The sequence below is a fragment of the Heloderma suspectum genome, chromosome 4 (genome assembly GCF_057233095.1).
Source record: "Heloderma suspectum isolate Gila_16-S chromosome 4, 16-S_ref, whole genome shotgun sequence".
Classification (NCBI taxonomy): domain Eukaryota; kingdom Metazoa; phylum Chordata; class Lepidosauria; order Squamata; family Helodermatidae; genus Heloderma; species Heloderma suspectum.
This window is the reverse complement of record NC_139461.1, coordinates 271,900,845-272,045,023: the sequence shown is the minus strand read 5'-3', so window position 1 is coordinate 272,045,023 and position 144,179 is coordinate 271,900,845. Positions and strand designations below refer to the sequence as shown.

The 144,179-nt window shown below is 44.5% G+C and overlaps 1 protein-coding gene and 1 pseudogene across 3 annotated transcripts; one reads left to right on the top strand and one right to left on the bottom strand.

The window, feature by feature from the left end:
* Positions 1–63,716: 63,716 nt before the first annotated feature.
* Positions 63,717–68,487, bottom strand: LOC146348713 (alpha-1A adrenergic receptor-like; annotated as a pseudogene).
* A 28,325-nt stretch (positions 68,488–96,812) lies between these two features.
* Positions 96,813–139,760, top strand: PIGU (phosphatidylinositol glycan anchor biosynthesis class U). Of its 3 annotated transcripts, XM_084853883.1 has the most exons (12): positions 96,813–96,970; positions 103,643–103,707; positions 104,444–104,503; positions 108,334–108,396; positions 110,155–110,264; positions 112,392–112,492; positions 113,914–114,011; positions 117,371–117,525; positions 119,777–119,920; positions 124,500–124,624; positions 128,886–129,028; positions 138,046–139,760. In XM_084853883.1, exons 1-12 carry the CDS (start codon positions 96,841–96,843, stop codon positions 138,157–138,159), a joined length of 1,308 nt encoding a protein of 435 aa, XP_084710009.1. In that variant the 5' UTR covers positions 96,813–96,840; the 3' UTR covers positions 138,160–139,760. The 3 variants fall into 3 exon arrangements, with proteins under 3 accessions (XP_084710009.1, XP_084710011.1, XP_084710012.1); XM_084853885.1 differs by lacking the exon at positions 113,914–114,011 and having other exon boundaries at positions 119,877–119,920; positions 138,046–139,759; XM_084853886.1 differs by lacking the exon at positions 117,371–117,525 and having other exon boundaries at positions 119,877–119,920; positions 138,046–139,759.
* The last annotated feature ends 4,419 nt before the right edge of the window (positions 139,761–144,179 follow it).

Below are 144,179 nucleotides of genomic sequence, written 5' to 3'. Positions count from 1 at the left end.
ACATTATCTTCTGCATTGCCCCTTGTATGAGGAACCCAGGACCCATCTTTTGGGGGGTCTCCTCCTGAAAAGTAGAGCTGGCAGATCTCCTGTGAAAATTATCTGTGATCTATTGGCAGACTATAACAAATGTATTACAATGAGGGTTGCATCTTTTGCAGTAGCAGCTCAAAAAATCCGCCGTAACTTTTTAATGACATTTGCTGTGAATTGCCAGGGAGATCATTTATTATAACATAAACCAGTATGAGCTTGGCCAGTTTGTTCGTTTGGTATATTTTCGTTATATAAACTGTTTTTATTCTCGGCATCAGTTTTTAATGAACTTTTTAAATGTTTGTATGGTTATTTTGTTTTACTGTGGCCCGATCTTAGCATTTAAAAAAAAAAAACTTTCTTATTTTCTATTTCTATTTTTTGTATAGCCCCCTAGATTCTGTTTTTAGGTATTCATTACTTTATGCTTTCGCTTTGGCCTTATGTTATATATAACTGTATTGTAACTTATATTTGTAAAGGTCTTTGTGCTATGGACAAATAATAAACAAACAAAGACATACACTATGGTGTGACGTGGGAGAGGGCTTTCTCTGCTGTGGCACCCTGGTTGTGGAAAGCCCTCCCCTTGGAGGCTCGATTGACATGTACATTGGTTTCATTTCGTCACCAAGTAAAAACATGGCTTTTTACCAAAGCCTTTGAGGGCTAAATGCATTCCCTAAAGTAGGTCACTTTTTAACTGTTTCATTGTTTTAGATTTTAATTGTTATTAGCTTATTTAATGGTTTAATATGTTTTTAGCTGTTTAAATTATTTATTGTTTTATACTGTTTAAATTTATTTTATCTGTACACCGCCCTGAGATCTTAAGGATACAGGGTGGGATACAAATTTTCCCGCCTCCCAGCTGAGCAGAGCAGAGCAGAGCAAGCTGCTCCAGCTGGTCCAGGGACTACAGAAGCAGGCAAGCTCCCAGAGAGCGAGCGAACAGAGCGAGCGAACAGGGGGAGCAAACAGGAGTTGGCCAGGGGAGTTGCAGTGGTTGAAGAGACAAAGGAGACAAAGGAGACAGAGGCTAAGAGGTAAGTGGGTTGCAGGAAGCCCAGGGCGCTGCCCTTTATCCTTCTGACTGGCTGTGAGCTCACCAGGAGCTTCTGAGAGCTCCAACTGAATTGGAGGGGTGTGGCCTGAGTACTCCCAGCAGCTGACTGGGCGGGAAGCTTCAGTCTGTTTCCCGCCTCCCAGCTGAGCAGAGCAGAGCAGAGCAAGCTGCTCCAGCTGGTCCAGGGACTACAGAAGCAGGCAAGCTCCCAGAGAGTGAGCGACCAGAGCAACCAAACAGGGGGAGCAAACAGGAGTTGGCCAGGGGAGTTCGGCAGGGGAGGTCAAGGGGGAGGCCCCTAACATTTTTTTTTAACTAACTTTTTCCCATTTATTTGTCTTGTAACACACACTTCCACACCAGTGGGACTCTGCTTTTAATCTCTACTGAGTAGAGGAGCAGGCACAGGATAGTCTAGAACAATCACAAAGCTAGACACAAAAAGGGAAACGGGGCTATGGAAGGACAAGACTCCCCAGTGGTGGTGACCTGCAAGGTGTGTGCCATGTTTGTTTTCTTGCCTGAGAACAACATGGCCTACACCTGCAACAAGTGCAAGTTGATCACGCTGCTGGAGGAAAAAGTAAGTGGACTGGAGCGGCGACTGTCAACCCTCCGGGGAATAAGAGAACACGAAGAGTTCTTGGACAGAATGGGGGAACTACAGCAGCAAAGGGCAGACCAGAAGCTTGAAGAGCAACAGCAAGATGAGGCAGAAGTGGGAAATGCTGAGGAGAAGAAAAATGGAGTAGAGGATACTCCTTGGAAAACGGTGACAGTTAGGAGAAGAAGAACTAGACGCCACTCTGCACCAGTGGAAGCGGTGGAGCTGTGGAACCGATTCCAGGTACTTGCAGATGAGACTGGAGGACAGCCTGCAGAGGAAGAATCACAGGGGAACCTGCATGAGAGTGAGCAAGAGGCTAAAGGTCAGTCAAACAGAGGCGATGAAACCCAGGCCTACAAGAAGAAGAAGAGAAGAGTGGTAGTAGTGGGAGACTCCTTGCTGCGTGGGATCGAGACCCAAGTATGTCGTGAAGACCCGTGGACTCGCCAGGTATGTTGTCTCCCAGGAGGACAGATTAGAGACGTGACTGAAAGGTTGCCTGCACTCATAAAGCCCACTGACAGGTATCCCTTTCTTCTCATCCATGTGGGAACAAATGATACCGCCAAGCGGAGCTACGAAGAGATCACGTCAGACTTTGAAGCTTTGGGAAGGAAACTCAAGAACTTTGGGGCCCAGATAGTTTTCTCATCCATCCTTCCAGTAGTTAGAAGAGGGATAGAAAGGGAACGAAAAATACTCCGGGTGAATGACTGGCTACGAAGGTGGTGCCGACGAGAGAGATTTGGATTCTGGGACCACGGGCTATACTTCCTGGAAGATGGGCTGTTGGCTAGGGATGGGTTGCACCTCACAAAGGCTGGGAAGAATGTGTTTGGCCACAGCATGAAGAACTTCATCAGGAGGGCTTTAAACTGAATCCTACGGGGAAGGGAGATGTAATGTTGGGGGTAACAATGGACGTAGGCGCATGCACTGCAATGGAGAGAACAGCGCTGATAGCGCCCAATAATAGTCTTCAGACACATGTAGGAAGAAAGCCAGACTATGAAGCACATGGTCTTCGATGTCTATATACTAATGCCCAGAGTATGGGAAACAAACAGAACGAACTTGAACTCTTAATACAGGAGGGAAATTATGACTTGATAGGTATAACTGAGACTTGGTGGGATGACTCTCATGACTGGAATACAGCAGTTGAAGGATATAACTTGTTCAAAAAGAACAGGAGGAACAGAAAGGGAGGCGGGGTTGCACTGTATGTGAAAAATACATATCTCTGCACAGAAATACAGGAGGAGGAGCTTGGTAGCCCCATCGAGAGCATCTGGGTTGAAATAAATGGAGCAAAGAATAAAAGGAACCTGGTGGTCGGAGTCTACTACCGGCCACCCAATCAAGGAGAAGCCAAGGATGAAACTTTTGAAAAGCAAATAGCCAATGTTTTAAGGAAGCATGATGTAGTAGTAATGGGGGACTTCAATTTCCCCGATATTTGTTGGGAGACAAATTCTGCAAAACATGGCCCCTCCAGGAAATTCCTGACTTGTGTGGCGGATAACTTCCTCCTACAGAAAGTAGAGGAAGGAACTAGAGGATCGGCTATCCTTGACTTGATCCTAACCAACAGAGATGACTTAGTGGATAAAGTAGCAGTTACAGGAACTCTGGGGGAAAGCGACCATGTTGTACTTGAGTTCTTGGTTCTAAGGGAAGCAAAAGCCGAGTGTACTCAAACACATACCCTGGATTTTAGGAAAGCTGATTTTAATAAACTCAGAACAATGATCAGTAAGGTCCCATGGCAAACAATGCTAGCGAGAAAAGGAGTCCAAGATGGGTGGGAACTTTTAAAAAAGGAAATTCTCAAGGCACAATCACAAACAATTCCAACAAGAAGAAAAGGTGGAAGACAACAGAAGAAGCCAATGTGGCTTCACAAAAAGCTTAGGGATGACCTGAAAACAAAAAAGGACACATATAGGAAGTGGAAAGAAGGCCAAGTAACAAAGGAAGAGTACAGGCAGGTAGCACAGAATTGCAGGGATGGCGTCAGGAAGGCTAAAGCGGAGAACGAGGTGAGGTTAGCGAGGGATGCTAAAAACAACAAAAAGGCTTTCTTCAGCTACGTGCATAGTAAAAGGCAGAGGAAAGAAATGGTTGTTCAGCTATTAAATAAGGATGGCAAAATGATAACAGATGACAAAGAAAAGGCAGAGGTGCTCAATTCCTACTTTGGCTCAGTCTTCTCCCAAAAGAGGGTCTATGACCCCCCTGGCAAAGGCGAAGTACAGGCTGAAGGGGCAGGATTGCAGCTTGAGATCGACAGGCATATGGTCAAGGAACACCTCATTACTTTGAATGAGTTCAAATCTCCAGGGCCAGATGAACTGCATCCTAGAGTAATAAAGGAACTGGCAGAAGAACTCTCAGAACCGCTGTCTATTCTCTTTGAGAAATCATGGAGGACGGGGGAAGTGCCAGATGACTGGAGGAGGGCTAACGTTGTCCCTATCTTCAAAAAGGGTAAAAAGGAGGAACCTGGGAACTACAGACCAGTCAGTCTGACATCAATCCCTGGGAAAATTCTGGAGCAGATCATAAAGCAATCCATCTGGAAGCACCTTGACAACAATGCCGTGATTACTCGAAGCCAACATGGATTTGTCAAAAACAAGTCCTGCCAGACAAATCTGATCTCATTTTTTGATCAAGTCACCTCCCTTGTAGACCGTGGGAATGCTGTAGACATCATATACCTCGACTTCAGCAAAGCTTTCGACAAAGTGCCCCATGATATCCTGATGAGCAAACTTGCTCGAAGTGGGCTAGATGAAACAACGATCATGTGGATCCACAGTTGGCTACAGAATCGGACTCAAAGAGTGCTTATCAATGGGACCTTCTCAAGCTGGAGAGAGGTAACGAGTGGGGTACCGCAGGGCTCAGTCCTGGGCCCAGTGCTCTTCAACATTTTTATTAATGACTTGGAGGAGGAGGTGCAGGGAATGCTGATCAAATTTGCAGATGACACAAAATTGGGAGGGATAGCTAATACTTTGGAAGACAGAAACAAAATTCAAAGTGATCTGGATAGACTGGAGCGCTGGGCAGAAAACAACAGAATGGCATTTAATAGGGACAAATGCCAAGTTCTGCACCTAGGAAAAAGAAACCAAATGCACAGTTACAAGATGGGGGATACGTGGCTCAACCACACTACGAGCGAGAAGGATCTTGGAATTGTCGTCGATCACAAGCTGAATATGAGCCAACAATGTGATGTGGCTGCAAAAAAGGCAAATGCTATTTTGGGCTGCATTAATAGAAGCATCGCTTCCAAATCCCGGGAAGTACTAGTTCCCCTCTACTCAGCACTGGTTAGGCCTCATCTGGAGTACTGTGTCCAGTTCTGGGCACCACACTTTAAGAAGGATGCAGACAAGCTGGAGAGGGTTCAAAGGAGGGCAACAAAGATGATCAGGGGACTGGAAACAAAGCCCTATGAAGAGAGACTGAAAGAACTGGGCACGTTTAGCCTTGAGAAGAGAAGACTGAGGGGAGATATGATAGCCCTCTTCAAGTACTTGAAAGGTTGTCACAGAGAAGAAGGCCAGGATCTCTTCTTGATCATCCCAGAGTGCAGGACACGGAATAATGGGCTCAAGTTACAGGAAGCCAGATTCCGGCTGAACATCAGGAAAAACTTCCTGAGTGTCAGAGCAATACGGCAATGGAACCAATTACCTGGGGAGGTGGTGGGCTCTCCCACACTGGAGGCCTTTAAGACGAGGTTGGACAGCCATTTGTCAGGGATGCTCTGACTTGGATTCCTGCATTGAGCAGGGGGTTGGACTCGATGGCCTTGTAGGCCCCTTCCAACCCTACTATTCTATGATTCTATGATTCTATGAAATGTTTTACATAAATAAAAAAATAAAAAATAAGAACTGTTGCCCATCAACAGGCAGCACCTCAACAGGCAGGCACAGAGGTCACCTGATCACAGTCTTCCACATGATGGTGAAATGTACTGTATTTCTATTTAAATTATAATAGCTATTTCTAAATTTGCATATAAATCAACATATGCAAATGTTACACAAATTGCTGTACTCCCTTTTGCTCCTGAGAAGTAGCTACCCTACCTACAAAGCTGTGGCAGCAAACTGTCTCTTACCATATTTTTTTTATGGTCAGCATTGTGCCTTTGATTTAAAAGATGGCTTCCAGCTGACTGAAGGACTGTTATTTTACAAGGCTGTGCTCCACACATGTGAGCTTCACCTGCTGTCTCATGAAAGCATCCCCAAGTGGGACATAAACACAGAGGGATTGAGTATCCTTCATGCTTACTGTGTATCATTTAACTCAGCTGTTTGGCTCCCTGATCCGGAATACAAATTGGTATGTACATGGGCCCCGCCTTGGAAAATTAATCTAATGATCCCGGAGAAAAGAGAAGAGGTGGGTAAATTTAGCAACTCTCTTGAGGTATTTTTGGACACTGGAAAAAAAAGAAAAAGAAAAGTCAAGGTGAAAGGGATTTCAAAGAGTTATTGGTACTGCTGGCAGAAACTCTACATTCCCACAATACTTTGTGATTTCAAAACAGAGCTACATATAATTTAGACAGCCCAGCCCGGCATCCCATGGGTTATAGGGGTGAGTCCATAACTTTATAGAGTCAAAATGATTTGCTGTTTCTCACACAATTTGGTGACTGGGGAAAGAATCCAAAGGTCTTTGCTATCAGCCCAATGTTTACAGCAGCAGACTGCTCAGAGAGCAAGCATGTGCAAATACAGCTCATGACAGTAGGAGGAAGATGCCACACCATATTACAGTGGCAGCTAACTAGATTTCAGCAGTAACAGTGGAATCTGGAGCTGGGAAGGCTTCCTATATATTTCTGCCTTGGCATTATAGCTGGATGTGGAGAAAGGCCTGAGAATGAAATACTTGTCTCTTTAAAAATCCAAATGCACCTGGCACAATGACGTAGCTTCTTACCTGTCCCATTTCAAGTATCCTCAATGAACATAGCCCAAAATTACCTCCTGGTGGTTCATGTCTACCAGGGGTAGATTGGAAATTTCTCCCAGCAATCACCTTTTTACTTCCACCTTCCTCGGTTGTTGAATGGTGTCCATGGCCCAGATCCCCAGGTGCTCATTTGCCTATGTGTTGGATGTGCCACGTGCCAAGTATCAAAACGCTGCCTCTTGAGGTGGACCCAAGTCCACGATGCTATACCTGATGGAAGATTCTCCTCCCCCTGTCACTGCTTTTCTGAGAGTTCACAGGATGAAAAATTGGGATTTTCAGTCCCTGAAAATTCATTATCCACTCCATGTCATGGTGATCCTTACACCTCACAAGTAACTTTGAGATTACTCTTTAAGACAGTCCAGCCTAGGTTACCCAGGGCACAATCCTATGCATGTTTTTAGACAGAAAAATGTCCTACAATTGGAGAATGTTGGCTGGGGAATGCTGGGAGTTTTAGGACTTCCTTTCTGTCTAAACATGCATAGGGTTGTGCCCTTAGAGAGTAAACTGCTTTGTTTCTTTCTAATGCAACCTGCCTGTTTTCTCCCTTATCTCTTTCCCTAATAATAAAGTTTCTTAATTTAGAACCTGGGCTTCTACTGTACACTTTTGACAACCTAAGGATCATTCTCCTGCACACTGCACTGTACTTCCATGCTACATGCTTTGGCAATGGAGAAATCAGGCTGAACTTGATCAGGAGCATCTGGTGTGTTGCCTCTTCCCAGATGGAAAGTTAACCTGCCACTCTTGTGGTTCCTCTTGCTCAGGAGCTACGATAACATGGAGAGGTGGTGGCAGGTGCAAGTGGAATGTTGTGCATTGGCCTTGCCCGCAAGGCTGTTGGGGGTCTCTACACTAGATCTGGCAGCCTTTAGAATGTGGTCAGGAAGGCTAGACCTGGAGTTTGGTCTACTGGTTACCCATCCCCAGCCATGACGTAACTCCATTCAAATCAGAAGGCATTTACCAGGAATGCCTTTGGCCTATGTTGTGAATATGGCACCATTCCTAATGTGTTTAGTAGCCATTCCAATGGCTATCTATTCTACTTGAGAACTTCAAGGAATGGGGATTAAATTTCACTTTGGGAAACCCCGATGTGAGAATGATGTATTAGTGCCCAATACAAACATGGAGTATGAGTCGGAATGAAAGTGATTTAGAAATTAGTGATTACTTGGAGCTGTGACCCTGTCTTGGCAGTACCAACAGAGAACTAAAAGGAAGCTGCCTTATAATATTTCAGATCATTGGTCCATCAAGCCCACCATTGTCTCCTTAAGACTGGCACCAGCTCTCGAAAGTCTCTGGCTGACAGGGGCCATTTCCCAGCCCTGCCACATGCGATCCTTCTTTATGGTGGAGATACCAGGAATTGAACCTGTGTCCCTCTGCATTCAGGCAAGTGCTCTTCCACTGAGCTATGAGCCTCTACCCAATGCAAACAGATGACTGAGAAAGTGCTTCCTTCCCATTGGTAAGGGATGTTGAACCCCACTGGTGGAGCAGGGTGGCCACCAAAATGCACACCCCCAAAAAGAGGACAAGGGATGGCACCGATTTGCATAAAATTGGCATATGCTAATCTAGCTGCAAATTTAGAAATAATAATAATAATAATTTAAATAGAAATATAATACATCTCATCATAGTGCAGGAGACTGTGATCAGGTGACTGCTCAGTCTGCTGTCTAGGTACTAATAGTTGATGGGGCAAGTTCTAAGCCCAGCTCTCCCTTCTGGTGGTTTTTTTTTAATATTTAAAGTGGACTTGGACTGGCCAGCATTCAAAATACAGGACTGTTCTCTGGCAGCCCTTCAAATAAAGGACTGTTCTTTGTGAAAGAGGGCACATGACCACCCCAGGTAAGAGAGAAGTTTGCCAAACATACTTTATGTTATATATAATATTAATAAAAGGGTTGCATTGCCAAAGTTTCCAGTTACCTTCAGGATTCAAAACAAAAAACAAAAAACCTTTGAAAAAATGACAAGACAGGAAGAAGCAAGGCTGTGTTCCTTGCTAGCTGGGAAGCTTGGGAAAGCCTGCTCTGTTTGATATAAAATGCTCCACTCCCCAAAATAGAAGTGAGATAGGCAAAGTGAGATAGGCCCAGGAACAAAATCAGCTCATAGAATTTGTTAAGGGCCACCAGTGTCTGAACATGATCCCCTTTTTCCTCTGTGCCCTTGGCATTAAATCCACAGCATGTGCTACTGTAATTTGGAATTGATGTTTTGGACTCTCTGAATAACTGTTCCACACATTTTGGAATTACTAGGAAAGCTGCATGACATTTTGAGGGGAAAGCTTGTTTGTGGCTGCTTCCTGAACAGTATTATCTCCCTGTTTCCTGGCATCATACAATAAATGATATTCAAGGTCCAATCTAAGGATGTAACCTTGTATTTATATCTTTCTGTGGAAACAGTGAGCTTCACAGTGCATTCCTACACATGTCTACTCAGAAATAAGCCCAAATGAGTTCAATAGGACTTACCCACAGGTAAGTGAGTATAGGATTGCAGCCTTAATAACAAACACATGTGCTTAAAAGTAACACGCAGATTCAGTTCAAGAGTGCCTTGTCATGCCAGTGAAGCACAGTAGATTAGCTAAAGTATGCAATGCACATGTAACTTTCGGTGCTTCCAGCTTCTAGCGCTACCAGTCAAAAGGCATTGTGCAGCTATTCGATCTTTTCCTCCTTAACAGTGTGTGTGAGTGAGTGTGTGTGTGTGTGTGTAAAGAAGATGGGAGAAGTGGTGGGAAAATACAGGTTACAAGTGGAAGACGTCATCATCTGGACACATAACATTCTGAGAGGCAGAGCAATTGCATGATAAAAGCCTTGTCTGGAAGCACCCTTTGTTACTTTAAATATTTCCCATCACCCACAGTAGACCAAAAAGGGTTTGCCCTCCCACATATTAAATTTAACTTATTAATGAATTAACAGTTCTAGACCACCCTGTCCTGAGGGCTTAGGGTGAGTTAATAACACTCAAAATAACCATCCAATATAATTTATAAATAAAATACCTATTAAAATGCAAAACAATACAGTATGTTTGCTTCTTACAATTATTCCATTAGCAGCTTAATCCTGATACAAAGAACCATGTCCAGACCGCCAAAAGAAAGTCATACATCACTTCTTTGTGTTCAGGCGCAGTTTCCACACGGAAAATATTTCACATTTTGTGACGGCTTCTGATAATGCAACTCTACGCATTGTCTTAGAATCATAGGGCAGTATCCAATTGGTCACAAGCGCTAATGTAAATTATGTTGCGCTAGCATAAGGGACCTCTAATGCAACGCCAATAGCGTTGGGTGGTGTGATGGGATTCCCTAAAAAACTCAGAGCGCCAGCTAATGCTATTGGAATTGCGCTAGAGATCCCTTATGCTAGCGCAACATAATTCACATTAGCACTCTTGTCCAACTGGATACTGCCCATTGAGTTGTAGGGTGCCTTGTAAGTCCTCTAGCCCAACTGCCTGCTCAGTGCAGGAAATGCAGAGCTAGAGCATCTCCCAACAGTTGGCTGTCCAACATCTGCCTGAGGACTTCCAATGAGTAAGAGCCCACCACCCCTCTAGGTAAGCGGCTTCATTGTTGAACTGCTCTTACCGTCAAGATGTTTCTCCTAACATTCAGCCGAAAACTACCCTCCTATAACATGGGTTGCTAGACAAGGCATTTGTCGTACCATCACCCTGCCTCATTCACATAATTTTACCAAGGGTCCAGATGTCATACTCTTCCACTCATAACCCTCCTGTGTTTTCTCCACTGCTTCTTCCATCTTTTTTAAATTATTGCAGAAAAGCTGTTAAGGAAAGGAGGGGGGAATGGAAAAATTACACAATGCCTTCTAATTCGTAGTGCTAGCAGCCATCCATCTGGAAGCACCCTTAAGCCCATTAGATCTAGTCCTGCCCTTTGGGCAGCAGAGCTCAAATTACCATGTAGAAAAGAGCATGTCTACCATGTGCAAATCATCACCAATAATGGATGCATAGTTCCATATACTTTACTCTGTGTACATGCAGAAAAATAGTTATGCATCCATTTATCACCCTTAATTGTAGGGTTATCACACACCTGAAGAAATCTTAGTTGAGTCATCAAATGATTTTAATCAATTGAATCTGCACAAAAAACCACAGATAAATATCCCTCCAAAGTAGTTTTTTCAAGTGTCATCTTTAATGGGCTCCCTGACAACTTGAAAGGTGGGATAAATGAGCCTACATATTCATAAATATGTGCCTGCCCGGACCTTAAGATCATCATCAGCGGCCCTTCTCCGTGAGCCCCTGCCAAAGGAAGTGAGGCGGGTGGCTACTAGGAGGAGGGCTTTTTCTGCTGTGGCACCCCGGCTCTGGAATGAGCTCCCTAGTGAGGTTCGCCTAGCGCCTACATTGTACTCCTTTCGGCGCCAGGTGAAGACCTTTTTATTTTCCCAGGCATTTTAGCATTTTAGCTTTCTAAATTTTTATCTTTGCTGTTTTAAATCTGTATTTTAAACTCCTGTACTGCTGCTAGGTTTTATTGTGGTTGTATTGTTATATTGTGGTTTTAATGTTCTATATATTTTAAATTGTTTTATTGTGTGTTGTTTGGTTTTAATTTTTGTGAACCGCCTAGAGAGCTTGGGCTATTGGGCGGTATAGAAATGAAATAAATAAATAAATAAATAAATAAATAAAATAAAATAAAATAAAGCAGTTTGGGATATAAACAGAGGAAGAGAGGAACACCGTTGTCAAAACATAATTAAAAACTAAAAGTTCTTAAAATGTGCATGAAGCGGATATTACCCATTCCCGGCAGGGGTACCCCAGTCTTTTTGGATTTGCTGAGTGACTGGTGTAATGACTTCACATCAAAGGCTTGAACACTTGACTTCTGCTCTTTCCAGGAAACAGTCATTCAAAAGAACAGAACAGGCTGGAAAACAAAATGTTTTCCTCATGGGCTTTCCCATTTCCTCTTTAGGGCAGGAGGACAGGACTGGGCCCAAGAACAGGTGCCTAGATGAGTGTCTGAAGAGAAGACGCTGAGGTCGGTGGAACACGTTTTGCATGCCAAATGTCACAGGGTGAATCCCTGGCATCTCTAGGGAAACCCTGAAACGCTGGAGAGCCACGCCCAGTCAGGGTAGAGTAGACAATACTGAACTTGATGGACCAGTGGTCTGATAAGGCAGCTTCCCACAATGAGCTGGTGTGCATGACATGACAACCCACACTGGCTTGTATCGCCCTTCTTTGTTTCAGGGTGATTTGTCATGACGTCTGAATCCGGTGCAGTTTCGTCAGCATAGTTTGTTAACCGCACACAAGCCACCCTGAGAAACCATGGCTTCTTGTTGCGTTGTTCAGGGTGGCTTGTTTTCAGAGTGGTTTGTCACATGTTTTTTGCATATTTTGTTGGAAAGGGCTACAGAGTCGCCTGGCAACAGTGGCAAAACCCCCAGTCACTCCTCATGATCTCCCTAACGATAGCCGCTCTCTATTACATCTTGAAATGACACTAGTCAGTTTACTCCTCGATTTTGTTTCCTCCCTATACAGGTACGTCTTGTGTTTTTTTCACTTTCGGAGAGATTTGTGCAAATGTAACATTTTTTCCACCGTAAGGAGATTTGCGCATATTTAGCGTAATCTTTTTTTCACCTGGGAGATTTGCACATATTTAGCATTAATTTTCCCCCCATCTTTGGAGAGATTTGTGCAAATTTAACTTTTTTTAACTTTGGGGGAGAGTTATGCAAATTCACAGTAACTACTGTGTTTATTCACAGTAGTTACTGCGAACATATGCAGTAGTTACTACACTTTAGCAAATATGCGTGCATCTCTCAAAGGTGGGAAAAACCCCTACAAAATAAACTCTGCTGGTGAGTGCATTTGTGCTCATTAGAAGAGTAAGTTGCTGAGGATGTGCCGCAAAGGTCCTTGGCTACATGCCAGGAGCGGGTGGGAGACTAAGGGGCGAAAAAGCTATAGTAAGCCACAGAGTGCCTGATTGTCTGATGGCAGTAACATGGGTTAGTGAGCAAACAACCAACCCACTGTGGCTTATTTTCAGGGTGGCTTATGGTGACATGCAAGCTGGCTCAATATGTGCCAGGGAGATGCTCCTACAATGGTCCCTACTGTAGTATTTCCATAGAAAGTGACTTGTGGTTCTGAGAATGGTGCAGGTAGAAGGGACTATTTGGTAAAATCTCTGGGTATGGAAGCTCTTTCAAGCCATCTAATTCTCCCAAGAACTGTGGTGTGCAGTTCTTAGTGATTGTCCATAGTGTCCCAGAAATTACCATGGAAACAATCCTTTGATGTAAATTATGTGTTGTGTGAATAAGCTCATGGTCACCAATGTATGTTTGAATGCCAGTTTTAATGGCGCCTGGCATGAAAAAAGAACTGATGTTGTTCCCTGGTATGTTTAATGATGTGCAAGGGAGCCATAAATAGTTTGCCTAAGAACACAAACAGGATCCATATGCTCAGTCATTCCCTCTATTTCTGAAGTTCAGAGGTTGAGCATGGTTCCTTATGTAACGAAAACAGCACCATACACACACAAAGTGAGGTATCAATTGGCTTGGGGGAAACCCAAGGTTTGCAGGCCTTTGCGGGGTGGAGTGGGGTGAGGGCTTAAGGGAGGGAAATCCCAAAACAGCCAACAACCCAAGGAAGACTGAGCATGTTCAGTGACCATGGAATGCTGACTGTTGGGAGAAAAACAGAAAACTAAGTGAGAGGGGCAATGGAATAGAGTATCCTGCAAGAAGACATGGCTGGCTGACTTGGACACTGAAGAGAAGCACTCCACACTTCAATGTTTTGTTGGAGGTCCCATGTCTCATTATTCCAGAGGACTCATAGAAAAACAAAGGAGCTAAAGAAGATGAACTTTAAATGTAAATGATGCAAAATCAGCCCACTCTCCCTAATCTTTACCTCTTAGCTGAGCATTAGGCAGCAGAGAGAACAATCCTATGGCCCCTAGACAGCATCTGAAGGGCCATAGCTTATTTCGGATTCCCAGCTCTAAAGTCGGAGACAGTGCTCCGACCCCAGAGCTGGGAATCCAAGCTCCTCCCCGCCGCCCTCTGCAGCCAGCATGGAAAGAACTGTGCTGGCTGCCTCTCCGAGATCAGGAACAGAATTTCGGAGCAGGGGAGAAGGGGGCATTTCAGTGGGTGGGGAGGGGAGGAGACTGGAGAGGCCAAGATACAAGCTGTCCTGAGGCCTCCCCAGCCTCCTTCCCTCCCCCTCCAAAATGCTTTCACTAGATGGGCAAAAAAGCCCTTCTAGCAATGCAAGGCGGGAGGACAGGGAGGCGAGGATTGCTTCTGCCACTCATACCACCCTGCATAGTTTGCTTGTAAACCTCCGAGTGATATAGGAGTTAAGAAGAACATGTTTCAATCTGAAAAAATATATTTGCTGATCTCCATGGCATATTTGGATGTGATAACTAAAGCTGTTTCCATGGATCTGGAGACTTCCAAATAAGTTGTAGATGAGTGCTGCCATATTCATTGGCATTTACACAATTCATTCATTTCTTATGAGAAGGATCATTTATATTCACAGGAAGTGCATGGTCCAATTAAAAATATTTCTCAAAACGTTACATTTTTCTTAAACAAAGTGGCAACAATACTGTATCTGTTGAAGCCATCAGGAGCATGTCTATCCATCTTCCAAAGCTTCACACATGCAACATTTTCCTGTTATAGAAACAATAGCTATATTCATGCCATATTTACATGCAGAAACAATATGTGTACATGGACAAATTTCGGAAGAAAATACACTGTGCCAGACTGCACTTTGGGCTGGTTTGCATGTAATGCTAAACCATGGTTTAGCGCTACATGGAGAAGCCTGAGCAAAGTGTTGAGTTTGTGCCCTCTCTTCTCCTCATGTGTGGCCAGGAGGAAGCCTTCCACAGAGTTTAGTTTTACTTTTAAAGAATCCTGTTTAGCATTACATTTGAACAAGGTATCCTGGTTTAAAACAAACTCTGGTTAGTTTAATAAGCCATCTTCTGAACCCATGGTTTGACATTGGCTTGTTTAACAATTGACCAGAGTTTGTTATAAGCCAGGTCCCTGGTGCTAAGCCAGGATTCTTTGAAAGTAACTCTAAACTCAGCTGCCATTCTACTCTTGGCCCCGCAGGAGAAGGGAGGTGAAGCATACAAGCCCAACACTTTACTTGGCCTTGTTCAAGTTTGACCACATAGTGCTAAACCATGGCTTAGTCTTACAGGTTAACCAGCCCTTTTTACCACACAAAAATAAGATATAGGGCTGGCATCAGCTGCCAGCATAGTTGGGCAGAGATCACACCAATGTCCGTTCCTGGAGCCTCCTGGCTCTGCTGCCCATTCAGCGCCCGTTTGCCTGCTTTGTTTTGTTGAAAAAGTGAGCAGAGGAATGCAGAGAAGGAACAGCAGCATTTGCTCACCTCACTCTCTCCATCTGCACAGTAGTGTATCTCGTCCAAAGCCTACCCAAAACCTGGAGTCAGCACTAACAAGAGGAATTATTTAAAAAAAACCAACCTTGCATGTTTGTGTACTTTAAAGTGTATCATCACTTCCCATAAACTCATATATCCACAATTAAATGCTTGCTTATATCCAAACCCAGCACGGTTACTTAAGCCAGTGTAACTATAGAACTATAGAAAACTTGGCTATCTAAAAAATGCACTAAATATAGACAATAGAATTAGACTCTGTGCTAGGATACTAATGAGCTCACCTTTCTTTCCTCACTCCCATAACTAAATGTCACTTGCAAGCAGACCTGAGCTATCTTGCATTCTTTATGTGCACATAGGGTTATAAAAAGGTTGGCTCAGCAGTTCAGCAAAAGGCTAGTGTATATTTTTATCATCAAAGGACCCCCGGGACATTGTAAATGATAAGCTGTGAATGCAAATGAGATAGGAGCTGGTTCATATTTTTTAAAAAGTCTCTTGCTCAGACAGCAACCTTAATTGGTAAGAGGTAGGCTAATTTCAATTGTCCAGGTTCATTTAGAATTCACTAGAGGTCAAAACTGGATCCAATATAATGGTTAGTTAAACTCAGCCATCCTAACTGGGCTCCACTCCACAACACAGCTAATCCTCAAGATTTTTACTGTCAGTTGTAAGTCCTTGGGTCACACAATACATGTCACTCTATGTAGAATATAGTGTAAGTATCTTGATACAGTTTAAATAATTAAAGTCACCAATGAAGAGCTTTACTTCCTGATATGGTTTTGTTTTCTTCTCTCCTTTGCTGTTTTCACCTGCCTTAGCAACAGGTTCCTTGGGTAACACCCAGTTATACATATCCATGGCAGAGCTTTCAGCTTTAACCACTGTGGATAAGCACACATCTTTGGGTGACATCAGAAGTGCTTGCAATCAGAAGTGCTTGCTTAAGATGGTGAAAGAGACACCTTAAGAGAGAGCCAGTCCTTCTTTAGAGCAGGGATGGGGGACCTCTTTCAGCCAAGGGCCACATTAAATTTCAGAGAAGCTCTCAGGGCCACATTCCAGTGGTGGGCAGAGCCTAATGGCAAATGGGGTGGGGCCAAAAATACAAAAAACAACAACAAACATATTGTAGCTTAAAGCTGTTACTGCCACTAACTAAGCCTTAGGAGAGGCATTTCAGCCTTTTAGAATGGGGTCACAATGGGACACAAAGGCAGGAGACCACCAAATAATTGATGGTTGGGGGGGAAGGGGGCCATGGGAGGAGGGCATGGCCAACTGAGGAAACCCAGAGAGCCAGATTGGTATCTCAGGAGGGCTGGATTTGACCCCTGGACCTGAGATTCCCCATTCCTGCTGAATTGAGATCCAAGCACTACACAAAGAGCATTTCCTTTCCTGCTTGTCCACTACATAACCTCTAGGTAGCACTGTGGTGTAGCAGAATAGTGCAAATGCACAAGTGGAAAAAGCATTTTCTTTTGCTCTCAGAAATAATACTGCATTTTCCCTGCTCTAAAAAACCTCTCTGAAAGTGCTGTTTAAAAACAGAAGCAAAATTGGAGAGTCACACTGTCATCTGAAGAACCTATAAACAACTGTGAGTAGGGAATGATGAGCATACAATAAATGCCATGTGTAGAAAAGCTCATTGTGGACATACTAACAACATACTCATGACTCAAACCCAGATGAAAAGATATTTTGAAGACATTTCTTAGCTCAGTTATTTTCCAATCTGTTCACTTAGGGCACAATCCTATGCATGTTTATACAGAATAAAGGCCTACAACTCCCAGCATGCTGCAGGGAGCATGGCTGGCTGGGGCATGCTGGGAGTTGTAGGCCTTTGAAAGGCAGAGAGTGATCCACCAAGTGGTGTAAGCTCTACTGAAATTAACAGAGGTAGCCTAGCAACAGGACTTGGGCCTGCAGAAATGGTGGCCTCCGAGGCCCCCAACTTCTATAGCAACCTTCCCCCAACCTGGTGCCCTCCAGATGTTTTGGACTACAGTTCCCAGGATTCCTGACCACTGGCCACAATGGCTAGGGCTGATGGGAGTCAAAGTCCAAAAATTCTGGAGGACACCAGATTAGCTGTTCTATAATATCTCTTAAGTATGACTTATGCAATTTTAATTTGCTTCTATCAAAGCTTTGATAAGAGCCATGATACAACCATTAGCTTACACAGTTGTGCCAGAGACACACACCTCATTCTTCCTTGTCAGAACTGGAGCACCTGGTAATTACAAGAGCCACAGCTGAGGAATGTGACAGGGCTGTCAGGTGGTGTGGGTAGCTGAACAGGTTCCCATTGTTACTGAAAGAGTTCACAGAGCCCCATTGTGTGTGGCTGGATTATTGTCCAAGTGAACAAGGGTGAGACAGGTAGCTGGCAAATAGGCAATAGGTACCTGCAGTTAAGAGCAAACAACCTCTTAGACTGCTATCCTGTACACACTGACCTGGGAGCAAACCCCCTTAAAATCAATGGGACTTACTTCTGACTAGGCTTGTCTAGGATTAGACATACTGTTAAGCACTTGAAAAATGAAGGGAAAATAATACATATCAGTCAGTGTCCAAATTTAGGTAGAAGTAAGTGCTTTACAGCCGCAAATGGCATAAAATACACCAATTACAGCTGTAATTTCTCCACGATAGGCTAATGGCAGCCGCCATCAGCCTATCTTGCCTTTTATAAAGCTGGAGAGCCGCCACATGAAATCCCACAGACTCATCAGGGCTCCGGGGAAATCCGTAATGCACCAAATGACCTAGATTTCCCCGCAGCGGACCCCCAACACACACCGGTCTGAACATCGGGGGGTTCACTCATCCCTAGTTAGTTCAAGGCCCAGCTTTTCCTTCTGATAGTTCTTTATCTTTAAACTGGGCTTGGACTGGAAAGTCCTTCATACAGTGGACACCTTCAGAATAGATAGTTCTCTGGCAGCTCTTGGACTAGAGGACTGTCTTCTGTAAAGGAGAACACATGGCCACTCTAGATCACTGCAGCACTACTACTTCACATGCCCAAGGATAATGTGGGTAGTCCCAGTCCATGTAGGGCAGGAGTGCAGAACCTCAGACCCAGGGGCAAAATCCAACCTGTCTGTTGTCCCAATCTGGCCCTCTGGGGTTTCCCAGATGGCTGCACCTCATTCCTTTCAGCCTAACCCCATTCCCCCAACCACCAGTCATTTGGTGGTTCCCCAGCTTTTGCGCATTTTCCCCCTATTCTAAAAAGTTGAAATGCCTCTCCAAAGGTGGAGTTATTGGCAGTAAGAGCGTTGAAAAGATACTGGTATTTTTGGAATTTTGTGTCCCGCTCCTTCTCTTTTCAGCCCCATCCACTGATTGGATCATTTAGTAATGACGCCTCCTGTTAGAAAGGCAACTAGCAGAGAAAAAAACAAAAAGCCAAAACAGAACGAGTGTTTACCAGTCCCACATGCACGCAGGCTGTCTTAAAACGATAAAAGAAGACCACATCCTTCTTTGGTGAAGAAAAGGTAAAATGGTTTTATTCACAATGTTCTTGCATATAAAATGCAGGTACAGAGTAGAGTTTCAAGAAGAGTTTGTTCGGTCCATCTTGTGTTCCATTACACAAGCAGGAGCAAGAGAGCAAACACACGTGTTCCCAGCAATGGTGGAAATTGTGGCGGGGGGGGGGGAGGAAGGAGAGGAGCAAAAGGAAGAAATCACAAGAAACCACATTGTAGGCTATAGAGATCCTAGGGCTAGCTGTGGTCAAAATTCCCATGAATTAACTAACTGCAAGACTGTCCCCTTCCAGTAACTTGCAGGTGAGGTTGCAATATTCCCAACACCCACCACTGGAATGTGGCCCCTGAGAGCTTCTCCAAAAGGGAATCTAGCTCTCAGGCTGAAAGAGGTCCTGCACCCCTGATGTAGGAGGAGTCCTCACTCCAGCTCCTTCCCAGATATTCCCTGAGTTTCTGATATGGTGTGGGGAGAAATTGCAGTGTGGGATCCCTGCATGTGGCATCTCATGTTACCCTGGCAGTGTCGAAAGGCAGCTTCCATGCCACTAGGCTGATGTAAGAACCCACTCTTTGAAACATCAAGGCAACTTACTACAAAGGCATCTCCCCTTCCTCCCACGCCAGATCACAGAATTGGGCCTGTTGATACCTCCTCATTCCCACCTGCTCCTCATCTCTCCTCCTTTTCCTGAGCACCAAAAGAACATGTTGCACATCCCCATACGCTCATTCCTGCAGTCAAACTGATGCTTCCACGAATCCTTGATTGGCACCACAGGAGTCCCACCTACCTCCTCTTCTTGTCTCTTACCCGGAAAATCTTTCCCTACTAGCTGGTCATCCTTCCTTTGCCCTGCCATTGTAGAACAGCAGAAGTATGTACAGCAAAAATGGAGAAAAAGCCCACGAATTACCTCATTATCGTAAGTTTAATAAAGTAACTATCACGCACAAAGGTCCATCAGCCCCACCCAAATATTGCTGCCCACCTTCTCATCCTTAGGGTGGGTTTCTCTCCTCCTCTGCATAATGTTCTGCTGTAGGGTAATTTGTATCCGTCCTAATTTCCCCCCCATAGATTCTTTTCTTAGCTATACAGCATAGGATCGAGTGGGCAACATGTAGCCCTCCAAATGTAGTTGGACTGCAGTTTCTATCAGCCCTAGCTAGCATAGTCAAATGGTGAGGGATGAGGGGAATTGCAATCCAACAACCATATGGATGGCCACAAGTTGCCCACCCCTGTCATAGGTGGATAGATAGCTCTTCTGCTGGAATCTGTCCCAAGACCCGGCAAATATCTTGGGGCCTACTCCACCCCTGGGCCCAGAAAAAACACGGGGCTTTGCCTCCCCCCCCCCCCCCAACGCTGGGCTTTGCCTCTTAGCTATTTTCCCAGCCCTGCTCAGAATTATTGACATCAAGAGTCAGGAACCCAGAGTAAACGCCATTGAACTCAACTGGACTTAATCCCAAGGAAACATTGGATCAAGCCCATGCAAGTTACAGAATCAAATGGGGATTCAATACGGGCTTAAGGATACCTGATGAAATGTAGCGTGGATAAACCACTGTGGCCATCCATGGATTTTAAATTGTGTGGCTTTTGCAAAAGAGCTGCTATGCAAGAAGCATAGTTTTGGCAGTCAGCTATGTGGGCGGGTGAGGGTGTAACCTTTGACATCTTCCTGAAGCAATGTAAGATACCTTAAACATTCCTATTATTTGGTGAGCCAAGGATAGGGCGGTACAAGGGATGAGTTACAATATTTTCAGTTTCTAAGCATATTGTTACCTGACCTGAACCTTTGGGTTATGCTATAAATCAAATGAATTAATTTAATTTAATTTAATTTAAAGACCTAACATTATCACTATGTTGCAAGGTGGCTTTGGTTGACCAGGGTCCAAAATGTTCCTTCCCTTCCCCATGTGCTACACTAATTTAAAGGAGCCCTCCATGCACGGACACTACAATCTTTTCCCCACTTACCTGGGAGTAAGGGCCAAAAGACATTACTTTAAATGCGTGTCTAGCAGAGAGGTCTTTAAAAACAAACAAACTCTAGATCAGATGCAGGTTCTCAGTCTGGTTTGGGACCCTACCATGGGGCAAGGGGGTTGTAAGTTCTGCATTGGGGCCCCTGTGCCTACTCTAGAATAAAATTGAAAATAGGCAAGTCACACACAAATTCACTTTTCAATGCTTCCTATAAACGTGAGAAGCAAATCCCACATGATCTGCTCTCACCCTCTATTTATTATTTATTTTGAAATATTTATATACTGGCCTTAATTACAAAATCACAAGACAGTGTACAGAATTAATTAAAATAGCAACTGAACACAAGCTGTCTTCCAACTCAACTTCCCAGTCCTCAAGGCTGGGACTAGGCAATAAGCAGTTTCTAGCCTATTGCATAAGATAATGGTATTTAGCACAACCTCAGAATGTTGTCCAGAGGTTTTGTAAGGAACCTTCACTGCACTGACATGCCTACATGTATTATTTAAGTTAATCTCAGAAACTCTGGGTGGTGAAGGAACTTGCCCAGTGTTACACAGTGACTCAATAAGAAACTGAAACCGAGGACTCGTTTGCATAATATTTGCCTCTATTTGAATGTTTTGAGCTTGATTCTGTATTTGAACTTGTTTAGCCATGGGTGTGTTTTAAAAGAATGTTTGCTTTAAGGATTAGAGTAGACCCAGTGTTGAAGTTCATAGAAGTATTTGGCTGTCTTAGGGCCTCTCCAGCTGATTTAAAAATAGAAAGAGATTATATCAATTCTTTAAGGCTACACTCATGCTAGCTTTGATCGAGCAACAGTGCTTTTTAATTTATTTGGTTTTTTTGTTGTGTTTTAATTGAGTTTATTTTTTTTAAAGAATCAGTGTTAGCCCCATTGAGCACCAGTTTTAGACAGAAAGGCAGGATATACAGATAAATTTAATTAATTAATTAATTGGACAGTAGAGGGAAAGCTATTTGCATGTAATGGAAGGAAGTTAATTTTTGTTAAGGGTCTGGATAAAGAAAGCTGGCTTTGCACAGTGGAAAAGGACTTAGTCAGAAATTAAAAGAAACAAGTGGGACCTGCAATGAAACATGGCAGTGTGGAGTGCTCCTGTTTAGTTTTCCAGCTTGCCAGCCAGTCAGGCATAACATCTTCCAGGGTAATCCATTCCATTCCCACTTCTCCCTAGTTTTGTATTCTCCCCTGCAACAGTCAGTCAGAATTCCATGCCCATTGAGCATACTCAGAGCCTTCTACATGAGGCAATTATTGTACACTCGTGATTCCTCACTATTGGTAGTTTTCGGGTGCGTTACGTGGGCCTGTCCCTTGCTTTGCAAGCATTATAGTGGTGCAGGTGGGGTTGTTTCTAACAAGGAAAGTCTGGTATTTTTATTAATGGTGGCATTAAACCGTGGTATATTTGCACAATTCCACTATATCACAACACCACCTAGTGGTTGTGTAATGGAACATATGTAAAGGCAGAAAAAGAAAAACCCCAGAAAAAAACAAATGTAAAGGAGTTAATTTTAACCCCACAAAGAATCCAGAAGCAGAAGCCCCGGTAAAGTGGCAGGTTAAAAGTCTCATGTATAACAGCCCTCAGCAGAATCATAGAATAGTAGGGTTGGAAGGGGCCTACAAGGCCTTCGAGTCCAATCCCCTGCTCAGTGCAGGAATCCAAGTCAGAGCATCCCTGACAGATGGCTGTCCAGCCTCATCTTGAATGCCTCCAGTGTGGGAGAGCCCACTACCTCCTTAGGTCATTGGTTCCATTGTCGTATTGCTGTAACAGTCAGAACGTTTTTCCTGATGTTCAGCTGGAGTCTGGCTTCCTGTAACTTCAGCCCATTATTCCGTGTCCGTATTCTGGGATGATCGAGAATAGATTCTGGCCTTCCTCTCTGTGACAACCTTTCAAGTACTTGAAGAGCGCTATCATATCTCCCCTCAGTCTTCTCTTCTCAAGGCTAAACATCCCCAGTTCTTTCAGTCTCTCTTTACAGGGCTTTGTTTCCAGTCCCCTGATCATCTTTGTTGCCCTCCTCTGAACCCTCTCCAGTTTGTCTGCATCCTTCTTAAAATGTGGTGCCCAATTCTGGACACAGTACTCCGGATGAGGCCTAACCAGTGCTGAGTAGAAGGGAACTAGTACTTCCTGGGATTTGGAAGCTATGCTTCTATTAATGCAGCCCAAAAGAGCATTGGCCTTCTTTGCAGCCACATCACAGTATTGGCTCATGTTCAGCTTGTGATCAACAACAATTCCAAGATCCTTCTCGCTTGTAGTGTGGTTGAGCCACATATCCCCCATCTTGTAACTGTGCCTTTGGTTTCTTTTTCCTAGGTGCAGAACTTGGCATTTCTCCCTATTAAATGTCATTCTGTTGTTTTCTGCCCAGCACTCCAGTCTATCAAGATCACTTTGAATTTTGTTTCTGTCTTCCAAAGCATTAGCTATCCCGCCCAATTTTGTGTCATCTGCAAATTTGATCAGCATTCCCTGCACCTCCTCCTCCAGGTCATTAATACAAATGCTGAAGAGCACTGGGCCCAGGACTGAGCCCTGCAGTACCCTGCTCATTACCTCTCCCCAGTTGGAGAAGGTCCCATTGATAAGCACATGGTGTTTTGTTCTTTTGCTAATCTTGAGGTTCCCCCAAGCATGCTGATACCTCCCTCTTGTGGCTGGGTGGTGTGGTTTGGGCTACATAAGTGACAGAGCTTGAAGGATTAAATGAGGATTAAAACATAGGGGCCCTGTTCAGACATCACGCTAAGCCATGATGGTTGGGGAATTTCTGGTACCAAGGTGGCTTAGCATGCCGTGTGGGGGGAGAAAACCATGTTCCCTGTGGTTACTAAGCCACCCCTGCTAACCATCCCCCTGTGAAAGGGTTAAGGGCCATTGGGGAGGCTTACCTTGTCATCTGTCGGGCTCCCTGGTGGTTTAAAGGGCTCTGGAGGACTTCCATGCCATGACCATAAAGTTTGCCAGCTAGAGCATCCGCCACTGCAGGCAACGTTCTAGCCACCATGGACTTTCTTTGTGGTTGCATGGTCATTCGGGACGCTGGAGTGGCCAGCGGGAGCCAGTTCATGCTGTGGAGGACGTCGGGGTGTGTGCTAACCATTCGTGTAAGCTCGCCAGGGAACTACGTGGGGGGGGGTAGCCGAACCATATGGCGCTGCGTGGATCCCAGTCTTGTGATGGGCCTATGTGTCGTGGTTTCACTAACCACCCCCACTTCCATAGTTACCCTAACCACCCTCCCCCTGTGCATGTGTGAATTGGCCCGGGGTGATTATTTCATCTCAAAGTTCATCAAATATGAGAGCAAAAGGGAGGGGGCCATTTTACTTTTCAAAATATAACAAAATAATAACACTAGCTAAGTGGCCAGACTTCAGGCTTGCAGAATCTATTTCATATTTTACTATGACCCCAAGATCCACCAGTCAAAGCCTGATGGAAAAGACACACACCTAGAATTAAAGAATTCTGAGCCCAAGAATTTGATTTAAGTACCAGAAATGAATGGAGCTCATAGTTCTTCCACACAAAAATCTGCTCCTGATTACCCCAAACATCCTTCATTTCAGCAACATATTTTGGGGTGGGGAAACTTATTTTGCTGTTGCTGTTGTTAAAACAATTTAAGCTGCTAAAATGTTGCTTTAAAATGCTGTTTTAATGTTTTTAATATAATTTTAATTGTATTGTTGTTTAATTATATTTTAACTTTTGTATATTTTCATACGTTTTTATTGTATATGTTTTAATGTTTGTAAGCCACCTTGTGTCCCAGTACTGGGGAAAAGGTGGGGTATAAATAAATATAACAACAACAACAACTGGGAGTAAGAAACTCTTTCTGATCTACTGCAAATCACTCAGGGATCTTCCAGAACATCGAGGTCTTTCTTCTCCTCATGCCTGCTCTACTGCACACAGGCAGAGCACATTGCTGCAAAGACATCATTTTTCACTAGTAATATTACTAGTCCGCCACTTCTGACATTAGAGGCAGTATCCAGAAGGTGCTCATGACATTCTTGCAGTGCTGGTTCCAGGTTTTGGAGGCCCCCGGGGCAAGATATCCTCAATGGGCCCCTCCCTCACCTCCTCACTGCCATTATCACCAGCGGCTATTGCACCTCATCCTCTTTCTCAACATTGCTACCACTTCCTTGCTTGAAAGTAGACAGCCAGTAGCATCTACTCCTCTCCTTTTGACCACCAGCGTTGTCTGGGCAAGTGAACAAGAGGCAAGTAAACAAGCAGGTTGCAATGGTGAAAAAGAGGAGCAACTCCAGGGGGCTCTTTTCAGTGGGCCCATGCTGGTGTGTGGGCCCTTGGCAGGAGCCCAACCATGCCCATTCTTGACGCTAGCCCTGCATTCATGCAATTTGTTTCCACAACGCAAAAACAAAAGTAATGGATATGCTACCTGGGGGAAGTCTCCAACTTTCCCTGTGATAAAATACTGCGGCTAGAGGGCTGGCAAGATGTAATATTTCTAAAACAGAAATGTTACTTGAGAAACATTTACATAGGTCATCTAGAAAGGGTTTTAGTAAGCAATCACCAATTTCACATGCAATTTGTAAGGTGAATTCTAGCAAAAAACTAGTCAAGCGACACAAAGCCATAAAGGTTAAAGGTACCCAGATGGCTGTGTGTATTGTAGCTCAAATGTGGGAGCACAAACAGGGCTTCTTATTTTGCTGGCATTATTTATTACTCTTGATAAGTTCTTGCAGCTTGTCTTAATTCAGATGACATCAGAGGAAATCCTGGGAGAAATATGAAACAGGATTGTCTGCAAGAAAACACTGTGGATTGTATTCAATGTTGGTCTAATTTAAGTCCCATTCATTTCCATGGGTCTACTCTAAGTAGGACTAACACTGAATACAATCCCGTGGCTTAAAATCTCTTTGCAGGTGAAAAGGTTATGCAAAGAAAAACCTGTAGATTCCTGAAAACTTGCACACACACAATTAGTGAATTGATCCTGCTATATAATAAATTGTGTGCTATATGTGTGAGGGAGAGGGAGGGAAGGGACATATTGATTTCTGGCAATTATTATATTAATTTCAATTTACTCTGTCTTTGAAGGAGCTGCCCAACTGATTAAGAACTATCTTTGATTGCAGCTGTCAGGGGTACATAGGTCACATTAGCCAACCAACATGACTTGAGCAATACTGGTTGATGAACACTGGACAAGAATGTGTGTTTAATTTTTCCTTTAGACAAAAGGGAGTGTAACCACTTATATATTGCCAAAAAGGAGGAAATGCATCACCAAAAAAGAGGACAAATGAGGACATAGGTTTGAATAAAATTGGCACCTGCTAATTTATGTGTATATATAGAGCCAGTGTGGTGTAGTGGCTAGAGTGTTGGACTGGAAGCCAGGAGATCTGGGTTCTAGTCCCCACTCGGCCATGGAAGCTCACTGGGTGACTTTGGGCCAATCACAGACTCTCAGCCCAACCTACCTCACAGGTTTGTTGTTATGAGGCTAAAATGGAGCGGAGGAGGATTATGTACGCCACCTTGGGTTCCTCAAAGAGGAAAAAAAAAGTGGGATATAAATGTAATAAATAAATAATAAATAATAATAAATATATGCACATTTAGAAATAAGCACTAGGTTTTAAATAGAAATGCAATCCATCTCAGTATAGTGGGGAAGACTGTGACCTGTTGTGCAAAGCTGTGTGCCTTGCTCAGTCTGCTGTCCAGGTGCAGCAGCAAGGCTCCTGCTTATCTTTAAACTGGACAACCCTTCATATAGGGCATTTCTACGTGAGGCTTTTACCCCGCACCTTTACCAAAGCTTCTGCTTCTGGATTGTTTCCAAGATTAAGATCGGCTCCTTTACACATGCTGTTTTCCTGGAGTTTTCTTTCTCTGCCTTTCTATAGGTTTCATTATAAAATCACTAGATGGTGCTGTGGTATAGCAGAATTGCGCAATCACGGATGGTTTCATGGCACCATTCAGGATATATCAGACTTTCCTCCTTAGAGAAAAACCCGCAATACGTCATTGTGGTGCAAATGACCCGCAAACTGCTGTGAGTGAGAGCAATCACGAACACACAATAAAAGCCTTGGGTAGAAAGGCTCATAGAGCAGGCATGCACAACCTCTTTCAGCCTGAAGGCTGAATTCAATTTTGGAGAAGTATTTTGGGGCTGCATTCCAGTGGCGCATGGAGTCAAAGGCAAAATACTTGGGGCTAAAATACCAGCATATTTTAGCATAAAGCTCTTACTGTCAGTAATCAAGCCTTAGGAAAGGCATTTCAACATTTTAGAATGGAGAAAAAACTGCACAAATGCCCGCAAACCACCAAATGCTTGCTGGTTGGGGGAAAGGGGTGGGGCCAAGGGAAGGGGTGTGGTCGCGGTCCCACCACTATCACAGGCTCACCTGGTGGGAACGCAGGAGAAGGCCTTCTCAGTGGCTTCCTCAAGGCTCTGGAATTCCCTTCCCAGGGAAGCAAGAATGGCGCCCTCCTTGGTATGCTTCCACAGGCAGGCAAACCCCTTTTTGTTCTGGCAGGCCTTTGGGGATAGATAGTCTGGACCTGCAAGAATATGATGGACTGGTACTATTGTTTATATTGTTGTTTTTTACATTCTGATATTTTATACAATTTTAATATTATTGATGATTTAATTATGTTTTTAACTTTTGTATATTTATATGTTTTAAACCGCGGTGGCCGCGGTGGCTTAGTGGTTAAGGCGCTGAACTGCAGACCGGAAGGTCGGCAGGACAGCAGTTTGAGATCCGAGTGCCGCATGACGGAGTGAGCTCCCGTCTTCAGTCCTAGCTCCTGCCAATCTAGCAGTTCGAAAGCAAGAAATTGCAAGTAGATAAATAGGTACTGCCTCGGCGGGAAAGGTAACAGCGTTCCGTGCACCTTGGTGTTCAGTCATGCCGGCCACATGACCACGGAAGCGTCTTCGGACAGCGCTGGCTCTTCAGCTTAGAAACGGGGATGAGCACCGCACCCTAGAGTCGGACACGACTGGTTGGGGACACCTTTACCTTTTTTTACCTTTATGTTTTAACTGTATACATTTTTAATGTTGTAAAGCCGCCTTGAGTCCCAGTATTGGGGAAAAGGCAGGATATAAATATAATAATAATAATGGTCATCTGGGGGAATCCTGGAAGGCCAGATTTGGCCCCGGGGCCTGAGGTTCTACAGCCCTGAAATACAGGGTGCCTTCAAATAGACACATGGCCACCCTATAGACCAGATCCCAGTTAACTATCTAGCAGCTGGATTTTGAACCAGCTGAAGTTCCCAAACAATCTTCAAAGGCAGCCTCACATAGAGCAGCAATGCTAACATACAGCATCAATGTTAACAAGGCATGCGTGATAGCAGGCAGGCCTGGCATTTCCAGGAACAGGTAATCTGATTGTTTTGGAACTATATGATGGGTGTTAAAGAAATTTTGGTATTTGGTTTTAATTGTTCATTATTAGCTTCTTGAAAAGATCATTATTTTGTATGTCGTTGTATATAATTGCATGTTTTAATTGAATACATTAAAAAATGACTTGGGGTTTGGACTGGGCTTTAAGAATCTAACCATGGTTCATTTTGCCGAGGAAGGCTGGGAACAGAGATGAAGAATGTACAAATATTGCATAGCTCTGATTTTTTTTCTCATAAAAAGGACTGACCACAACTGAGTATTCGAATAACACTGCAACAGGGACACTCCCATACATCATGTACAATGAGCTAATGTGAAATTACATAAGCTCTACCCATGAACATTACCAAAAGAAACAATCCAGCCAAAGTTAACTACCATGACACTGTGAGCACAAGTTTAAAGCACACTTCCACTGAAATCAACAGGAGTTTAAATGCTTTATTTTGGCTGAATCGCCCCCAATATCTTGGAATTTAATGTAGCCTGATGGTCCATGTTCTTTTGGCAGAATAATAAACATGAATCTGCACATTATACATCATGATAAATTTGATGCCGTTACCAGCGTTCGTCACCTGACAGTCTTCAGGTGATGAAGAACAAAACAGGCCTGCCATACCGACTTCTGGTCAGCGCCATGTCGCCCCGGCAAGCGTCCTGTGGAGGACCCGCAGGTTGGCCCCTCAAACAGCGTCTAAAAGGTTGAAAAATCTTTTCATCTTCCCCTGTAATTAAAAGGGGAAGCTAGAGTACCATCTGGATAAGATCTTGGAAGAACAACTCCTTTTGCGGAGCGGCAGAAGGGCTGGAGGCAGAAGGGCTGGAGTTAGTTTTCCGGAGTGTCGTCTACTCAAAGCTGTTTTGAAACTCCTACGTAGTGAGGAGAATTCAGGTCCGACAAGCACCAATTTTAGTTAGTAACTTTGAATTGAAAATAACAACATCTGAGGACCTGCAAAATCTGTTTAAGTGACTGTTTGTAACTATTTCTACTTGCTTTGTCTTTGGAAGAGGGGGATGGAAGCATCAAAGGGAAGGAAGAAAGCTGTGAGACCACCGCCGCCCCCCCCAACTCCCCCCTTGCCAAAGGTTTTTAAAGATCCAGCAGATGTAGGGGAGGTGCTGGCTTTGATAAAAACGTTGTCTTTTCAACTAGCAGAACAGGCTAAGAGGCTGGATACAATCCAAGATTCCATTACTGTCCTTCAAGGGGCTGTGGATTTAATTAATAGCTCTTGGCAAAAGACGGAACTGAAGGTTAATGCCCTCCAAGAACAGATTTCTGTGCAAGAAACTACTGTGCAAGCCTGTCATAATACCCTGTCTTCTAGAATTTCCCAACTGGAGGCATATTCACGTAGAGCAAACCGGCGTATCCTGGGTATTAAAGATTTGCCTGATGGGATAAGCCTGCCTAAATTCCTGGATAAATTTCTGCATGAGCTACTTGTTCTGCCTGCTGATTATTTACTTGATATGGAGCATGCATACCGTGTTCCAGGTGCAGTTCGTGGCACCAATGGGACTGCAACTGTCATAGTCCAATTTGCAAGAGTCTCTACAAAAAATCATATTCTGCATTTGGCAAGAGAAATGAAAGAAATTTTGGGGGGGCCAACACAAGATAAAGTTATGCTATTTCCAGATTACACTAAAGAAATCACTGACCAAAGAAGGCAATTTACCAAGGTGAGAAATCAGGCAAGACAAATGAATTTACAATATCATATCAAATTGTTGTTGTTGTTGTTGTTGTTGTTGTTCAGTCGTTCAGTCTTGTCCGACTCTTCATGACCCCATGGACCATAGCACGCCAGGCCTTCCTGAACTCCGCTCTCTCCTGGAGTGTGCTCAAGTTCATATTCATTGCATCGGTGATGCTATCTATCCATCTCATCCTCCGCTGTCCCCTTCTCCTTTTGCCTTCAATCTTTCCCAGCATCAGGGTCTTTTCCAGAGAGTTTTCTCTTCGCATTAGGTGGCCAAAATATTTGAGCTTCAGCTTCAGGATCTGTCCTTCCAATGAGCACTCAGGGTTGATTTCCTTTAGGATGAACTGATTTGACCTCCTTGCAGTCCAGGGGACTTGTAAGAATCTTCTCCAGCACCACAGTTTGAAAGCATCGATTCTTCGGCACTCAGCCTTCCTTATAGTCCAGCTCTCATAGCCATACATTACTACTGGGAAAACCATAGCTTTGATTATACGAACCTTTGTCGGCAAGGTGATGTCTCTGCTTCTTACTATGCTGTCTAGGTGTGCCATAGCTTTCCTCCCAAGGAGCAAGCGTCTTTTAATTTCATGGCTACAGTCACCATCTGCGGTGATCTTGTAGCCCAAAAAGTAAAATCTGTCACTGCTTCCATTTCTTCCCCTTCTATATGCCAGGAAGTGATGGGGCCAGATGCCATGATCTTTGTTTTTTTAATGTTGAGTTTCAAACCAGCTTTTGCACTCTCCACTTTCACCCTCAACAACAGGCTCTTTAGATCCTCTTCACTTTCTGCCATTAGGGTGGTATCGTCTGCATATCTGAGGTTGTTGATAATTCTCCCAGCAATCTTAATTCCGACCTGTGATTCATCCAACCCAGCGTTTCTCATGATGTACTCTGCATATAAATTAAATAAGCAGGGCGACAATATACAGCCTTGTTGTACTCCTTTCCCAATTTTGAACCAATCGGTGGTTCCATGTCCGGTTCTTACTGTTGCTTCTTGGCCCTTGTAAAGGTTTCTCAGGAGACAGGTAAGGTGGTCTGGTACTCCTATCTCTTTCAGAATTTGCCACAGTTTGTTGTGATCCACACAATCAAGAGCTTTAGCATAGTCAATGAAGCAGAAATAGACGTTTTTCTGGAATTCTCTTGCTTTCTCCATGATCCAGCGAATGTTGGCGATTTGATCTCTAGTTCCTCTGCCTCTTCGAAACCCCGCTTGTACTTCCAGTAGTTCTTGGTTCGCATACTGCTGAAGCCTAGCTTGTAGGATTTTGAGCATAACCTTGCTGGCATGTAAAATGAGCACAATTGTACGGTAGTTTGAACACTCTTTGGCATTGCCCTTCTTTGGAATTGGAATGTAAACTGACCTTTTCCAGTCTTGTGGCCACTGTTGAGTGTTCCAAATTTGTTGGCATATTGAGTGCAGCACTTTAACAGCATCATCTTTTAGGATCTTAAATAGCTCAGCTGGAGTACTGTCATCTCCGCTAGCTTTGTTGTTACTAATGCTTCCTAAGGCCCTCTTGACTTCACTCTTGAGGATGTCCGGTTCAGTGACCTCACTATCATGGCTATCAGGGACATAAGATCTTTCCTGTATAGTTCTTCTGTGTGTTCTTTCCACCTCTTCTTAATCTTATCTGCTTCTGTTAGGTCCCTGCCTTCTTTGTCCTTTATCATGCCCATCTTTAGACAAAACGTTCCCTTGAGATCTCCGATTTTCTTGAAGAGATCTCTAGTCTTTTCCATTCTATTGTTTTCCTCGATTTCTTTGCAAATACCCTGGTATATTTTGTATTCTTTTTGAAGGCCAGATGAAAAAAAATTTAAATCATGAATTGGCGGAGACTTGGTTAGCTGGCATACAAAGTAAAACACAGGAGACATCTTCCAGCTTCATGAGCTGAGAATTCTTCAGTCAAGATTGCTCTTTGGATGTGTTTAGACTACAAGGGCCGGGCAGTATGCCAGTGCGGAGGATTGTTTATATATATTCCTGTTTTCTTCTTACTTTTTCTTTTTTGTATTAGATATGATATACTGTACATAAAATTTTTATTTGGGTGTGTACAGATATGTACACATTCATATATATATAAAAATGATATTATCTAAAATATAGATAGTATAAAATATATTAGTGATTTGTTATTATTTTTTATCCTTTTAAAAAAAATCTCTTTTTTTACTATTATTATTACTTTCATTATTATGAGACTTTGATTAGTAATCTCTTTGGCTGGCTAAATTGTTAAGCTCTATTATTATATATTAACTGAAGGGCAATATATGGTTAGTGGAAATGAATTGTATGCTTGCTTCCTTGCTATAAGACTGATGATATGATACTGAAATCTAAGGTTGATTACCTATGCTGTACTGAAGTGTAATATTGGCAATGATATAGGTATAATTTTTAAATAGAATGATACTTGAAGTTTGTGTGTAATGCAGTTTAAATTTAATCCCTTGAAGTAACTTTTTTATATTTTTTCTTTTCTCCTTCTCCTTCTGCTTCCTTCTTCCTTTTCTTCCTTCTGATTTTTTCCTTTTTCCTTTTTTTCCCCTTCTCTCGTTATTGCTGTGTCCTCTTAAGAATACTGTATTGTTGGAAACTGTAGATAATGACTCGGTTGATGCTATTGTTTATTTCATTTATAAAGATAAAAAATAGAATAAAAAGTATTTCCAAAAAAAAGAACAAAACAGACCCCTCCCTCAAAGGGTTATGGGGGTCACCATGGTAGGGGCTGTGCCTAGGGGCCAGGATAGGCATAATGTTCCCAACTCTGGCAACTGCATAGCTTTGCTTGAAGGCTTCGCTGTATCCAACCCTGACAGGTGTGTAAGGCTTTGTTGTATCAAACTAAGGGCTCTTCCCAGCGTATGTGAAGCTGTGTCCTTTTCCTAGTGGGATATATTGTTAACTACATCTGCTCTTTTGTTGTTTTCTATAGAACACCCACACAAAACTACCTTTATGGATGCACCCATTATTTTTCCAGTCTGTTAAACTGTTGCTCTTGTATATTTGAATTTGTACCTCATTTTGGACTGGATCCAACATAGCTCACACTTCGGTCCCCTTGAAATCAATAGGGCTTACAGGCATGGCTAACTTTTCACATTGGTTTCAGTGGGACCCAAGTAGGCAAAAGGAAGTTCCACAAAGTTCAAGGGGACGTGCTCCCAGGTAGGTGTGTACAGGATTGCAGCCTAGCTTAATATGGATGCAACCCTTTTAGACTGACTAGGTAACTGACTTCCACAACGTTGTAGAATGCCTGAATTTTCACATTCTGAAAGCACGGAAGCGATCCTGGCAAAAAACATTCAGTGCAACGTCCAAAAAGATTTAAGTCCCAACACCCCACCTCTTACAAACTGAACATAGTCATTACAAAGCCATCAAGTTTACACTCTTCTACAAACATTTTCAGACTATACCATGCCACAGGCATCTTGTATACTAGGGGTACAAAACAATTCCATGATGGGAGAGGCAGATTGCCTCCCACAGGCCCTCTGCGAGCTGGATGATGTCAGTGAACATGGCCCACCCTCCACCCATTTCATCATTCTCCATGCTGAGAGAGGCACAAAGATGTGTTGCCAAGAGGTAACAGTTCTTTTAAAGACTCAGAATACAACAAACACACTAATGGGTGAAGACCAAAGATTTTATTAAGCAGAAGCAAATTAACAAAGCCAATAAGAAAGCAGAACATGATAATGGCAGCAATCTACTACAGAGCAAGATTATAAAACGTATGTCCCTTCCATCACTTGGAATCCCTTTAGAATCAGTGACAAACACACTCCAATGGCTTGGCTTACACAGCACTTTTCTGGATTGGCCTGCGTCAAGGTTCTGAACTGGGGGGGTCCCAGGGACATATATACTGCCCCAGTGATCCCTCCTATTCTGGCTCTACTCCACTGACTTCAAGAATGTTTGACAGCCAGCCAACATAGATAACTCCCATCCCAGCTACTCTGCTAACAAGTGGCCTAACCTTGAGATCTCGCCAGAGGTTTATCTATTCGCCTCGAGCTGTACAATCTCATACAGATAATTGGTCCTGGGAAGAAGCATAAAAAGGTAAAGGTAAAGGTGTCCCCAACCAGTCGTGTCCGACTCTAGGGTGCGGTGGTCATCCCCATTTCTAAGCCGAAGAGCCAGCGCTGTCCAAAGACACTTCCGTGGTCACGTGGCCGGCATGACTGAACACCGAGGTGCACGGAGCGCTGTTACCTTTCCCACCGAGGCGGTACCTATTTATCTACTTGCAATTTCTTGCTTTCGAACTGCTAGGTTGGCAGGAGCTGGGGCTGAAGACGGGAGCTCACTCCGTCACGCAGCACTCGGGTCTCGAACTGCTGTCCTGCCAACCTTCCAGTCTGCAGTTCAGCGTCTTAACCACTAAGCCACCGCGGCCCCGGGAAGAAGCATAGCTAACCACTAAAAGCAACAGGCCCAAATGGAAGTCTAGACATGAGAAGGAGCTATTTGTGCACCACTCACTCCTTGAAATGACAGTGGTCTTCTGTGTTTCGAGCCAGAGAGCACTGGGAGGAGTAGCCACTTTTTCCAGCAGTGGCCAAGTCCCTGACTTCATGCAGCATCCCATAGGGACTCTGGGCACTGTGCAGCCATTCTTCACAACCATGGTTGTTGGATCCCTGGATTCACGTGGTACCCAGTGTCCCTGTTGGGGCACTGCGTGAAGCAACTTGGCTGCCCACATCCCTGCAGTTATCCCTCATCTCAGACGGGAGGGAGGGCAATGCGCAGGGGAATTTCCTGCTGTTATCTCAAAACAAAGATAACTGGAGATGCCTTGTTGGGGGGATTCCTCCCTTCTGGAAGGGGTATTCCTCCAGGGGTCAGGGCTTGGATTCTAAGCCCTGGCCCCTGGAAGAACCCCAGGGGGCTCTGCAGGCCAGATTAGGAAACTGGAGGGCTGGATTAGGTCCTGAGTTCTACACACCTGCTATTTGGCACCGGTGTAACATCTTACCATCTGCTGAGGGGGGCAGACAATGGGAGGGAGCTGTTTCCTTCATGACCTGCTCATGGGCTTCCCAGAAGCATCCTTCTGGCCACTCTTGGAATCAGGATACTGGACAAGATGGACCTGGAGTCTGATCTAGCAGGCCACTTTTTGGGTTTCTTCACACAGAGCTTTTATCCTGTTACTGAGATTGCTCACTCAAGGAAGTTTGCGGGTCCTTTTCATGACATCGTTAACTTCCAGGGCACAATCAGAGGGTTTACTGGTTATTCCACCTCAAAAAGATCAGGAAAAAATGAACTATCAAATTAAGTTGGATTGTTGCTCCACTAGATGGTGCTGTTTCATTGATCTCTATGGAACCTTGAGAATTAAAAACTTCCCCTCTCTGCAATCACGTAGTTGCCGTCTGGGAGCCTGCTGTGAATGCGGGAAGGCTCCACGAGGGGAGGACTGAGGGTTTTTTCTTTAGTGTAAAGGCAGCCTTTGTGCAGTTATTCTTTTCCTTTGTTCCCAAAGCCAGATTCTGTTCCCAGAGCTGGATTCCTTGCGTTTGAAATAATGCTAACCTTTGCTGAAGCAGAACTTGGGTCACTGGAAGGTCAGTCTCTCTCTCTCTCTCTCTCTCTCTCTCTGCCATCCATCTGCCAATCCCATATGTTCCATATTTGTGTTTTTCTGGATTAATGGGTTTCATTCCAGGAGCAAAACCTAATTGTCTTTTTGCAGGCATAGCATGCAGAGTCAATGCCAGTCAATGCTTGAAACTCTGCTGCGAGGAAGAAGAATGCTGTGCCTGCTCCACTAATAATGACTTTGCAGCAGTTCTTCCTGGCAGGACTGCGGACAATTGAGTTGATGATTGGATTTGCTCATGGCCAGGTCTGATTGAATACCATGTATGGGATCAAGAACAGACCTTCTAGTTCTTGAATGAAGAACATCTTTGTTTTTCCTTTTCCTGCTTTACAGCATATTTACTTAAAAGTAAGTTCCGGCAAAGTCAATGAGGCTTCCTCTCTATCAGATGTGTTTAGGATTACAGCCTTAGTTTTTAAATTGGCTTGGATCTGGGGGAGATTTTGTTAGTCCAGGCAACAACTGAGTAACACAAAATCTGTTTTCTTTCATTTTGAACACAGGTTCAGCGTGAACACAAACTTTTGTTGAACTATCCTCACAATAATGGAATAACGTGTGTGAATAAAATACACAACACAAATGAATTTGTATTACAGCTGTTCCAAATTGACAAAGGTCATTTCTCAGCTGTTTCACCCACCTCAAAATCAGCTGTTTTGTTTCCGCTATATTTCAGGGATGAGGCAAAATTCCTTTTTTTGAGGGGCGGGGGGAGAATCATGGTGGCTGCCCTTCCCCTTTCCCCCAGAAAGCACTGTTCTGAGGTGCCACCATTATAGTGGTCAGGAGTTGAATATCTACAGAAAACTACACACTTGTAAGGAGTGGGCAGAAGAGTAATCGAAGTGGGCTTGTTAAAAATATAAAGCCACAGTGTGCTGTTCCATTTTGTTGTTGTTGTTCAGTCGTTCAGTCGTGTCCGACTCTTCGTGACCCCATGGACCATAGCACGCCAGGCCTTCCTGTCCTGCGCTCTCTCCCGGAGCGTGCTCAAGTTCATATTCATTGCATCCGTGATGCTATCTAGCCATCTCATCCTCTGCCGTCCCATTCTCCTTTTGCCTTCAGTCTTTCCCAGCATCAGGGTCTTTTCCAGAGAGTTTTCTCTTCGCATTAGGTGGCCAAAATATTTCAGCTTCAGCTTCAGGATCTGTCCTTCCAATGAGCACTTAGGGTTGATTTCCTTTAGGATGGACTGATTTGACCTCCTTGCAGTCCAGGGGACTCGTAAGAGTCTTCTCCAGCACCACAGTTCGAAAGCATCAATTCTTCGGCACTCAGCCTTCCTTATAGTCCAGCTCTCACAGCCATACATTACTACTGGGAAAACCATAGCTTTGATTATACTAACCTTTGTCGGCAAGGTGATGTCTCTGCTTCTTACTATGCTGTCTAAGTTTGCCATAGCTTTCCTCCCAAGGAGCAAGCGTCTTTTAATTTCATGGCTACAGTCACCGTCTGCGGTGATCTTGGAGCCCAAGAAAGTAAAATCTGTCACTGCTTCCATTTCTTCCCCTTCTATATGCCAGGAAGTGATGGGGCCAGATGCCATGATCTTAGTTTTTTTAATGTTGAGTTTCAAACCAGCTTTTGCACTCTCCTCTTTCACCCTCAACAAGAGGCTCTTGAGATCCTCTTTGCTTTCTGCCATTAGGGTGGTCTCGTCTGCATATCGGAGGTTGTTGATAATTCTCCCAGCAATCTTAATTCTGACCTCTGATTCATCCAACCCGGCATTTCTCATGATGTACTCTGCATATAAGTTAAATAAGCAGGGTGACAATATACAGCCTTGTCGTACTCCTTTCCCAATTTTGAACCAATCGGTTGTTCCATGTCTGGTTCTTACTGTTGCTTCTTGACCCTCGTACAGGTTTCTCAGGAGACAGGTAAGGTGGTCTGGTACTCCCATCACTTTAAGAATTTGCCACAGTTTGTTGTGATCCACACAATCAAAGGCTTTAGCGTAGTCAATGAAGCAGAAATAGACGTTTTCCTGGAATTCTCTTGCTTTCTCCATGATGCAGCGAATGTTGGCGATTTGATCTCTAGTTCCTCTGCCTCTTCTAAACCCAGCTTGTACTTCCGGTAGTTCTTGGTTCGCATACTGCTGAAGCCTAGCTTGTAGGATTTTGAGCATCACCTTGCTGGCATGTGAAACGAGCGCAATTGTGCGGTAGTTTGAACACTCTTTGGCGTTGCCCTTCTTTGGAATTGGAATGTAAACTGACCTTCTCCAGTCTTGTGGCCACTGTTGAGTGTTCCAGATTTGTTGGCATATTGAATGCAGCACTTTAACAGCATCATCTTTTAGGATTTTAAATAGCTCGGCTGGAATACTGTCATCTCCGCTAGCTTTGTTGTTAGTAATGCTTCCTAAGGCCCACTTGACTTCACTCTCGAGGATGTCCGGCTCAAGTTCAGTGACCGCACTATCATGGCTATCAGGGACATTCAGATCTTTCCTGTATAGTTCTTCTGTGTATTCTTGCCACCTCTTCTTAATCTCATCTGCTTCTGTGAGGTCCCTGCCTTCTTTGTCCTTTATCATGCCCGTCTTTGCACAAAACGTTCCCTTGAGATCTCCAATTTTCTTGAAGAGATCTCTAGTCTTTCCCATTCTATTGTTTTCTTCGATTTCTTTGCACTGTTCATTTAAGAAGGCCTTCTTGTCTCTCCTTGCTATTCTCTGGAACTCTGCATTCAGTTGGGTATATCTTCCCCTTTCTCCCTTGCTTTTCGCTTCCCTTCTTTCCTCAGCTACTTGTAAAGCCTCATCAGACAGCCCCTTGGCTTTCTTGCATTTCTTTTTCTTTGGGACGGATTTCGTTGCTGCCTCCTGAACAATGTTACGGACCTCCGTCCATAGTTCCTCAGGCACTCTGTCTATCAGGTCTAATCCCTGAAATCTATTCCTCACCTCCACTGTATATTCATCAGGGATATGATTTAGGTCATACCTGAACGGTTTAGTGGTTTTCCCGACGTTCTTCAATTTAAGCCGAAATTTTGCAAGAAGCAGCTCATGATCTGAGCCACAGTCAGCTCCAGGTCTTGTTTTTACTGACTGTATGGAGCTTCTCCATCTTTGGCTGCAAAGGACATAATCAATCTGATTTCGATATTGACCATCTGGTGACGTCCATGTGTAGAGTCGCCTCTTGTGCTGTTGGAAAAGAGTGTTTGCTATGATCAGCATGTTCTCTTGGCAAAACACTATTAGCTTTTGTCCTGCTTCATTTTGTACACCAAGGCCATGCCTGCCTGTTATCCCGGTGATTTCTTGACTTCCTACTTTAGCATTCCAATCCCCTATGATGAAGAGGACATCTTTTTTTGGTGTTAGTTCTAGAAGGTGTTGTAGGTCTTCATAGAACCGATCAACCTCAGCTTCTTCAGCCTCAGTGGTTGGGGCATAGACTTGAATTACTGTGATGTTGAATGGTTTGCCTTGGATTCGTACTGAGATCATTCTATCATTTTTAAGATTGTACCCCAGTACTGCTTTTCCCACCCTTTTGTTGACTATGAGTGCTACTCCATTTCTTCTAAGGGATTCTTGCCCACAATAGTAGATATGATGGTCACCTGAATTAAATTCGCCCATGCCTGTCCATTTTAGTTCGCTGATTCCCAAGATGTCGATGTTCAATCTTGCCATCTCATGTTTGACCACCTCCAGCTTACCTTGATTCATTGATCTGACATTCCAGGTTCCTAAACAATATTGTTCTTTACAGCATCGGATTTTCTTTTCACCACCAGACACATCCACAGCTGAGTGTCCTTCCGGCTTTGGCCCAGCCGCTTCACTCTTTCTGGCGCTACTTGGAAATTCCCTCTGCTCTTCCCCAGTAGCATATTGGACACCTTCCGACCTGAGGGGCTCATCTTCCGGTGTCATATCTTTTAGCCTTGTGATACGTTCCATGGGGTTTTCTTGGCAAGAATACTGGAGTGGGTTGCCATTTCCTTCTCCAGTGGACCACATTTTGTCAGAACTCTCTGCCATGACCTGTCCGTCTTGGGTGGCCCTGCACGGCATAGCTTATGGCTTCACTGAGTTACGCAAGCCCCTTCGCCACAACAAAGCAGTGATCCATGAAGGGGGGAACTACTAAGGAAAAAACGTTGTTTTAATGTTTGGATTTCTTTTCTTTTTTATAAGAATGTATTGCAACCCTAAGTACTTTGGCCACATAATGAGAAGACAGGATACCCTGGAGAAGATGCTGCTGCTAGGGAAAGTGGAAGGCAAAAGGAAGAGGGGCCGACCAAGGGCAAGATGGATGGATGATATTCTGGAGGTGACGGACTTGACCTTGGGGGAGCTGGGGGTGGCGACGGCCAACAGGAAGCTCTGGCGTGGGCTGGTCCATGAAGTCACGAAGAGTCGGAAGCAACTGGCCGAATAAACAACAAACTTGCAACCCTGCCCCCCACCCCCAAAGGAGCTTTCTTTGAAAGCAGAACCAAAGGTTTAAAAGGCGACCCGTGGCATTGGGGGGAGATTGGAAATTAACAGTGCAATCAGAAGTAATTGAACAGTGCAATCAGAAGTGATTGGAAATTAACTATGCACATCAGAAGTAAGCCCCATTGACTAAGCCCCATGCTGAAAAATCAGTGAAATGGTTCAGAGAAACAAAGACCAGGGAGGCGGCATTTCACAAAACAGTTTTTTTCCCCTTGAATTACTGAGTCAATTTCATGATGTTTTGATTGAATCAATGTTTCTCTCCAGTCCAGTCAGGCACCGGTCATGTTTGCTATTACTCCAGGAACTGAATCATGAGTAGATCACAGAATGAGGCAGATGCTGTAATTTGTCCATCTGGGCAATGCAATGTGCTGAGAGGGTCACATGAGCCATACAGATAAGTTACTGCTGTGTATCATCTGAAGACCTGTTCACACCACCCTGTTTGTGTACAGATCCTTTTGTGAGGCCTTACAATAAGTAAAATTGTAAGTAGCCACAGAGCTGTTGTCTGAGCTATGATGAGGAAGACAGAATTCACAGAAACCTGAGGGCCACATCACAATGTTTCTCCTACGTGGCAATACTACAATGTGGCACAATGTTTATTTTGCCAATGGTATGCACGTAAGGAAGTTGAGACTGACTTCCTGACTCACACTCTCACAGCAAAACAACCACATTCTTCTCACGGCATGTGTGACAATGTATGCTTCTTTCCGCCATATGAATATTATCTCCGTGCCAAAAACATCTTGTTGTGGTAGTGACCCGGGGGAGAGAGGATGTGTGTGGCTAGAACACCTAGGAATATGCTGACCATGTTGTTGTTGTTGTTGTTGTTCAGTCATTAAGTCGTGTCCGACTCTTCGTGACCCCATGGACCATAGCACGCCAGGCCTTCCTGTCCTCCACTCTCTCCCGGAGTGTGCTCAAGTCCATATTCATTGCATCAGTGATGCTATCTAGCCATCTCATCCTCTGCCGTCCCCTTCTCCTTTTGCCTTCAATCTTTCCCAGCATCAGGGTCTTTTCCAGGGAGTTTTCTCTTCGCATTAGGTGGCCAAAATATTTGAGCTTCAGCTTCAGTATCTGTCCTTCCAATGAGCAGTCAGGGTTGATTTCCTTTAGGATTGACTGATTTGACTTCCTTGCAGTCCAGGGGACTCGTAAGAGTCTTCTCCAGCACCACAGTTCGAAAGCATCAATTCTTCGGCGCTCAGCCTTCCTTATAGTCCAGCTCTGTAGTCAGTGGTAATTTGCCCAACTGACCCATGGGGGAAAATGACAAACACTTTAGGCTGCAAAATTCAGTGTCACAGACCATACCACATATCTACATATCACCACAGTCACTCTAATACAGCCTTCCCCAACCTGGCACTTTTGGACTTCCAACTCCCTTCAGCCCTAGCCAGAATGGCCAATGTCAGGCCTGGTGCGAGCTCTCTTGCCAGCTGAAGGAGAACTCATGCTGTGCCATGCAATCCTCCCTGCTGTTGTCACTGCCACTCATGCACTGTCCCCCCACCCCACTTACCTTTGCTGCCATGCAGGGGCTCTCGTAATATCTTGTGAGTGGCTCTGGGGCTCTGATGAGACCTTGACACAGGGCTGTGATCTCACTGGATACAGCTGAGATCTCGTGAGATGTCTCGGGATATGGCTGAGATCTCATGAGACATTGTGGGATATGGCAGAGATCTCACGATAGATCCAGAGCCCTGCAGCAACAGGGCAGCTGCTCCACATAGCCCCACCGGCTGCTTTCTCACTGTGGCAAATGCCATGGCAGGAAAGCAGCTGGCAGACCTCTCTAGAGTACCTGCTGGAGGTGGCTATGGGCACTCTGAGCTGAGAGTGGGGTGGGATGGGGGAGTGGCACAATTCACTCTTCCAGCTCTGCCACCTCATGCAGGCACCTCACCCAGCTTCATGGGTGGACCAGCCCTGCCAATGGTCAGGAATGCTGGGAATTGTAATTCAAAGCCTCTGGAGGACACCAGGTTAGGTAAGGTGTTCCCTGTCTTTCTACTTGGCCTCGGATGGTCCAGCCAAGCCCCCAAGATGGCACCTTCCATATGTGTTGGACTAAAACTCCCATCAGCCCCAACCAGCATGGGGCTGATATGAGTTGTAGTCTGACATCTGGAGGGTACCAGCATGGGGAAGGCTGGGTTAGCCCCTGAGAATTCAGGGTCTTTAGACAGAAAGAGAGAGAGAGAGTTACCTTACAAAGAGGAACCAGTCCTGGCAGGGTTAATCCACAAGTCCTAACCTTTATGAGTAATAGTAGTAAATTGCTAAGCCTGTCTGGAGGCTCTTGAGAGGTGAGCAGAACAGAATTCTGAGTCACACTTCTTCCTTGAGGGGACTTTGTGTCATACAGTGCCATGCAGTCAACCAGAAAGGAAGTCTGTGTACCTGAGCTCGCTTGCTAAAATTGAAAATACACCCAACAACTTTACTGCTATTAGACTATGCCCAACTTGAGGAAAGGGCCTACTGTAACCAGGACAGTGCATATTCTACACAAGTGAAGAATTCGACGTTGGGCTTGAAACTAAGTGCTTGATGAATCTCAGAATTCATTTGTTTAAAAAGCAAGCTTCCAGTCCTTATGACTGGGAAGATAAGGGGCTTCTTCACATTAACCGTTTATCCTGCTATTGAGATTGCTCACTCACAGAAGTTTGCAGGTCCTTTTCATGACATCGTCAACCTCCAGGACACATCCAGAGGTATTTCCTGGTTATTCCATCTCAAAAAGATCCGGAAATAATGAAGTATCAAATTAAGTCAGAATGTTGCACTATTAAAACAGCCACTAGATGATGCTGTTTCATTGAGTTCTATGGAACCTTGAAAAGTAAATCTTCCCCTCTCAGCAATCACATAGTCACTGTCTGGGAGCTTGCTGTAAACATGGAAAGGCTCCACAATGGGAGGTCTGTGGGCTTTTTCTTTAATGTAAAGGCAGCCAAGGTTGAAAGTAGGTGTTCAATGCCAGGTGAAGTCTCTGAAGCTGTTTGTATATACAGAATTAATATTCCTAGTGATCAGAGGACAGGACTTTGTTAGTCTGCATAGTTTTTTGTGTCTCCCCATGTATAGCAGAGACAGAACAGGATATGCAGAATGAGCAAGAGAGATACACACAAGGCTGGCGACAAGGGTAAGCACAGTTGGGCACCTGCCGAGGGGCCACATCCTAGCAGGGGCCACTGACAAGAGCCCCCTGGACTTGCTGCTCTTCTTCACCATAGCAACCTGCTTGTTTATCTCTTGCCCCTGGCCCAGACAATGATGGTGGTGGTGAGATGGGGGAGCAGTAGGTGCCACTGCTTGCTTGCTCACTGGCTGTCTGCCTGTCAAGCAAGCAAGTGGTAGCAATGATGAGACAGAGGATGGGGAGCAAAAGCAGCTGGTGACAATGGCACTGGGAAGGTAAACTCCTTGAGGGAGGAGGCCCGTTGAGGGTGTCTTGTCCAAGGAGCCTCCAGAACATGGAGCTGGCACTGCACACCGCTCACACACACACACGAGGGTTTCTGGGGGAGGGAGGAGGATGCTTCCCACTTCAGCCACCCAACCTAGTCACTGCTTTACTGATGGTTTTTTAGGCAGGAAAATCACTCTATCGTTCCTCTCATGGAGCTTTTCTACATTGGGCATTTATTTTGTGCTCATGCTTCCTTACTCACGGTTGTTTCCGGGTTCTTTAGATGACATCATGATCCTCCAGTTTTGTTTCTGCTTTTTAAGAACCCTTTCCCGGATCTTTTTAGACTGGGGCAAATGGAGTATTATTTCTGAAAAAGAAAGGAAAGGTATTTTCCTACTTGTGTAATTGTGCTATTCTGCTATGTCACAGCGTCGCCTAAATGTTACATAGTGGAAAAGCAGGAAAGGAAATGCTCTTTGTGTAGAGCTCGGATCTCAATTCTGTGACGAAACCGAAAGTAGATACAGAGATTAAGAGCCTTGAGTAGAAAAGCTTGTAGAAGCCCCATTCCTAGAATGTCCTAGAAAGCAGGCAGGAGCTGTTGAGCATGGCTCTCCAGGAAGCTCCAGGGCACTCTAGGAACAAAACTTCTAACACAGGAACCATAGAGCCTGTTCCTAGAGTGTTTTCCCTCTTGTTGGGGAGATGGGGGAGTGTTGCTGCTATTTTTTTGGCAGATGCTGGGGGCCGGGCGGGGGAAGGTGAACACTTTTTGCACCCTTGAAATGTGGATTTCTGTTGCAGAACAATGTCTTGCCAAGGCTGCATTGTGGGGTGATAGGCATCAATTATGGGTAAATGGTTGAAGGGAGTTTTCCCCTTGAATTTTAACAGACTACTGTAGTATGTTCATATTGGATTCAGCAATTGAACCCATAGCCATGGATAAAACATTTTTGGCTTGGAAGAGTTTTTATCATATGCTGGATCCATGGAGACTCTATGGTAGTAAATATGATAATCAGTGGTTTCCTATATGTGACAGCCTACAACATTCCCCACATTGACTGTGGCAATGGGGAACTTGACGTATAGCTAGGAAGTTACCAAAATCATTGTGACTCATTTCTTTTTAAGTGCAAAAACAAACTCCACACATTTGTCAGATCCGGTAAAGGGATCTCAACAGCAAATGTGAATACCAGTGTTATATGCCAGCTGTCAGAATTGAGCAGATACACCACCACCTGTCAACAAAGAAGGTCAGAGTTAAGGTTAAGTGCATGTGCATCTCATCATCTTGTTATTAGACAAATAACTGACATCCTGGAACCTTTAAGTTCAGAAAACAGAACATTTAAAGCATCTCTTAATTACATAAACAGCCTCAAGGGTTTCCTTCTTTAACTATGGTACAGGGTGTTGGATCACTTCATCAGCATCATGTGGCTTGTGGAACCAGGAGGCTTTAAGCTGATTGGAGTGGATAAACATACATATTTTTGCTATGTGCAGGGAACTGGCCCTTCCCCTTCACTAGGGATGGGTGAATCTGTCAAGCTCAATTTTGCTCAGGTTAATTAATAAATTACGTTTCTGTACCACCCAATAACCAAAGGTTCTCTTTTATCCACTGATCCATTTGTTCTGTTCCATTTTGACACAGGATTGCAAACTTTGTTTTATCCACATGAAATTTCATATGTATTTTTGTGCGTATTTTCAAAATTATGCATTTTTCTAGACATTTTTTCCAAATATACACATTTTTGTATATAGTTATATGTACCGTTTCAAATGTATGCATTTTGCGTGTGCACTTTTTCAGATTTAGACGTATGTTGTCTGCATTTTTTAATGTAGCTGCATCGCAAACATCTGAAAAGTACAGATTTCAACACCTGTGTTTCAGTTCATGTCCACGTTCAGAAAGTTCAGGTTTGGGAAGTTCACATGGAAATGTGAACCAAGATAATTTCTCACTCATCTCCACCTTTGACTGGGTCTTTCTAGTTCACAAGCAATAGCTAGTTAGCTGTGTGGCAGCAACAACTCCTATATATATACACTCTCTCCCTCTCCCCCCACCCCTTTCTCTCTCCTATATACTCAATATATACTTCTTCTTTGGTGAACTGCCCGGAAAGCTTTGGCTATTTGGTGGTATAGAAATGTAAATATATATATATATATATATATATATATATATATATATATTCTCTCTCTCTCTCTCTCTCTCTCTCTCTGCTTATTTACACTCTGCCTTTATGTACATGTCGCAGATTGAACCCTTCACTTAGCATGAGTGGCTGGGGAATGCTTGGAGTTTTAGGACTTTTTTTTTGTCTGAGCATGCATAGGATTGTGACTTTAGACACTGAAGAACTGTCTACTCCCACCTCAACCTACCTGTGAACTCAGATATCTTCAGAGGCTTCCCTTTGGATGTTCCCACCAGCTGAGGTGGGGTGCTGGGTGGCAACTGAAGAGTGGGCCTTCTCAATTGTGGCACCCCACTTATGGAATTTCCAACAGCACAAGAGGCGACTCTACACATGGACATCACCAGATGGTCAATATCAAAATCAGATTGATTATGTACTTTGCAGCCAAAGATGGAGAAGCTCTATACAGTCAGTAAAAACAAGACCTGGAGCTGACTGTGGCTCAGATCATGAGCTTCTTATTGCAAAATTTTGGCTTAAATTGAAGAACGTAGGAAAAACCACTAAACCATATAGGTATGACCTAAATCATATCCCTTATGAATATACAGTGGAGGTGAGGAATAGATTTAAGAGATTAGACCTGATAGACAGAGTGCCTGAGGAACTATGGACGGAGGTCTGTAACATTGTTCAGGAGGCAGCAATTCAATCTATCCCAAAGAAAAAGAAATGCAAGAAAGCAAAGTGGCTGTCTGATGAGGCTTTACAAGTAGCTGAGGAAAAAAGGGAATCGAAAAGCAAGGGAGAAAGGGGAAGATATACCCAACTGAATGCAGATTTCCAGAGAATAGCAAGGAGAGACAAGAAGGCCTTCTTAAATGAACAATGCAAAGAAATCGAAGAAAACAATAGAATGGGAAAGACTAGAGATCTCTTCAAGAAAATCGGAGATCTCAAGGGAACGTTTTGTGCAAAGACGGGCATGATAAAGGACAAAGAAGGCAGGGACCTAACAGAAGCAGTTGAGATTAAGAAGAGGTGGAAAGAATACACAGAAGAACTATACAGGAAAGATCTTAATGTCCCTGATAGTCACTGAACTTGAGCCGGACATCCTCGAGAGTGAAGTCAAGTGGGCCTTAGGAAGCATTAGTAACAACAAAGCTAGCGGAGATGACAGTACTCCAGCTGAGCTATTTAAGATCCTAAAAGATGATGCTGTTAAAGTGCTGCACTCAATATGCCAACAAATTTGGAACACTCAACAATGGCCGCAAGACTGGAAAAGGTCAGTTTACATTCCAATTCCAAAGAAGGGCAATGCCAAAGAGTGTTCAAACTACCATACAATTGCGCTCATTTCACATGCCAGCAAGGTTATGCTCAAAATCCTACAGGCTAGGCTTCAGCAGTATGTGAACCGAGAACTACCGGAAGTACAAGCGGGGTTTCAAAGAGGCAGAGGAACTAGAGATCCTCAACATTCGCTGCATCATGGAGAAAGCTAGAGAATTCCAGAAAAACGTCTATTTCTGCTTCTTTGACTACGCTAAAGCCTTTGATTGTGTGGATCACAACAAACTGTGGCAAATTCTGAAAGAGATGGAAGTACCAGACCACCTTACCTGTCTCCTGAGAAACCTGTATGAGGGTCAAGAAGCAACAGTAAGAACCGGGCATGGAACAACCAATTGGTTCAAAATTGGGAAAGGAGTACGACAAGGCTGTATATTGTCGCCCTGCTTATTTAATTTATATGCAGAGTACATCATGAGAAACGCCGGGTTGGATGAATCACAGGTCGGAATTAAGATTGCTGGGAGAATTATCAACAACCTCAGATATGCAGACGATACCACCCTAATGGCAGAAAGCGAAGAGGATCTAAAGAGCCTGTTGTTGAGGGTGAAAGTGGAGAGTGCAAAATCTGATTTGAAACTCAGCATTAAAAAAACGAAGATCATGGCATCTGGCCCCATCACTTCCTGGTATATAGAAGGGGAAGAAATGGAAGCAGTGACAGATTTTATTTTCTTGGGCTCCAAGATCACCACAAACAGTGACTGTAGCCATGAAATTAAAAGACGCTTGCTCCTTGGGAGGAAAGCTATGGCAAACTTAGACAGCATAGTAAGAAGCAGAGACATCACCTTGCCGACAAAGGTTAGTATAATCAAAGCTATGGTTTTCCCAGTAGCAACGTATGGCTGTGAGAGCTGGACTATAAGGAAGGCTGAGCGCCGAAGAATTGATGCTTTTGAACTGTGGTGCTGGAGAAGACTCTTATGAGTCCCCTGGACTGCAAGGAGGTCAAATCAATCAATCCTAAAGGAAATCAACCCTGATTGCTCATTGGAAGGACAGATACTTATGGAATTCCCTTCCAGGGAGGCTTGCCTTGCATAGATGATAATGTATTTTTGGCATCAGGTGAAGACCTTCTTATTTTCCCAGGCCATCTAAGTTGAAGGGATGCATTTATTCTGATGTTTTGTTGAATGTTGTTTTATTGTACATTCATTGTTTTATATCTTTTTATGTGACCTGTCCTGAAAACGCTTGCTGAAGAGCAGTATACAAAATAATTCATTGAATGAATAAATACATCTATCCATCCATAAATAAATATGTCATAGTACAGTAGTTTTCAAACTTTCTGTCCTTACAGAACCTCTGCTACATTGATACACCTGCCTAAGAAGACCTACACACCTTCCATACAACCTCTGAGTATTGCAGTGCATTCTGAGGCCCATGATTTATGCAGAGGGATGGGTGGTGGGGGGTTTGGACTTCACAGTTATCTGCATGAACTGGGTTTATGCCCTGGAATGCATGTGAGGATCATCTCTAACAGGGGAATCATATGGTTTATTCAGAATACTCCGAAGTTGGAACACTTCAACATTTCCTAAACCCTGCCCAGCTCCTGCTGGCAGGGTAGGAGGGAGGGACAACCAGTGTTTGCTACTCCTTTCCTCCCAGCTTCTTTGTTTGTTTGTTTTAAACTGTTTTCCAATGGGAAGGATGAACTCCTGGGCTGCTCTAAATTTCCCTCCATTTGCGGGTTGTCACAAAAGGCTGAGAGGGCTTTGGGTACTGTGTATCCAGAACTTCCCCTACTCCGCCCACATTGCATTACCAATCTGCCCATTTCCTGAGGCTGTAATCCCATACCCACTTAGCTTGGAGTAAGTCCCACTGAACTTAATGGAGCTTACTTCTAAGTAGACATGTATAGGTGTGCGCTGTAAGGCTCGTTGTGGTAATTATTATTATTATTATTTAAAAAAAAAACCTGTCTCCCAGGAAAGCTTGTTTGACATTACTCACAGATTCTATCTAGGGATGGGCGGATTCCCTACCTGCTGGTCCGGCCGGGAATCTGCCCTTGGGGGGAGGCAATCCGTTCCTCCCCCCGGAATCCTCTTCGGCTGGCTCCACTCGGCGGTGATTCTGTGGAGCCGCCAGCCGGCTCCGAAATGCTAGCGATACAGCTGCATTTACCTTAAACTAAGACCTTTACGGCCACAAATGGCATCCTGGACGTCATTTGCGTCTGCAGTCAATCCCCCTCAGCCAGTGATACGGCATGGCGGCTGTATCGCTGGTGCTCCGGAGCTGGAGGATCCGGCCAAAGAGGATTCCACAGAGAGGCGGAGGTAAGTGTTCCGTTCTGCCACGGACTCCCGGGGGGGGGGGGCAGATTCTTTAGAATCTGGCCTCATTGGGTCCGTAGCGGAATTCTCCGCCATCCCTAATTCCATCGTGAGAATCTTGCAGGGGTGACTTTAAAGTGGAAAACCTTCTACCTCGGATAACTCCTTTAGAGCTTTGACTGAAACCTGGAGCGGATTCACTGCCCCATTGACATCAGAGCCTCCAGCAAAAATACTTACATAATTATTATTGTGTCATTTTGTTGAACCATTTAAGTAGGATGTGGAGAAAATGGGTTAAGGCTGCAATCCTATAGACACTTCCCAGGAAGTAGGTCTCATTGAACCCAATGGAACTTACGTTTGAGGAAGTGCATAAGCTAGCACTGTACAGGGGTTAAGTGCCTTAAGTAGAGAGAAGTGGTCTCCCTTTCATGGGAGGGACTGAAATTCTATACAGTTACTGAACAAAAGTGTCATTCTGTTAAGTGGCTTCACATCAAGAAATCTACAAATTTTGCATGTAATGGGCAATTATATTTAAAGGCTAAAACATATAGATAATGAAAGTGAGATCCTCTAAAAGAGCAATTCCCAATTCTTCTAGTAAATTATATAGACTGAGGGCCTGTCACACACATTACATTTTGGAAACATGTTTTACCATTGCATGTACATGTGAGATGAAATATGGGTAATTCCAGCATGACTGTATGTCTGCCACGTGTACATCTTAACAGCCTTACAGGTACACAAAGAAATATATTGCATGGACCTATTAAAAAATTAATATGTCAAACTGTCCTAATATAATATTACCAGAAATGTAACGTTCCGCTTCCTTCCTTCCTTCCTTCCTTCCTTCCTTCCTTCCTTCCTTCCCAAAAATAATGCCATGCTTCCAATGAACACTAGATGGTGGCATTGACAAATATAATTTAAAGCTGAGTGAATCCCTCCCTGGTGAGGCTGACATCCCAGAAACTCCTCAGTGCTTTTGACTTTAACTCAATGGGGATTTTGTTTCATTCTAATTCTAGCATGAACACCCAGTAGATGCAACTCCAGTGGAGGGGGAGGGAAGAAAAAAACCTGTAAGCCCTTATAGAGATGAAAATAGGCAATTGTCTAAACCTCATGTGCCATTGTAAGAACACCAGGTGGAAAGCTGGAGTGGATGGACAGATAGAGAAATAGAAGGAAAAAAACATGAGTGTTTATGGGGGATGGCCTCAAATTTTAAGCCTCAAGGGCCAAAGGAAATTGGGCCATTCCTTCATTTTCTTGCCTCCAACCAGCCATCATCTTTGTGTTCAGTTTCACATGCATACCCAGTAGAGTGGGAGCTGCTTCCTTCCCCATGCTACTAGACAAAGATGTTCATGTGGATCGTTCCCACATAGTAGTTGATCATTGAAATCAAAGTAGACTTTGTTCCTTTTTTATAAGCTGTTATACCTGTTGGGGCTCCTTCACACAGAGCGTTTATCCTGCGATTGAGACTGCTCCTTCACGGAAATTTGTGGGCTCTTTACATGACGTCGTGATCATTCAAGGCGTCTTCTGCACTAAATGCCCTTTGTTCCATTTTTAAATAGATCTCAGATAATGAGCTATCAAATTACCCTGCTGTGTTCTGCTTGAGTTCCCTCTGTGAAAAGAAGAAAAGCGGCAAGAAGAGGAGCAAGATCAATGAAAGAGAATGGAAGACTCAGATACGGAGAGAAGGAGGGGGCAAGATGAGGGGGGAAAGAAAGCACATGAAAAAGGGAGTCGTCGTGATCCTGCATTTAAAATGGAAGCAGAAAGCCCCTTATAAATGCAGGATTTTAGGCTGGTGTAGAGATGCCCGTGGTTTGCACACTAACTGGGAAGGCTCTAAGAGATTTTGTTTTCCCCCTTGATTTTTAGTATTTCTTTGCAGTAATTAATTAATTAATTAATTAATGTATTACATATCTATACTGCCCAACAGCTGAAGCTCTCTGGGCTGTTTACAACAATTAAAATGATAAGATAAAACATGATAAAATACAATATAAAAGTTTGAAACTATAGTATAAAATAAATAGTGTGGGTTGTTTTGAACTGTGGCTTGTTTGTTGAACTGTGAGTTAGCCTGTTGTCTGAACACAGCACGTTTTCTGCTAGGTGGTTTATTGTGTTGTCTGAACACAGCCAGGGTGGCTTGTTAACCATGCAGTGTGGCATATTTTCTTGAACAAGCCTTGAGAACCCATGGTTTGTTGTTGGGTTGTTCAGGGTGGTTAACAAGCCACACTGCATGGTTAACAAGCCATCCTGGCTGCGTTCAGACAACACAATAAACCACCTAGCAGAAAACGTGCTGTGTTCAGACAACAGGCTAACTCACAGTTCAACAAACAAGCCACAGTTCAAAACAACCCACACTCAACCACTGAATGTGGGTTACCATCTTGTGTGAACAGCCCCAGTGAGTCTTCTGGCATGTCTGTACTACACACTTACTGTATATTAGGTTTGTATCACTTTAACTCATATGGTTTCTCCTCCAATAAAATAAAATAAAATTCTGGGAACCATCATTTTGTGAAGTAGTGAGAATCCTCTGTTAGAGATCCCTAATGAACTCCTTCCCTGCCACACCCACAAATACAGATTCCAGGATTCTCTGAGGAGGGAATGACTATTAAACTAGTTTAAGGTTGCAGTCCTATACCTGGGAGTAAGTTTCCCAGGTACAGGAGTAGCTTACCTGGGACTAAGTTTCACTGAACTCAGTGGGTTCTGAGTAGACATGTATAGGATTGCACTGTTAGTCTGTATTCTTGATATGCCCTAAATCATTCCATAAATCTGGAGAATATGACAGCTAACACTAAATCTGGTGGCAGCCATACATCCCAATCTAGGACATTCGTAAGAACTGCCTTTTCCTATAGGGACCTGCCTCTGACCTTCATTCCTCTACTGGGGTCCTTCTTCACGTTCCCCCACCATCAGAGGTGTGGTGAGCATCTACAAGACATGGAGCCATGTTGGCTGTGGCACTCAGATTGTGGAAAAGTCTCTCCAGAGAAGTACGTATGAGGGTCCCCATCACTGCCTATTTCCTGAAGGTATTGTTCCAAACAGTGTATATAGACTTTCTTGAAAAATTGCCTCCATGTCTTTATTCTGCTGCATTTTTCTCATTGTCATTGACGTTGATCTTATTAAGTATTATTGGCTTATTTTATTTATTGTAAGTTAGTGAATTCAGTGCAATGGCAGGGTGAACTCAATCTATACAAGCCTTGGTTGAGCAGTCAAACACCCATCACTGACCATAGTTTCCTATCAACATCCAGAACATTGCCTAAACTAAGGGCATTTCTACACCAGCCTAAAATCCTTCATTTAAAACAGAACTTTCTGCTTCCATTTTAAATGCAGGATCACAACGATTCCCTTTACATGCGCTTCCTCCCCCCCACGTCTCCCCATATCTGAGTCTTCCATTCTCTTTCATTGATCTCACTCCTCTTCTTGCCGCTTTAACTCTTTTCATGGAGGAAACTGAAGCGGAACACAATGGGGTAATTTGATAGCTCATTATCTGTGATCTGTGTAAAAACGGAACAAAGGGCATTTAGTGCAGGAGGGTCATGGTAGGGTCATGGCGTCATGTAAAGAGCCTGCAAACTTCCATGAAGGAGCAATCTCAGTTGCAGGATAAAAGCTCCATGTGATGATGCCCTAAAGCAAGGGAAGAGAATCTATGGCCCTCCAAATGTTGTTGGACTACAGCTCCCATCATTCCTGATCACTGGCCCTGTTAGCTGGGGCTGATGGGAGTTGGAGCTGAACAACATCTTGACAGCTGAACAACATCTCAACATCAACAACAACTGTTCCCACCCCTGGCCTAAAGGGAGAATCATTTTTCCACTTTTTGTAAGTACAACACACAACACAATGATCTTCAGAAGCCCATGCAGATAGGAGTGCCTGGAAGTACTGAGATTGCTGACAAATGGAGCAGGCATTTGCTCCAAGAGTGCATTGCCCCCCTAAGTGGAATGTGGAGGACTTCTAGTCACCCTCAGTTGTTTCACAGAAAATGCCTTTGGCATAAGGAATTGTGATTTGATGTCCCCTGTTTTGACACACCACAGTATGTGAATTTAAAACTCCATCCTCAAAAGCAGCATACAAACAAACGAACCAACACCGTGGGCAAAGCTTTCATATCACATCACTCCAAACATAATGCTTTGCATTGGGGCTACTCAGCTCTGAGTCATCAGTGGTATCAGTCAAGAGCTTAGTGTTTATTATATTTCTCAAGTGCCAGTAGAGTTTTAGAGTGCTTCCAGACAGAGGGCTCCTAGCGCTACCTATCGGAAGACATTGTGCAGCAATTCCATCTTTTTTTCCATAACAGATGTTCTGTGGCAAGGACAAAGATGGAAGACATGGTGGGAAAAGACAAGAGGGCTATGGCTGGAAGACAATGATGTCTGTCCCCTCCCCCTTTTAAATCCATGAATGAGTCAGGGCAATGACTTGATCAAAGCCTAGTCTGGAAGCCCCCTTAAATGTGGGGATAAAAGAGCATGCTAACTTGCAAAATATAATACGCACTCATTCTGATAAAAACAAACATGTTTTCATTATGTTTATGGTTGTCTTGATCTTCCCACAATTGCTCATACCTATCAGCCTCTTTGGTGAACAAACCCAAGTATTTGCCCGTTCTGAATAAAAGTCTGAATATTCCTTCCTCCCACAGTCTGCACAATCTTCCACTGAGCTGGGCACTGATACTTAAAAAACTGACAAGGCCCAAACCCCTGTTGTCTTCCTGCCCACAGCTGTCTTCCCTTGCAATTCACTTACCACATCGGAGGAGCCATCATGAGGACCTGAAAGCCTAAGATGATTGTTACAACTCAGTGAAGGATCAAGGTCAGCCCTATTCCTACTGAGGCTGTGATAGTGTTTCCCAGAAGGAGTAATGTTCAACCTCAGCAATAGTCTCAGTCAGTGGTTGTAGTGGTACATTTTTAAGTGCAGGCACTCATCGTGACAGTCCCCATAGCCACACCTCCAAAGAGAGTCCAAACATTTGGGTAGCTGTGTTGATCTATAGCAACAAACCTGTTCTAGCAGTTTTCATCTCCACCAGGAGCAGGTCTTTGGTGAAGCTAATGGATCAGGGAGAGCAGTCCTATGGCCCCTAGACAGCGTCTTGGGGGGTGGGGGGTAGGATAGTTTGGATTCCTGGATCTGAGGTCAGAGTCAATGCTCCAACCTTGGGTCCAGGAGTCCGAGCTCCCCTCCCCCTCAGAGCTGAGTAGAGAAAACTGTGCTGGCTGCCTCTCTGAGGGAAAGTAAAAGGGGCATTCCCATGGGCAGGGAAGGGACTGGGGAGGCTGCCATATGAGGAATCCCCTGGCCTCCCCAGCCTCCTCCCCTCCCCTCCCTTACACCTCAGCTAGATGGGCAAAAAAGCCTATCTAGCTGAAATACAGAGCGGGAGGAGCACGGAGGCAACAATCTCCGCCACCACTCCTCCCACTCTCCATTGGGTGGCTGTAAGCCTCCAAGTTCAGAGGCTTACGGCCATCCCCATAGGACTGCACCCTTAATTGCCCATTCTAGCCTAAAACCAAGCCACCCCAAAATACTTTGCGTTACAACAGGGAACAATATATTGTTGCTGGGAAAATTATTTTTCCCCAGCTACTGAGAGGACTGCAGGTGAACTCATGTGGAACAGGGAGGCCACAGGGGGCTGGCAGGCGACATCAGTGTCCCTGCTAATGAAAAAGTGTTGGCACCGCATCTCTATAAGCCCTGGCTCCTCAACACCACTGGTCTCGGTGATCTTGTGTACCATAGTTATAGCGATCTGTGCAGCAGCATCTCCAGTCACTTTCTGCTTCCTAAGCAATTCAGGATGTCAGAGCAGCATCTCAATAGGACCAAGATTATGCCCAACAAGATCCGTTAGATTTCTTTAAACAGCTGACGTTGTTGTTGCAAAATTTGGACTGTCCATTGGAGCAGATGGTATTCAAAATCACATCTGATCACAGCACATTACAAAAGCACTTGGGAAGGAACATAAAGATATTTATTAATCTTCAACAAGCCAAAGGATGTTCTCTCTCTCATGCACATGCACACACACACACACACACACACACACACACGGATGTGAGCTGCCCTCCCCTGCTCTACATTGATTATTAGCCCACCTCAAGTGGGCTATAGTCCATAGAAGCTTATGCCAGCATACATTTGTTTGTTTGCAAAGTGCCACGGGATTCTTTGTTGTTTTTGCTGCAATAGACCAACACAGTACCCACTGGAAATCGTTATACTGATGATGCTATAATCAGTAGTACCAAGCACTAGGTACTACTGCCTGGAGCGTTACAAAGGAAAACCTAACACTTGAATTCTCCTTCATCTTTCAGCAGTGAATGAGTACAAAGACCTGAAATGTGAAAAAGAATGTATGTGTTGTTGTTTATTCGTTCAGTCACTACTGACTCTTCATGACTTCACGGACCAGCCCACGCCAGAGCTTCCTGTTGGCCGTCGCCACCCCCAGCTCCCCCAAGGTCACCTCCAGAATATGATCCATCCATCTTGCCCTTGGTCGGCCCCTCTTCCTTTTGCCTTCCACTTTCCCTAGTATCAGCATCTTCTCTAGGGTATCCTGTCTTCTCATTATGTGGCCAAAGTACTTCGGTTTTGCCTTTAATATCATTCCCTCAAGTGAGAAGTCTGGCTTTATTTCCTGGAGTATGGACTGGTTTGATCTTCTTGCAGTCCAAGGCACTCTCAGAATTTTCCTCCAGCACCACAGTTCAAAAGCATCTATCTTCCTTCGCTCAGCCTTCCTTATGGTCCAGCTCTCGCAGCCATAGGTTACTAGGGGGAATACCATTGCTTTAACTATGCGGACCTTTGTTGTCAGTGTGATGTCTCTGCTCTTCACTATTTTATCAACATTTGTCATTGCTCTCCTCCCAAGAAGTAAACGTCTTCTGATTTCCTGGCTGCAGTCAGCATCTGCAGTAATCTTTGCGCCTAGAAAGACAAAGTCTGTCACTGCCTCCACGTTTTCTCCCTCTATTTGCCAGTTATCAATCAAGCTGGTTGCCATAATCTTGGTTTTTTTGAGGTTGAACTGCAACCCAGCTTTTGCACTTTCTTCTTTCTCCTTCGTCATAAGGTTCCTTAGCTCCTCCTCGCTTTCAGCCATCAAAGTGGTATCATCTGCATATCTGAGATTGTTAATGTTTCTTCCAGTGATTTTAACCCCAGCCTTGGATTCATCAAGCCCAGCACGTCACATGATGTGTTCTGTGTACAGGTTGAATAGGTAGGGTGAGAGTGTACAACACTGCCATACTCCTTTCCCAATCTTAAGCCAGTCCGTTGTTCCATGGTCTGTTCTTACCATTGGTACTTGGTCGCTATGCAGATTCCTCAGGAGACAGACAAGATGACTTGGTATCCCCATACCACCAAGAACTTGCCACAATTTGTTATGATCCACACAGTCAAAGGCTTTAGAATAGTCAATAAAACAGAAATAGATGTTTTTTCTGAAACTCCCTGGCTTTCTTTGTTATCCAGCGGATATTGGCAATTTGGTCTCTAGTTCCTCTGCCTTTTCTAAACCCAGCTTGTACATCTGGCAATTCTTGTTCCATGAATCGCTGGAGTCTACCTTGCAAGATCTTGAGCATTACCTTACTGGTATGTGAAAGAAGTGCCACTATTCGATAGTTTGAACATTCTTTAGTGTTTCCCTTTTTTGGTACAGGGATATAAGTTGATTTTTTCCAGTCTGGTGGCCATTCTTGTGTATTTGGACCTTTATTCAGGATATGCAAATATCTGGGTTTGCTCACAGAGGGACTGATAGGTGACTTTGAAAAGCCATTGTGGGAAGGTCAGGACACCCATAAAAATAATGAAAACATGTTTGATTATTTTTTCCCCCTGGAATGAATTTGTATTGGGTAGAATCCAATGAGGTCTTTCCACTGACACACTGTTTCAATCAGCAGAACTTGGAGGCAGGGATTTCTCCTCCATACCTCAGCCCACTGAACACCTTCAAAATCTGCTCTGGGGTCCCCCAACTCCAGGTGGGGAGCCTTCCAGAGCATGGGGGTTTGCGGAGAGGGGAGAATACTAGGGACTGTAGCAGGAAGGAGAGAAGGAAAAAGAATTAGACTTTATTGAGTACAGTCTGTTGACCACAAAAGTTTCCCTAAAGTTAGAGAAAGGGAGTAGGGCAGTAGTGTATGTCTGGTAGATCCAGGAGCCAACCGCCCTAGTTGAGCAGCAATGGCCCCTAAATCAGTGCCCTTGGAGAAGCAAATTTTGAATATAGAAGAAACAGAGTGGGACCTTAAGTCCTAACCTGTTCAGTGTGCTGTGACTTTAAACAAAAATAAAATTGCAGACTGATAATTGGTGACAGTAGACTCAGGCAGCAGAAAGGAAGTCAACAGTGGGATGAACAGGTGCCAGAAGCCTGGGCAATGGTGAGAGCAGTTACTGAACAGCAAAAGAAGACAAGGGAAAGAGAGGGAATCACAACAAATGTCATCAGATTATCCAAAGGTGGATCGAACTGATCCCTGGTCCATTATAATGCCCAAGTATTGCACCTGTTTGTGGGCTATCTGGCATTTTAGGACTGGCTATTAGCTCCACTTGCCATAAGGTTTCTTGTGTACTCAGACCTTGTACACGAGGTTTCTTGTGTACAAGCGCTCAGGTTAGAGGGTGCAAAAGAAGTTTCTTCCATGTGGAATTATAGGCTGGATCTACATGGCAACCAAGGCCCCATCTACATGGCGCCCGACTTGTCCATCGCATCATTGGAGCTGTGCAGCTCCTGTGCTGTGGATGCTCAATGAGCTAGATATACAGGGCGAGTTACTGTGTAGTTTTGCCGTGGCGCAAGAGCCTGGCGAGCGCCGCCGCGAGCAACTGCGTCCCTCTCTGCCAAGCACCAGCAGAGAGGGGCATGCTTGCTCTTGGTGGCGGTGGCACGGAGCGCTGCTTCCCTCTCCCATCGCAACTGCGTCCCTCTCAGCTGAGCACCGTGCAGAGAGAGGCGCAGTTGCTCTTGGCGGTGATTATTGCTACTTGCACCATGCTGAATTGTGTTGGGCTTTTTAAAAACAGTGTTCACTCTGAATCCCTCACACACAAACAGACAGAGAGAGAAATACAGATTTTAAAAAACACAGTCGGAAATAAACCCTGCACCATAGCTGCTGCTTCTTGAAAACAGCTCCCTTTCTCCCACTTCCTCCCTGCACTGCCACATTTTGCGCGGCATGAAGCGTTGCTTCCCTCTCCCATCACAACTGCACCCCTCTCAGCTGAGCACTGCAGAGAGGGGCGCAGTTGCTCTCGGTGGCAGGAAGAGGGGAGGAGGAAAAAGGTGTCGCACTCCCTGCCCACCCCACGTCCACCGCAAACCATGATGTCACCCAGAGGGATGGTTAGACAGCGCACCCTGCCGTGGTGAAGCCGCAGCAGCCGAAAAATTCAGAGGAAAACGACACCTTGGAAATCCGCATTTTCCGGACAGAAACCACGGAAGATTGCGAAGTGGCGAGTGCATCGTCTGTGCCAATGGACTCGACTTGCACCCGCCCCAGAGTAAAAGCCAGGTGTAGATACACCCCAAATATGAAGCACTTCCATGTTTAATGCAGATTTTCATGAAATTGGCTTTGGTCCATCAGGGGCACATGAAGCAAAAAATGCAGAGTAAACACTACCTTAAACCCCACTTTTCACAGGTCAAACCGTACTTCAATCCGCCCTACTTTGTGGTTGGATGGGCAGAGTCCTGCTAGTAGAAGTGAACGTCATCAACACCAGAGATGCTGCTCAGCCAGGGAGAGAGGCTTGCTCCTGCCCCTTTCCATGCTCCACTGCTCAGGGAAGTTTAATGGAAGAGATGAGTAATGTCGGATAGTTTACCCTATACCTCTCCCCCTCTCATCACCAACTGTGAACCGGCAATATTGAAGCCTGAGGACAGACTGATGGGTGGGCAGACAGGAGGCGCCCAGGTCCTGCACAGAGGGAAAGGGCTGGGATCCTTCTGCTAGTGCTGTGGAGTCAGCCGCAGAGGCTACTGAAGCTGCTGCCTCCGCTTCCCCAAACAGAATTAAGCCTCCTCCCCCTCCTCATAAATATGCAGAAAAATTAAACACACAGGGGACTATTCTGAAGGGGAGACGTGAATGAATCCGAGGCTGCTATTTGTGAATGGAAAAAGCAAACTGCTGCATTACTCTGAAGGGGTGACGCAGCACAATCCTGTCACTGGGGAGGCTTGTCCCCAGCCCTCTCCATGCTCTCTTGCTGTACTAGCCACCCTTTCTCCTTCCCCTTCATGTATTCCTTAGTTGTAGGTGTATCCAGTGATTGCGAAGTTGAAGGTGTTTCCTACTCTTGCCTTAACACACCCACACACGTATTGCTTCCCTTCCAAATTGCCATTCAGTCAGTTTTCTTAACAAAAACATCACTCTTAGTATTTTCCATAGAGTACCCAATAACACTATACATTTGGGGTTTTCCGGTTCATCACTGGGGCCTTCTTGCAGGCTTTTAGTAGCATCAGCTGGGTTCACAGCAGTGGACACCTTCAGGTAGAATCACAAGCCTAGGTATATGCATAATGATAAAGGACGTGTCAAGCCCCTATTATGTTCTTAGGAACAGTTCCCCTTCTCTTTCAAAACATTACACAGCATCTTGATGCAATGCCTGGTCTTCAGCTCAATCTTTATTTTGTATTGTGGTTTGGTAAGGTTCCATGTTTTCTACACTTCCTCTAGAAAATACCGATTATCCTACTCTTCCTGTGTTTGGAAATGACTCAGCCTTTGTTCTATTAATTCAATACTGTAGCCATGAAATTAAAAGACTCTTGCTCCTTGGGAGGAAAGCTATGGCAAACCTAGACAGCATACTAAGAAGCAGAGACATCACCTTGCCGACAAAGGTCCGTCTAATCAAAGCTATGGTTTTCCCAGTAGTAATGTATGGCTGTGAGAGCTGGACTATAAGGAAGGCTGAGCACCGAAGAATTGGTGCCTTCGAACTGTGGTGCTGGAGAAGACTCTTACGAGTCCCCTGGACTGCAAGGAGGTCAGATCAGTCAATCCTAAAGGAAATCAACCCTGACTGCTCATTGGAAGGACAGATCCTGAAGCTGAAGCTGAAATATTTTGGCCACCTAATGCGAAGAGAAAACTCCCTGGAAAAGACCCTGATGCTGGGAAAGATTGAAGGCAAAAGGAGAAGGGGACGGCAGAGGATGAGATGGCTAGATAGCATCACTGATGCAATGAATATGGACTTGAGCAAGCTCCCGGAGAGAGCACAGGACAGGAAGGCCTGGCGTGCTATGGTCCATGGGGTCACGAAGAATCGGACACGACTGAACGACTGAACAATAATGAAAAGCTAAATCAACAGCTGGGGGAAATCAGCCTAGCTTCCAGACTTCCAAGCCACACAAACCAAGTGTACGGCTTGTTGCCTTTTTTCCACTGGTACCAAGTTGATAATTGTCAAGAGAAAATCTTTCCCTTTCCTGTAGCTAGACAATTTATTCAGTGTTAAGCAGAAGGTTTCTGCTTTACCTACTTCAATCTGTCACTTCTACAATCTCTCTCCACTATTGTTTTCTATTCATAGGTTTTTTTTCAAAATAAAAAAGCAGAGAAGTAGTCTAACCAGTCATACATCTTAACTAGCCATACAGCAATTTAAACATCTTATCCCACCAGCTTTGATAACAGAGTTTCTTTCAGATAATCATAGATTTCCCTACCTTTTCCCCCCATGGGCTCATAGATTTCAAAGATTAGTTCATATAGTCCAGCCTCCCCTAACCTGGTGCCCTCCAGATATTATTTTTTATTTATTTATTAAATTTCTTAATCACCCATCTAGCCAGTCACCCAGCCACTTTGGGTGATATACTATAATACAACAGTTTAAAACAATAAAATTCTACATCAAAACATCGTATTTCTAAAAATACCCTAACCCACCCCAAATGTCTGCCTGAAAAACCATGTTTTTAATGCATGGTGGAAGCTCATTAAAAAGGGGGCATGGTGGAGTTCCCTAGAGAGAAGGTTCCACAGAGTGGGGGCCACCACAGAGAAGGCCCTCTCCCTTGTCCTCACCAGCCTAACTGTCCTGGCTGATGGGACAAAGAGTAGGCCATCCGAGGCTGATCTTGTTGAGTGGCCTGTCTGGTGTTGCTGGAGATGCTCCTTGAGATAGGCTGGGCCGGAACCATATAGGGTTTTTAAAGGTCAAAACGAACACCTTGAATTTGGCCTGGAAAACAACTGGTAACCAGTGCAACTCCTTCAGCACCAGAGTAATGTGATCACACCAGCGGCTGCCTTCAATCAGGCGAGCTGCCGTGTTCTGCATCAGCTGCAGCTTCCGAACCGTCTGCAAGGGTAACCCCACATAGAGTGCATTACAGTAGTCTAGATAAGAGGAGACCAAGGCATATACTACCGATGGGAGCAGATGGCTGGGAAAGTAGGGGTGCAGCTGTATCAGATGGAATTGGTACAGCGCTGTCCAGCTCACAGCTGACACCTGAGCCTCCATAGACAGCTGGGAGTCTAAAATGACCCCCAGGCTACGAACCTGGTCTTTCAAGGGTAGCCATACCCCATTCAACACCATGTCAACATCCCCCAACCTCCTCTTGTCTCCCACCAAAAGTACCTCGGTCTTGTCAGGGTTCAGCTTCAGCTTATTCCTCCCCATCCAGCCACTCACCGTCTCCAGACATTTGGACAGGGATTCTACGGCCAACCTTGGTGAAGATTTGAACGAGACGTAGAGCTGCGTGTCATCTGCATATTGATGACACTGCACCCCAAACCTCCTGATGATAGCCCCCAGTGGCTTCACATAGATGTTAAGTAGCATCGGGGAGAGGATGGAACCTTGTGGCACCCCACAAGTGAGCGGCCATTGGTCTGAAACCTCCTCTCCCAGTCTACCCTCTGGTACCTGCTGGAGAAGAAGGACCGGAACCACCATAATACGGTGTCTTCAATGCCCAACCCCTCCAGGCGGTCCAGGAGGATACCATGGTCAATGGTATCAAAAGCCGCTGAGAGGTCGAGGAGAACAAGGAAGGAGCATTCGCCCCTATCCAGAGCCCTCCTCCTATCACATATAGATGTTCAGACCACAGCTCCCAGAATTCTTGGCCATTGGCCATGCTGGCTGGGGCACGTTGGAGTTGAACACCAAAACATCTGGAGGGCACCAGGTTGGGGAAGGCTGATCTAGCACATCCCCTGCCCAAAATGTGAGCTTTGGCCCTCCAGCCCAATCCCCAGGTCAACCCCTCACAATCCAGACCACAATGACCTGGTGTGCATGACTGCGGCACAGTCAGGGCTGGCCCTACCCTAGCCAGAGTGAGGCAGTCACTTCAGGCAGCAGATGCTGGGAGGCAGCAGGAAGGTGTCGGAGGAGAGAGCTGTGGGCCATATCATCACCATCATCATTTCTATGACTTATCTTGCACCCTCTAAGCTAGCCTGCTGCCTTCAGATGCAGTGGAGGAACCTGTCCCATTCCCAGTATTGAAGTAAGATTAATCCGCTAGTCTAGTTGGCTTTTGTACATGGAATGGAAGGGGATGCCGTCTTGTTTTTCGAATTAGGTAGCAAAATGTTTTGGGTCAGCCCTGGGCATGGTTAACCAGTCACAGTGGCTTGTTAACCATGCCATAACCCTCAAATAACCCATGGGCTGTTGCTGGGTTATTTGAGGGTTGTTGCCCACCCCAAACCAGCTATGCTGCCCAGGTTCAGATGACATGGTCAGCCACACCATCAAGGGTAATTCGAGAATGTGTGAGCAGGTCCACAGTGTTACAGTCAGAGGGCAACAGGATTGCAAAAAACACTTGCAAAGCAAATCACTCCAGTCGATGTGCACATAAAATGACATTATGTCAACAATACATTTGTGACCAAATACATTAGATGAAAATCAAATTAATCTCAAGTGCCACCAGAGGTATAATTTGGGAACAAGTTTGTAAGTGTCATGTAACAAACTCAAAAGACTTCAACATACATCTGAGATGTATTTGGTGCTCAGGCTCCAAATGCTTCTAGGAGCTAAAGTCTTTCCTTTCCTAGATGCAAACCACCTGGACTGTTCTGAAAGCAGAAGGGAAAGAAATTAGACATGTGTGATCAAGAAGAGCTTGTGTGAAGTTTCATAGATCAGGCTGTCCTTTCTGGGTTAAAACTACAGGAAGTCAGAGGTTTTAGAGGGATTTTCCATTCCTTAATCGAGTTCAGCAGTGGGAAAGAGCAGGCTTGGGAAGTTAGGCTACAAAGGCATCAATCAGAACTACTTTAGTTAATGGACATCCTGTGCAGAAGAGGGACTAGTCATAGAATCATAGAATCATAGAATAGTAGGGTTGGAAGGGGCCTACAAGGCCATCGAGTCCAACCCCCTGCTCAATGCAGGAATCCAAGTCAGAGCACCCCTGACAAATGGCTGTCCAGCCTCAACTTGAAGGCCTCCAGTGTGGGAGAGCCCACCACCTCCCCAGGTAATTGGTTCCATTGTCGTATTGCTCTAACAGTCAGGAAGTTTTTCCTGATGTTCAGCCAGAATCTGGCTTCCTGTAACTTGAGCCCATTATTCCGTGTCCTGCACTCTGGGATGATCAAGAAGAGATCCTGGCCTTCTTCTCTGTGACAACCTTTCAAATACTTGAAGAGTGCTATCATATCTCCCCTCAGTCTTCTCTTCTCAAGGCTAAACATGCCCAGTTCTTTGAGTCTCTCTTCATAGGACTTTGTTTCCAGTCCCCTGATCATCTTGGTTGCCCTCCTCTGAACCCTCTCCAGTTTGTCTGCATCCTTCTTAAAGTGTGGTGCCCAGAACTGGACACAGTACAGATGAGGCCTAACCAGTGCTGAGTAGAGGGGAACTAGTACTTCCCGGGATTTGGAAGCGATGCTTCTATGAATGCAGCCCAAAATAGCATTTGCCTTTTTTGCAGCCACATCACATTGTTGGCTCATATTCAGCTTGTGATCGACAACAATTCCAAGATCCTTCTCGCTTGTAGTGTGGTTGAGCCACGTATCCCCCATCTTGTAACTGTGCATTTGGTTTCTTTTTCCTAGGTGCAGAACTTGGCATTTGTCCCTATTAAATGTCATTCTGTTGTTTTCTGCCCAGCGCTCCAGTCTATCCAGATCACTTTGAATTTTATTTCTGTCTTCCAAAGTATTAGCTATCCCTCCCAATGTAGTCCTCTGTCATATATTCCTAGGAAGGCATATTCCATTGAGGAATATTATATATGGACTGACATAATGTGAACGATCAGCACAGCTGTGGGAGCGCACACTGCATTTTGTTCAAACATAACACCTTCTCACTAGACTGAGTTCAGGGCAAACTGGTTCTGCATGTTTGGAACAAAAGTCATCTGTGCACAGCTCTGACTGGGAGGAACCAGTGTCATCGCAAAACAGCCTCCCCCTCCTTGTATGTGCTATGCTTTAAAAATAAAAAGGTGGACACCCTGACTAAAGCTGGGGGGAGGGGAAAGACAATTGCATGAAACAGTGCTTGACTTGCTGATTTGAATGTCTGTCTGCTGTTGGCTTTCCAAACATAAGAGGAAGTGGACAAAAATACATTATGACACCTGTGTTTTTGGTACATCTGTATGCATCCAGTGTCAGTATTTGTACCCTGGTTCAAAGGACTCCCAGGTAGCATAGTTCTGGGAAAGCTTTTTGTGGCAGAATTCCTTTCTAATACAACCAGGGTCAGCCCTGGTTAGTACTTGGATGGGAGACCACCAGGGAATCAGGCTTCCTGCATTGAGCAGGGGGTTGGACTTGATGGTCTTGTAGGCCCCTTCCAACCCTATGATTCTATGTCTATGTCACCCTCACTGTGCTATCATGGTGCAAATGTCTCCAGTTTAGTATGTAGCAGTATAATCCTATGAATACCTACTCAGAAGAAAGTCTCATTGTGCTTAATGTGGTAAATGCCTTGTAGTATAGGATTGTAGCCTAAGTGAACCTTCTCTTTCTGGACTTCTGCAAACCAAGTTAGGTATTCTGTTGTTTTCTTCTTTCCTTCCCCAAACTGGAAACTTGAAGGACACCTTTGTAGGATCAGCTCCTGCAGGAAGACACTTCACTGGAAATCTATGGTTTCTTTATGAAAATCTGTTTATTTACAAATGTACACATTGAGAAGGAATGATAGACAATTCAATAGGCAGCACAAAGCACAGCGCTACTTCCAGGCTTACTGAATCCAAGGACCTCAGAGCAGATTGCTTTTGCCTACGCTGCTTTCAACATAGCCAGTACAAAACTGCTCTTTTGAGAGCTATCTCTTGTGAAAGTGTTTCAGTGCTGACACAACATTGTTGTACATGAACTGTGTGCATCTTTTAACTGAGGCAACGCATATAAGGTACTTATCAAAACACAGCAATTGTTGTTTTTGTGGTGTTATTTAATCAAAGGAAACATCTCTTCGCTGAATACATTCAGAATAGTGTCAGTTATCAAGTTAACTTCATACAATAAATACTGTAGCTGTTTTAAGCTAGCCAAATGGGGAAAGAAGTCAGAACAGAGTAACGCAAAGAGTGAGAACCTTCGTAAATACACACATGAAACAAAACTGTTACCCAGCGTATCACTTCACCACCATCTTAATATTACATTATATCATGTTCTACAGTTTCCCATCTTTCCAACATCAACATCCTTTTGTACAAGCAATCACTTAATACAGACAGGTTGCCCCCAGCACCCCATCCACTTTAACAAACCTTTGAATGTGCAATTAGGGTAATTAAAACCTTATTCTTCTGTATTGCTGTAGAGGCACATCTCTTGAAAAAGCTGTGAGTTTAGTGGCTCTTTTAGCCCAAGCAAAAGAGCAGTTCCCCACTTTTCCAATGGTTGTTTATAGAAGATAGTCTTAATTTCCAGTAGTGATTTTGAGTAGGAAACCAGAACAGGATGGTTATTCTGATTTAAACAACCCTCCCAAAGAGTGCTATCTTAAGTACAAAGTATGTGCCACCAGTGGTCAAAGTTGGGTTTTCCCATTTTGAGGAAAAAAGGTCTTTTTCTTATTTTTCTTTTTAAAGAAGAAGGCAGTTTTTGCAACAACATGCATATTTGTGGTTTGAGCAAATGTTATATGGTGCATTCTGAAGTATTGTAACCATATCAGAGATTTTGTAACCAGCAAGAACTATAATCAAGGGCAGTTTAAAAAAATTATACATTCTTTTACTTAGATGGATCAACATAGAACCATCTTGTTGCCCAACCAGATGCCACCAGAACCCCTAGGCTTACAGAACCTAGATGTCTGCCATTTTTGTATGGTCCAGAAGTTGCAGATGGATATTGGCTCTTTATTTTTAAAAAGGCATTTATTTAGTCTGCAAGGATCTGTTTTTGAGAGTAAAGTGAGCTTTCACACTCTACCTTGCAATGCATCCCCATAAATCCAGGCTGCATTTGGACTATGAAGTTCAACAGGTTGTAATCCAACATACGCAACTCCGACACTTCGGGGGGGGTGTGTGCTCTGGCTCAATGGTAGAGCACATCCTTGGCATGCAGAGGGTCCTTGGTTCAATCCCTGGCATCTCCAGGTAGGGCTGGAAATATTCCTGCCTGGAACCCTGGAGAGCCGTTGCCAGTCAGTGTCGACAATACCGATGGTCTAACTCAGTTTAAGGCAGCTTCCTATGTTCCTACAAACACATTTTGGGAAGAGACCTCTCTACGAAGGTGCAACCATACAATATCAGGAATGACTATTTAAAAACCCAGAATGTCCAGCTAAGCTTTCAGATTGTTCTGAAGCAGGAACACAGCAGCCCAATTGACAAAATGCCAGAAATCAACAGTGCCCTCAAGCACTCTCTGAGACGAACATCTCCTTGACAACTGTCACACAGGCAGGGGCAGAACTGTGCTCTAGTGAGGGGCTGGGGTGCTGCACTTGTCAAACAGCTGCTGAAGCCCCTGCCAGAACTTGGGGTCCCGAACACTATAGACGGCCACATTCGAACAGCTGTTGGAAGTGAGGATCCAGAAGGCATAAAAGGAGAACCGGCACCACCGATAACCCATCACAGAGCCCACCACAAATACAGCAACGGGGAAGAAGGAAACTGAGAAAGCTACGGTCAGGATACCAATGGTCTTGGCAGCAGCAATGTCTGAGAAGGAAAGCTGGTTGCCACCCTGTGGCTCCTGCCCTAGTTGTTTCCGCAGCTTGCAGTATCGGTGGAGGGTGGCAAAGGTGACGGCGTTGATGGCCAAGGTGCTCCCCAAGAGGAAGAAATCAAACACCGGGTACAGTAGCATGACATTCCAATGGGATTCCAGCAGCTTGTCTGGAGGAAAGGCATAATTGCACATCTTGCTGCAGGAATTGTACTGGAAAGTGATATCAGGGGTGGTGAGCAGCGGTGTCACTGCCAAGCCGAAACTCAAGGCCCAGGAGGCAAGGATGAGACAAACAGTCCTGCGCTTGGTAATCACTGCTTTCCTGTGCAGGGGCTTCAGCAGTCCACAGTTCCACAGTCCTCTCCACCGACAACAGACACATGGTGCTGATTGAGACGAAGGTGCAGCCCACAAAGACAGGGCCAGTGATGAGGCAGGCTAGCTGCCGGTCGGATGAACCCGTCTCTTGTTCCGCCCCATAAGCCAACCTGCTCACCTCCCTGTAAACCGAGCAAGGCACTACAACGAGTCCCACGGCCAAGTCAGCCAGGGCCAAAGAGGCCTTCAGATAGCTTTGGGAAGTTCCGAATTGCCTGCTGCACAGGAAAACCAGGAGGATCACCAGATTTCCAAGGGTGATGGCGACAAGCAGGAGCACCGTGAGGACCAACTTGCAGACCTCCCCAGCCAGCGCCTGGCTCCGGACTGTGCAACTGGCGGTTTGGCCGCTGCTGCTCCCCAGCATCGACCAGGTCATCTTTTCTTCACCAGGCAAACAGGGTGCAGCAGAGTGGTAGGCCCGGGAGCGTCACCCCCGAAGCCCCGTGGAAGGCGCTTCAGGGGCTGTTTTCCCCATCCTTAGTCTCCAGAAATGCAGACCCAAGAGATGGCAAGATGAACGATTCTGATGGAAGTCTGCGCCACTCTGCAGACTGCTCAAAAGGGGAGGGCAGGCTCAGCTGGTGCATGGGAGGGCGCAAATTTATTTATTATTTATTATTAAATTTATTAATCGCCCATCTGGCTGGTCACCCAGCCACTCTGGGCGATGTACAACATACAATAAAACAGTTTAAAACAAGAAAATTCTACCATAAAAACATTTTCTAAGATATCCTAACCCACCCCAAATGCCTGCCTGAACAGCCACGTTTTTAATGCATGACGGAAGCTCATTAAAGAGGGGGCATGGCGGAGTTCCCTAGGGAGGGAGTTCCACAGAGTGGGGGCCACCACAGAAAAGGCCCTCTCCCTCGTCCCCACCAGTCTAGCTGTCCTGGCTGATGGGACAGAGAGAAGGCCATCCGAGGCTGATCTTGTTAAGCGGCCTGTCTGGTGCTGCTGGAGGCGCTCCTTAAGATAGGCTGGGCCGGAACCGTACAGGATTTTAAAGGTCAAAACCAACACCTTGAATTTGGCCCGGAAAACAACTGGTAACCAGTGCAACTCCTTCAGCACTGGAGTGATGTGATCTCGCCGGCGGCTGCCTTTAATCAGGCGAGCCGCCGCGTTCTGGACCAGCTGCAGTTTTTCCGAACCGTCTTCAAGGGTAACCCCACGTAGAGCACATTACAGTACTCTAAACGAGAGGAGACCAGGGCATGTACTACCGATGGGAGCAGATGGTCGGGAAGGAAGGGGCACAGCCGCCGTATCAGATGGAGTTGATACAGCACTGTCCGGCTCACAGCTGACACCTGAGCCTCCATGGACAGCTGGGAGTCCAAAATGACCCCCAGGCTACAGACCTGGTCTTTCAAGGGTAGCCGTACCCCATTCAACACCAGGTCAACATCCCCCAGTCTCCTCTTGTCTCCCACCAAAAGTACCTTGGTCTTGTCAGGGTTCAGCTTCAGCCTATTCCTCCCCATCCAGCCACTCACCGTCTCCAGATATTTGGACAGGGATTCTAAGGCCAACCTTGGTGAAGATTTAAACGAGAGGTAGAGCTGCGTGTCATCCGCATATTGATGACACTGCACCCCAAACCTCCTGATGATAGCCCCCAGCGGCTTCACATAGATGTTAAATAGCATCGGGGAGAGGATGGAACCCTGTGGCACCCCAGAAGTAAGTGGCCACAGGTTCGAAACCTCCTCTCCCAGTGCTACCCTCTGGTACCTGCCGGAGAGGAAGGACCGGAACCAATGCAATATGGTGTCCCCAATGCCCAACCCCTCCAGGCGGTCCAGGAGGATACCATGGTCAACGATATAGAAAGCCGCTGAGAGGTCGAGGAGAACAAGGAAGGAGCATTCACCCCTATCCAGAGCCCTCCTCATATCATCCACCAAGGCGACCAAGGCCGTTTCTGTCCCATGCCCAGGCCTGAAGCCCGACTGAAATGGGTCTAGATAATCAGTTTCTTCCAAGTGTGCCTTCAACTGCACCGCCACCACCCGCTCAATCACCTTGCCCAAAAATGGCAGATTTGAGACTGGGCGAAAGTTGTTCAAAACTTGAGGATCCAAGGAGGGCTTCTTTAAGAGCGGTCTTATCACTGCCTCCTTGAGGGCTGATGGCATCACTCCCTCCTCAAGGGAGGCGTTCACCACCGCCTTGATCCCCTCACCCAGTCTCTCTCTGCAGCTCATAATGAGCCAAGATGGGCAAGGATCAAGTAAGCAGGTGGTCGGCCGTACAGATGAAAGCACCTTGTCCACTTCATCAGGAGGAAGAAGCTGGAACCGATCCCACAAAACCGGTTTGCCACAGGCCGCCTCTTGCTCACTAACTATATCCACAGCGTGCAGAGTAACACACCTAATCTGATCAATTTTATCTGCAAAGTGCCTTGCCAAGGCCTCACAAGAGGCCTTAGAATGCTCCAGTGGTTCCGGAGCCACAGGACCGACCAGGCTCCAGACCACTTGGAACAGCCTCCTGGGACAGCACTCTGCAGACGCGATGGAGGCAGCATAATTTTTTTCCTTTTTTGCTGCCTTCACCGCCATGTGATAGGTTGAAGATACAGCTCTAGCCCGTGTCTGATCGTCTTTGGAGTGGGACTTCCGCCACCGGCGCTCTAGCCGTCTCACCTCCTGTTTCAGAGCTCGTAACCGCGGATTGAACCATGGTGCAGTCCGAGCCCTATTCAGGGGAAGAGGGCGTTTCGGAGCCACCTGATCTAATGCCCCAGTGATTGCTGCATTCCAGCCACCCACCAGGGTCTCGACCAAGTGGCCGTTGGCGTGCCCCAGAGAATCCCCAAGCGCGTTCAGGAATCCATTTGGATCCATAAGACGCCTGGGGCGGACAATTTTAATGGGATCTCCACCCCTGCGGAGGGGTTGTGGAACCGAGAAGTCCAACGTCACCAGATAGTGATCTGACCATGACAAGGGAGTGGTGGATATACCCCCGACTTCCAGATCACTCCCCACTTCTCCAGAAACAAACACAAGGTCTAGTGCATGACCAGCTACATGGGTGGGCCCAGTTAGAATATGGTGCAGCTCCCAGGAGGCCATGGTCTCCATGAAGTCTCAAGGTGCTCCTGTGAGGATGGCCTCCGAATGTACGTTGAATTCCCCCAACACCAGTAAGTTAGGGGACTGTACACGCCACATCAGAGACCACCTCAAGCACCTCAGCCAGGGAGTCAGTCGTGCAGCGGGGTGGACGGTACACGAGCAGAATCCCCAGACTTCCCTTCGGGCCCAACCTCCAGTACATGCACTCAGCAACCTTGGTCTCCCGGAGAGGGGGTCTGGTGAAGACCAAGGGCTTTCGGTAGATAACAGCCACTCCCCCTCCCCAGCCCTTGGCTGCTGTGCATACGAAAATCCAGCTGGACACATGGCTGCAAGGGTTGGAGCAGCTGCCTCGGCCAGCCAGGTCTCCGTAATACATGCCAGGTCTGCACCCTCATCCAGGATCATGTCATGGATGAGGTAGGTTTTCTGGGTAACAGACCTGGCATTGCAGAGCAGCAAACGAAGGCCAGAAGATGGGGTCACGCCTCCCCCAGCCATCCTTTGGTGCTGGACAGGCCGGGAGCAGGGGACAGATACTACACATCTCTCCCTTGTTCCCCTTACCTGGCATGGCCTGCCCCTAGCGCTCCGCCAGCGCCTGCCGCCCAGCCTCGGTATCTTCTGGCCCCCAACACTCCCCCCACTGCCTCCATCAGGTGGACACATGCCCCCTCGCTCCCGCCTATCAGGCAGGCTACCCACCCCTAAACCACAATAAAATCCCCCAGGAAAAAGAAAACACACACACACACACACACACACACAACAATTAAAAATCCCCTTAAAAATAATGCCAGGCCGGAGTCCACAGGGAAGGCCAGGTGGTGGTGGTGGTGGTGGTGGCAGTGGCGGCGGCGGCAGCCACCACCGCCGCCACCACAGGCCCAGCAGCAGCAAGCGCGCCTCTTCCCCAGTGATGGTGGTGGCCTCTCCTGCAGGCCCTGGCTCTCCCAGGCCACCTCAGCCAGCCAGCTTATGTAGCCCCTCCAGGGAGGGCAGGTGGAGCAGCACAGCTGGCTCGGTACCTGGGGGCCTGGTCCTGCAGGGACTGGCGGTCTGCCAGGCAGAAGTCTCCAGGGAAGGCCTGGTGCTGGTGGCAGCGGCAGCGGTGGCGGCGGTGGCAGCAGCAGCAGGCCCAGCAGCAGCAGGCCCGCCTCTTCCACGGTGGTGGTGGTGGCCTCTCCTGCAGGCCCTGGCTCTCCCAGGCCACCTCAGCCAGCCAGCTTATGTAGCCCCTCCCTGTATGTAGCCCTCTTCCATAATGTGAAAAGGTTTGTACAATCAGAGGAAATGAGAAGAGGAAAAACCCTTAATGTTTTTATTGTCGTTATATACAAGCCTTTCTGCTGTTGCGAAGACAACTACGTTGCTGTTATGGAAAAACCTTTGCAGTGATGACTATTTGTTTCAAAGCTACCCAAAGGCATATAAACAGTGTATTCTAAGTAACGTAGTATCACACCGTTTCCTGATCTTTATCACGACTTAGTCATTGAACAAGCAGGGAGCCCAACCATAGCTGCCTGCCCGCCCGCCCATGAAGTGAAAAGATCCATAATATTTGGGGAGACTATTTGTGTAGTTGTACTCCCTGGGTTGTACTCCGAGTTTGTAGGGCTGTTGCCACCATGTGGTTTTTCCACAGTATGCCACCCCAAGCTCGGCAGGTTAGTAGAAATGTCTGCAGGATAGTAACTTTTCTGGGCTTATTTGCAAGTCTGATCTAAACAACTGGAACTCAGCATACAACAACCAAAAATGAAAACAACCACCATCTTAAAACACTAAAAGGAGAACACACCAAGTTAAAAGCAGTCAGTCTGATCATTTTTTTAAAGCCTATGTCTCATATGAACCATGCCAAACCAGACCAAAGGCCTATCCATCATTATGTTCACACAGTGGCCAACCAGCTACCTGTGGGAAGCCCACAAGTGAAATAGTACCCTCCCGCTCATGTTCCCCAGCAACTGGTATGCAGAAGTTTATTGTCTCTGATACTGGAGGCAGTGGGTGAACAAGGGCTGGACTCTGGGGCCGAAATCCGGGGCCCTGCAGTCCTAGGACCAAATGACCAAGCAGAGATTGGGAGGTGCAGAAGCAAACACCATTTTGTCTGTACTCATTGTGGTGCTATTATCTGAGTGAGTTTAAAATCTTCTGGAGAGGCCCTTCTTTCAAGACCGCTGCCTTTAGAGTTGCATTTGGTGGGGACACAAAAGAAGTTCTTCTTAGCGGCTACTCCCTAGCTGTGGAACTCCCTGCTGAGGGCGGCTAGGTTCACTCCCTCTCTGCTGTCCTTCTGCTGGCAGGCAAAGACCACTGTTTTCAAGCAGGCCTTTGGCGTGTAAATGGGTCTGTTGGGCTACTCATCCAATTATGCCTCTGCCCCAACTCTGACATTACTTATACCCATCTGCTACTCCTACTAACACACTGGCATCATTTGATGGTCACCTAATTTTTGAGTCAAGCCTGCATCAGGTCCTGCATCTTTTGGGAAGATGAAAACAAGGGCCGTCAAAATTATCACTGGGTTGGAGCAACTCCCCTGTGAAGAAAGGTTAAAATGTTTCGGGTCTTTTAGCTTAGAAAAAGGGTGAGGAAGGGGTGGGGACATGAAGACAGAGATGTATACAATTATTCATGGTGTGGATAGGGAGAATTTTTTATACTCTCATTGGATGAACCCATTAAATGATGGAATTTGACACCACAAGGTGTAGTGATGGCCACCAAATTGGATGGCTTTAAAAGATTAGATACATTCATGGAGGATAAGGCTATCACTGGCTACTAGTCAGAATGGCTAAATGTTACCTCCAGTATCAGAGGCAGTGTGCCTCTCAATAACAGCTGCAGGGGAACATAAGCAGGAAGTTGCTATTGCACTCACGCCCAGAGAACAGAAGCATAATGTCAAGATGTTTCTTGGTAAGGAAAAGTCCCTTTCATGGTTTGTCTGCCTCATGGTGAGGCTAGCCCTGTATTTATGCCAACAGAAAATGAAATCTCTATATTCTTGATCTTTCTACTATTTCCTATGCCTTTTACCTTGGCACGGTTTTCTGAAGGACTTGTATAACTTTAGAATTATACCTTTAAGTTCAAATATTGTTTTCATCTCCCAGTTCCCACAGAGCTCAGTTTTAGTTTTTCCCTCCTGTCATTTTTGCTGAACTTTGTAAAAACAAAAACATTTTTATAACATTCCCTGTATAGCTTTTCATATATACTGTGAATTGCTACAAAATAAACAGTTTCAATGAGAAATGATATGTGGGCTATATTTTTATAGCGTTGTACAAATGTGGGATCAGAGATTTGAAATGCCACAGAACTGGCATTTAAAAATAACTATTTCTTCATTGATTTCATAAGCTAAAGTCAAAGCAATGTTTGCTTTTGTGAGGTCAAAACTGAGTGGGGATCAGACTGTATATACTGCTGTCCAAGCCCTGATTGGTTGATTGATTGATTGATTTCATTTCTATACCACCCAATAGCCGAAGCTCTCTGGGTGGTTCACAAAAATTAAAACCAAAGAGCACACAATAAAACAATACAAAATATATAAAACATTAAAACCACAGTAAACAATACAACCAGAATAAAACTAGAATAAAACCTAGGAGCAGTGCAGGGATTTACAATACAGATTTAAAACAGCAAAGCTAAAAGTCTAAAGAGCTAAAATGCTAATTTATCTTTTTTATTTTTGAGAGAGTAAAATGTGTGGCTGGCAGCTTTGCCACCCTTTTTGCATGTGAAAAGCAGGGGGGAAGCAGCTTAAGGGGTTCATCACACGGAGCTTTTATCCTGCTACTGAGATTGCTCTCTCTTGGAAGTTTGCATGCTGTTTACATGATGCTGTTACCGTCCAAGGCGCCTCCTGCAATTTCCCCCAGCCTATCTCGTGTTTTCCCCCAACACAAACTTTTTTTCCCAGCCCACAGAACAGAAGCGCCATGATCTCCCTGTCAAATTCTCCAGTAGTGGAAGAAACCTGTGTCTGCCTGCTGTGGGCGTTTGTTTTCAGTTTGGGGGGGCACAGTCAAGATGATGAAGGCATTGAGGATGGGAGCAGGGTTGTATGGAAGGAGACCGGAGCAGATGTGACAGGCGGAGGGCAAAAATTGCCTGCCAATTGCGACTCCTGCCTCTGCATTTCTTGACTGGAGGGAGAAGAAGGTAAAATGCCTCCCTACATTGAAGGGAGACACACCTGATCCCCCACCCCACCAAGCTCAGAAGCAACATCCTCTGTTGTTTCAGAGCACCCTATTACGTTCAGTGGGGCTTACTCCCAAGTAATGGTGTCGAGGGTTGCAGACTTGCAGGGTGATCTCATGTCTACTCAGAAGTAAGTCCCACTGAGTTCAAGGGGGCTTTCTCTCACATAAGTGTGCCAAGGGTTGCAGACTTACAGCACAATCTTACATTTTATGTCTACTCAGAAGTAAGTCAGAGGTTTCCTGGGGGCTGCGAGCTACGAAAACAAGACTCCCTCCTCCTTTGCACACATGCCAGGGAGAGAGGAAGGCACTTCCACAGCTCAAACCACGTGGCTGCCATGTAAAGAAGCCCTTTCTAATCCCGCAAAGAAACCGGAAGCAGGAAGCTCTGGGGATTTTTTTTGCAGGTTTTTTGCTTAATGTAGAGACACCCTTTGAAGAAGAAACAAAATCTCTTGTAGGCAGTGTGGGTCTTCTGGTACCCACTGTCAGTACCATCCTTTTTTCAGGCTGCAGTCCTAGACACACTCGCTAGAGAGTTATGGATATAATGCAGCAGATGTTCTTTAAAAAAATAAAACCATGTTCAGCTTGATCCATTAGAAGACTGATGTTTTCCTTTTGAACCATTCATGCATTTGGAAACTGCAGTCTAAGATGGTCTAGATCACCGAATTTTGAAAAATCAATTTTTCTTCTCCTCTGACTGGTTGTCATGACAATCTTTCTTTCACACACTGAAGCAAATCTGTGTGATGAGTATAAAGTTTTCAACGAGTGTGTATTATGTATATTTCTAGTCCAACTCTTGCATTCTCTGGACTCTTAGCAACCTCTAAACCATAACTTCATGGCTTGTTTATTCAACCTACTGCTATCTCCATCACCATTGCCACAGAGCCAGGAATGACAACAAAAGCTACTTCCCAGGAAAAATATGTTTTTATAAATAAAGTGGCTCTGTGTTACTCATGGGCAAAGCAATCCTACCAGTGAGTAGGTGTGAGATCTGAAGGTGTAGGAACTACTTTACCCAAAGCTCTGCCAGACTTGTGCTGACAGGGTGGAAGGGAGGGAGGAACATTGTTTTTGTTTTTTCCCCTTTTCAGTTTTCCCCTCTTTACTTTTACAATTTCCTTCCTGCTGGTTGCAATGGTAGGAAAATTATGTACACCAGCCCTGGGGTACGCCAGCTATTTCTCCCACCAATCAGCTTCATGGGATGACCCCAGGTTCCAGTATTATGAGACCCCAAAGCCCAATTTCAGTTTTAGATGGTTTTTGCAGTATCCTGCTTCTTTGAATTAAAACCTCCAAATAGGGAGATGAATGTTCTTCTCTACTCTAAATGCTGATACCTGACTATTTGATAGTGACCAAATCAAGATAACTTTAATATTCAAGGGCCTGAACAGATTGATTTACCAACACATGAGCTAATTTAAAAAGTCCGACTTATGCATTAGATAGCAGCAAGTGTACAAACATCAGAATTACATTAATCAGACTGGTATTATGTAATAGCTGCAGAGAAGTGCAGACTGACATACATCACGGACCTAATTCCTGACATATCAAAGTGGTTCTCTTCCTTTTGGAAAGCAGGAAGGATCTATAGCAACCTGGTTCATTTTTTTTTCTTTTAAATACTTTGTTGTTGTTGTTCAGTCGTAGTCCATCTCAATATAATCTGAATACTAACAAAACACATAAAACACCCCACACCAATAATTCATACAGGAAAATCATTAAGGTTGCAAATCCTATTCATACTTACCTGGGAGTAAGTCCTGTTGAACTCGATTGGACTGCCTTCTTAGACATGCATAAGGCTGCATGGTAAAACAAATGAATGGAATTACCAAGGGATAGTAAAGCATAACATATATCAACCTCTGCATCACAGTTTATTCTCCAATATTCAATAAAGGACTCCACTCTTTCACAAATTTAGGATTCTGCTGTCTACCATCTCTCAATCTCACTATCCCACTATTTTTTTTTTAACATTTGTACTAATTGCCAGACCTTTTTATCCATTCCTCACAGGTACTTCTTTTTGCATTTTCACCATTTTAATAATAATTAATTTTGCTGCTTTGAGTTAAGTAGATATTATTGTTTGAGGAATCATTCTTTTTTCATTAACTGATATGCTCAATACTGAAATGAAAAAAATATCATGTCCAGATGTTTGTCTGCCTGTAAAACATTCATAATTGGAAAGTCTAACTATAACTTTAAAAGAATGTAGCAGCACAGTAACAGTTGTGTTTAACATTTCATCAAGATGATTACTAACACTTAAGAGCTCTTTAAAATGTTATATAAATCATAACTAAATAGTTCACTGGCAGAATAACTTTCCCAAAAGCAAAGGAAAAGAAGATTTACAGAAAAGGATGTCTGATCCAGCACAGTAGTTCCTAACTTTGAACAACCACCTTCTTATAACAAATCCATTCTCTGAGTGTGGGTCCTTGTGAAGGTTTCCGCAAAGGAAAATCATGTCTCACTAACCTTTTAGAGTTCTTGGAGAGTGTCAGTAAACTCGTGGCCAGGGTGTTCCAGTAGACATGTTTACTTGGACATCCAAAAGGCTTTTGATAAAATCCCTCACCAAATTTAGTAGCCTTGGAATAAGAGGAGCGGTTCTCTTATGGATCCATAACTGGTTAAAGGACAGAAGGCAGAGAGTAAGAATAAATGGTAAGTTCTCCCAAAGGAGGGATGTGAACAGAGGGGTCCCACAGGGATCTGTATTGGGACCAACGCTTTTCAACTGGTTCACAAATGATCTGGAATTAGGAGTGAGCAGTGAGGTGGCCAAGTTTGCTGATGACACCAAATTATTTAGGATGACTAAAACAAAAAAGGATTGCGAAGAGCCGCAAAAGGATCGTTCCAAACTGGGAGAATGGGCATCAAAATGGGAAATGTGGTTCAGTGCAAGCAAGTGTAAAGTGATACATGTTGGGGCAAAAAAAAATCCGAACTTCACATATAAACTGATGGAATCTGAGCAAGCGGTGATTGACCAAGGAAGATATCTTGAGGCTGTGGTGGACAACTCAATGAAAAGGTTCACCTGTGGCTGCTGTGAAAAAGGAAAATTCTGTCAGGCTTAGTTAGCAAGGAATCAAAAATAAAAACCCCAATATCATACTGCCCTTATACAAATCTAAGGTACATTCACACTTGGACTACTGTATACAGTTCTGGTCACTGCACCTATAAAATGATATTGTGGAGCTGGAAAAAGTGCAGAAAAGGGCAACTGAAATTATCAAGAGGCTGGAGCAACTCCCCTATAAAGAAAGGTTGTAACACCTCAGACAGTTTAGCTTAGATAAAAAGCAAGGAGACAAAAATTATGCATGGTGTGGAGAAAGTGGATAGGGAGACATTTTTCTCCCTCTCTTATAATACTAGAATCTGGGGTCATCCCATGAAGCTGATTGGTGGGAGATTCAGGAGAGAGAAAAGGAAGTACTTCTTCACACAGCACATAGTTAAACTATGGCATTCACTACACGATGTAGTGATATCCACCGATTTGGATAGCTTTAAAAAGGGATAAGGCTATCAATGGCTATTAGTCCTGATGGCTATATGCTACCTCCAGTATCAGAGGCAGTGTGCTAACTTTAAAGTAGTCATATGGAAAATAGACACCTCAGGAAACTTGCATGCACTAAGCAACCTCAATTCTGAGTGCTGCTTCTTATGTAGCCATATTCCAGCGGAAGTATTTAATATAATACTAAATGGTAGCTGCTCAGCTTGGCCAAACTGCTTGATCATATCAATCAGACTGGGGATTTCCCCAAGGGCTGGAGTACAAGTATAGTAACTTTTTAACCACGGGGATCGAAAGTTGCCATCACACTATAGACCAATTAGTCTTATTGACATTGCAGCTAAATTATATGCCAGACATTTGTTAAATAAACTGCAAGACTATAATGTTCTGATTGAAGAACAAGATGCTTTCCATGCAGGTCATTCAACACTTAACCAATGTTTTGTATTAGACCACTTGATCAATGAGTATGTTTTGCCATAGAGATCAAAACTGTATGTAGCATTTGTTGATTTCCATGCAGCCTTTGATTCAATTGATAGAAAGCGGTTGTGGGCTAAACTAGCTGATACAAACATTGATTTATGTCTTTTCATTCTTTTATATGAAAAGTCCAATATTCAAGTGAAATTTTCTCCTGCAGGATATATGTCTGATAATCCTGGTGACTTGTGGTGTTAAACAAGGATGTGTCTTGGCCACACTTCTCTTTAATCTGTTTGTTAACAACATTGCCTTAGATCTGAGAGGTGATCATTTCTTTAATGTGAAAGTATGCAAAACGAAATTGTCCAATTTTTGCTGATGATATGGCACTCATATCCCACACTCAGATCAGCCTGTGGAGATTCCTGTCATTATTGGCTTAGAATCCCACCCCCCCCATCTATTGTCTTATCAATCATTTTATTAAAAAAAATTATTGTAAAATTTCAACAAAAGCAAACCATAAAGAGGGAAAAAACATAACTATGTAGATTTGAATATATCAATTTCAAAACATGCATATGAAGTGTGTGTGTGTGTGTGTGTGTGTGTGTATATATATATATATATATATATATAATACAGCTTCCTAAGAATTATACATCACCTTCAACAAAGGCAGACCAAATACAATTTTGACTGTCTAGCCGCGGGACGGCGGAGCGGGGGAGGAGGCTCCCGGACAACACATAGGATCTGTCGTACAGGCACTTCCGCCTTCTCTGCCCCAGAACACCCGCTGGAACAGGCTCCAAGGTTGGTTCCTGGAAAACTACATATCCTATGGCCATCTAGGTGCCGACTAGTGGCCATAAGATTGCTCCCTAAATCTATCAGATCAACAACCAATCAAAGATTATCAGCTTGCTGTCTATGTCTAATAAATCCTACCTGATCTGCTCGAACCAGCCTTGTGATAACTTGTTGCAATCAGCCAGAACTGCAGTTAATATTTTCATATCTACGTTAATTAACGGAATAGGTTGATAGGTAGCACAATAAGTGTGATCCTTGCCAGGTTTAGGAATCACAGTAATATAAGCCTCATTTAATGATGAAGAAAGGGAGCCCAGTTCAAATGATTATAAAGATGAGGAAGCTTTGGAACTAACAGGTTGGAAAATGTTTTATACTATTCAATTGGCAACCTCTCCAGACCAGGTGATTTCCCAGTATTCCTATTTCTAATTGCTTTAATAATTTCCTCAATACGCAAAGGAGCTGAGAGAAACTGCCCTTGTGAGGAATCTAACCCCTTCCTGGAGGGGCTATATAAGCTGGCTGGATGAGGTGGCCTGGGAAAGTCAGGGCCTGCAGGGGAAGCCACCACCCCCACCCGGGGAAGAGGGTGTGCCTGTGGCTGCTGTGCTGCCGCCGCCGCCACCACCACCACTGTGGACTCCTGCCTGGCAATATTTTTAAAGGGGATTTGTTGTTGTTGTAGTTGGTGGCGGTGGTGGTAGGGGGGTTTGGGGGATTCTGTTGTGTTTTTAGGGGTGGGTAGCCTGCCTGATAGGCGGGAGCGAGGGGGCATGTGTCCACCTGATGGAGGCAGTGGGGGGAGTGTTGGGGGCCAGAACATACCGAGGCTGGGTGGCGGGTGCTGGCGGAGTGCTAGAGGCAGGCCACGCCAGGTAAGGGGAACAAGGGAGAGATGTGTAATATCTGTCCCCTGTTCCGGGCCTGTCCAGAGCCAAAGTCACACCTCCAGAGCCGGGGGAGGCGTGACTCCATCCTCTGGCCTTCGTTTGCTGCTTTGCAATGCCAGGTCTGTTACCCAGAAAACATCTCTCATCCATGACATGATCCTGGATGGGGGTGCAGACCTGGCGTGTATTACAGAGACCTGGCTGGCCGAGGCTGCTGCTTGAACTCTGGCGGCCATGTGTCCAGCCCGGTTTCATATGCACAGCAGCCGAGGGCTGGGGATCGGGGAGGGGGAGTGGCTGTTATCTACCGAGAGTCCTTGGTCTTCACAGACCCCCTCTCCGGGAGACCAAGGTTGCTGAGTGCATGTACTGGAGGTTGGGCCCGAAGGGAAGTCTGGGGATTCTGCTCGTGTACCGTCCACCCCGCTGCACGACTGACTCCCTGGCCGAGGTGCTTGAGGTAGTCTCTGATATGTGTGTGTGTGCAGTCCCCTAACTTATTGGTGTTGGGGGACTTCAACCTCCATTCAGAGGCTGTCCTCACAGGAGCACCTCGGGACTTCATGGAAACCATGGCTTCCTGGGAGCTACCATATTCCAACTGGGCCCACCCATGTAGCCGGTCATGCCCTAGACCTTGTGTTTGTTTCTGAAGAAGCGGGGAGTGATCTGGAAGTCGGGGGTATATCCACCACCACCCTTGTCATGGTCAGATCACTATCTGGTGACTTTAGACTTTTCGGTTCCACAACCCCTCTGCAGGGGTGGAGGGCCCATTAAAATTGTCCGCCCCAGGCGTCTTATGGATCCGAATGGATTCCTGAATGCGCTTGGGGTTATCTAGAGCACGCCAACGGCCACTCAGTTGAGACCCTGGTGGGTGGCTGGAATGCCACAATCACTGGGGCATTAGATCACGTGGCTCCGAAACGCCCTCTCCCCCTGAATAGGGCTCGGACTGCACCATGGTTCAATCCGCGGTTACGAGCTCTGAAACAGGAGGTGAGATGGCTAGAGCCGTGGTGGTGGAAGTCTCGCTCTGAAGACGATTGGACACGGGCTAGAGCTGTATCTTCAGCCTATCACATGGTGATGAAGGCAGCAGAAAAGGAATATTATGCTGCCTGTATTGCATCAGCAGAGTGCTGTCCCAGGAGGCTGTTCCAAGTGGTCCGGAGCCTGGTTGGTCCAGTGGCTCTGGAACCTTAGCATTCTAAGGCCTCCTGTGAGGCCTTGGCAAGGCACTTTGTGGATAAAATTGGTCGGATTAGGAGTGTTATTCCATGCACTATGGATACAGTGAGCAAGAGGCGGTCTGTGGCAAACCGGTTTTGTGGGATCGGTTCCAGTTTCTTCCTTCTGATGAAGTGGATAAGGTGCTTTCATCTGTAAGGCTGACCACCTGCTTACTTGATCCTTGCCCATTTTGGCTCATTACGGGCTGCAGAGATTGGGTGAGGGGATCAGGGCAGTGGTGAATGCCTCCCTTGAGGAGGGAGTGATGCCATCAGCCCTCAAGGAGGCAGTGATAAGACCGCTCTTAAAGAAGCTCTCCTTGGATCCCCAAGTTCTGAACAACTTTCGCCCAGTCTTGAATCTGCCATTTTTGAGCAAGGTGATTGAGTGGGTGGTGGCGATGCAGTTGAAGGCACACTTGGAAGAAGCCAATTATCTGGATCCATTTCAGTCGGGCTTCAGGCCTGGGCATGGGACAGAAATGGCTTTGGTCGCCTTGGTGGATGATATGAGGAGGGCTCTGGATAGGGGTGAATGCTCCTTCCTTGTTCTCCTCGACCTCTCAGCGGCTTTCGATACCATTGACCACGGTATCATCCTGGACCACCTGGAGGGGTTGGGCATTGGAGACACTGTATTGCGGTGGTTCCAGTCCTTCCTCTCCGGCAGGTTCCAGAGGGTAGCACTGGGACAAGAGGTTTCAGACCCGTGGCCGCTCACTTGAGGAGTGTCACAGGGTTCCATCCTCCCCTGATGCTATTTAACATCTATGTAAAGCCTCTGGGGGCTATCATCAGGAGGTTTGGGGTGCGGTGTCATCAATATGCGGATGACACGCAGCTCTACCTCTCGTTCAAATCTTCACCAAGGTTGGCCATACAATCCCTGTCCAAATGTCTGGAGACGGTGAGTGGCTGGATGGGGAGGAATAAGCTGAAGCTGAACCCTGACAAGACTGAGGTAGTTTTGGTGGGAGACAAGAGGAGGTTGAGGGTTGTTGACCTGGTGTTGAATGGGGCATGGCTAGCCTTGAAAGACCAGGTCCGCAGCCTGGGGGTCATTTTAGACTCCCAGCTATCCATGGAGGCTCAGGTGTCAGCTGTGAGCCGGACAGCGCTGTACCATCTCCATCTGATACTGCGCCCCTACCTTCTCGACCATCTGCTCCGATCAGTAGTACATGCCTTGGTCTCCTCTCATTTAGACTACTGTAATGTGCTCTACGTGGGGTTACCCTCGAAGATGGTTCGGAAGCTGCAGCTGGTACAGAATGCGGTGGCTCACCTGATTAAAGGCAGCTGCCAGCCAGATCACATCACTCCAGTGCTGAAGGAGTTGCACTGGTTACCAGTTGTTTTCCGGGCCAAATTCAAGGTGTTGGTTTTGACCTTTAAAACCCTATATGGTTCTGGCCCAGGCTACCTCAAGGAGTGCCTCCAGCAACACCGCATAGGCTGCTCAACAAGATCAGCCTCGGATGGCCTTCTCTCTGTCCCATCAGCCAGGACAGCTAGGCTGGTGAGGACGAGGGAGAGGGCCTTCTCTGTGGTGGCCCCCACTCTGTGGAACTCCCTCCCTAGGGAACTCTGCCATGCCCCCTCTTTAATGAGCTTCCACCATGCACTGAAAACTTGGTTGTTCAGGCAGACATTTGGGGTGGGTTAGGGTATTTTTAGAAATATGTTTTTAATGTAGTATTTTATTGTTTTAAACTGTTCTTTTGTTGTACATTGCCCAGAGTGGCTGGGTGACCAGCCAGATGGGTGATTAATAAATTTAATAAATAAATAAATAAAACATGGAAAATCAACACGATAAAAAAAGCATCCATGTCCTGCTCCAATGTTTCACTAACCATACTATACAAATCAAAATAAAACCTTAAAAATTGTGAGTTTATATCTATGGATGAGATGTATATCATAGCACTCTCATCTGCAGGAAGGGGTGGTCCCTGCTGTCCTTAAGGAGGCAGTAGTGCGGCCACTCCTGCAGAAGCCCACTCTGGACCCAACGGTATTAGACAACTACTGCCCAGTTGCAAATACCCCATTTCTAGGGAAGGTACTTGAGAGGGTCGTGGTGGACCAACTGCATGCACTCTTGGAGGATACTGATTCTCTAGACCCATTTCAATCTGGGTTTCGTCCTGGTTATGGGACTGAATCAGCCTTGGTCACCCTGACGATGCGGATGACACGCAGCTCTACCTCTCGACCTTTATCGAGAGAGGGACAGGGGGAGTGCAACCCTGTTAATTCTGCTTGCTCTCTCAACAGCTTTTGATACCATTGACCATGGTATCCTGCTGGATCGACTCCATGGGATGGGTATTGGAGGCACTGTGTTACAGTGCCTCCAGTCGGCTACCTACAGGGCTGATTTCAGACAGTAACATTGGGTGACTATTCCTCGCCCCTTGGCAATTGAGCTATGGGGTGCCGCAGGGTACCATCTTGTCCCCAATGTTGTTTAACATCTATATGAAGCCTCTGAGAGCAGTCATTAGGGGATGTGGAGCTAAATGCCATCAGTATGCTGATGACATGCAGCTCTATGACATCTGAATCAGGAGAGGCTGTGCAAGTCCTGAATCAGTGCCTAGACTCAGTAATGGGCTGGATGAGGGCCAATAAACTGAAGCTGAATCCTGGCAAGACGGAAACCCTATGGGTGAGTGGTTCCTGCGTCCGGGAGATAGGCTCATTGCCTGTTCTGGGTGGGGTTGCATTCCCTGTGAAAGATCAGGTCCGTAGTCTGAGGGTCCTCCTAGATCCATCATTGTCGCTGGAGGCCCAAGTGGTTGTGGCAGCTCAGAGTGCCTTTTACCAGCTTCTGCTGGTTTGCCAGCTACGGCCTCTCCTGGACAGGGATGGCTTGGCCACGGTGGTACAGGCATTAGTAACCTCAAGACTGGATTCCTGCAATGCACTCAATGTGGGGCTGCCCTTAAGGCTGGTCTGGAAGCTGGAGTTAGTGCAGAATGCAGCAGCTCAGCTGTTGCTGAGAGCTGCCCCTTTTCAGCATTTAACTCCTCTGCTGAGGGAACTGCACTGGCTGCCTATTTGCTACCAGGCCAGGTTTAAGGTATTAGGACTAGTGCAGAAAGCCCTAAACAACTCGGGACCAGGATACCTGAGAGAGCGCCTCCTTCTTTACCAACTTGCCCGGTCACTGAGGTCATCAGAAGGCATGTTCCTGGTGGTTCCACATGGACCCATGGCCCGGCTGGAGTCCACCAGGTAAAGAGCCTTCAGTGTGGTGGCCTGTTTCCTGTGGAATAGGACAGCTAGACTGGTGGGGACGAGGGAGAGGGCCTTTTCTGTGGTGGCCCCCACTCTGTGGAACTCCCTCCCTAGGGAACTCCGCCATGCCCCCTCTTTAATGAGCTTCCATCATGCATTAAAAATGTGGTTGTTCAGGCAAGCATTTGGGGTGGGTTAGGGTATTTTAGAAAATGTTTTTATTGTAGAATTTTATTGTTTTAAACAGTTTTATTGTACGCTGTACATCGCCCAGAGTGGCCGGGTGACCAGCCAGATGGGCGATTAATAAATGTAATAATAAATAAATAAATAAATAATTCCCTGCCTTTAGATGTCAGGCAGTCACCAACATTGTGTTCCTTCCGGTGCCTCCTGAAGACATGGTTATTTCAAGAGGCCTTCCTTGCATGACCAGTCGTGGTTTGTTAAAGTCCACTTTGTTGGGGTTTGTCTTTTAAAAAAATGTTTAAACTCTTTTAACCTGCTGTTTTATTCTTTTACCGTGTTGTTCACCGCTCCGAAATCTTCTGATGTGGAGCACTATATAAATATTGCAAATAAATAAATAGATAGATAGATAGATAGATAGATAGGGAGAATAGCATGGAGTATCCTGGAAGAGGACATTGCTGGTTTGCTGGGACCCTGAACAGGAGCGGTCCATACAGTAACATTTTGTTGCAGGTTCCATTTGTATGCTTTGAATCTTCATATGATCACCAGAGCCAGTGGTAATCATGTTTTTAAAACTGGCACTGTGAAAGCATATGAAATACATACAGCTGGAGGAAACAGAATTTGAAATGGATTTTGTTCCCACAAGCCAGAGGGCATGCCCAGATCAGTATTCTTGTTGTAATTCAATTCAGTTGATCTCAGTCCCTCACTATCCTGAAACTAGTATGTATACATTTCTTTTACATTTGATATTTCTGCTCCTGGAAATGCAGGCTTCTGATTGTCCGTAATGCTGGTTTTTGCACTTGTACGTATGCACCCATATACCACCTAATAAATGGAAAGGAAAGAATCCTTGAGACAAAACTGTGATTCTGCCAGGTTTTGGTTCTGCAGCAGCAGTTTAGAGAACAGGTTCATGGTTGAAATGGCACAGAGTTGAAAGTGAGTGAGAATGCTCTCATACACAGAGTGTGTATTTTGTGCATGTGTGTGCAGATGACTATGTTTTCAAAAGACATATTGTCATGGAGGAAAAGATGTTTTTAAGATGTCCTTGGGTGTAACTCCCAGTGAACACAAAGGCCTTAATTCTCAATAAAGAGATTTAGAGTGGTGCTGCATGTTAGGATAGATAGCTAATGTAGGACAGTGGCTCAGAGACTATGTCCCAGTAGAACATAGCGATCATGGTAGCCTATCTTCAGCTGGCACTGTGGTCTGTATTATGGTTCTTTAAGTGGCTTCTGAATTGCACTACAGCTCTGGCTATTGTCTTAAAGGAAGCTTCCCTCTGAATCTTTCTGGAAGTGATTTCACTATCTCTGTAAAGCAATGTTTAAAAGTCCAGCTATTAAAACCTTTGAAATACTACCTTTTTTGCTGAGTGTTGTCCAGGTGCTTTTGATAGGCAAGGACCCTGCTCTCCCTTCTTATATTTCATTTATTTTTAAAATGGACTTGGACTGGACAGTAGGGCAGTGCACGGACCCCCCGATCCACTTCAGATGCCGCTTTGGATCCTCTGAAGTGACCCCGATCCACTTCAGACTGGTTCAGACCCCCTCCACTCCAACTCAGATCCGAAGCGAGATTTGGATATCCGGATTGCCCGTTTTTGGTGTTTTCCCTTGAACTTGCATGGAAAAACAGAAACGCTCATAACTTTTGTAGTTTTTATAATACAGACATGAAATCCAGGGACCTCTCCACCCCCCTGGAGAGGACATCACCTGCAAAATTCCAGGCAGTTTGGCCCAGTGGTTTTGGTACTAGGTGGAATTAAAATCTGATGTCTTCCACAGGAACTCTCAAAGCAAAGAGCTGTAACTTCTCCCTGTTTCCACACACGCACGTGACACCTTGCCCCACCAGCCGCCCTCGAGGGCACTGCACCCCCCAAAGCCCAGGCAGTTTGCCTCACTGGCTTGTGTGCTAGGTGCAGGTGAAATTTGAGTTTTACCTGAAAGTCAAGGCAAAGTCAAGGGATAGTGTGTTGAAGCGGGGGTCACTATGCCTAATCTCTGCTGCAGGTTTCTCTGAAGTGCAAACCAAGTTTATTCTGAAGAATCACTAACTCAGCCTCTCTATGGCTGCATATACACTTTACCTGGCAGGCAGGCTGGAAGAGCTTTCTTCTGTCTGCTGTTGCTTATTTCTAGCACACACAAAATGAGTATTTATGATATTTCAATGTGTGGGGTTTTCTTGGCCAGACCACTTCTGCCAAAATGTGAACAGGTTTTAACGTAAAACCTGATTCTAGGGACCTGAAGGAAGAGAGAGTGCTGCAAGTGCATATTAATTATCCTGTTTATTCAGTTGGTCATCTCTGCTGACCTCAGGCTCTCTGTAGACTTCTGACAGAGGCAGGAAGACAGAGCAGCTCTGCCAGTCAAGACCTATGGTGGTTCTACCACTCCTACATGCCAACGAGCATGTCTGTTGGCAAGAGCTGCCTGGGGGGCACTGCAACTGGCCCCTGCACTCTACTGCCCTACTGCAACAGGACGCATGATCTGGACTACAGGACAGACAGCTTGCCTAATGGTGCTGCTAGTGCCGCAGCACCTCACCCACCTCTGCCCTTGCCAACACCCTGAAGATGCCTCACATTCCACTAGATTGTTTGGACACACAGTGGAGTGTTTTTGGAATAAGAAGTTAATATAAATAGAATGCGTGTAGTGCTTTTTGGACGTATTGCGTTGGAGGAACACCACACAAGCACATGCACGCACACACACGCACACACACACACACACGAGCAAAAGAAAAGCAGAACTACCTAAGCAAATAAAGTTAAAAAAAAATAATTTTCGTTTAGGGAAGGCAAGAAAAGTTCAAGAAATACAGGAGGACAGTGGAGATGATAAGAGCCCCAGCCAAGCAAACAAGAAAACCCTTCTTTAATTTCTGTTTGGGAGGAACAAGACAAAAAACAAAGATCAGTTTAGAACACAGGCTGCTCTAGTGTGCCTTTATTTAAGAATTTAGAAACAAGAAAAATATAAATGGTTTAATATTATTTCAGGGCAGGGGGGGGAGGAACATGCCCGAAAGTCAATATTTGTTTTTAAAATTCAAAATAGGACTGTATTTTTAAAAAGCTAGAAAACACAGAGTTGAAAGACGAAAAGGACATGGAATGGAATGGAACCAGACGCTGTGAGGGTCCAATTAACAGGAAACTTTGTGGAGTCCCCAGGTGAGTGCCTCGTACAATGATGGAAAGGCGGGTGGGGGGTGGGGGGGTGTAGCAATGAATTAAGAAAAGCTATGTTCATATGAAAAAATATTGAAAAGAGAGATGAATACACACACTGAAACAGTTGGAGGAAATAGCAGCCAGCTGCAATGGGTGCCCAGGCAGAAGACAAACACTCCCAAAGGGGAAGCTTGTGCATGGAGTGACGGACTGATCCCAGGAGAAATGTAGCTGTTTTGCTTTTAGAAGTCTAGGAAAGCCTGGCTGATAGCAATTGAGAACAAAGGAATAGGAGGAGGAGGAACTACAAGGACTGCACACACGCACCAGATCAGCTAACTGTACGCCAGCCCTCTCCCGAAGACGCAGCTTGCGCAATAAACAAATGCAGCCATTCGCCAAACTATATATACCCAGGTATATATACCTGCAAACTTCCGTGAGGGCCATCTCAATAGCAGGATAAAAGCTCCATGTAACCCTGGAGTCTTCCATTAGCTTTCATTGATCTCGCTCCTCTTCTTGCTGCTTTTCCTCTTTTCACAGAGGAAACTGAAGCGGAACGCAACGGGGTAATTTGATATCTCATTCTCTGTGATCTTTTAAAAATCAAAACAAAGGGCATTTAGTGCAGGCGACGCCTTGAATGATCAAGGCGTCATGTAAAGAGCCCACAAACTTCCATGAAGGAGCCATCTCAATCGCAGGATAAAAGCTCAGTGAATTGCATAGGAATTGTTTATTTTGATCTGTAGCACTTTGTGGAAAATATCGTTGTTTTGCTAACATACAATACAAAATGATTCTGAATATGGTTCTGGGTGGCATTTGATCAATAAGGAGATGATCCCAAATTACGTCTTCTAGATACAAACTGTTAAATTAGCATTACTTAAACGTATTTATATTCATGGCAAAATGTCCATTCTCATTTGTAAAAAATATACTGACATGGCAATTTCTGAAATCTGTTCTCACCACTCCAAAATCTGTTTTAGATATGGAGTGGTATATAAATATTGTAAATAAAATTTAATTACAGTGCCTTGGGATATACATTTTGCCCAAATAGTGCAGGAAAATTAAATTACTGGAAGTTCATCTCAGTGCCAAAGACACTGGGGTTCATGGATTCAGTAAAGGAATTTTGTGGGAAAGAAATTACTAAAATTCTGAATATTATATTGCAATATATTTTCATTAAGGTTACAGAAAGAACATCCATCCCAGATCAATGTGGCTTGTTCTGTCTCCACAGAATGAGGATATATCATGCCACCTGCAGTCAAAGCAGAAGCACTACATAAGCATTTAGTTATTACGTCTATACTAGTTGACTGCCTATCATTTTATTTTATTTTCAGTACATGGGACTTAAGAGATAAATAAACAGGGTTCTAGTCCAGGTTCTCCTAGGACAGCCTTCCCCAACATAGTACCCCCCAGAAAAAGATCAAGAATGAAATCTCAAATCTGGAGCTCCACTTTTATTTATTACATTTCTATACACCCAATAGCCAAAGGTCTCTGGGCGGTTCACAGCATATAAAGGACCAATCATCCACATAGCCATGTACCTGGCATAAATTCTCCAAAACAAGGCAAGCAATCTATTATACACAATGTGCTACTCTAAAGCAGAGGTGGGGAATCTTTGTGGCTCCAGGGCCCAAATTTCCTCCTCCCTGGACCAGTCCCATCAGCTGGATGACATCAGGTAATTCTCTGGTAAGCTAAGGGCTTTGACTTAAGCGGGGTGTTTTTACCAGTGATTTACTCCAAGCCGGCTGCGCGTTGAGGTTATTAGGGATAGATGACGTTGTGGCCATCCAGCAGCCACCTGGAGCTTATCAGGGAAAAACCGGATTTCCTGAGACTGCTATTAAAGTCCGATTCTTTGCCTTAAGGTGGGTTCTCCCGGGTATAGTTGTTGCATGCCCCAACCCCCGCATTTAGCTCCGGTATGCTAGCTCTGCTCAGGGGTGTGCCTTTCACTGTGACCCCAGTCAAGGGGTGTTTCCTCCCATTGTGCTGAATGAGGCTTGCCCTCTGAATGATCACAGAAATTGCAAAGATCCCCCTGAATTGACATGGCACATTTTAAAGCCCAATTCCTGAAGTGCGATTAAGCGTGAACTCGAGCCTCCAATTCATTGCCTTAGGAGGTAACTACTTCACAGCTTCCTTATAGAGATCCTGTATGTTAAAATGGGGGCTGGTTTCCGTCTCTTTCTCATAACAAACCCATTAGTGTATCCTCAGAAGTAACTCCCATTGTGGGCAATGAGGTCCTGTGGGTTAAAATGGGGATTGGTTTCCGTCTTTGTGTTCTCCTCCCCCTTTCCGATCACAAGCATATGTGTGTCTACTTGGAAGTAACTCCCATTGTGGTCAATTAGGCTTTGTCCTGAAATGCAGGTGCATCTGGACTTTCAGGGAAAAGGAGGAAGGGTAGGAGAGAGGGGGAAGCCTCTCTTATTAGTTGAGCAGCCCCTGCCAGTCAGATGATGTTCACTTGAACCTCCACCCACACCAGGAAGTATGTTCTGTGAAGGGATTTTTACTGGTCTGGAGAATCTGCTCATGGAGTCCTGCTCACAGCAAAGCCAATTCCCTTTTAAAAAAATCCGGTACTCCTTCATTAGCTTCTCCCTCCATTGTCATGGAAACATGGCCAGGGAATACTCCCACCATGACACTAACCAGTGCACCAGCACACAACTACAATTTTCTCAGCACATCACTGGACAGTGAACTGACATACAACAAACATCTTTGCAAAGCTATAGGAAGAAGAATTCTGCATGGCTCCTTCCGGAAGATAACTGTAACACTGGATTAGATCTTTACATAGAGTGCTTCTGTTGCTGTGCGCAAGGTGAGCTAATCAGTAAAGAGCATCATTAACCACACAATCTCAGCCTTGCAGAAAATGATGCCATCTGTGGCCTCAAAAATGATATTGACATCACATCATAATTAAAAAGGACAAAAAAAAGGAGCTGTTGTCATGATGAACAAGTTGGATAACATACAGGCGGCTGAGAGGCAACTCTCCAACACTATATTTTACAGGCCCCTGCCCTCAGGTCCCACTGAGGAATACCAGAAGGAACTATACAACCTGATGAAGGAATTTCCTACAGATGTACAGGACCAAAGAAGAACAAGCACACCTCAGGAACCTGTCAAGTAACTTCCATCAGATACCTAAAATATACAGGCCAGGCAACCCTGCGTATCCCATAGTTTTGGACGTTGGGTACCATCACAGTTGGGGTGCCTGGTTACATGGATGCCATTCTCAGACCATATGCCACCAATACTCCCAAATTATTTATGGGACACCACTGGCTTCTTGAGGAAACTACAATCCATTGACAGTCTCCCAAAGAATACCATCCTGACTTTCTTGTTTATTCAGTCAGTCGCTTCCGACTCTTCGTGACTTCATGGACCAGCCCACGCCAGAGCTTCCTGTTGGCCGTCGCCACCCCCAGCTCCCCCAAGGTCGAGTCTGTCACCTCCAGAATATCATCCATCCATCTTGCCCTTGGTCGGCCCCTCTTCCTTTTGCCTTCCACTTTCCCTAGCATCAGCATCTTCTCCAGGGTATCCTGTCTTCCCATTATGTGGCCAAAGTACTTCAGTTTTGCCTTTAATATCATTCCCTCAAGTGAGCAGTCTGGCTTTATTTCCTGGAGTATGGACTGGTTTGATCTTCTTGCAGTCCAAGGCACTCTCAGAATTTTCCTCCAGCACCACAGTTCAAAAGCATCTATCTTCCTTCGCTCAGCCTTCCTTATGGTCCAGCTCTCGCAGCCATAGGTTACTACAGGGAATACCATTGCTTTAACTATGCGGACCTTTGTTGTCAGTGTGATGTCTCTGCTCTTCACTATTTTATCAACATTTGTCATTGCTCTCCTCCCAAGAAGTAAACGTCTTCTGATTTCCTGGCTGCAGTCAGTGTCTGCAGTAATCTTTGCGCCTAGAAAGACAAAGTCTGTCACTGCCTCCACATTTTCTCCCTCTATTTGCCAGTTATCAATCAAGCTGGTTGCCATAATCTTGGTTTTCTTTAGGTTGAACTGCAACCCAGCTTTTGCACTTTCTTCTTTCACCTTCGTCATAAGGTTTCTCAGCTCCTCCTCGCTTTCAGCCATCATAGTGGTATCATCTGCATATCTGAGATTGTTAATGTTTCTTCCAGTGATTTTAACTCCAGCCTTGGCTTCATCAAGCCCAGCACGTCGCATGATGTATTCTGCATACAGGTTGAATAGGTAGGGGGAGAATATACAACCCTGCTATACTCCTTTCCCAATCTTAAACCAATCAGTTGTTCCGTGGTCTGTTCTTACTGTTGCCACTTGGTCGTTATACAGATTCCTCAGGAGGCAGACAAGATGACTTGGTATCCCCATACCACCAAGAACTTGCCACAATTTGCTATGATCCACACAGGCAAAGGCTTTAGAATAGTCAATAAAACAGAAATAGATGTTTTTCTGAAACTCCCTGGCTTTCTCCATTATCCAGTGGATATTGGCAATTTGGTCTCTAGTTCTTCTGCCTTTTCTAAACCCAGCTTGTGCATCTGGCAATTCTCGTTCCATGAATCGCTGGAGTCTACCTTGCAAGATCTTGAGCATTACCTTACTGGCATGTGAAAGAAATGCTACTGTTCGATAGCTTGAACATTCTTTGGTGCTTCCCTTTTTTGGTGTGGGGATATAAGTTGATTTTTTCCAATCTGTGGGCCATTCTTGTGTTTCCCAAATTTGCTGGCATATGGCATGCATCACTTTGACAGCATCATCTTGCAAGAGCAGTTCAGCTGGGCTACTGTCATCTCCTGCTGCCTTGTTATTAGCAATGCTTCTTAAGGCCCATTCAACCTCACTCTTCAGGATGTCTGGCTCTAGCTCACTGACCACACCATCAAGTCTATCTCCAATATTATTATCTTTCCTATACAGATCTTCCATATATTCTTGCCACCTTTTCTTGATCTCTTCTGCTTCTGTTAGGTCCTTGCCATCTTTGTTTTTGACCATACCCATTTTTGCCTGGAATTTACCTCCAATGTTTCTAATTTTCTGGAAGAGGTCTCTTGTCCTTCCTATTCTATTATTTTCTTCCGCTTCCGCGCATTGCTTGTTTAAAAATAATTCCTGATCTCTTCTGGCTAACCTCTGGAATTGTGCATTTAATTGGGCATATCTCCCCCTATCACTGTTGCCTTTTGCTTTCCTTCTTTCTTCGGCTGCTTCCAGTGTCTCAGCAGACAGCCATCTTGCCTTCTTGGTTTTCTTTTTCTTTGGGACGTTGTTTGTCGCCGCCTCCTGAACAATGTTGCGAACTTCTGTCCATAGTTCTTCCGGGACCCTATCTACTAAATCTAGTCCCTTAAATCTATTCTTCACCTCCACTGCATATTCATGAAGAATATTCGTGAGCTCATATCTATCTGATATGTGGGTCTTCCCTATTCTCTTTAGTCTGATTCTAAATTGTGCAAGAAGAAGTCCGTGATCTGAACTACAATCAGCTCCAGGTCTTGTTTTTACCAACTGCATAGATGTCCGCCACCTTTGGCTACAAAGGATGTAGTCAATCTGATTTCGGTGTCGACCGTCTGGTGAAGTCCATGTATAAAGTCGTCTCTTAGGTTGTTGGAAGAGAGTGTTTGTTATGCACAGTGAGTTGTCTTGGCAAAATTCTATCAGCCTATGTCCTGCTTCATTTTGTTCTCCCAGACCATGCTTGCCTGTAATTCCAGGTGTCGTTTGACTACCCGCCTTAGCATTCCAGTCTCCTGTAATGAAAATAACATCTTTGTTTGGCATACTATCCAGTAGGTGCTGCAGATCCTCATATAACTAATCTACTTCTGCTTCTTCCGCGTCTGTGGTTGGGGCGTATATTTGGGTCACTGTGATGTTAAATGGCTTCCCCTGAATTCAAATTGAGATCATTCTGTCATTTTTTGGACTGTATCCAAGCACTGCTTTAGCCACTTTATGATTAATTATGAAGGCTACTCCATTTCTTCTGTGGTCCTCTTGTCCACAGTAGTAGATCTGGTGGTGGTCATTTGATGTGAAGTGGCCCATTCCAGTCCATTTCAGTTCACTGACACCCAAAATGTCTATATTCAATCTTGACATCTCCCCAATAACCACATCCAATTTGCTTTGGCTCATAGATCTTACATTCCAGGTTCCTATGGTGTGTTGATCTTTAGAACATCGGATTCGTCGTTCACCACCAGCACCATTGGCTGCTAGCCGTCCTTTCGGCTTTGAGCTAGCTGCATCATCACATCTGGGGCTAGTTGACTTTATCCTCTGTTCCTCCCCAGTAGCATTTTGACCATCTTCCGACCTGGGAGTCCCATCTTCCGATGGTATAGCGACATATCTCTGGTTGTACTGATCCATGTAGTTTTCATGTCAAGAATACTGGAGTGGGTTGCCGTTTCCTTCCCCAGGGATCGTATTTAGTCTGACCTCTCTGCCATGACCTTCCCATCTTGGGTGTCCCTTCACGGTTTAGCTCATGACGTCACTGAGGTGCTCAAGCTCCAGCACCACGACAAGGTAACGATCTCCTTTGCTGGAGACCATCCTGTCTACCAGCTACAAAATCTACCATGGATATTTTATTATTGCATATATATCCCGCCTTTTTTCCTTTTGCAAGAAACCCAAGGTGGCTTACAAGGTCCTCCTCCTCCTCTATATTTTTTCCTTACAACAACCCTGAGGTAAGTTAGGATGAGAGTCAGTGACTGGTCCAAAGTCACCAAGAGAGTTTCATGGCTGAGTGGGGTCCAGAACCTGGATCTCCAAAATCCCACTCTAACCACTACACCACACTGGCTCTGAGGCCCTTTACACCAACATCCCCCACAAAGATGAACTACAAGCCATCAGGAATATCACCACTGCAGCACATCTAGCCACCAAACTCTGCCACTTTGTACTTATCCACAATTACTTCAGCTTTGGGGAGATCATGTGTCTTCAGATCAATGGCGCTGCTGTGGGTATTCCCAACAACAACCTGAGCTTAGACCAGTCCATGCAACTGGTTCTTTTTCTTGACACCATGAGTGGTTCTACAGAGCTGCAGTGCAATCTGATACATGTCTACTCAGAAGTAAGACCCAGTGAGTTCAGTAGGGTTTAGCCACAGAACAAAGTGTATAGAACTGCAGCCTTACAGCGCTCTGCACTCAGAAATCCCACTGAGTTCAGTGGGGGGCTTACTCACAGGTAAGTGGGTACAGGACTGCAATCCTACTTATGTAAAACTCTTATAAGAACTCTTGAACAGAACTGGAAATAGGAAGGAAACTGCCCCAAGGCATACAACATTAAAATAAATTGGTTATCTGCAGTATGGGAAGTATAAAATAAAGAAGCATCCCAGTTCTCTAGAAAGGGTCTGGCCCGAAATAATCATATTAATAATTTATCTTATAATAAAGAGCTATTGGTAATGTTACTTTAGCAACAACGTTGCAGTGGCAGTTACTGTGATATTACAGTAACCTCCCAAAAACAGTCAGAAGGGGCGCAACACTTCGTTTGGTTAACCAGTCTCCATTTTGTCCCATTGCCTTCACCGTCGTCCGCAGGAAGGAAAGGTTGCCGCAACGCACGGGATCCTGGGAGTTGTAGTCTTCTTCCCCTAAACTGGACTGTAGACACCCAGCTCTACAGACTAGCTTGGGAACTACTGCTGGCATTAGGCCGGTGTCCTGCCACTAAGATGGCGGCTCCCTTGGTGCTGGTGCTTCTGGTGGCCGTGACAGTTCGGGCCGTGCTGTACCGTTCCAGCCTGGCCGGGCTCATCTCCGAGAGGGTCGAGGTGGCGTCCCCTTTAAATGCCTGGAAGCGAGGTGAGGCCTACGGGCGGGACGAAGGTCGGGAGGGCAGGTGCATGCATGCTGGCCGCTCTCTCGAGGAGCCGCTCCGCTCACAATTCTGCAAATGGGCTGCGGTCCCCTCCGACTGCAGGCCCTGCGACGTGCGCTGGTTGCATTGGCGCCCGTTCGTAGCTTTTGAGTTATGCCCGGGGGTTAGAGACAATTTGGGCATGAAGAGTGGTTCAAAAAGTGTCATCATGGGGGGGGGGGAGATTTCTGTACATTTTAGGATTGCTAAGTGTTCCCTGGGCATGGCTCCTGTGCCACCGACAGCAGCACGACTTGCACAAAGGGGATGACCGAACCTTTCTTTTTTTGGCATAGGGATACAGTAATGAGCGGGGAACTTGCCTGTCTGATTTTTCCCAGTTATGCAAATGTAAAAGGTACAAGAGCTTTGTGAGAAAAAATGTTGGCAACTCTAATTCCCCGCTGAATGTTTAGTGTCTGCGGAACAGGCGCCATGTGGTACAAGGACTGTTAGGAATAGGGTGCTTTGACAACAGAAAATAACCCATTGACCTTCACCCAGTATGCATTGTAGGCTGACTTACAGTTAAGGCATTTTGACCTTTTTACGTAGTATTTGTACTTCTGCTGTTGTTGTTGTTGTTCAGTCGTTTAGTCTTGTCCGACTCTTCGTGACCCCATGGACCATAGCACACCAGGCCTTCCTGTCCTGCGCTCTCTCCCGGAGCCTGCTCAAGTTCATATTCATTGCATCGGTGATGCTATCTAGCCATCTCATCCTCTGCCGTCCCCTTCTCCTTTTGCCTTCAGTCTTTCCCAGCTTCAGGGTCTTTTCCAGAGAGTTTTCTCTTCGCATTAGGTGGCCAAAATATTTGAGCTTCAGCTTCAGTATCTGTCCTTCCAATGAGCAGTCGGGGTTGATTTCCTTTAGGATTGATTGATTTGACCTCCTTGCAGTCCAGGGGACTCGTAGGAGTCTTCTCCAGCACCACAGTTCGAAAGCATCAATTCTTCGGCTCTCAGCCTTCCTTATAGTCCAGCTCTCACAGCCATACATTACTACTGGGAAAACCATAGCTTTGATTAGACGGACCTTTGTCGGCAAGGTGATGTCTCTGCTTCTGACTATGCTGTCTAGGTTTGCCATAGCTTTCCTCCCAAGGAGCAAGCGTCTTTTAATTTCATGGCTACAGTCACCATCTGCGGTGCTCTTGGAGCCCAAGAAAGTAAAATCTGTCACTGCTTCCATTTCTTCCCCTTCTATATGCCAGGAAGTGATAGGGCCAGATGCCATGATCTTAGTTTTTTTAATGTTGAGTTTCAAACCAGCTTTTGCACTCTCGTCTTTCACCCTCAACAACAGGCTCTTTAGATCCTCTTCGCTTTCTGCCATTAGGGTGGTATCGTCTGCATATCGGAGGTTGTTGATAATTCTCCCAGCAATCTTAATTCCGACCTCTGATTGATCCAACCCGGCATTTCTTATGATGTACTCTGCATATAAGTTAAATAAGCAGGGTGACAATATGCAGCCTTGTCGTACTCCTTTCCCAATTTTGAACCACTCGGTTGTTCCATGGCTGGTTCTTACTGTTGCTTCTTGACCCTCGTACAGGTTTCTCAGGAGATGGGTAAGGTGGTCTGGTACTCCCATCATTTTAAGAATTTGCCACAGTTTGTTGTGATCCACACAATCAAAGGCTTTAGCGTAGTCAATGAAGCAGAAATAGACGTTTTTCTGGAATTCTCTAGCTTTCTCCATGATGCAGCGAATGTTGGCGATTTGATCTCTAGTTCCTCTGCCTCTTCGAAACCCAGCTTGTACTTCTGGTAGTTCTCGGTTCGCATACTGCTGAAGCCTAGCTTGTAGGATTTTGAGCTTCACCTTGCTGGCATGTAAAATGAGCACAATTGTGCGGTAGTTTGAACACTCTTTGGCGTTGCCCTTCTTTGGAATTGGAATGTAAACTGATCTTTTCCAGTCTTGCGGCCATTGTTGAGTGTTCCAAATTTGTTGGCATATTGAATGCAGCACTTTAACAGCATCATCTTTTAGGATTTAAATAGCTCAGCTGGAATACTGTCATCTCCGCTAGCTTTGTTGTTACTAATGCTTCCTAAGGCCCACTTGACTTCACTCTCGAGTATGTCCGGCTCAAGTTCAGTGACCGCACTATCATGGCTATCAGGGACATTCAGATCTTTCCTGTATAGTTCTTCTGTGTATTCTTTCCACCTCTTCTTAATCTCATCTGCTTCTGTTAGGTCCCTGCCTTCCTTGTCCTTTATCATGCCCGTCTTTGCACAAAACGTTCCCTTGAGATCTCCAATTTTCTTGAAGAGATCTCTAGTCTTTCCCATTCTGTTGTTTTCCTTGATTTCTTGGCATTGTTCATTTAAGAAGGCCTTCTTGTCTCTCCTTGCTATTCTCTGGAACTCTGCATTCATTTGGATATATCTTCCCCTTTCTCCCTTGCTTTTTGCTTCCCTTCTTTCCTCAGCTACTTGTAAAGCCTCATCAGACAGCCACTTGGCTTTCTTGCATTTCTTTTTCTTTGGGATGGATTTCATTGCTGCCTCCTGAACAGTGTTACGGACCTCCGTCCATAGTTCCTCAGGCACTCTGTCTATCAGGTCTAATCCCTGAAATCTATTCCTCACCTCCACTGTATATTCATCAGGGATATGATTTAGGTCATACCTGAATGGTTTAGTGGTTTTTCCTACGTTCTTCAATTTAAGCCGAAATTTTGCAAGAAGCAGCTCATGATCTGAGCCACAGTCAGCTCCAGGTCTTGTTTTTACCGACTGTATGGAGCTTCTCCATCTTTGGCTGCAAAGGACATAATCAATCTGATTTCGATATTGACCATCTGGTGATATCCATGTGTAGAGTCGTCTCTTGTGCTGTTGGAAAAGAGTGTTTGCTATGATCAGCGTGTTCTCTTGGCAAAACACTATTAGCTTTTGTCCTGCTTCATTTTGTACACCAAGGCCATGCCTGCCTGTTATCCCGGTGATTTCTTGACTTCCTACTTTAGCATTCCAATCCCCTATGATGAAGAGGACATCTTTGTTTGGTGTTAGTTCTAGAAGGTGTTGTAGGTCTTCATAGAACCGATCAACCTCAGCTTCTTCGGCATCAGTGGTTGGGACATAGACTTGAATTACTGTGATGCTGAATGGTTTGCCTTGGATTCGTACTGAGATCATTCTATCATTTTTAAGATTGTACCCCAGTACTGCTTTTCCCACTCTTTTGTTGACTATGAGTGCTACTCCTTTTCTTCTAAGGGATTCTTGCCCACAATAGTAGATATGATGGTCACCTGAATTAAATTTGCCCGTGCCTGTCCATTTTAGTTCACTGATTCCCAAGATGTCGATGTTCAGTCTTGCCATCTCATGTTTGACCACCTCCAGCTTACCTTGATTCATTGATCTAACATTCCAGGTTCCTAAACAATATTGTTCTTTACAGCATCGGATTTTCTTTTCACCACCAGACACATCCACAGCTGAGTGTCCTTTTGGCTTTGGCCCAGCCGCTTCACTCTTTCTGGCGCTACTTGGAAATTCCCTCTGCTCTTCCCCAGTAGTATATTGGACACCTTCCGACCTGAGGGGCTCATCTTCCGGTGTCATCTCTTTTAGCCTTGTGATACGTTCCATGGGGTTTTCTTGGCAAGAATACTGGAGTGGGTTGCCATTTCCTTCTCCAGTGGACCACATTTTGTCAGAACTCTCCGCCATGACCTGTCCGTCTTGGGTGGCCCTGCACGGCATAGCTTATGGCTTCACTGAGTTACGCAAGCCCCTTCGCCACAACAAGGCAGTGATCCACGAAGGGGACTTCTGCTGTACCATTGTGAAACTTAGTAGACACTGCGTAGAAGATTCATCCTCTTTATACAGCCGCTATCATCAAAATATCTAATCACTAAAAAAGAAAAGAAAAAGACTTTTCTTTGCAACAGTTTTTTAAGTGGAGATGTATTAATGTCCTATATTGCAATACTTTACAATGAAAATTTTCTAGCAGAGTTCATATTAGAAGCATGTCTTTTCAAACCTAGTACAGTATTCAGTACCGCTTATATGAAATGTGCGTGCACATTTTATTTGCAATTTTTTCAAAGTATATGTAATGAAACGGTTATAGGTAGTCCATATCAAAGATGAATTGACTTGTGTGGTCTTTTTCTTCTTCTCCTTTTAACTAGGATCTCTGGCCTAGTTGTGTTTTTTAAGTTTTTACAAATGAAAGTGCTCCCCAGGGTATCTAACATAGATAAGTGATCTATGTTAAGTGATACCGAATGTGCTTCAAACCAAGGCCCACATTGCCCACCTTTTTTGCAAGAAACCCAGGAAGTGGCAGGTGCTATGTGATCTGTTGGAAATTGGCCGGTGGAGAAGGTTTATCGTCTATCCTCCCTGCTTCCCCAGAATGCATCTCACTTCCATTCTTGCTAATAAGGGACAGAACTATTCCAGTGCAGAGTGCCACAGTTTAAGAAGAATGTATGTAGATAAGTTGGAACAGGGAGAGCAACAAAGATGGTAAGAGGTACAAAAAACAAACTGTAATGAGAAAAAGTTGAAGGAACTGGGTGTGTTTAGCCTGGAGAAGTAAAGACTGAGGGGAGATATGACAGTGCTTTTCAATTACTTGAAGGGCTGCCAAATAGAAGAGGGTGAAGGATTGTTTTCTGCCACCCCAGAGGGCAGAAAAAATCTAATGGCCTTAAGTTATAGGTGGGTAGATTTGAGCTGAGCATTAGGAGAAACACCTGAACAGTAAGAGCAATGCAGGAGTGGAACCAATTGCTTACTGGGATGGTGGGTTTTCCCTCATTGGAAGTTTTCAAGTAGGGTGTGGACGCCCATCTGTCGGGAATCCTCTAGCTCTGGATTTTCTGCATTAGACTAGGTGAGCTGCAAGGCCCCTCCAGTTCAGATTCTGTGATCATAAAAAAGATGTCTCTTGTGATGCAGTAGTACAAAACTCAACAAAACAGGATATGGACACTATTGATGTTACATACAGATTCCGTAAGTCGACCCACTAATCGCATCTGGTCCTGCTGAAATTATTCCATGGTATGACCATGGGGCAGTATCCAATACTTGTCGCACTGCTAGCACAAACCAGTGCTAACGCAATGTCTTTAGCACTTGCTAGGCCAAGAGAAAAAGTGGTGATGTGCCACCAAAAGCACTGATGATGTTGTGCTAGTGATAGTTTGCACTAGCACAATGTCATTAGTCCTAGCGCTGTGACATCATTAGATACTGCCCATGCAACACAACTCTGCATATGGAGCACCGCATAGATCTTCATAATTTTAAGGCAGGCCCTAAATAATTCACCCTTTTAATTCTAGCTTTCCTCTATGTTACCTAATTGTGTTTTGATTGTATTGCATCAGAACTTTCTGATACAGCAGAACACAACAAGTCAGGTCTTCTCAGATCACCTCCATTTACACTTTGGCTCTGCTGAAACCACTTCACATTCCTCTTACACAATACTGTGAAAATCATAAGACTGTAGGAAGAGTCATGTTGGATCTAAAGGCCTGTCTAGTCCAGCATTCTGTTCCCATAGTATCCAACTAGATGCCTGTGAGAAGCCCACAAGTAGGACAGGAATACAAAATCACTCTCCTGCTCATGTTCCCCAGCAACTGGTGTGCAGAGTCATACTGCCTCTGATACCGGAGGTAATATATAGCCATCATGACTATAGCCATTGGCCTGGTTTGCACATAACAGTAAGCTGTGATATGGTTTGTTGAAACGATCTTGTTATCGTGTCTGAACCTATCCCTGCAAACTAACCATAGTCTGTTAACCAACTATAACCCACAGATAGAACTCACAGTTTAAACCATGGTCTGTTGTGATTTCTGAAACCAAACCATGGCTTATCCCTGGCTTGTTTGCACTGTTGTCTACCCTGAAACAGAGGTGCCCAGCAAGAGCAGCCTGGAAATGAAAACACTCTGAAAGCAGGCAAAATGGGTGGGAGAGAAACAAACCAGAAATAGGAAAAGCAATTCACTATTTGTTTGCAAGACAATTCATGGTTAAAGCAGCAAACTATGTTCAAAATAAACCACGGCTTAGTGTCCTGTATGAAAACAGCCATTGATAGCCTTATTCTCCATTAATTTGTCTAATCCCCTTTTAAATCCATCCAAGTTGGTGGCCATCACTACATCTTGTGGTAGTTAATTCCGTAGGTTAACTATGTGCTGTGTGAAGAAGTACTTCCTTTTATCTGTCCTGGATCTTCCACTGCTTAGCTTCATTGGACACCCCCACACCACATACAACATGAGGCCTTGTGGCTCAGATAGGGGGTTTTATTGCCACTTTGGCACCACAAGGTGTTGGATCTGTGATGTTTTTATGCTGTTGACTGAAATTCATTCAAAATGAAATGTAATAGGCATGTCAAAATCATCAAGATACATTGCTCCAAATACAGATTTTTGTGCCATGTGGTGTCTTAAAGCACTGGGTGTCTTTGTTTTTATAAAGTACAATCAGCAGGAGGAGATGTAGGATAAGTTTAAAGAGTGAATTTGTATTTGAAAATAATGCAGGTCCACCCATGTGGATCCAGTCTTGAATGTTGCTGTGAATGGTCCATTTTCTGTGTTTCAGTGGTTGAGGGGCTAGCCTTACTTGACTTGGGCGTGTCTCCGTATTCTGGAGATGTCTTTCACGAAGTAAGTATACAGTACTTCATTTTTTGTTGCTCACATGGCCCTTAAGAGTAACAGGGCTGCAGTTTGCCCTTCCGTACCCTAGTCAGTATGATGTGCATGCCCTTGTCAGGCAGTTGCGTAGCTCACCGGAGGCCAGGAGTAATCATGGATCCCACAGCTTCAGTGTCAGGTACTGCGTGTACCAGCAGTGCGGTTGGAATATGGTCTCAGCGCAGGTGGATCTCTTCCTATGAACCATCATAACAGCACAGCTAATACAGAGTATTTATTGTACAGAAGCTAGATTCTCTCCCCCCCCCCAATTGAAAGCTTTTCTAAAATTCCCCCCACAGGTGATTGGTAGTGTCAGAACTGACTGTGCCAACAATATGTTGGCAGGCAGATGCATGCAGGTGCTTGGGTGCAGAAGCACGTGCTAAGCCTACCCCTCTGCATAGCAATCTGCGGACTGAGATCTTTGTCTTTTCCTGGAAAGATAGTTTTTCCCATCTAGAGCATCTGTCTTAGCTCAGTGTAAATTATATCTGAATTAGTGCTTCTGAGCATTCATTTTGTGCCATACTCTGAAAAGACAATGCAACATTTTTACACAGAGCCCAAAGTGTAGTATGTGTGTTTGTGTCTGTGTGTGTGTCACTTCCAGCAAATAGGATTTTTAAAAAATTCCAGGCTGTGAGTTGTGATCCGAAGACAGGTTGTCTGGATTAATTGTGTTTCTCTCCTTTATTTTTCTTAGACTCCACTAATGATATACCTCTTTCATTTCCTGATCGATTATGCTGAACTGGTATTTATGGTAAGTGTTGCTTTACTTTTCACCCACAGCATGATTGCCTTTCTTTCAGAATTTATTCCCTGATTTCTTGAATATGTAGAATACAGTTCCCTGAACAACGTAGCAGCAGGGGTGATTATGTGATGTGATTTTTAAAAGGCTCATAATAACTGCTGTGAAGGGTTCTTGTGATTGTTGCTCTCAAACAAATGGCTGCTATTCATAGGATTGTCAGGCAACAAATGGTTTACATCAGCCATTTCCACAACACATTCAGCTTTCCATGTCATTAGGAAATAGATTCTATGATCTGAGTCAGGCTGCAATTTTAAGCACTCTTAGCAATCCTGTGGCCCCTAGACAGTATCTGAGGGGCCAAGGATGCTGCAGGTCTCCTCATCCAAGGCTGGAAACAGAGCTCCCACCTTGGAGGAGGAGACCCACCTGTGCATCTCCACCCCCCCCACACACACACACCCTGGCTCCTTTCTTGCTGCTACAGAAAGCTCTGTGGTGTTGCAACCTCTGGAGAGGAGGAAATGGGTGTGTTGGGGGCAGGCCAGGGGGCAGGGAGTAGAGGGGCTGTGGTTTGGCTGGATCCAAAGCCCTCTGAGCTCCTGTCCCCACCCCCAGCAAGAGGAGTGAGTAGTTTCAGTTCATTTCCTGGCATCTCAACCTTGGCTCAGTCTGGACGATGCTTTCCATTATCTGTTTCCTATGCACCCTGGGAGAATGAAATCATTCCTCTCTGTCTCACACCTGAAACCCCTGGATGAACACTCGTGAGTGTCGTCTAGGAATTAGATGCATGTGCATAAAATCCAGTGGACCCAGATGTCACAGTTGATTTGGGAATGGACTGTACATTTTGGGCCTACATGCATTGAATTTTACATGTGTACCCCCTATTTAAACATGGTGTCCACATATAGACATAGTGTTATGTGTGTGCTGGAAGTAGAGCAGGCATGCCAGATGAACGGAATAAGAAGGCACCATCTCCCTCTCCCTCCACAGGTAGTCAACAGATAAGGGATCGTATTGTCCCAGCCCGGACCCTTATGAATGGGTGAACATGTGTTCAGATTGTGAGTTGAACTGGTTACAACCTGAACACTTATTGAACATTTCTCAAGACTTGAATGAACATGGACATTTGGGTTCTGTAATAAATTTTTTTGTGGCAATAATATTTGATTTGGTTCAGTGAATCACCCTAAAAGCCTCTTAACTCATGAATAATTACATATTGATCTGCCTTTTTGCACCTGGTTTATGACAGTTCTGACTACTGTTGCTGAAGAAACCTATAGTCTGTTACGATGGTTGGAGAAAAAGGGAGAGCAACACTAAAAAACCCTCATAAGAACAAAGGGAGAGCCAAGACTTAAGCTGATGATTTTTTTGTGAACTGCCCAGAGAGCTTCGGCTATTGGGTGGTATAGAAATTAAATGAATAAGGGAGCAATTCTATGGCTGCTAGTCAGCGGCGAGATGGCCATAGGATATGTGGTTTTCTGGGAACCGACCTCGGAGCCCTTGCTCCAAGGTCGGTTCACAGAGAACCAACCTTCCCCACACTTCCGCGTTGCCTTGCAGGCAGCGTGGAATGACTCCACTCTCGGAAGAGGAGCACGGAGCGTCCAAAACGGGGCGTTCCAGGGGCCGTTCCAGGGAAGGGAAGGCGAAAATGCTGGTACGATACATCCTATGTACTGTCCAGCAGCCTCCTCCCCTGCTCTGCTAGACAGCCAAACAATCCACTCCGTGCTTTTCCTGCCCTGCATCGGATAGGCAGTCACCTCCGAGTTCAAAGGCGGATGCCTATTTCCATAGGATTTCACCCAAATGAAAGCAAGCAAGCAAGAGAAAATGATTACGCTTGAAAGTGGCTATTTATTTGTGAAGATTGTCCAACATGTTTTGACCAAGTGTCTTCCTCATGGCTACTAAAATAAATGCCATATATGGACATTAAGATAAATGCAAAGTGCTAAAACAAATCATAAATGTCTGCTTTCAGATAGACAATATGCATGATGTACAGTATAGCATAAAAAACTCAGAATGTTTACTGATCAACATTCATACTGCATCATATTGCTGATAACATCCAAATTTCAGAAACTTGGAATGATGGAGTGATAGGTTATTTGAACTTGGGATGTAGTTATTCTAGCATCGTTGCACTTCTGGCATTTCTCCATCTTGCTTCTCTGATCTGATGAGTTGTAGGTCTTTTTCTGTCTAAACATGCATAGGATTGCGCCCTAAGATGTTTATTTTATCGCTTGTGATTCTATTTAAGTGTTTTTAGGACTGAAGTGGTATTTGCCATGTGATAAGATTTACCATGTGGCAAACAAAAATTCCCGCTATCAGTACTAGTATATCCTGCGTTAAAAAAAGACGTGTCTGTAATGCTTCCCCCCTGCTTCATACAGACAAACTATCATGCTGCTGCTACAGTTACCATGCAACTAGCATGATTGTATGAATCACCTCTGAAATACAGTTTCTCCATTTCTTTGAAGTTAGGAGTGACTTGATAAACAAACTGAACTGTGCACTAGGGTTTCAAAATATTTAGTTTTCGAAGGGCATAATCCTATGTGTTGCCCCCTAGGTACTCGTAAGCCCCTGAACTTGGAGGCTTACGAATATCCTATGCAGAGAGGGAGGTGCCTCATGACTCCCGTGCTGCATTTTAGCTAGACGGTTGATTTCGCCTGTCTAGCAGAGGCTTCGGGGATGGGGAGGGAAGGAGGCTGGGGCGGCGATAGGAAAAGGCATAAGCCAGCTGCCCTGGCCTCTTCCCCTCCTCACCCCCAGGAATGCCTCCTTTTCCCCATCTCCGTGCTCGGATTGCCGAGCATGGAGAGGCAGCTGGAATGGTTCTCTCCATGCTGGCTATGAGGGGGAGCGGGTGGGGAGCGCCATTTCCTAGCTGCAAGCTTGGAGCCCTGTCTTTGAGCACAGAGCCAAGAAACCGAAAAAATCCTATGTCCCCCAGACGCTGGCTAGGGGACATAGGATTGCTCCCTCTGTCCTCCTATGGGAGTTTGATGAGCCAGTGGTAATCCATGCACCATATTTTAAAATTCCCATCTAGAAAAATCCTCTTTCAAGATGTTTTGACCCATAATGTTTGTAAACTGAATTGCTGCAAGTTGCCTCAGAATCTGATGTTAATTTAGAAAGTACATGTTGCATTGTGTCAGGGGTGCCTCTGAGCATAGGCAGTGGCAGAGTAGCTCAGATTCTGAAGAGGAACCGCAAAACATGGGGGAGGAACTTTCCCAGACTCTTCCAGGAGAGACAGACTCCTCAGGTTTCAATAGTCCAGCTGGACAGAAAGGGCCTCTCTTCATACTCCCCCGTGAGAGATAGCAAACAGGGAGAGGTGGGGCTTGGAGAGCCTGAATTCGTAGATGCCAGGTGCAGATGCAGAGCCAAGAGAGAGATGGCAGGGGTGGAGCTTAGGCAATCTGCCCAATTGGCCCGGCAGGAACAGCTACGCATAGAGACCTCACGGCATAGAGGGAGATTCCCCCCCACCTTAAGTTAGGAGAGCGTGCCCGCCTTTTCTCAAACGGTGGGCAACTTTCAACTTTCATAGCTTCCCTTTGAACTCCCTGAAGGCATTTCCTTTGTAGACTGTGAGTTACTGACAATTTGCATCTGTATGACCCATTGAAGTAAAAGGATTAAAGAGCTGTGGATAGAAGCCTCTTGTCTGTGTTTTGATTTGGCTATTTGAAGTTCAGCAGGGACAAAAAGGGAACCCTGACACATTGTGATATTTAATGTTTTCAACTGTTTTTCATTATTTGGGGTGATCCTTTCTTCAGATAACAGATATCTTGACTGCTGTAGCCCTATATTTGGCCATTCAGGATTATAACAAAGTTCTGGTGAGTAAACAGGTGTTATTTTTGGTTCAGCTTTTATTCACATTGCTTACAGTGCATTTGCTGCGTGCTGCCTTCTCTTTCCCTGCTTCCATTTTTAATAAGCATTTTCTGGTGTGGTATTTTACATCTTGTGTTATCCCACTTGTTGTGTGGCATCATTTGCTCATCTCCCTTGGATGAAAACCTGCTTTCCCCCAAATTAAAATCTACTACTGTACTCCTTCACAGTAGTTATGTTATTTTATGTTCACGCATTACTGGAGGCAGTATCCAACCGTGTCATTCTGCTAACATAAATGACATTGTGCTAGTGGAAACTAGGTTCTGAACTATGCGCAAGAGGAGAATCCAAGTGAAGTTATGTTTGTGTAAGCGTGGTTCCACAAGAGCAGTTGCGTAAGCAGTTCTGCATTATGCTTGTGTAACTCATTGTGCAACTGAGCCTCTTGCACAACAGAAAGTTTTGACAGAGTACTAGTACTGTTTGAGTTTACGGAATGACATCGTTGGATACTGCCCCGAAACCACTCAGTATCACATGCAAAAAACCCCCAGAGGGGCAAAATCATTAATTAGGGAAGACGGACACAATTGCTTCTGGTCATGGCCACCACATTTGACATGTCATTTCCTGAAATTTCACCCATATGTGTTTTTTGCAAGATGATGTTAGAGTGGGGAAATGAGCCTGTCTTGGAATAGATACTCCTGGTAATACTTGCACCCAGTTCCATAGATTTTTGGTGCAGACAGCATGACTCAAATCAAGATAGTTATGCATTAAATAGGTAGTGCAAATTAGGTCACATAACACTTGTTGCTTTTCTTGTCCTCTCACCGGGTATAAGTGAGGACTGATAATGCAAATGTGACCCAAGGGGAATTGGTTAGTATCTTCAGATGTTGTTGGACAATACATTTCCCCATGCTTCATTCCACTCACAATACTGTGTTAGCCTCTCCCGCTGACAGAATGACTTCCATCAGTGGAACAGGGGTGGGTCGGTGGGTGTGATTTTCCCCTCCCCTCTGCAGCCCTCTGTGTGCCCTCATAATCTACTCTGGAGCGAGCTTCTGGAACAGAGTTTGGGGGGCAGGGGGAGCTGAAGTGGGGAAGAGAGAAGGGGAAGGTCCCATTGTGCAAGCAGAAATCCACTCATGTGATGCTGGATATTGCTCATAACTTTTAACCATTTTATTAATCAATTTCTGGCAGATCTTTGCAGTACAGGATTCTGATTAGCAACTAGATGGAGATAGATAATGCCCATTATCTTGATTAATCATTTTGCAATAATAGTAAGAGGAGAGATGTTGCAGTTTAACAAACTGTGTGTATTCATCCAATAAGTCTCCATATAAATTGTGGCTTGACCTCATTCAGTTTTGAAATTGGAAAGGAAACCACTGCAGATGTAATGCTTGTAAGTCAAGCTGTTTTGAAGCTCTGTTCTGAAAGGTCAGCATTGATTTAGCAAGGGAGTGTCAATCTTTTGTACAATTACATCAATATATTTCTAAACTGTCTTCAAATAAATTTGATGCAAATTTAGAAAAGCCTAGCATGGGTTGCAAATGTTCCTGTTGCACAAGTTGGTTCTGCCTTTGCAAAGGCGCTAAGCAGAAATGTAAGCAATGGGCTTATAAACGTGGGTTATAGTCCAAAGTAATATTATTTTCTGCAGGCACCATGATGACGAGCAGAGTAGCTGAACACATGCAGTGTTTTCTGACATATTATTTTTCTCCCATATCCAGTTTAAAAAGCAAAAACTGCTAATAGAACTGGATAAATATGCACCTGATGCGACTGAGCTTATCCGGACCCCCATGGAAATGTACTATATCCCTCTCAAGGTAGCACTGTTGTAAGTATTGCCTTCAGTGGACACAAGTCTTCTAATACACAGAATGTTTATTGTTAGCATTTATATTGGCTTGGATCCAGAGAAGTACAAGAGGAGTTCTGTTCACACAGCAGGGCTTTCCTGCCTCTTCCTTCCTGCTGCATCCCTTTACCCCCATGCACTCTCTCCCATAAAGCTGCTGGAAGAACAGCATGGAATGCAGCTTGGAGAGCTACAGTTTCAAGTGGGAATTGCTGGACATTGGGGCCCCTCATTGCACAAATGGAAGTGGCTTAGGGGGATAAGCACATTGTTGTTTTTTAATCCTCACACTGTAAAGGTTGCTCTTGCACAAAATCTCTGCACAATTCATCTGACATTTGGTAGGCTTCATCCCCTCAGTAGGGACAGCTATGCCTGCAAATTTCATTCAGTTCTACTTAGAAATAAAATGTCATAGGCAGTTCCCTTAAAATAAAACACATCAAAATTTAAAGACTACTTGCACAAGAAACCCTGCACCAATTTGTCTGATATTTGTCAGGCTCCGTTCTTTCTGAAGGGGTTGCTATGCCTGGCAAATCCATCCACTTCTGTAAAACAAAACAGAAACAGCAATGAAAAGTTATAGCCATTTGTTTATTTTCCAATGATAGTATGTGTTTAAGTCTCATACAACACACACCAAAAAGAACACAGATGGAAATAAATTATAGTAGAGAGGCTTGGCACACACAGAGATCAAAACAGAGAACACTGAACTTAAATTTAAGCAGACATAGCAACCTGGTTTGCACGTAACGACAACTCAGAGTATGGGTTGAGTATGGGTTGTCGTTGAGTTGTGGGTTATTGTTACGTGTGAACCCTGCACTATAGTTTAACTATGGGTTGTTAACCACAAACAACTCAGGAAGAGAACCCATGGTTTGTTGTTGGGTTATGAAGTCTGCTTTGTTCATGGTTAACAACCTGAAGTTAAACCGTAGTTCCATTTTCCCTCCCCCAATTTTCCATTTTTCTTTTCCAACAGACATTCTGTGGCTACTGAGCATACTCATTCTTCATTGGGCTTTTTTGTGAGAGTTACCCTCTTGTTTTTTTAAAAAAATCTTTTTTATTTCTGCGAACTTCAGGATTCATAGTATAGTAGTCATAGAATAGTAGGGTTGGAAGGGGCCTATAAGACCGTTGAGTCCAACCCCCATATATCCCAATACCTCCCTCATTTCTCAGTGGCCCCATTTTGGCTCCACTCCTGTTAATTTGCTATTAGAGGTAGTAGATGGGGTCTTTAGCCCCGAAAGGCGCACTGTAAAGCAGTGCAATTCCATTATGGCCTTAATCAAGTAGGATATGAGAAAATGATAGAAGAAAGAAATAGCAAAAAGATAAAACTTAATATTTGTAATACATCAGTATAAAGACATCAGTCGAATCCCTTCAAGTGCACATTCTTTAGTTGTGTTACATATAATCCTTCTCCCCCCCCTTCTACCAATTACAAACCTATTTCACCACCACTCTTCCCTGAACCAAGACTTCTCTGCCCACCCTAACCCCATCTTTTGCCAAACCTATTTCCCATAAAAAGGGCATTTTCCCCAGTTACATCCTCCTCCTTCAGAATAAGTTTGAATTTTAAGTGTACTATTTCTCCTCTGGTATTTCCCGTTCCTCCTTTAGACTCTTGTAATTACCTTGTGCTGTGCTGGAAAATAAAGAGGTTTGTTTGCAAGGGCAATACTTAACTTGGCAGAATACCAAAGGTGCCATTTCTTAGATGACAAAGCATGCATAGCCTGGACATAAAAATGAGATGGCAGAATCATTATTGATTGACATTCTTTACTCTTTAGCTTGGTGCTTAATAGATTAACAGAAGCCAAAGAAAGATACATTTCTTCTCCAAGCAGTTTATAATCTAATTTTGATTGAGGAGAAGGAAAGTACTAATGGATGGTTGTGAGAAAATACAATTGCACATACTTAGGCTATGTATCAGCTGGGGATGAGAACTAAAGGGATAGTTAAGCCAAAGTCTTCATAGAAGAGGTAGGTTTAAGGAGAGATGTAAAGGAAGAGAGAGAAAGTTGGTGCCATGTAGGTGTTCTGGAACTTTGACTTTGGATGTCTATTCTTTTTCAGTTATCTCTTAAATCCATACACTGTGATGTCTTGTGTTGCAAAGTCCACGTGTGCCATCAACAATACTATCATCGCATTCTTCATTTTGGCAACAATAAAAGGTAATGCACTTGGGAAAATATACATACCTCTCTGCTTTGCTTTTTATAACACTTGAAAGATGTGCCACTTTAAACTCCGAAAATATAGGTAGGTTTGTAATGAGATGTCAGGCCAATCAGATCAGATAGGCTTGTGATTCTAAAACTACAGTCTAAAATGTGTGGCCACTTTTCAGGTGGTCCCTCAGATTATAGCTTAAATAATTGTGGGAAATGTTGAAGGCCTTTTCCAGACCTAGCAATACTTTGCCTTTCCCCATCACTATTACAGTTGCATTGAAGTTCAGTCACAATGGTAAGAAAAACTTGTGGTCCCAGAGAACAAACAAATCTGAACAATAGTGTACAATTCAACAAAGTCATCTGTCTGCATATGACCATTACATCTAATGCAGTAGAGTTTCTGCTCTCGGAATACCGGATGAACCTGAAGGTGACACTATTTTAAATATTCCTGTTAAAAACATTTCCTATAAGCAAGAACATCTGATATGTGTTAATATACAGACTTTCACTTTATCTATTTTGTTTGCACATGGGACATAAACAGCTTTAAAGATCTCCTTAAAAGTAATTCCATCTTTGAGTATTAATGTTATAGCTCAGAAGCCAGCTGATCATTTAAAAAATATAAATTGTGTTGATGCTTGTTATTTGCTGGAAGGGAAAGCAAGGTATTTTGTTTTTAATGATTTTTTAAAATAAAAATACTATCATTACAAAATAACCTTTTTGTTTGTCATGTGTTCAGCTGTTCTTATAGAATCATAGGGTTGGAAGGGGCCTACAAGACCATCGAGTCCAACCCCCTGCTCAGTGCAGGAAGCCTGATTCCCAGGCGGTCTCCCATCCAAGTACCACCAGGGCTGACCCTGCTTAGCTTCTGAGATCAGACGAGATCAGGCGCATCCAGCCCTTTGCTCTTGATGGATAACTCTTGATTTCAACTATAATCTGTTTAGTACTTTACACAAAGCCTTGGACATAATTAAGACTGAGGTCACATCCAGGCAGCTAGTCCACTTGCTCTCAGTTTGGAGCTGGTGTATTGAACTAGTGAGGCAAAACAGTGCAGCAGATGCCCTGAAAATTTGGGGACCTTTTTGTGTTATGACAGTGCCACTCCAGCCTTACTGAGGTTTACGGTGCTCCATACACGGTGGCCAAGGTTGTGGCCAGGGGGCTCCAACGTGTGCAAACCGTGAGGTTGGGTTTGCACAGAAAGTACATTGTCGCTATTCAAAACCACTGTCCAAAAACACCCTCAATTTGTATGTGCTTGTCCTAAGTATTAAGTGTTCTAAAATGCCAGGTTATACCTCCTATGTTGGCCAAAAGCAACCATTTTCAAAGCCCATTTGGATATGAAACTCCTTGCAATTACTAGCTGTGACATTGATTTTTCTTTTCTTGTTTTGCAGGCAGTGCCTTCCTCAGTGCTATATTTCTAGCCTTAGCAACATATCAGTCCCTGTACCCTCTCACCTTGTTTGCACCAGCCCTTTTGTATTTATTGCAGGTAAATACTCCGCAGGAGCAAAAGCTCCCTTTTGATATAGCCAGTTGCTACCAGCCATCAGTTAACAGATACTTTAGCAAACATGAATTGGTAGATACTGCAGTGGCAGGGCTGTTATCAATTTGCAAGACTCACTTGTGGGCATGTGCCTAGAATCAGAAAGCAACCTGCAAATTGCTCGCATATCATATTTGCTGAAACAAAGATGACATGCACTCTTTGTCTTTTGTGACCAACATCACTGAGCAAATTGTGAAAGTCCAAACTTTTGCCTATGGTGATCTAGCTCAAGTGAGGCAAGTTTTGATGACAGTAATTTCCCCTGAATCATCTAAGCCCAAAGAAACACTGTAGTTGGCAATGATTCTGTTTCTCTTGCCATTTTGTAGAAGAAGGCAAGTTGCGGTCATTGAAAGCATCTCATTTCTGCTTTTCTGAATGTTGGTTGATCTGTGTCCTTCAGGGAGTCAGATGCTTATGGAACCTTTAATTATTCATATATACGCATAGCTCTGTAGGACAGAGCAACTTAGATGGTCAGAGGGCAGAAGATGCTTTTCCAAGATCGGGGGCTTGTTATGAAAAATGTGAGAGCCCTTTGTTAGACCTGCAAGAGACTGGTGCATTCTATTATTATCGTATCATCCCCAGATGTTTAGGATGTCATATTGACATCTAGTATTGAAATACAAGTGCTTTCTGTGTTGCAAACTCTGCTCCCAACAGGTATTTTTGAGGTCGGATGATTTTGGAGGATAAAACAGGGAGAGAGAACCTTGTACACTACCTGGAACTCCTTGGATGAAGGGTGGGAGAAAAGTGTAATAATAAAATAAAATAAAATGTTCCAGGTGAAACTGAAAGAAAGGGATGTTGTGGGGTATTCCTAGCTCAGAGGAAAAGGTTGGGGTGTCTCTGGTTTCCTGGTTGTTCCAGGAAATTTCTCCTTGTCCACTTGTGCATCCTGAGAGGACGCAGATTAATGTGGTTTATAGGCTCCCAGGGCAAGGGGTTAAAGTGGCATCATTGTAGCCACATTTTGGCATAGTGAGGCTCTTGCAAGGGAAGAGGAACAGGGGAGCAGAATACAGAAAGGGAGCAATAGTTGGTGCAAACAAAGAGTGGAAAGTGAAACTTCCTGAATCCCAGCAGCCTTCAGTGGATTCTAGCTCCCAGCCAATTCAGTGGTTATTGATGAGTAAGCCCCCAAACCGTGATTGGAGCTCCTGACATTTCCCCATTAAAGCTGCTGCAGGCGGGCTCTAATTTTGGAGGGGTGTGTGTGTTATTACAAGGAGCTCAAGGCAGCATACACAGTTCTCTCCCTATCCCCATTTGAAGCTAACAACAACCTTGTGAGGTAGCTTAGGAACTAGTGACAGCTTCAGGGGAAAGTTTTGATGGGGACAACAGTGCAGAAGAAAAGGATTAACTCCCCCCTCCCCCAGTGCCATAATGTGACCAGTGTGCCCGTCCACTTGGCTGATTTAAGTGGATGGGGAAAGTTGGAAGATCCAGTCACAGATCTCCCATGTCAGGTCTGTTTGGTCCCATTAATATCAGGACAAGCACTCATTCATACAGATTTCAAGCACGTTTCTGCTTATCCCGATATTAATGAAAATAAATAGGTGGCCCTAAGAAAACATTTAAAGATAGGTGATTGTACCCTTATTTGTAGTCCTGCTCTTGGGATTTGAAGGGGCACTAGAGAAAATATACTTACCCATAAATCGGTCTCTGCTGACATGCAAAGTTACCACTTCCAGGTGGTGATTGTTAAGTTTCAGCCACTCAGTTGTAGGTTTCTGTTGGTGTTTTTCCTCTATGTTTTTATAGTGATGATTGATCCTAATTCTGTTCTTTATTGCCTATTCTCAACAGTTCTATATAGAATGAGAATTTTATCAAAACAGATTTTCAAAAATAAATTCTCTCTTTTCCTGAAAATGGACCACTGGACTGGTAGTCTAAGGGCACAATCCTATGCACGTTTAGACAGAAAAAAGGCCTACAACTTCCAGCATTCCCCAGACAGCATGGCTGTCTGGGGAATGCTGGGAGTTGTCTAATGTGCATAGGATTGCGCCCTAAGGCTGCCATCTTAAGCATGCTTTCTTGGATGTTAGTTGATTTCAGGGGCACTTACCTCCTGAGTAAGCATGACTAGGATCAAGTTGTGTCTGCAGCTTTCTGACCAGAATAGTTTTGAGTTGTTGGTGTTGCTTTATATAATTGTGGTAACAGAGGTTCTGCAGTAGTTAAAACTGCTTGTTAAATCTAAATGAAGCTCCTGCTGTTACATTTGGGGAGGTGTTGCTTTATTTCTCCTCCCAATTGTGCAGTTAGCGTTTAATTCTTAAGCACAACATCTGTATGGCTATAGCACATTGGCTGGAGCTGTGAGACAATGTGGAATGTCTTCTGGCTAATAACAGGAGTTTCAAAAAGGCTTTTAATTGCACCAGAACGTCAGTTTGTTAGGAGAGGTTTTTGAATGAATGCTCCTCGGCATTCTCAAATTTATCCTGCCAGATTTTTATGTTCAGATTGTTGTGAGATAATTCAGAACATGTGCTTATGTTAGCAGAGGTAACATTTGTTGTGATGAATTTGCTTTTGTGGATATTGTATGCACATATGTTAACATTTGATAAGGTCTTACTAAAAATGTGGGACTAGCGCACAGTTGCACAGAGGGGTATCTGGATATCCGTAACAATTTCTGCTAGGTACCGTGTGTATATCCCACATGATGAATACATTACCTTATATTTTAGCTTTGCCCCCCAAAAAAAGAATCATTCCAGGTCAGGCCACTCCCTCAACAGTTGCACACTGCTGGTGATCTCAGGTCTTAAATTTGGGTTCTTTGCTGCTTCTGCTGTGTTTTCTCCCCCTGGACACTCTGGCTGGAAAATTCAAGGAGCACTAGGTAGAGCTTCAAATAAATAAAATGGCTTTTATATATACTTTCAAGCATCAAAAATGCTCCAAATACATTATCTTGTAATCCCTGTAAGGTGGTTCAGTATTATTGTTCCCCTATTACATCTGGGGAATTGAGGCTGAGAGAGCACATCTTTGCTAAGTCCAAAGGTGAGATTTGAACCAGCAACTTCCTGGTTCATAGCGCTGTCTCTTGGCCATTGTGCTACACCAGCTCACAGTTTTTCAGTATGCACCTGAAACTTATTCCTCCTGCCTTAATTAACAGTATGTTTTGCCTTCTCTTAACAATATCAGAAGGGGAGGGGTTAGTTCATGAAATTAAAAGCTTCTCAGGATTTTTGCTTAGCAATGAAATTGCATATTACCCTTTTATAAAACTTATTTTGTGGTTTTGTTTCCCCCTGTAGCGTCAGTTCATACCAGTGAAAATGAAAAGCAAAGACTTCTGGCTTTACACTGTGCAGTATGCAGGGTTGTATTTGGGAAGTCTGATAGTGATTATTTGCCTCTCATTCTTCCTCCTCAACTCTTGGGATTTTATTCCATCTGTTTATGGTTTCATGTAAGTAGAACTTGTTTCTGTGCACTAGATTCATCCATATATAAAACAATTGTCTCTTTCCCAAGTGGCATTCATAGCACAAAACCGAAAGGACAATTAAAATATAAATTCAAGCCCTCTACTCTTAGTAGATACCTGCTTTTGTCCAGTTTCTTGTTAATTAGGAATGATTTATTGCTGTGACTCTCTGGATGAATAGTACAACTTTATTTATCTGAATGGCTTGGAGGATGTTTTACGCATGCAGATAAGCAGAGGCTCAAATAAACTGGTGTACGAATTACCTAGAGCTGTATTGGCATTTTAAATGTGAATTTCATACAATGATATTCGGATAACAAATAGATACTTAGGGCTGAGGTTTCTAATGGAGATTCTGTGGATTGAGAGAAGCTGTATTCAGTGACTCAATAAGAGCAATTCAGGTAATAGAATAAGCTGCATATGAAAGATAAAGAACTACGTTTGGTAACTTTATAAAAAAAAAAGGATTCAATTGGCATCTGTAAGGGATGCTCGAGTTGTAGGATCTTTTGCTTATAGCAGAGGTGTGGGCTTCCGCAAGTTGGTGTCCTACAGATGTTTTGGTCTTCAACCCCCATGAGCTCCAGTGGTCAGAAATGTTAGGAGTTGTAGCCGCAAACATCAGGAAGGCACCAGGCTAGGGAAGGCTAGTCTACATGATTTGTTTGGAGCCTTTGAACTCTCAGGGTGCTTCCAGACATTGGTTTCTGCAGCACCGGTAGTGTCGAGACAGAAAGCAAAAAGATAGCCATTATCCCTTGGAGTTACAAACCACTCTTGCTAGTTTTCCATGATAGTTGCTGCAACAATCTGTATGGTTGGCACCTAGCTTGCAGGTAATCACAATCCCTGGAGAAAGCCAACATGTAAAACAGCCTTAGACGATGTGTGAGTTAGACATGACAAAATGTATTAAATGCTAACAACAAAGGTAATACAACAAGAAACTACAGATCTTGGTTCCATCAAAAATCTGGAGACAATAGTCACTTGTCACATCCCTTACGTAAACATTAAGTCCACTGTCACACATGTACAGGTGCTTTCCTTCTATTGGACAGAACATAAAGATTGCCCGTACATTAGGGGAAGGCATTTATCAGATGAAAAGAGTAGTAGCTGACCAGGCTGCTTGTCTTGGTGTAGTCGGTACTCATTACACTTCGTATCTCCTCCTGTAAATTAGTTTTGGATTCAGTTGTGTCCCCTCTTCAAATATCTGGCGTCACAGTGACCTAATTGGTTCTCTTTCATGGTGATTCTCTTTCTCAGCAAGTTTTAAGTTCTGTACCAGATGTAAACAGAAGCAAGATTGTTCTCATCTCATATTTTTTAATGTTGTTAACTACAATAAATAATTTGAAGATAGTTTTAAAGCTCCAGTCCCTATGTCCGCTACATGGATCCTAGTTTTACCTTGGTCATTCTGTAGTTTCTAAAATTTGATCAAATTGTAACCAAGTTATTTGCATCTGCTGTTTAAAACATTTTGAGTGCAAAATGTGGTAGAAGAAGCCCCACGGGATCTGAATATTCCAACCTGAAGTGTTATAAAGGCTGGGTACCAAAATGGAACTACATAAAAATTCCTGCCAACCTAGCAGTTCGAAAGCAAGAAATTGCAAGTAGATAAATAGGCACCGCTTCGGCGGGAAAGGTAACAGCGTTCCGTGCACCTCGGTGTTCAGTCATGCCGGCCACATGACCACGGAAGCGTCTTCGGACAGCGCTGGCTCTTCGGCTTAGAAACGGGGATGAGCACCGCACCCTAGAGTCGGACACGACTGGTTAGGGACACCTTTACCTTTTTTACCAAAATGGAACTACATAAATAAACTGTATTCCAAGTGCAATGTTCCATTTCTTGGTAATTTTTGAGGCTAACTTATTTTGACTACTTTATCAGTTCTGCATTCCATCACTCATCATCGTTGTTCACCTAACACAGGATAATGCTATTCCTAAGATTAGCTATTATGACCGATAGGTGTCACTATTTTCCCACAAGAATTAATTTGCATTTGACTTTGAATGCCTTAACAGAGACAGTTGCAAGAAAGTTAGCCTGACAAAATCTATTTGATCTGTATGTCTTTGTAATTAACGTATAGCTTTTTACTGTATGTGCTATGCTAATTATTTGTGAATCTGCTGTTACAGTACACTGTATAATAGATCATTCACATATAGATAATTCAGTAATAGAGATTTACTCTGTCAATTCCAGTCTTTCCGTCCCAGACCTGACACCCAACATTGGCCTCTTCTGGTACTTCTTTGCTGAAATGTTTGAGCACTTCAGCTTCTTTTTTGTGTGCGTCTTTCAGATCAATGTCTTCTTCTACACCATTCCTTTGGCAGTGAAACTAAAGTAAGTAAATCATTTTATTCTTGCTTTGCTTTGGGGAACCAGCCACATGTCTCTGCTGGCAGGGACTGCTAATTTTAATATCATTGTAATAAGTTTTTAAAGGTTATTAGTTCAGTTCAGATGCATTGCTTATAATCTTAGGGCATCACAGTGTGAAATGGGGGAAATGGACATTATATAACAAATAAAAAGAAACAAATTTAACATGGATCAGTAAACCCCCCCAACTTAGTTAAAAACAGGCAATTGGCCAAACAAAATAAAACTTATTACTAAATCAAACACTAACAGATATAAGCTCTGTTATATGAATTTCCAGTTTTGGTATTTATAGGCAACTTATTCCTAACCAAAGGTAAAACTTGCAAGGATAAAGTCAAAATAATTGAAACACTCTAGCTTCTCCAATATAATATTTTACATTTGCCTTATAAGTCCCACTATGTCCAAGAGGCGGAGGGAGCAATCCTATGGCCTGTAGACAGAGTCTGGGGGGCCACAGGATATTTTGGAAACCTGAATCTGAGGTCAGAGACAGCACTCCGACCTCAGACCCAGGAATCTGAGCTCGCCTCCCCCGCTCCCTTGCAGCTGGTGTGGAGAGAGACGTGCTGGCTGCCTCTCGAAGCTGGCAGAAGGGAAAGGGGGCATGCCAGTGAGCAGGGAGGGGACTGGGGTGAGGGGGCTGGCTTACGATGTATCCTCAGGCCTCCCCAGCCTCCTTCCTTCCCATTCCGACGTGCCCCAGTGACATGGGTGAAAAAGCTCATCTAGATAAATTACAGAGCGGGAGGAGCCCGGAGATGTAGATCGCCTCCACCCACTCTGCATTGCATGGCTGTAAGCCTCCGAACGTGGAGGCTTATGGCCATCCCAGTATGATTGCACCCTAAGTAGCCACTCTTCCCAATATCTTTAAACCCTTGTTAAAAAGCAAAAAATCTCAGTTCATGTCTGCACAATCAGAGTATTCCAAGTGTTTGAACCCTGCCCATTGTTGCTTATCTTGGATAATTCACAGGTTGTGTATTTCTCTATGGAAATGTAAGCTCCATGCACTAGTTTCATGTTGTTTACATCTAAACTGTGAGCCAAGACAGGGGTTGCTGAATCTCGTTTAATACTTCAAAATCTGATTAACTTTGGACATATAAATAAATCAGAAGAAATTCAAGAAAGAGGTAATTTCATGTAGATAAAAGAAGATAATATTTGCAAGAGTACTTAGGTTTTCTTGATAGTTTTACATTCTCAGGTTGATAAAGGGCAATTGGTTTGCTTGTCTTTGTGGATCATATACTTTCTCTCCCTCTCTCTCTTCCTCATTTTAATTTCTTTACCCAGTCTCTTAAAAAGAAGTGCTGTAATGTGGCGTAGTTAATCATTGTATGTAATGTGCTGCAGCTATGAAGCTGTCTACTGTAAGGATGTCAAGAATATTAAGAACACCCATCTCCCTGGTCACACAGCACAAGGAAAAAGTAATGAGAGTCAAAATAACCATGAAAGTGGCTTTAAGTTAAGCATTGGATGTTGGGGTGAGGGACTCCTTCCTCACTGGAAAAGAACAGGAGCATCTGTGTAGGAAGACCATGGAATCTTCTTCCTTTGCAGTTCTCAAGACAAGGCTAGATAACATGAGTCATCAATGCTTTGGCTGTGCAGCATCTGCCTCCATGCTAGGGACTGAACAAGACTTTGAAGTACTTTTCCTGTCTTAATTCCTGCCTTCCCAAAGAAGAACATGCTTTCAGCCTCATGCAATAAGGTCTAGGAGATGTTGTTATTATTATTATTATTATTAAATTTATTAATTGCCCATCTGGCTGGTCACCCAGCCACTCTGGGCGATGTACAACATATAATAAAACAGTTTAAAACAGTAAAATTCTACAATAAAAACATCTTGTAAAATACCCTAACCCACCCCAAATGCCTGCCTGAACAACCACATTTTTAATGCACGGCGGAAGCTCATTAAAGAGGGGGCATGGCGGAGTTCCCTAGGGAGGGAGTTCCACAGAGTGGGGGCCACCACAGAAAAGGCCCTCTCCCTCGTCCCCACCAGTCTAGCTATCCTGGCTGATGGGACAGAGAGAAGGCCATCCGAGGCTGATCTTGTTAAGCGGCCTGTCTGGTGTTGCTGGAGGCCCTCCTTAAGATAGGCTGGGCCGGAACCATATAGGGTTTTAAAGGTCAAAACCAACACCTTGAATTTGGCCCGGAAAACAACTGGTAACCAGTGCAACTCCTTCAGCACTGGAGTGATGTGATCTCGCCGGCGGCTGCCTTTAATCAGGCAAGCCGCCGCGTTCTGTACCAGCTGCAGCTTCCGAACCGTCTTCAAGGGTAACCCCATGTAGAGCGCATTACAGTAGTCTAAATGAGAGGAGACCAGGACATGTACTACCGATGGGAGCAGATGGTCAGGAAGGAAGGGGTGCAGCCACCATATCAGATGGAGTTGATACAGCGCTGTCCGGCTCACAGCAGACACCTGAGCCTCCATGGACAGCTGGGAGTCCAAAATGACCCCCAGGCTACAGACCTGGTCTTTCAAGGGTAGCCGTACCCCATTCAACACCAGATCAACATCCCCCAGCCTCCTCTTGTCTCCCACCAAAAGTACCTCGGTCTTGTCAGGGTTCAGCTTCAGCTTATTCCTCCCCATCCAGCCACTCACCGTCTCCAGACATTTGGACAGGGATTCTATGGCCAACCTTGGTGAAGGTTGGAATGAGAGGTAGAGCTGCGTGTCATCTACATATTGATGACACCACACCCCAAACCTCCTGATGATAGCCCCCAGCGGCTTCATATAGATGTTAAATAGCATCGGGGAGAGGATGGAACCCTGTGGCGCTCTACAAGTGAGTGGCCAAGGGTCCGAAACCTCCTCTCCCAGTGCTACCCTCTGGTACCTGCTGGAGAGGAAGGACCGGAACCACAGCAATACGGTGTCTCCAGTGCCCAAGCCCTCTGGGCGGTCCAGGAGGATACCGTGGTCAACGGTATCAAAAGCCGCTGAGAGGTCAAGGAGAACAAGGAAGGAGCATTCACCCCTATCCAGAGCCCTCTTCATATCATCTACCAAGGCGACCAAGGCTGTTTCTGTCCCATGCCCAAGCCTGAAGCCCGACTGAAATGGGTTTTCTTCATTATGTGGAAACCTAGAAGCTTCCATTCTTTGTTGATCTATTAAGTTGCAATCTTAGGAGATCCATGTGGTTCCTTTTCTCAGCTGGAGCCATGTCACACTCCGTCCATTCCATGTGCTTGGAAAGCTAAGAATAGTATGGCAGGAGTTCATGTGACCCTGTGTTGTGACTGCAGTGTAATAACACCTTAGTATCTCTCAGCTTGAAGGCATCATTCTACGTCTCTTTCAAGCCAAGTTTTCACCTTCCAGCAACTGTGATCAGCCTGATCTTGCCAAGATATTTTTTCGCCTCTTGCTTTCCCCCCTCTTCAGTTGAGACTGTAACATATACTATAGGCCCAGACTTATATGAAGCTATGTTGAAAGGGGATATGGCTGTCACTCAGTTTCTAGGCTTCATCTGTGCTCTGTCACGATAAGAAGTCAGTCAGGTTTCAGCCTACAGTTTCCACAAGGACACGCAGCACGGTGTGTAGTAGAGCATTGAACCTGGGCCATGATGCTCAGTGGGTGACCTTGGGCAAGTCACTGACTCTCAGACTAGCCTAGCTCACCAGATGATTTAGGAAGATGCACTGAGGCAGCTGCGCATGCACTGCTCCTTGGCGGAAGATGGGGTGCAAATGTAATAAATGCACTGAAAATGCTTGAAAGGCCACAAGGGATTGTAGTGTCATTCTGCCAGCCTAATGCTAGTGATACAGTATCATAGTTTCAAATGCCAAATATGGATCAGACAGATGTTTGGTCTGGTTAATGACAGAGGGTCATGGCTGCCTCTGTCACCTCTACAGCTATTGTGAATTCTGTTTTTTCATCTGGGGTGATCTTGGACCAGGATGTCTCCGTCACTGTTCTTGATAACTTGGCGTGTTTGCTATATATTGTTACAGGTCTCAGAAGTATTGTATTTTCTTATTCTGGATTTCACTTATTAAGGCAAACTGATGATGACGATAAAGAAATATAGTGTTCCATGTTGCTTCAGGTGATGTAGATTCTGCTTGTTCTTTTCCTCAGCATCTGGACACCTCCTTTTAGAAAACAAATGGTAGAACTGACACTTGAGGTTGATTATTGCTTTGCTGGCTTGGTGTGTACTTGGGCCCTGCTTAGGCATTTGCATTGCTCATATTTGGCTAATGTTGTGATAAATTTGTTGGCCTTTAACAGGCCATAGTAACTCTTTGTTGCTTTTGGCACAACAGATTAAAACAGCTGTCTGTCTATAAAGTGCCCTTTAAGACCAGTATAAGAAACGATGTTTAACACATGCCCAGAAGTCAGAACTTCATGTATTTTGGGAATGAGGGAGAGACAATCTAAGATTGTCTCTTTTCCCCAGAGTATATTGCGCTAGCAAAAGGGCATAGCATCTACGTCATCTAGTTCTTTACAGTCTTTTGATTTCTTTTCTAGGGAGCACCCCATCTTCTTCATGTTTGTTCAACTTGCCATCATTTCCATCTTCAAGTCCTACCCAACCGTTGGAGATATTGCCCTCTATATGGCCTTCCTTCCACTCTGGAGCCACCTGTATCAATGTAAGTTTTTTCTGATTGTTCTTTTTTTCCTGCCAGTTATAACCCAGTAATTCTCAATCCAGAACTTCACAGCCCATTGCTAACAGGTCCCAGACAGCTTTATTTTCTTGCAAGGATCCTTCTTTAGCATTCCCATGATAGATAATTACTGAGAATCCAGAATTTTGTTTGCTAATATTTCCATTGTGGGGATGCTGCAGCAAGGTACTTGCCTTGAAAATGAAAGCAGGAAAACTGGGGAGTGCCTAGCAGGTTGCCAGATTATTGGTATGCTAAATTTGTTAACAGTATTTGGGACTCAGCCATTTTGTAGTCCTCAGTATCTGAGAGCTCTCAAAATAGAGACAGTGCCCAATCTGCTCCCAGTAGGTGGTTCCTTCACATTTCTTAGTATGTCTGAATAAAGTATATATGGCAACTAGTTGTACATTTAATCAAATTTAAAATACTGATAGCTTGCCCAGCAGAACTGACATGTTCTCTAATCTGTCTTCAAATGGTTTTGTCTGAGGCTGATCTGTGTGTAAAAATTTTCAGAGGAGAATGTCTGGCTTATGGGCCTGCCACATTGGCCTCCCCAAACATGGTTCATGGGTCCTTCTTAATTGGGCCCTAGGGCCTAATGATGTAGCACTGTACCTGCATAACTTGGGAGAAGCTGCTTTGGATGAGCCAGTTTATATGCCTAGAGCAGAGCTTTCCAAACTTTTCATGTTGGTGACACACTTTTTAGACATGCATCATTTCGTGACATGGTAATTCAGTTTTACTAGCAAACCGGAGGTTAAACTAACCAATTATAAGAGATACGGACACATACATAAATTGTAATAACGAAATGTATGGGGATAGAACATATCTCATGAAAACGTTTCATTTATATTTTTAAAAATATATGATTTGTAAGATAATAACATACATTGTTGTCATTTATGAGTAACAGTATGTAAATATGTACAAGAAAATGTGAAAAATAAACAAAATTAACTAAAGTATTTACAATACATATTAGGACACATAGGCCCAGGTAGGAGCTCAGCTGCAAAAACACATGAAGTAGAGAAGCAAAAGTCCAACAAAAATGGTGTAAATATATATGTAAATATATACATATTGCTGTAAATATTTACAATGCCTATGTCCAGAGTCCAGTTCCAGCACTCTCCAGTGGTACACTGCCGGTGGGTGGTTAATCCACAATTACAGCAGAGTAAAAATAAAAATAAATGGCAGAAATCAAATTATAAGTGCCACGTGGTGGGTGGCTTGCTGTTTGCCACATTGGGTTTGGGAGGGTGGCCTCCCTTCAGCCAGCAGCAGGTGGCTTGACTGGGTGACAGCCTGCAGCTGCGCTCGCCCGGGTGATTGGGAGCACGCTGATTCCGAGGCTTCTGGCCTCCACTGAGCTCCGTTCCGACTGGCCAAGATGGCGGACGGCCCACTTGGTGCAGTCCCAGGCGGCATTTCCACCCGCGCGCTACTCTGGCCTGGCTGCGCAGGAGCGCGGTGTAGAAGTCCGCGAAGGGTGCACTTGAAATCTCGCAGGGCTGGTGGCCGCTGCCACTTCTCCATGCCAGCGTCAGCCAAGCTCTGCTCCCAGGGCGGCGCCTCCCCTCCCCTCTCTTCGCCCCGTGCCTCTACCTTCCTGTACTGCTCCAACACTGCCAATCACATGCGTCCTACGCCAAGATGCCACATGATCCTAAAGCAGCTAATGTTAAAGCAGCTAAGCCTTAGCTGCTTTAACATTAGCCGCTTTAGGAAGTTCCAGGGGAGGGACCAAGGGAAGCAAATGCGAGTAAGGGAGCTCCGCAGTGCCCTTCCGCACAATTTTCTGCATTTCGCGCGACACAGCTACACACTGCCGCCAACACACTAATGTGTCGCGGCACACAGTTTGGAAAGCTCTGGCCTAGAGAAATGGTAAAAGAAGACGTGCAAGTGACTCAGGAAACCCAGATGACTTTCAAGCTCACCAGTCTTAATGGAGAAGGCCTGTGAATCTTATTCCACCTGAAAGCAGAGGTTGAAAAAGAAAAGGTGGCCTCTTCTTTCACTGTTTCTTTTAACACATGAATCAGCTCTCTGAGTGTTACCATCTAGAAATGGAGTGTAGAACAAACAACCCATGTCACAAAGGATGCCTATGTGTTTAGTAAACTGCTGCCTGTTTTTGTCCAACTCAAAAATATATGGTTAGGGCGCAATCCTATGCGTGTTTAGAAAGAAAAAAAGGCCTACAACTCCCAGCAAGCCATGCTGGCTGTGGGATGCTGGGGGTTGTAGGCCCTTTTTCTGTCTGAAGATGCATAGGATTGCAACCTTGATGTGTGTAAAATTGCCTTTCCTTGTAGGACAGTGAGCATGAAGTGGTATTAAAATTAGTAGGGCACAATCTAGCCAAAGTTCGAAGCCCTGTTGGTTTCAATAGAAGTGAACTAAGTACATGCTTAACTCTGCCACTGAAATAATTGGGATTTAAAAGTGTTTACTTTGGGCTTCCCAAATTGGACTGGAATGTGTTTTGTTACATTTAGAGGTCTAGCATTTAACCATCATAATGGCTATTCAGCTGTAACTCTTGCATTTAGTACATGCTGTTGTTTGGCCTCTGTGTGTGCAAACTGAGAATAAATCATACTTCTAGATGACTTCAATTGCCTGCTGTGATGAAGTTTACAAAGGGTAGTGATCCAGCAGCCTTACACTGCAGGAAACGTTTGTTTTTTCTTCCTTGAGTGACTTGCTTGGAGGCAGCTTTTGAAATCCAAATCAGCCAGCTTTGCCTGACTGTGTTTTGAATTGTGTTGACCCATTTCACATTAGTTCACTCGTGAGTTCAGCCTGTTTGGGTTGTAGCAAGCATAATCCTGTTGTGTGAGAGAGAAGGGACGTGCCTCTTTTAAGATGGTGCTTGCCACCTGCAGTTTTTAATCAGGTCCTGGATTTTGTTATTGTTGATTGTTTAAATTTGCATATATATATATACATGCACACACACACGTGTGCGCACGCGCACACACTCTATATACATACATGTGTGTGTTGCTGTCTGTTTATATGTTTATATGTAAATTGTTTTTCTATTATGTATAGTATTGGGCTGTATAGAAATGAAATATGCAAGAATTCTTAATGCCTGATTAATCAGGGCACTTCTTAAATCAATATTTTTAATTGATCAGTGTTACCAATTAATTGGTTAAACATTGCAGCCTTACCCCCAAAAATGGATACCAACTCTACCCTAGGAGAATGTGATTGTCAGAGGATTAAATGGAGAGGCATGTGGGGAAGAGGTGCCATTATGATCTTTCTAAGACCACTTGTGGGAAATATCACTGTATGTAAATGTTCCATTTTGGAATAGAACTTTTCAAAATTACCTTATTTTAATGGTTTTTACATGTACATTCAAACAAAATTTTGTGGAGCGTTTTCCCTCGAGATCTTCATTTATTATGTTCTTTGGTCTGTTTTCAGCGATGTATCAAATTCCACCCCACATTCAGGAATTAAGTGGAAAGTCTGTTGTTCTGAATTGGTTTTTAAATTGTTTAAGGTTTTCTTGTTTTGCTTTGTATTGAGATGGATCCAGGCTTAGTCATGCTTAGAGAGTGGACCTGTTGAAATTCATGGAACTTGAGTTTGTCATGACTGACTTGTCAAACTGATTTCAGTGGGCCTTCTCTAAACATGACTAGGTCTGAATCCAACCCATAAACTGCTTTTGTTTGTGAATAACCTTGGGGATATTTTTTGTTCCAAGGTGATATATAAATCCTGGAAATAAGTAAGTAAATAAAATGTTACACAAGCAGCAACAAATATTCATTATTTGAATATTCATGTGTTTTTATGACTAGTTCATCTAAAAAGGAAAAGAAAATACCCTGCATGAGCTGCACAAAATATTTCACTGTAGTTGAGAACAGGAAGATTTCAGTCCAAAATTAGCTTTCCCTACCCTTATCCACCAGTTGTATTACTTGTACATTTTGCACCTGCTTAAATCCAAGAAGTGGAAGCGGGGGCTATGAAATTGGGAAATCAGTGCAGAATAAACCTGCCAAAGCTTTCATCCCCTACAGGAATTGCAGTTAATTACTGATTTTAACCAGAGGGATTTCTATAGCAGCTGTCTCTAGAACCACCCTCTAAATTAGTATCTGCCACCATTGTAGCTAATATAGTACAAAGCCAAGGACACATTGGTATATCAGTTAACTAATTTTAATGATGCCTCTGCTTTTTGTTGCAGTCCTACGGAATGTCTTCATCCTTTCCTGTGTACTCATTGTCTGCTCCCTACTCTTCCCGGTTTTATGGCATCTCTGGATTTATGCAGGAAGTGCAAACTCCAATTTTTATTACGCCATCACATTGACATTCAACGTAGGACAGGTTAGTGAAACTAGGTGGTGGGTGAGAGTTAAGTAACCCTCTCAGGTTCCTTGTGACTTAACTGCTGGACTATACTGTGTTGCTGCACAAGCACAAAAACATGTATTCGATTTGGTACTGGACACAGAAATCAACATCCTTAGAATCTCAGCTTTCATTTGTGTTTGCAAAAAATAGGTTGGAGTGTGTCTGTGTGTATAATTGATGAAATCTCCAGAGTCAGATGGGGTTGAATAGGATTTCCGTTGGTAAGCTGCCCTGTGTAGATCCTTGCCCTTCCCCATGACTAGAACAAATTGAATAAATTATGCAAAATAAGAAAAATATAGGCTAATACATTTAGAGTAATCCTATGGAGATAGTCATCAGCCTCCGAACTCAGAGGCTGACTGTCCAATGCAGGGTGGCTAGAGCATGGAGGTGATCTTCGCCTCTGTGCTCCGGCTGCCCTGCATTTTTGGCTGGACAGGCGGAGAGCTTCGGGGGGGGGGGGGGCGGCGCATAAGAAGCTGCATAACACAGCTTTTGCGGTCTCCACTCCCCGCCCTGGGACCACCCTCTTTTTGCCATCTCTGCACTCCATTTCCAAGCATGGAGGTGTAGCCAGTGCAGAGAGAACCGCGCTGGCTATTAGGGGGCAGGGGAGGGCCGCGGAGCATGGTTCCTGGTAACTATAGTCAGAGCTCTGAACTCAGTTCCCAGAAACCAAGAAATGCTATGGCCTTCTAGACCATGTCTAGTGGTCATAGGAGTGTTCCCTCAGTTTGTAGAAGTTATTCAGGTTACAGAATCTAGCTTTTCTTGGTGCAGAGTTTTTTTTAATGCTCCATGCACACAGTCTTGCCTAGCTAGTATCCACTGTGGAAGTGGGATATGGCAACATGTGTCCATCTGGTGCATTTTGGATTGGATTTTTTATCTCTCTTTTGGCCCCAGTTCTGTATGGCAAATATACTTGCTTGAAGAATTGAGAACAAAAATGAGCAACTGTCTTCTTATAAAAATGAGAATGGTTCTTCTCATAAAAGAAAATCAGGCTCATCTTATCTGAACAGTATTCTCCCCAAAACCTGCTTTGAAGGTCAGAACAACAGCTGGTTTCTGTCATAGGTGGATTTTCCTCTCTGCTGCACCAGCTTTCTAGACCTGTCAGCTCTCATCTGGCTTGGCATACATCATTATGCAGCAACTCCCTTTCCCATTGCTCCACTGTTGCTAAATAGCAAATCGTAAGAAATGGAAGGTGGTCCTGCAGCCGTCTTGCGATCGCTGCAAATCACTGGCTTAGCAGTAAAGCTCGTTGTGTTGGGGCGTGCCGTTTCATAAAATCAGTATTTCTTTTGCATTAAGTAGATTTTGCTCTGGACCAGTTGCACTGAAGTGGACAGGGAGATGGGAATTATAGCTGTGGCTGTGGGCCTGGCATAAGTTGTGCACCTTTGCTGCATGTAACCTAGTTATAGGAAGGGTCAACCTTGTTTTCATAGAATCATAGGGTTGGAAGGGGCCTACAGGATCATCGTGTCCAACCCCCTGCTCAGTGCAGGAAGCCTGATTCCCAGGCGGTCTCCCATCCAAGTACTAACCAGGGCTGACCCTGCTTAGCTTCCGAGATCCGACGAGATTGGGCGCATCCAGCCCTTTGCTCAGCTTTGTTTTTTGTTCCCCTTATGCTGAGTACTTCAAGGCAATAATCCCAAACTCTAGTGGAAATCTTGGCTTTTAGACTAGGTCCTCTGTGCATAGTTACTCCATCTGTCTACTTTAATTGTGTTTAATTGAGCACATGAAGCGACTCCTCTCTTGAAATTTCCTCCTCACGTCTATTTACACCCTGTAGCAACAAGAATTAAACATCTCCTTGTTATTGTCCTCCTGTTAGTTTCAAAATAATTTCTTGCGAATCACTTTGATTTGAGTTTTCTCCCAAAAGGCATTGAATTCTCCTTTTAATGTTAACAAAATTATATAATTCTTTTGTCAGTCTCTGGAATTGGCATGTTTCACATTGTGTCATAAAGGAAGCTATGCTTTGAGACTGCCATCAAGTACTGAGTGCAGCCCTGAAAACCAAAAAGGTCTCCCACCCCTGATTTACATAATAAGAATTGATGTGATTGTTCTGTACAAAGGTGGAAAAGATGGCCATATTCTGACCATCAGGATCTCTGCTTAATAAGCTGAGATATGCACAACCATCAGGCACCTGCACACAACCACATTGCTCCTCCCTTAGCACAACAGTTAACCATAGCTTCCTGTTAATGACCAAACTATGATTGATGGCTTCCAAGCCAGGTTACAGAAGCCAACTTTAAACCATAGTTTCATATTCTGGTTTGTTTGGAAGCCATTAACCATAGTTTCTCGGTTCAGATGTATTGGGAAGCTATGGTTAACTGGAGTTCCTGGTTTGTTTCACCGCTGAAGGAGTGAAGCATTCAGGTGCCTGACATTAAGCCACAGTCTTGTTCATCCAAACATGGCCACCAGTTACAAGGTTACGGCTTTGAGAAACCTCAGTTTCATAGCTGATCTTGGAAAGCTATAGGCCCTTGGATACTTATCAAAATTGCACCTTGAAAGTTATGGATTAATTACAGAAACAACTGTTTTCTGCAGACATTAACAGAAACATAAATTCACAGATACTATGTAGATACTTTTATCAATTGGGTCCTCTTCTTGTTACTGAATTTAATTTAATTGACCTGCGTACTGTGTGCATGAACATGGACAAAGCCAATATTACTACATGTGTGGGACTTAATATGTGATATCTCTGTCCTTTAGAATTGCTAACTTTAAAAGAAAAAAACAATATAGTTCCCACATTTCTAAATTGGCTATGAAATATGCTTAAGAATGACAATATTTGCAAAGCCTAATGATGAATTTAGTGTTAGTTTGTTGCTGTCGAATCGCACTCCCTTCCTTTTCCTGGCATCATGCCCCCCCTTCCCTTCACCACACCACACCCCTTCTTGTGTCATGCCCGCCTTCCCCTTCATATCACCGCACCGCATCCCTGTACAAGCCACCTCCTGGGACACCCCTCCCCAATGCCTGGCTCTGAGGAAGGACCCCTCAGAGCCAGGCATTTCAACCCGGCTGTCTGTCTGAAGAGCCACACTGGCTGCTTCCTTGGCTGACATGGCTCTCCAGAGAACCTGCCTTCTGACTCACACTGAGAGCATTCTCAGAGTGCACCAGAGGACAGGTCACTGAGAGCAGCCATCCATCCCCTGTTTCACTCTGAGGACCTCAGGGTGGGTGACTGCTCCAGAGAGCCTCACCAGCCACTCTCTCAGTATGACAAATGACATGGCAGGAAAGTGGGACCGTTGGGGCTCTCCAGATTACCTGCTAGTGTCGCTGAGTGGGCGGCTGCTCCAGAGAGACCCGCCAGCCCTGCTCTCCCACTGTGGCAAATGCCATGGTGGCTGAACTCTTTGGAGCATCTGCCAGAGACAGTGGTGGTGGGCTCTTCTAGTGGGTGGCGGGGGGGGGGAGTGGCACAATTTGCCACTCCTTCTGCTCCCTTGCTTAAGCTGGGGACTTCACCTTGCTTTATGGGAGAGTTGGCCCTGCCTGAGTGTAAGACATCCTGGGAAAATATCTTGGATTTGACTCACAAATCGGGCTTTGCACCAGGGAAAAGTGGGGCTACATCTTTCAGATTTGGTGAAGGACCGTAGCTCTGTGGTAGAGCACATATTATGCTTGCAGAAGGTTCCAGGCTCAATCCCTGGTATCTCTAGGTAGCGTGTCTGAAACCCTGGGAAGCCACTGCTAGTCAGTCAATGTAGAGTATGCTGAAGTAGATGGACCTGTGTTCTGACTTGGTGTAAGGGAGCTTCCTATGACATTCCCTTGAGGGCTAGCAGTTTTCTTAATAAATTAAAGTAGAAATGCTTTGGAGCAAGAGGGGGCTGGGAAGGAGCCTGCAGACTGAATGGACATGCTGAGTGCTCCTTAATTTTGTTTGCAAGGCCTACAGTTTGTTCTTGCTGCTATTCTGCATCTTCACCAGCAGGCTGGTCACGTCTGTGCTTGCTCAGAAAGAAATTCTGCTGAGTTCATGGGGCGGGGGGATATACTCCTAGGAAAGTGTGCGCTGGAGTTTCATTTCTTCACTTTGTCCAGTATTTTCTAAGGGATTAGAAGTTATATAGGCATCATCCTGTTCAAGTTCAGAGTAGGGAAATATTGAGACAACAGCAGTGTTGCATGACATTTCCTGCCTCTTACATGTGATGAAAGCCCATGAGTCGAGCAGCATTGCTTGCAGGCTGCCCTGTGTAGCTGGCTGGATATTTTCCTTTTTTACCCTTTTCCTGTGATTGCTTCTTGCCCTATAGGTAGAAAATCTGTCGTGTTGTATTGTCAGCAGAAGAGTCTTCATAGTGTTTTCCCCATAAAGTTCCTTATCCTTGCCTGCACCAGCATTGCTCGATCCTTGACACCAAACCAGACCATTCAGTTCTGTGATCTCACATCTATTCTCAGTACAGTACAGCTCTGGTAAAGCCCAAAGGAGAAATTTTCAGTCAGAATGTGCAGTACCTTGCATATAAGAGGGTAACCAGTTTGTGACATCACCTAGAAAACCTGTTTTCTGTGGAACCAATAGCAGCCTAGTTCTCCTGTGTCTTTGACTGTACCACTTAGAATGTAGATGGGGGTTTACACAGTGTAATGTTGTCCCATGAAAAAGATACCCTACTGCATAGGAAACTACATGACAGAGAGAATGCTGAATGAAAACCCTTTTCTCTGGCATGCTAATTGTTTACGTACATTAATATTTATTTTGGTATGAAGGGGTATTTGATTATGCAAGTCTTTACCTGCAGTCTGAAGTGGTACAATCCATGCTAGTTTATCACCTCATGTGCTATGCATGTGAACTAGGCCAGAGTGTTGGGTTTTGAAATTCCATTCCCATTCAGAGTCATCTAAGGTTTTACGTGGCGTTGTTTGGTTGATGCCTGCTTTAGCTCTCTGGTGTATGGCCGTAGCTTGTCCCTCAGTGTTCGGGAATGTACATCGCCTCTTCATCCTTTGAGTGTAACCATGGCAAACGTGCATTACTGCATAAAGTGTGAAGTGGCTGTGAGCTGGATTTATTTAGCTCTTAAAATTCCATTAAGAACTGCACAAAGAATCAAAATGGAGTGACCTCTGCTACAGTTACTTACAACCTATTAGACAGTGCACAAAAGGAGTAAAGGAGAATGGAGGAAACAGAATTGTATGCAAAGTCGAATGTCCAGTAGGACAATTTTACAAATGACAAGGTGGGATTGGTCACTGAATCTGTTCAGTGGGGCAGGAGCCCAATGGCGCTTAGTCCCAGCCAGACCAATGGAAGGAGAGGGCCTTGTTCGTGCTCTCTCTCTCTCACACACACATGCACCCCCCCACACACACACACTCATCCTCACTCACTTTTTTGTAGTTGCAAGGTGAAATATTGATTGAGTCTGCTCAGAAACCAGGGTTTCCCACACCCAAACTAATACTTTCTTTCCGCTACACCAAGATGAATAAGACACAGACATAAAAAATGAACTGGAATATTAAAAAGGAAATATGGAAGCACTAGAGGAAGGAATAAGGGATTTTTTTTTAATGGAAGAGATTGAAAAGGCAAAGGGTGAAATGGAAATAGAATGGGTGAGGGGACAATGTATTATTTACACCGTAAATGATTCATTGTCCCCTCACCTATCCTCTTTTTAAATTTTATACTACAATCCTATGCATGTGTATTTAGAGGTAAGTCCCACTGAGTTCAATCAGGCTTACTCCCAAGTAAGTGAGAATAGGATTAGAGCTCTAGCCACCTGAGATGAAGTGAAGTTTGGGTTATACTGCTGCAAATCAGGAATAATGCACATCTCCTTGTCATCCTTTGAGTTGAACCATGCAATGGAATGCACCTGCAAATGGTGAAGGGAGTGAAGCTACTCTCTTCACCATAGCCATTGCAGTGAGTTTGGGCTTGTGACATTATACTTAATGCTTGTGACATTATACTTAATGCTTGTGACATACTGAGGTTTGGGGAGACGAAAGAAACAACTCTTTATTTTTGGTCTCTATTTACAACATGCAGTAGCAACAGAGTTCTTGACTTTTCTGATGATTATTTTTATGACTATTACTTTAGCTCCTAGTGTATAGATTTTCCAACATGCTTTGTCCTAAAAATGGTTAATTGTTAGGTCCCGCTGACATGTATTTGTGTGAGTTGGTAGTTTCCTTTGGTCTTCTTCATGCATGCGCGTGATATATGTGCTGGGTTCATGGATATTAATTATAGGAAGAAGAATTGGGTCAAGTACAAAGCCCTAGGGCTTGATTTCAACCCACTGGAAGCCATTCAAACATGGGCTACCCTGTTGGAGAAATATAAGGTGCCTGTACTCTGCATGCAAATAAATGTGAACACACAAGTGCCTTCCCCCTGCCACTTCAGAGTGCTATTCACGTTCAGCTTTCTTTTGCTGGGTGTGCACAGTAGCTCCTAACTATGGCAAAAAGATTTAGTGAACAGGAGCTGGGATAAACTATTGCCATATATATCATACTAGAATATGTCAGCTGTATACCTATAAGGTCTATCTTTAGGCCCTGCAGCCTCACACAGTGAGATTTAACAACATTTTTATTCACTGTTCCCAATACTTTACACACTTCAATTTGTGTCAAAATGCTGTGTCACTGAGTTCTTAAAAGAAAACAAAGAAGCATTTAGGAAGGATTGAATGCCTGTTCGTGGTGCTTCTGAAGTCATTCATCTTTCTAAGAAACTAAGAAGCTTCTTTGCTTCTAAACAAAGGGCACTGAGAATGAAGAGTTGCCTGCAGCAGGAGAAGGGGAGGCTCAGTTCTAGGCTTCAAATCAGTTTCTGTCTTCATTTCTGTGTGACACCTAAACATTCCCCTCCTGCCAGTTCCTGTCATTGTGGTTCCACCTTGACCGTCCCCCTGCTTTATTTCCACCCCCCCACCCCGGGCCTCAAATATGCAGAAGGGCACACCTTATTTCTGTGTGTAAGCGTCATACACTGTTCTGAGAACCAGGAGTACGTAACACTGATCTTACTCCAGAATTATCCATGTTCAGTTAAGTCACAATGGAGTATGGCAAGAGTTCTTGACTCTGCTTTCTACAAAACTGAGCCATACTCGTTATGGGGGACAAAGACACGCTCAGAAGCAAAACAGATTCAAATGGGGCAGCCATGTTAGTCTGTGGTATGAAAACGAAAGAGTCTGTGGCACCTTAAAGGCTAACAGTGCTTTGTTACTAAGGCATGAGCTTTTGTGGGCTAAACCCACTTCGTCAGATACAGGAAGCAAAACAGTAAGATTTACACATACAGTCCAGGTTGGTGGTATTTTACAGAGGAGACTATGTTCTTCCTCCTTCCTCATTCTGTCTCAGATTTGAGCTGCATAATCAGCCAAATCATTGGGTGTAGCTCTTGGTGGACTGCCCATTCATATGTCTGAGTGTTCCCCCTGTATGAAGAATGCCCTGCACACAGAAAATGGGCAGGGAGAAAGTTCATATAACCACCACCTTCATCCACTTCATGCATCTGATAATAATACTCAGCACGCGTATAGCATTTTAGAGTGTTCAGAGCATTTTATGTCTCAGTTGCCCTTACAACAGCCTTGTAATCAGGCCCAACATCAGCACAGGGAATCCTCAAGAAGCCACTGGTACCATAGTGCCCTGGCACTGACACCTGCTCCCGCCTTTGGTTTGTTCTCCCTCTGGCAGTGGCGGCTGGCTATGAGCCACTGCCATTATACATTGCCTACAATGCTACATTGGGACTTTGTGCCCACAGCCACCACCAGTGAGTTTGTTGGGGAGGGCCTGCTGATGTCAGAGGGGACCCACCCAGGGCCAACTTGTTGCGGGGGGGGGGGGGGGCGTGCACAAACCCAGAGCTGGCCCAGCCTGTAATGTAGGTCAGTATTATTACTCCCATATTGCAGATGGAGGGTTGAGGAGGGCCTAGTGAATCCATTGCAGAGATAAGATGTGAACTTGGGACTTCCTGATTGATAACTGAGTAGTCTGTTAAATATACGGCTAGTTCTAGATCCCCTGGACACCTTTCTTGATGCCCAGTAAGGTGTCCTACCCCTCCCAGTTTTCTTACCAGCAGCTGTGAAATAGGTTTCGGTTGGTGCTGAAAACTGTCCAGTGCTGAAAACTGTCCGTTCAAAGGAGCTGTTTAAGGTGCTGGGGCTCAACCCCCACCTCCGCCTTGTACTCAGTCTTTTGAGCAAGTTACTAGTCCTTTGCCATGCCTCCCAAAGCAGACATTTTGTGGTGGTGCCCACAAAAGTTTCTCAAATTGCCAAATGTGCCCACAACCCAAAATGTTTGCCTACCCCTTCTTTGGGTGAAGCAGGCACTTTCCTTTGGAAGCTCATGTTCCCTTTAATCAGGTAGGCTGCAGTCCTCTGGACACTTACCTAGGAAGATTAAGCTTCGTTGGTCACAGTGGGATCTACTTTCAAGTAAACATATGTAGGTTTGTACTGCATGTCTCTAATTGGTTCATACAGTATTATATAAATATTTGATGCTGGGTTTTGTGAGCTCCCGCGGTAGCCCCTGTGTAGATTGAGCATTTCAGGCTAAAACATATAAAATAAGATAGCATAACATTATTTTATCTGACTTCTGCAGCACACTAACATGGCCATTTTAAAGGAATTGGTTTAATTATTATTATTATTCTTTATCACACCTTGTTCGTGGTGATGTTGCTCATGGCTTAAAACCCTTACTGATTTGTGGGTTGGTTTGTGTTTGTAACAGTTCAGTAAATAGGAACCACAGACTTCGGCTGTGTTTGGTAATTTCTAATCATGTGCTAAAGTGCAACATGTGAGCAGTCTCTTGATCTGGAAATGTAGCCATTTTGTTTTGAAGGAATTGGTGTCACTCTTGCTTGTGTTTGTCCTTTTTCTCTCCTACAGATCTTGCTCATCTCAGATTATTTCTACGCCTTTCTGCAGAGGGAGTACTACCTCACTCATGGAATCTACTTAATAAGAAAAGACAGGACAGACCCCATGCTGGTTCTCAAATAAAACTGGCATCTGACATCACTTGGGGAACAGACTTCTTTGGGCAACATACATGGGTGGGTGGGTCTGGTGTTTGGGACAATGCCTTTTTGTATATGGAGAAAGGGCTGCAGTTTGTCTGGGAATAGCCTAATTAATGCTGGTTCAGAGTTTGGTGCAAAGAGCATGTGAACAGATTGAGGAGTCTGCCTTGTGGCCCGTTGCCCCATTTGAAGCTTCTCCCTCCAACCATCTTGCTGCTATGAACCCCAGTCATCAGTTCCAGGTGATACATCAGGACTTGGTGAAATACATTTAGACTGAAACCAACGAGGGCTCTAGCACCCAGAGAGAGACAAGGCCAATGGTGATGGTAATTTCTGGGAAAGCTGCTGGGAATTTTTCCCTTTCAGGAAAGGGATAGCTTCAATAAGCATTTATTTGGCTCCTCAGGCTGCCCTGCTTCCACTGCGTGGATGGGCGGCTCACCTGCCTGATGTACAGGGGATCCTGGAAAAATGGGCAGCCACTCTTATATTCTTGGACATTATTTCTCCTTGCACTGATGCTGGAAATTGGAAGGCCCCCGAATGTTTTATGTACAGTTCTGTGCTCTAGAGAAATGGTAGATTCGGTATGATCCTTCAAAGTGGAACTGCTGACAGAACCAGCTTGGGAGACATGAGAAGTTAAGTTCTGAATTCTTAGGTATAAAAGGCAGAGGACAGTTGGGAGGAATTGTCAGGATGGAACTGGCTCACTTTTCTTTAAGGGGAGAGAATGTTCATCCTTATGGAAGTGTAACTGTGTCCTTTTGTGTGTGGTTTGAGAGAAGATAAATGAAAATGAGCATAAGAGAGAGGATCCAGGTGGGATGCATACGGACCAGAGGTGTGTGTGGGGGGGCACGCAATCCAGCTTAAGCTAGGTAGGGAAATTCCTCCAGCTTCCACCCATCCTTTTATTTTGGGAGCTTAGCATGTGTTCTCAGACCTCTGAGATTTTGTGACAAAGGCCAGAAAGTACAGAAGCTTGAGCATCTCTCCAAATGGGAGCACCGTTTTTCCATATGGCTGGCCTCACAATTGTTATAGCATTACAAATTCTACCCAAAGTGTTACTCTTCAGTAGAAGCAGTAAAATGTGCCTGTATTAGAAAAGTGGCTATGCAAAAATGGCTGTCCCATCCCACCCGCTTACAATGCTGCGTGTGCAGTCAGATCTCCCTTCAGTAACCAAGGTAGTGATATTTTTGTTTGTTTGCTGATCACTGCTATTTTTAACTCCTCTAACTCAACACAACTACAGCTGGTGTCTTCCTCTGTCTTTTACTTTACCAACAAAGTGGTTTTCTCACAGAGGAGTCAAACGGGACCCATCCAAACTCCCAAAGCCCCAAAGAGGCCCAGTTACAAAGCACACCACCCTTTTATCTGTAAGCAGAAGAGATTAGATTTGGACCTGCTGAATTTACAATTAAATGTGTCCTCTGCCATTTTTTTATTTTTATTTTTTGCAAAGCCACTCGGCAGGGCGTAGCTTCCTTTCTCTTATAAATTGATTTCTTATTAAGGAATTTTTAAAAAGGGATTTAAAAAAATAAAAATCTCACCTTATTGAACTATAAGTAGTGATTTGTCTGGAAGTACTACACAACTGGGTGGTTTTTACCTTGGCAGGGCTTCCAGCAGCGTAGAACCCTTAATTCAAGGAATTGTATAAAGAATGCTGCACTTGAAACATTAGTCTGAAGGGCTACTGGAGGGAGGGCTTCCTCTCAGCTGGAATGTATGTTGGAGGAGCAGGGTACCGCGGAGAGTGTAACTCTAGCTGTATTTGGACAATGCAATGTGCATAGAAAAGGAGCAGAATCATGGCAGCAAGCTCCAACGTAGCATGCATTCATTCACTGTACCATCTGTTAGGACTGGCCTCGCCCAATTTGCCACCTGCAAATAGGGAGGCAAATTGCAGGCAGGTGATTCACTCCTCCCCTACCATCTATACAGTCCCAATGTGGTACAAACATAAGACTTTTTATGAGTGTCTGGGAACCAGTACAATAAATGCACATAGATTAGGGTGGGGCTTGTAACCGTAATTCCCCCATGGTCAGTCATTGGATGCATATTCATTTGGGCGAGCAGTGCTTCTCTTCTTTAAAGTGTCTGGCTTTTGGGGCACTCTTATCATTACAAAGCATGAGCATCCTATTCATCATAAAATCAAGACAATTTGTCCTGTCATGAAATTTTGTATAGTTTTCTCCTATACAGAATCTACCTGGTACAGGAGTACAGTTTGACCAACATTCAGACAATTCTGGTGAGAAATGGCTGAGGAATAGCCATTTAAAACATTGCATTGCTAAGCAGGAACCTGTGTTTGCAGTTGTTTTTGTGCTCCACTAAGGGGTACCTTACATTTCTACTTTTGACAGTTTATGACAAAAATGCAAGGATATCGCAAGGTACAATTAAGCTGGTTTGGAGAAAAACTGAGGTTTCAAGGTTGCCATTATAGTCAGTCATTTAACTAAGGGCAAGTTTTTCAACACAAGTCTGTTTGTCAGATTGAAGCTTCACTAGCAGAGCCTGCTTCCCAAAAGAACAATTGCCATTGCCAGAGTCAACAGGCAGCAGCAACAGAAGACAGTAGATGGGGCAAAGGAAGCTGTTGTAGTTATGAAGTACTCTGCAGGTGTTTGCACATGACGTGCTGCTACACGTGTGTGTGTGTGTGTGTGTGTGTGGTGGTGGGGAAGCTGCCATGATTTCAGATGATTTGTAGTCTCTAGCCTAGCTCATTTATTCTCGTGCTCTTCTCTGCCAGGCTCACTTTTTTGTGGTCTGTGAGAACAGTGGCCTACATAACAGGGTTGCCATAAGCCCTCCTACTTCAGTTTTACTGTGACCACTCTTCGGGTGCAAGCTGAGGATAACAACAATAGATTACACTGTATGCCTAGTACACTTTTTGAACTAGACATTAGTAATAAAATGCAGGAATAATTGATAATAATTAAAAGGGTTGATGGAAAGATTACTGGGGTATGTGAGTTGTGGGAAGCTGCTGGGACTCACTGGCATAGACTGGCCCTGCTTTGATGGCAGGATCATAGCCAGGACACCTATGAGTTGCAGTACCAGGACATGATGGCACCCTGGAATGCCATCTTCTTGCAGACCAGCCCAATGAGCCATGGCTATGGGAGTGGGGGCAGCGTCAGAGGCCGGAATAAAGCTCGATGAGGCAGAATCATGGGGTTGAGGCAGCAAGGTGAGTAGAGAAAGAAAGGCAGAAGGCAGACAGACAAGAGTGAAAGGTGGAAGGAAAGAGATGTGAGGCAAGAAAAGAAGGGAGGGTGCAGAGAGGAGGATAGAGAGTGGGATATAGACAAGCCTTGAAGTCAGCAGTGGAAATGGCAGATGGAGAGAAGGCAGGATTATGGGCAAATAAAATTACTCTTCTGTAGTTACCTGGTGGAGAGTTTGTTAATTAGGCCATGGAGGAGGGTGGATTCAATGTACCCCTACCTGGGGAGGCTCAGACAGGAGTGCTTTCAGCAACTCAAATGTGCAGCATAAATGCTAAGTATTATACAGCCATAATGGAGTTAAATTTTGCTGTTCCTTCTCCAAGAGGGCTCACATAATTCAGTGAATTTCCATGTCAGAGAACAAGGAAATTCTGGGATCATAAAACCTTTATTTTAAAAAGAAGAGTTAAAGTAATTGCAGGTTCACTTGTGTACCAAAAACGCATGGAAATGGTAAGTTGAGAAATGCTTGCTCACAATTTGGTCTCCGAACATTCCTTTGGTCTTGCAGCCTTAATCCTCTTTCTATGCATGTTGGGGAGCACTAGGTCTCAGGACACTATTGGGGCAGGGGCCATGAAGTATATGCTGACCCACTGGTTTTCCTATATGCTTTCCTTTAGGTTAAAGAGAACTGACTACATTAGAAGCGACAAGCTGTATTTTGTGTGCGGGTGCGGGGAGACACAAGTTTGACAGATGGAAGATGTAGAGAGGGCCACGAGACTGGTGCAGAAAGGTGGTTGGGCTTGTATCTGTATTATCATGAGGTTTAATCCTGAAACAGTGGCCCTGTGACTCGCTCTCCCTTATAACATCTACACCATGTAGCTATTAGGTTAGATAACATTAAAAGGGGATTAGAAGATTCATGGAGGATGGATCTATCAATGGTCCAAAGACAGTAACACTGTTCACACGTAACGGTGGCAAATCATGGGTTAATTAATCCAAGATCTGCTGCACCACACGCCGGGCACATTCCATGGCCATTTTAAATATTCAACCTCAGTTGGGCTGATTGGCGTTGCTATGTGACATTCAAACCCAGACAATATAGGTTAATCATGGGCAACAATCCACAGCTAACCAACAATTAGTAGCTAGGTTAACTGTGTTTTGTTTAACCCACAATTAACCTATAGACCTGGTTCACATGTAAGGGCAACCATGAGTATGGGTTGTCATTGAATTGTGGCTTATTGAATCATGGGTTGTTGCTATGTGCGAACCCTGCACTATGGTTTAACTATGGGTTGCTAACCATGAACAACCTGGAGTTCACAACCCAACAACAAACCATGGGTTCTGTTCCTGGGTTGTTCATGGTTAACAACCCATAGTTAAATCATAGTGCAGGGTTCACACATAACAACAATCCATGCTTCAACAGTAATCCATACTCAACCTATACTTAGTGTTGTCGTTACATGCAAACCAGGTCATAGACTGGGTTTGGACAATCAGTGGAGGAAAAGAAGCCACTGTGGCTTCTTTCCCCACCCATTCTGCCCACCATTTCCCTAATTACCTTTGCTGCAGCATGGGTTGCCACATTGTCCGAACCCAGTAAGCTGTGCAGTGGCGTTGGCTTCCAAACCACCCCGTGACCCCTACAACAAGCCATGGGTTGCGGGGTGGTTTGGGAGCCACCCCTACTATGCACCTCGCTGGGTTTGAATGACATGGCAACCCGCAGTGAAGGTAATTAGAAAAGTGGCATGTGCACAAGCAGCATGCATGGGGCAGGGAAATATACCCAGCATGCACTGCAGCAAATCATGGGTTGGTTAACCCACAATTTGCCATTGTTCCGTGCAAACGGCCCCAATATATCACTGAATACCAGATGCTGGAAGCAATAAACAGAGAGGGCTATTGCCTTCGTGCCCTGCTTATGGGCTTCCTGGAGGCCCATCTGTACTTCTTCACACAGCACATAGTTAAACTTTGGATTTCACTACTGCAACGTGTAGTGATATTCACAAATCTGGATGGCTTTAAATGGGGATTAGACAAATTCATGGGGGATAAGGCTATCAATGGCTACCAGTCATTATGGCTATATATTGCCTCTAGTATCAGAGGCAGTATGCCAGTGAATCAAGAATGAAGGTCTTGAATACCAGTTGCTGGGGAACATGAGCGGGAGGGTGCTGTTGCACTAGTCTTGCTTGTGGGCTTCCCACAGGCATCTGTTTGGCCACTGTGCAAACAGAATGCTGGGATAGATAGGACTTTGGTCTGATCCAGTGTGGCTGTTATGTCTAGGGATATTTAGATTGTAAGCCCCTTGAGACAGGGACCTGTCAAAATTGTTCTTCAGGGGTGGGCAACTTTTGGCCCTCCAGATGTTTTGGCCTACAACTCCCATCAGCCCTAGTCAGCATAGCTAATGGCGAGGGATGGTGAGAGTCATTGGCCAAAGCATCTGGAGGGTCACAAGTTGCCCACCTCTGACATAGATGCTAGCTAAATAATGGGGGTGCTGCTCAGTATGTGATGTGGCGTAACACTGGTATGCTGTGAGTTTCTCTATTGCCACAAGTGGTAGCTAATGAAGTGGAGCTGGCATGGGAAAATTTGCAGCATGTTTTCACATGATATATTGAGCATCTCTAGATGTTACTGGGGGGGCAGGGGGAGAGGAGACATTTTGGATGGCAGCTTGGTTTGTCATCATGTCTGTTTCTGCCCAGCAGTAAAGGTGTAAATTTGAGCTTAT

Bases quoted from the DNA above. Each gene is read 5' to 3' on its own strand.
- PIGU (XM_084853883.1), top strand. From the start codon at position 96,841: ATGGCGGCTCCCTTGGTGCTGGTGCTTCTGGTGGCCGTGACAGTTCGG. The intron at 110,265-112,391 runs GTAAGTATTGCC...ATTCTTTTTCAG, and splicing joins CCTCTCAAGGTAGCACTGTT to TTATCTCTTAAATCCATACA. The intron at 129,029-138,045 runs GTTAGTGAAACT...TCTCTCCTACAG, and splicing joins TGACATTCAACGTAGGACAG to ATCTTGCTCATCTCAGATTA.